The 114,813-nt window shown below is 37.1% G+C and overlaps 3 protein-coding genes across 5 annotated transcripts; 1 reads left to right on the forward strand and 2 right to left on the reverse strand.

Moving 5' to 3' along the window:
• Positions 1-16,596: 16,596 nt before the first annotated feature.
• LOC106700015 (synaptotagmin-4-like) lies at positions 16,597-28,869 on the reverse strand. The gene is made up of 5 exons (XM_014473331.2): positions 28,744-28,869; positions 24,615-25,618; positions 20,171-20,342; positions 18,421-18,587; positions 16,597-18,318 (listed from the first exon to the last, which is right to left on the reverse strand). Exons 1-5 carry the CDS (start codon positions 28,760-28,762, stop codon positions 18,169-18,171), a joined length of 1,512 nt encoding a protein of 503 aa, XP_014328817.1. The 5' UTR covers positions 28,763-28,869; the 3' UTR covers positions 16,597-18,168.
• A 1,829-nt stretch (positions 28,870-30,698) lies between these two features.
• On the forward strand, positions 30,699-47,979 carry LOC111608334 (semaphorin-7A-like). The gene is made up of 14 exons (XM_023331739.1): positions 30,699-30,935; positions 32,636-32,769; positions 32,870-32,908; positions 32,990-33,082; positions 33,231-33,309; positions 33,586-33,693; positions 34,499-34,641; positions 34,742-34,920; positions 35,433-35,535; positions 36,721-36,901; positions 39,084-39,199; positions 39,368-39,513; positions 42,090-42,172; positions 46,132-47,979. Exons 1-14 carry the CDS (start codon positions 30,851-30,853, stop codon positions 46,473-46,475), a joined length of 1,833 nt encoding a protein of 610 aa, XP_023187507.1. The 5' UTR covers positions 30,699-30,850; the 3' UTR covers positions 46,476-47,979.
• Positions 47,980-56,458: 8,479 nt separating this feature from the next.
• On the reverse strand, positions 56,459-114,064 carry LOC102226116 (AT-rich interactive domain-containing protein 3B-like). Of its 3 annotated transcripts, none has more exons than XM_023331771.1 (9): positions 113,727-114,064; positions 111,038-111,670; positions 80,751-80,825; positions 80,567-80,639; positions 62,010-62,193; positions 60,097-60,356; positions 58,160-58,435; positions 56,817-56,909; positions 56,459-56,726 (listed from the first exon to the last, which is right to left on the reverse strand). In XM_023331771.1, exons 1-9 carry the CDS (start codon positions 113,760-113,762, stop codon positions 56,527-56,529), a joined length of 1,830 nt encoding a protein of 609 aa, XP_023187539.1. In that variant the 5' UTR covers positions 113,763-114,064; the 3' UTR covers positions 56,459-56,526. The 3 variants fall into 3 exon arrangements, with proteins under 3 accessions (XP_023187539.1, XP_023187538.1, XP_023187540.1); XM_023331770.1 differs by having other exon boundaries at positions 58,145-58,435; XM_023331772.1 differs by lacking the exon at positions 113,727-114,064 and adding an exon at positions 113,558-113,720 and having other exon boundaries at positions 58,145-58,435.
• Positions 114,065-114,813: the final 749 nt, after the last annotated feature.

Consider the following 114,813-nt stretch of genomic DNA (forward strand, 5'->3'; position numbering starts at 1 on the left):
ATGTGTTCTTACCTGTTGCAGACTTTGATCATGTACCAAAAATAATAAAAAAGACATTACATACGTGTGAGAGAACTCTGACCACTCATGCCCTCTTAGGACCAAATAGCACAGCGGTCAGTGCATCATCTGATGATGCGAGGTAACTCTGCACTTAGTGGTGGATGGTGTTCTTCCATGCCATTAAACAGAAACATCTGGCTTTATTCACAGCTAAATGAATAACACTGGAAGTACACATGCACTGTGTACATGCCTGCATGTGGTATCCAGCACATCAAATTAAACAGTGCGGACTCCTTTGGCTCCATTTCCCTCTAGAATCAAATAAATTCATAAAATACATAAAGCAACATTATTAAGGAACCGCAGCAAAAAGGCAGCTGTTGAAATGGAGGCCTCTGCCTCATTATTGCGACCACACAGGACATGGTTTCTCTTTTTCCCACGCAGGAGAGTCTCCTTTTACCTTGGTTTGTGGCTTTTATGTAGTATCTATCTGGATACAAGCCACAGAGAGGAAATGTGGGTTTCATTCGGTGCTGAGGATACATTTTGCTGCGATACAATTGTTTAAAAGTATATTTATAAAAGCACATCTATGAAAAACATATAAGCAAAACATTGCATCATTTTCCTTCCACTATACAATTATGCAATGTTTTGTCTTGAACTATAAAAACCTACTTCAATATATTGAAGTCTGTGACTTAAAACAGATATGTTTTAAGTCAAGAGAAACTTTAACCTTTTATATTTCTATTTTGTATATACCCACATTAAGCATACCTACAGTATAACAGGAGGTGCAATGTCTTCTTTATCCTGAATCAACTTATGTTTGTGAAAAAAAATGTGTTATATAAATGTTTTCATGAGTCAGTGGATGGCCCACTGTTGGTTTGTGGGGATTTTCCTGATCTAAAACTGTAACGCCCCAAAGGAAGAAAGATGCATTTTCCTGGCCTTTGAGCATTATTATCCCATGTAGGATTCTGAATCATATTTTCCAAAATACAGCAAACATTTTTGGAGACCAGTACCTTTTGATTGTGCATAAGAGGAAAAACTAACAAATCAAAAATCATACAGGAAAATCACCTTATATATCTTTTAACTTGTACTTTTATAAAACCACTGACATTCTAAGAAAAATTTGGTATTACTGTAACTCCCTTTGCCAATAATGCCTTTTATCCTAACAATTCATCATATGTTCATATTGAGCTAGTTTCAAAACACACACAAAGCTCTCAGCTTTGGGAACATAAAATAAGATGGATGAGTTCATGACATAACCTTCACAGAGATAACTTATTTAGGGATACACATAAAATAAATAAATGTTGATCCTTAGATGCTATACATAGAGATAGAGCTCTTGGTATTCTTATTTGATTTATTTGTGATAGATCTTTTCCACAGGAATCAACAGTATTGTCTTCAAATATTGTCGTATTTCATAAGGGCACTTATGAAATATGTCCTGCAGTTTTTAATGGAATGTCTGTAACTTGGTTACAAAACAAGATTGGGAATATGTTCTGCATACCTCTCTTATCAGAATGAAACCCCGATTGTTCAAACCAAACAGACAGAAAATATTTCTCTGAATCAGAACAGGTTTTGTAATCAAATTTAAACCACACAAAGGATTCAGGTTTTGTTTATGTTTGGCAGAAATAAGCTATTAAAATGACATTTGGCTGATCTTTGGAAAATGTATTTGATTTACCTTTTTCTCAGTGTTTCAGTTTGTTAGTTTTAGGTTTAGAGACAGAAAAACAATCCACTTTCTGACATCCATAGACTACGTTTTTGTCTCTTTAATTTCTGCTGTAAGTGTCCTCAATAAAGAAGAGAAGATTCTCCCTATTTACATCGTAATACATGAGAAATTAATCTTCAGACAAATTCGGAAAAAACACAACACATAAAACACAATCTAGTACTTGTTGAAAAAGCTTATGATGACACAGCATTTTCTGCAGCTGGCTGCCAGGTTTGCCCACAACATTGTGGAAGAATTTGTTCCCATTTGCATGTGTAAGAAATATCTAAGTTTTTTAAATTTCTTACCTGTTGCTAAGAAACTCAAACCTTCAGCTCCCCACATGGATGTTTTCTGTAGGATTGAGGTCTGGAGACACTAGCTGAGCTTTATGAGATTCTCCCTCTGTTTTTGGTCATTGTCATAATGGAAGATTCATGTTCCTTCATCAGTGTTCTCGCCGAGGGAAGAAGGTTCTCGTTTAAGATTTTACGGTACATTTACCTCTCAATAGTCCCACATCATGATGTTTCCACCGCACTGTGCGGCTGATGATCATCCTCAAACTAGAGGGGCAAAATTTTGCATGGTGGTCTGGACTAAGGGAGATTGTTATTTTATATTTCTGCATATTAAAAAGCTGGCACGTTCTTTAAGCTTTGTCCAGCTTTGTAGCTCATTCCAGGTCAGATTTTATCCCAGATGTCCTGTGACAATGCTTTTATTGTGCTCATGAAGTTGGACTTGAAGAATTTGGTTTAGTAGGCAAGTGTGTTTTTCTCATATAACCATTTGCAAACATAAGTATATGTTATTCATTATATAATAGATTTTTGGGCCACAAAGGAACAAAACCAATACAAAAACAGACAAAGTTCTGCCTGTGTTGAAGAGAATCAAACTGTACTGAACGGGAAAAATGAATTAGACGTTTTGTACCCCGGTAGCTCTAGATTGTTAATTGATATTAATGAACCTTTCCACAAAGTAGATGTACATTTCTTAACAAATGAGCAAACTTACCAAATTAAATGCAAGCTGGCAAAAGGTCTTTAAAAAGTGATGTGACAAAGCCAGGGCAAAAGGGGCTTTAAACTTGGCTTTCAAATCCTCCAAGTGCTGTTCAGAAATTGGCAGTTCAGTTTTACAAACGACTCACTGCATGAAAGGGGTTGGAAATTTTCATTATTTACTACGTGTTACACTGGTGCATTTGACAGTAGATACAAAGCCAAAGCTTAGAAAAATCTTGATAGTAAGCTCTTCACCTTAAATGATGAGTTTGAGCAGCACTTCAATGAGTCTTTTGCCAACATTAGAAGTCAGATTTATAGTTTAAGCAGACAAAACCTTCCAGTCAGCTCAATTAATTTGGGTTGAGAGTAGAATTTTAATGAGGTGTCTTTATATCACAGTGACTAAAAAAGAAACTCTCTGCAATAATTCTCCGTACTACTTAAAGACTCCGGACACTTTAACGGCAGTTCATTAGAATTTAAAATAATTGTATTCTACCCATCACCAAGGCGTTTTAGAAAAGGCAGCGACAGTGGCAAACTCTCAACTTTGGAGTGAAGTTTCACATGTTTTTATTTGCATTATTCTGCAATAAAATCAGTAAAATAATATCTAAAATATACAAACAAAAGTAGTTATTCAATCTAATCACGTGGACTTTCTCAGATAGACAGTTTTTCACCAAATAAATTTGACGATATTTGACTCGAACTGAAAAATAGGCAGTTGTGTCTTAATCCTGATTTCACTGAAGTGAATTGGATTGTATTGAAAAGAATTGGACTGATTTGAACTGAATATAGATTATGTTTTTGGACATGAATTGACCAAAGGTGCTGGTGAACATGAGCTGAAATTTGCGGCTGGTAAGATTTTAATTTGTCCTTCTTTTATGTTTGTTTTCTTTTTTAGAGACATAAAATGATGCTATCAATATAAATTTGACATAATTTCTGCAGGCATTTAGGAAACACACAAACCAGTATATTAGAGTTTATTTCTCCTTTCAATCTTGGTTAAACAGTAAAAGCTCATTCTTAACATAATATTAATATAATAACATAATGATTGTGGAGAAATCATACAAACTTCCTGCACTGTTGTCCTAACCCTCAGGCAATCATCATTGTATTTTGAACAAATTGCCATCATCAAAAACTAGGCCCCGGTTGAAAGCATAATTCATTATTGTGAATTCATAGCCCCATTTTGCCCCCATGAAAACTCCCACCTCTACTGTAGCAGCACAATCTTGTGTGATTTATAGTTTGTGAGACGCTTTGAAAGTGAGAGGCTCTCTTGGTCTCACAGGTGCACCCAGCAGTCAGCAGCTGAGAACACAGACTCTCACTAGTCTGACTCTGACATGACTCAAGTCTGAACACATGTTGCCTTGTCCACTACAGAGATCACTGTCTCAGACGTAATAACATAGTCTGCATTAGTAGGAAACAAAATAAAGAGCGATTTCATTACGGCCAAAATGCAAAAAGGTTTTGCAGGTGAGAAATGTCTGAATGTCTTTGATCCGACCATTAGAGGCAGGTCATTAAAATGAATAACAGGAGCAATGACCTCAGGGTTTCAGGCTCATTACTGCAATATTTTGAGAAAATAAGACACAAGCAGAGAGTACAACTGCAAAGATGTAACACGGTACACAAGATTACCCAAAATGCTCTTGGTTCAAGGGTTTAAGTTGGAGTTAGCTCACCTGCAGCCAATGTCACAGAAACACATCTGTCCAATAACTGCATATACTATAACATGTGCATTTTAATACTGGCAAAATTGATGACAGAAGTGATTTTTTTCACCATGCTAATAATCAAACTTGAATGACAATCAGCCTACTTATTTGTGTGTGATTAAACTTTAGATTTTTCTTTCTGTTTTACACTTTTTTGTTTACATGCAAACTAAAACACAAGCTAAAGCAAGTATTCTAAAAGTCCTTGCATTATCAGGAGTTTGCCATTTTAAATTGTCAGTTTTTGTCATTATCCACTGTTGTGAGTGACAGACTGGGCTTTTAAAACCTCATACAATGCTGGTATGTTGTGTCTCTAAGCCACTGCTCTCTCTAGTTCTCTTCCTGGACTTCTCCTCCTCACTGGATAAATTAGTATATAAATATTAACTTTATTAACTAAAATTAGAGCTAGAAACTTAACCTAACACTAACTTCTGCTATCACTACTTTTGTCTTGTGTGGCCCTTGTATTGTGCAGTGTTGCCCAGCCTTCCAAAAATGTGCGTCTTTTGGCTTTCTTCTCAGCTAATATGTGCCTCACTCTGGGTGTTTTATACTTTCAGATGTCTTTCAGACACAAAAAGGAATGAAATCATTAGCGACAAGCCTGAGCACTATTTAACTAGTTGTAAAATTGTTTACAAGTCTCTAGCAAACAGATCCCGTCCTGTGTGTGACCTCCATTAGTTGTGCGAGTGGCGTTGTAAGTGGCTTAAGTGCAAAGCTGTTCAAACCGATGTAGGGGGGTTAACCCTATTCGACACCCTGACCAGTCAGGCCAAAGAGGTGGCACCCCCCTGCTGTAGCACCATCACCCAATGATCCAGAGAGATCTCCCACTTTGTGTGTGCTCAGCGATTGGTTTAACGGGGCAGAGAGCGTGGCTATGTCTGGAATGTTTCCCAACACAGCCATGACCTCCTTGGATGAGAGGGATTACAAGCTGTGGGAGAGGACCAACCTTTCCTTGCATGGTGGGCAGATCCTCAAAACTGCTGATCAGCAAGCCAATGGGGTCACAGCCTGGAAGAACAGGACTATCGTCTACTCTTCTCTTCACAATCAGGCTTAACAAGGTTTATGATGTTTACAAAGACCCGCTGACTGACTCCGGTCTGACTAAAGAGCAATAAAAATATTTTAGATTTGAGGTGGAAGGAAAACACAAGTTTTTATTACTGCTTTGTATCTCGGTAGTGTTGTTAAGTAAGACCTTAGAACTTTACATTTTCTGACAGCAGCTGTGGCTTGATTGAACTATAGTTGAAGCATGTATTATTGCTGAGATTCCAGCCATGCGCCTTTCAGAATCATGCCCCGTTAGCTAAATTACACCACATGTAGACAAAAGTCAGATAAGACAATAAAAAATTTGCATGTTTGAAGTTCATTTCCCAAGACCGATTTTTCACTACACGTTGCCAACATGCAGCGGGGTACGCAACGAGAAAAATGTGTGAATTCCCTGGTTGAAACTGCAAACTCTGGGAAGATAATGTGAAACCTTTTGTCGTAATTCAGACTGCACTGCACAGCTGTGTGGCCTGGGAGAAATATTACAACAGACAGTAAGTCACACGCAGAAATGTTGATAGAGCACTCTTAATGGAAAATACAGGCTTATTCAACATTTTATTTCAACACACATTCAGAATCAGTGTCCACAGTGCTGCCAGCAATCCTGCTAAATCACTGTGCTTTAATTAAAAGTGCTTCCTACAGATCTGATGTTAATCATATCAAAGAAACCCACAAACAGCCAATTATAGCTGCACATTAAATCTCATGCCCCATGTGGGGTCTTTCTGCAACACAATGTGACCATGTGTTCTGTATGTGTGTGGCTGAGCAACGCAAACAAGGTAAAGTGCTGCAATAATCTGTGACTAGTGCGCTCATACATTTTTGCAGTTTTTCCTGTCAAGATGTATTATAGAAACAATACTATGCAGTTATTCATAATTGCATTCTCAGATCAAAAGAAACGTGAAACTGAGCAGGATAGTATTTTGATTGAAAATTGAGAATCATGTAAGAAAAAATAAATAAATAAATAAATATCTGTTGAACTGAGCGCTGGTACAATTGCGTGACAGATTATCAACTAAAAACAATAGAATTGAGAGCAAGCTGGAGACAAAAACATATTCTGCTCTAGTTCTGACCAGCATTTTTACTGTGGTGTGCTCTGGAATTTGTCTGTACTATTCTCCTAACTGTTGTGTTACCAACATAGTCTAGTTTAATTTAGAAAAAGGTAATGGAGCTCTCTGACATTAGCTAAAAGGTGTTACAGAGAAGTTGTAGGTAAATATTTGATGTTCCTCTATAACCAAACTCCTTCCACACACCATGACAAAACATTGAGCATGTGTTATAGTATATTCCCCTATATGCTGACATATAGTTACACAGATATATTACATTCCCATAGAGCTTTGCTTAAGGTCTAGAAAAGTAAATCAGTGGAAAATCTTCTGTTAAAGAATGTAGATATATTAGTTTATTTTTATCCAGTGAAATAAGGATACTTTCTTCATTCAGGTTATTCCTAAATTAAAAAAAAATAATAAAAAGTATTAAGAAATAATGTCATTTTAGCAAATCAATCAAAAACGTAATCTTAGCAAATCAATAAAACTAAATCTGGTCAATAAACCCAAAACCTTGTTCTAAAGTAGACAACATAAATCTTCTTTTTTTTTCCAAATAGCAACTAAGATCACAACATGGTAGCTGATTTACAAACCGACTCAGAATTTGTAGTTACCACACGGCTTGATAAGACCTCCTTTTTCTTATTTATTAAGCAACGCTAGCCATGTTTATGAGGGATCAGCACTAAGACTGGAGCATGTCTTTAACCAATCAAAGTGCTTGTTTGAAACTTCCCGTTGTTTTACAGTTTCCTTTCACTTACACGGCAACCAGCACACATGCTAAACACAAGACAAGACCGACAGTGTTCCCATGATCACTGACCCAAATAAAAGGCAGCTTCTCATATTTTTCTTGACAGCTAAGCACGGGTAACCACAGTGTCACAGGTCAAACCTGGTAGGTTATGCCCACCACATGGAATGCAATTTAAACAAATACTAAGAACACAGAACCTATAGTAACACATGATGTGTGCATTTGTTTTAACAAGGTTGTTTTGTTTTGTTTTTTTGGTTAAAAATTGGCAATTGGGTAATAGGAGGAAACATAAAATCATAAAGGTAAAATTAAGCAGGAGCAGAAGGGGACAAGAGGCAAATCTGCCACAATGTGCTGGTCACGACAACATGTAAGTGTTTAGTTCTGTTCTTTGGCTGTTTCCACAGTTCTCTGCAAATGCCGTCATCACATTAAAACGAGGAATGCAAGTAACAAGGAAGTTGTGTCATTAGCAAACAAGTTTGGGATAGATTAAAACCAATCAATTTTCTTAATCAAAACCATAAGACGAGAAGCGACAGCCGGTCTGCTGCAGGGAAACAGAGCTGAGAAGGTAACTTTTAGCTTATAAAACCCAAAAGGCATAGTCTGTATTTCAACAGGACTTGCTTTCTTACTCATCTCTTTGAAGTGAGAAAGAAGAAAACTCCCAACCAACCTCAAACTCTCTTACACTAAAAAAGATTTCATGATAATGACCATCAAATTCTATTGTGAAATAATTGTGTGTTTTTAAATTGTTTTCTGTACTCATACTTTCTGTATTTGTTAATCATTTATATGGCAGTGAACATCAATTTTATCATTATAAACATTTTAAGCTTAATTAGAATCAAAGTATATCAGTTCATATTAACAATAGTTTTGTTGAGTTAATCTCATGAAATATATTTGGGAATACCACTATTTAAATTTAATCAAACTATGAAGTTGATTAAACATCTTCAAAAATGTACAAAAGACAGTAGGCTGGTAATATTAATTATTACTATAACAATAAAAATAGACTGACTGGTTACTGCTTAATCTGAAATAATGTGTATTTAAAACAAAAAGTCCACTCAGTTAGTCTCCAGGTGGCTGGTTTTACTGTTTGCAAATGTCTGGTTCTGTTTTTAAGGCTCACTCTTTGTAACAATGCTAATGAGCTTGGAATCAAATCAGGAAAATGTGTCCATTTTCAACTGCATTCCAAATATATGCAAGTAAGCACCACATGGCTTATAAAGCTCATTTTATTGATTTAAAATTGTGCTTTGGCCTCTAAACGAATGAAAAATAGCAGTTTCTCATGTCAGTGGTTGTTTGTGTCCCTGTTTTAACTCCAATTTAAATTTAGCACCACTAAAAGGTCATGCTTTTGTAAGTGTGGATTGCTGTTGTGTGAAGTTTCCAGCTTAAATATAGTTTCTGATGAGAATGGAGAGTGCATGTGGTTAAAAATTTGTGTTTCTGTGTTCAACAGACCTGTATGTTATGGTATTCTGCTCCTGTGATGCTGCTCGTTGTTATGGTAATAGACACTGGCTAACTTGTTTAGCAGAGCAGTTCATTAGGATTAAAGCATCTTGAACTTTCTCACACACTGTTTGATACAACCACAAACTTTAGGGTGTTTTATTGGGATTTTATGTGATAAACCAAATCAAACTAGTGCAAAAATAATAAAGTGGAAGAAATACTGCATTTGAAACCAGATATTTACATACACTGAAGAAGAAGACACAATTATGCTTTTTTCTCACTAGTTAAATTTGACCAAACCTCTGTTGGTTAGAAATACCAAAATTATTTCTGTTCCCAAATGCCAGAAAACGTAGCAAGAAAATTTTTTGGAGAATTATTTGCAACTTTCCTTGAATTCAAAAGAACATACACTGCACACCATTCTGAACCAACCCCAAATGTCAAATATGGTGATGGTAGTATCATGCTCAGGGAGTTCTTCTTTTCATCAGGAGAGGGGGGTGATGGTCAGAGATGGTTGGAACCAAATATAGGACAGTCTGGGAAGAAAACCTGATGGAGTCTGCAGAAGACCTGAGACTGGGACAGAGCTTCAGCTTCCAGCAGAACAACGACCCTAAACATAAAGCCAGGGATACAATGGAATGGATTAAAGCAAAATGTATCAGTGTTAGAATGGCCCAGTCAAACATAAACTCAACCAAGAATCTTTGGCAAGATCTGAAAACTGTTTTTCAAAACTCTCTCCATCTAATGTGATGTTGCAAAGAAGATGGGCACAAATTTCAGTCACCAGATGTGCAAAGCTGGTAGAGACAAACCCTAAAAGACTAGCAGCTGTAATTGGAGCAAAAGGGGGTTCCACAAAGTATTGAGTCAGGGGGCAGAATATCTTGGATGCCACAGTTTTTGTGTGTAAAAAATATATTGAACTCCTGTATAATTTTCTATCCAGTTCACAACTGTATACCATTTTGTGTTGATCTTTCACATTGAATTCCAATGTAATACATTTATGTTTGTGGTTGTAATGTGACAAAATGGAAAAGTTCAAGAGCTATGAATACTTTTGCAAGCCACAGTATGTAAAAACACTATGTGATGCACAAAGCTATTGATGTGTGTCAACTGGAACATAACTTCCCAACACTGAAACATAGTGATGGCAGCGTCATGCTGTTGGGATGCTTCTCTTTTCTTTTACAGTGATGATAATCTTTATACTGCATTGGGGGTTCATATTTCTGCAGGATAACAACCTTAAACATTCAGCCATCCCCACTTTTTTTAAAAACAATGGAATGTTGTCCTGGAAATACGAAAAACCTTAAATGGTATGAAATTCTTTGCAAGGCATCCAGTTTTCTGTCTTTGAAATTCAGCCTCTGCGTGTTCTACATTAATTTGGAAGGCAGGAAACCTGTCATAGGTTTGAACAAATGCTTCAAATTAAAAACATATTGTGGTCAAACTTCATGAACCCTTTAAAGTTATGATTCTAATTTAAATTCAAAGTAACACCGGGGGACTCTACAAAATAAAATATTTGTTTCCTGCAGACTGGAACTGTTTTGTTAGAAGATCCCAAATCTAGAGGTTTTATTTTCTTAAGCATTTGGGCTTAAGGCTCTCATCCAACTTGAAATGTTTCCTTTAACATCATTATCACACAATCATCTGACCTGTATTATAGGTTTGGGCCTGTTTTGTTTTAGTCTGTCCCCTGGCAGTCGAGCAGAGCTGAAGTGACACAGAGTCAACACGGTCTGCAGAGTCAGAGTGTTGTGTAAATATATACAGCAGGCTGTTTGCCTTAATTCAGCAGTTTGGAAACAATATGTTACTCAAACAAGCTGTAGACACAGTATATTTGCTCCAACAAAGAGGAGATAATAAATCTATTGTTGCAATTTGTATTTCCTTTAGGCTAAAAGTTTATTCAAAATATAATAATTGCACTTGGAAAAAGGTTGATTAGGTTATTTTAGGATTAAGAACAAACACAACATTTTGCATATATTTTTAAGGAAAAGCAATACATGGTTTTCATTTATGTCACAAATAAAACTTAAAATTGTGGCATGCATACTTTTATTGTGATACGCTTAAGTAAAATTTGAAGCAACTGATTGTTTTCAGAGGTGACCAAACATATAATTAAAAAGTTGTGATTTATAATAACAGAGCAGATAAAGATGACCACATGGTCAATCTCCTATAAACTGAAACTGTCAGATCTTTTGATGTTTTAATGAATTTCCATCAAACAAATAAATGGGAAAACAGCAGAGAAAAAAGGAGAGAGGAGAAAATAGGTAATTCATACTGCACTTTATAAGAGGAGTCCTAGTTCTGCATTACACTCCCCATTGTTACATTTAATTCATTGTACTTTCTTTGTTTCATCCAATTAATCCTACTTAAAATCTGTTGCGAGGCCTAATTTTTTACAACCAGCTAAAGAGAAACTTGCTGACAAATAATCAACTATTGTTTATTTTCAGGGAGGAGGGGCGTCACAAAGCATTTGGGCTTAAGGCACCCAAATAAACCAGGTTTGCACGACAGTACATTAAAAGGTTTAAAGGCTGATGTTCAACCCAAGCAAAAATGTCTGAGAATATCTGCCCAAATAATATTTTCTAAATACTTTGTAGTCACACTCTGATGTGCCCTTGTATTTCTTCTGTAAATGCCCACAATGTGTTTTTTTCTGTTGAAATGTGGTCTTCAAAGCATTTGATATTCTGTGGGGCGGAAACACCACTAATGGCACCCTTTCACATTGTTCTCAAAATGTCACAAGATTCTTTGAGGTTCGATAATGTGTTTCACGCTGATGGGCTTGTCACAAAACACAACAAAAGCTTTGGGTGAAAGAATCTCATGTGTTTTTGATTATGTGCTGCCTGGTCCATTGTTTACGCTGTGAGCAGAGAAACACACTGAGTCCAGCTGTTGTGGAATATTTCTGCAGCTGTAACTATGCACCATGCCGTCCCACAGGTTGCACAGCAGGGGTCATCCATGACTGATTTGTTGCCTTTTCCATTGTCCTATTCTACATTTAGAAGTAAAAATGTGGAAAGGTTGTAAAATTATATTTTTGAGGGATTTCATTTTTTTTTAAGCTAAACTAAAATGATAGTGACATCAAGTTTTAAGGAATATCCCCAAAGAACTGTCAACATGCTTTCATGTTTGGTATAAAGAAAATGGAAACTGGATGCTAATGAATGCTAAATTTAAAGAAGCTCAATTTATTGATACCTACCATTGGAGGCAGGCGTCAACCCCGCGACCCCCGCAAGGACAAGCAGAAATAGATCATGGATGGATGAATTAAGAGTGAAGTTTAAGCATTTGTCTCCTATTTTGTATGTGCAAATAGTGCTTATTCATAGGCATATGCATAAACCATAAATTTAATGAAAGTCTATTTTTAAAAACAGAGAATGAGTTAGCACGTATTAGGTTGGCTTCATCCGCTCCTTGTTAATGATATGTGGATGTTCCTTAAGGCTCCCTAAAATCCCATGCGAGTAAAAGTGGCAACATGTTTACATTTTTCCTCCACCTGCCAGCCAAGGTCTCGATCAACTTAGTTGCACTCTGTCCACTTTCATCAGGCTGCCATTTGATCTAGCACAGAACTCGAGACCTCTGACCGGGCTGCAGTATCAAGGGCAGCAGCAACCTGAGCCAATAAGAAGGGAGGGTGAAAACTTGCCAGATGATGACAGAGCAACCATTTATCACAGTCACAGAAACATCTGATAATGGGAAGAAGGAAGACTGATTTTGCTTGTGGTTCTCTGAACCTCTTTAAGTCTGCTGTGGTCTACAGATGTGGAGTCTGACTGTGAAGTTAATCACTCACACACACACTCAAACATCTCAACAAGACTTCCCAAAAAAAATGATAGTAAAACCCCCTGCTACTGAAAGGTCTGTGCCTTTCAGTAGCAGGGGGCACAGTGATGCATATGTGCCTATGTCTTTTAAATCAAAAGTGAACAAATGTGAATAATTACTTGCTCACCTGGAAATGCCTATTAGCAGTTTCCTCTGTCTAAAAACTTTTACACAGAGACACATACACTCAGATGTGGCCAATTTTGCTTCAAGCTGATGCAATCTCTATCTTAAAGACAAAGTCATACATCTCAAGTACAGTCATATTCAATAAAATAAAGCGTTATTTAAAAGCTTATTTATTCTGGTAACTCATTTCACTAAGTGAAACACATTCTATGGAGTAATTACATACAGATACAGAGAAATGTGGGCTTAAAAAGTGTATTTGGTACATAAATAAAGGCTACTGTTTTTAAAAGCTACTTTTAATCTGACTAACGAGATTCAGATGCATAATCAGTTTTTTTTAATAGGACCTCTGTTTAGGTCCATAGATGCTATATCTTTGATATCCACTAGATGTCAGCATTCAAATGCATTATGAGCACACAATGATTCAAAGATTAATGTTAGTCTTGAATAAAATATTTGCCCTTTCAGTTTGTAGGATAAACGTAAATATTTATGGAAACAATTGAGAAAGTATTTATGTGCATACAGAGTGGATAAGTGTTAGTAACATTTCCATTATGGTATTATAGCAAAAACAGTGATGATTGAAATAAATACATTGATTGAAATATACTTTTTTAAAAATAAATGAACAGAAATGGTCCAACCATAATGGAACTGTAATAAAACAAGCAGCTCTCACAGACAATAAATAAGCATTATGGGCGACAGCCTCTTAACATGTATATTTTATCTGATCCTCCTTTTGGAGAACTTCTGAGGATTCCTCTATAAAGTCAGCAAGAATTTTAACCCAATGATACAAAATTGTATTTCAAACGATCAGTTTTTGCTTCTAAATCCTCTGCTTTTCTCACCATTTTCTCAACTAAAAAACCTGTATCAATGTTGTTGCTGCTTCAGAGCAAATTGTTGATAGACCACAGTGTGTCTGAATTAGAGATGAAATTAAACTGATATGCTCACTTTTAATTATTTTTGTTTCACTAGACAGAACTGGCTGCATCTTTATGAGAGGCAAAAACTATTGCTTTCCAAAGGTTTCTCTGATGGAGCTTCAGAGATCAGGTGGGAGAAAATGATGACATGAAAACTTAATGGGGAAGCTTGGAAACTGCAGCTCAGAGGAGGAGCTGCACCATCAAAGGCCTGTTAGGTCCACCCAGGGGTTTTGTACAGTTTAATGGCATCAGATAAGAATTTCTCAAACATGCATGAAAGAATCAAGGCAACACTACAGGTGTGTTTTTGATGAGGGGACAACATTATAGCGTAATGTAAAGCTCATAAAGGTATGTTTTTCATAATACTGCTCCATTAAAGGAAGATGGATGCAGTTAAACTCGAGGGAGTAAAGAAAACAGTTGGAGAGTTTAAAAAACTGAAACATATCCACAATGTTTGATTTTATTCATTTTCAAGTGCTGTTTTTTTTTTTTTATCTTTTACAACATTTCTAAAATGCCTGCAATTCTCATTTTCATTTTTGGTATTTGGGTTAATTTCTGACGAAAATCTTACGACCCTGTGCTAACATATTTGTGACCCTAAATTGGGTCCTGGCCCCTAACTTTGAGAACAACTGGTTTAGATCAAGGAGAGCTGTAAACAAATAGATTCTACAGTTGTCAGATGATTATTTTTGTTGGACTATCGCATAAAACCTAAGAAAAATGTATAAGTTTTGGGTTTAATGTGACAAAATGTAAATAAAATCAAAAGGCCAAAATTTAGTTTAGTTTGGACAAACTTCCAGACACATTTTTATGTCTTGTCTTTTTCTCATGGCAGTGAAACAAAAACACACAAAAAAATACTTAAGACTGTTGGGAGAAGTCTGACATGCAATTTTGCGCATTACAAAGAGAACAACATGTTCCCTCCTCTCTTGAATAGAAAGACCTTGCTGTCTCTTCAGATGAAAGCAGGTATCCACTGATAGTCAGAAAATGTCAGGCTATCTAAATAAAAAATTTAACGAAGGAGTGAGTCACTTGTATGCCCTGCAGTATAGAGTAGAAGATGTTATTAAAGCTGTGAAAATGCAGATTTGCAAACAATGAATGTTCAAAAATAGTGATAGTTTTCCCATCCTTGGCACAATCTTCCACCAAATTATGAATTTTTTCCTACCATGTTGTGCATTTTGAATTAATGAGTAAATACTTGGAGTTCAGTTAGATGGTAAACAAGTTGTGGATCAATACAGCTGATGTGGACGACGTAGTGGCCTGAGATACAGACTGCTCTTGTGATTTGAACCTGACATAGCTGGATGTTGGATTTTGTTCATTTTCTTGAGTCCAACAGAGTAAATGTAGCCTTCAGGCTTTTTTCTAAATTCCCTATTGGTTTTTTTTTATCTCAAGGCAGAACTTCTGAGGGACAGAATAACTTTTTCATTTTGGATTTATGATATGTGTGGCTTTCATTTAGGCACACAAAACAACTGCTAAGGGATGTGCAACGTGACATTTTTAATAAGAAAACTTTCTTGTTCTTTCTTTGATGTTTTCAGTGAGAAACTTTAAAGTTCATCCTCAGAGAAAATGATGGAGTGATCTGAAATGATTGTAGCAGCAGCACCACTGCAGGGCCACACAGACAAAAGACTGCAGAGGCATTAGCAACATCTCATTTAGTTTGTCTCCCACAGGAGAGTGGGAACATCTGAGGAGTCAAAAATAGGGAGGAATGCTAGTATCAAATGCTTTACAGCCTCATGCCAAGACCACAGCAATTTTGTGTAATGATCCATGGATAGGGAGGTTCTCATTAGCAAGAACATGTTTAATATAACTAAGTATGGTTTCGTCAGTTATTAAATTAAATTGCACCACTCATGGAGTAGCTCTTTTAAGTAAGTTCTGATTGTTTACTTTTGTACACTTGATCTCTTAGTTTCTTTTGGTTGAAGCATTGAATGTTTGGACAATGTTTCCTCTGGTTGTGGATGTAAAATGTGTACCCGTGGCAATAATGCATTGTTTATACAACAAAGAACAGCTGATGAGCATCCCAAAGGCAAATGAGATGGATTAGCAGTGTTTGCCAATAACTTACAGTGTCATCCAGAACATGTTACTGTGGAATTTTATCTCAGCTGACCAAATATTGAGTTGATAGCAGTCACGAGACTGTCATATTCTTCAGTCAGAGGCTTATCAGATTTGTTGCAATACTGACTGCTACCCAAGATCCTTTCTCCTCATAGCATCACCATAAACACCTAAGTTTTAAATCTACTTGGATGATATGAGTTATGACAACATTTAATTTCCCTTTGGGATAAATGAAGTAACTTAATTGGATATGGAGATTTGAAGACACAGATACAAGGATGTAATGTAACAGGACATGTACATCATGGATGTGCAGCACACAAATCTGCAGCAACTGTATGATACTGTCATGTAAATATAAACTTTCTAAGACATGTTTCTGACTCCTTGTTAAATCTCTGGCAGAAATAATGAAGGCAATTCTGAAGGCAGTAAAGGGTCCAACCGAGTATTAGCGAGGTGTACCTAATAAAGTGGACAATGAGTTTACATGAAATGACAATAAATTAGTGACTTGTTACTTTTGCTTTCTTGTAAATTATATTTATTTAATTTCAACTTGTCAAAATACAAAATTAAACACCACCATACCAGCCTAGATAATAACAGGATGTTTGAGCACTTCTTGACATGCAGAAAGTATATTTAGAGAAAATGTTCACTGCTTTCAAGTTGACCTCTTTAGCAATAATCTGTTACATAGTGTAAATCCAAGTTATTTCCTAAGTTTTTCAACAGCTGTCATTTGGTCACAAACTTTGAGATAAAGGATTTCATTAAAAAGAACCGAGCATCATCTCTATTCCAATGCATCTCCAAATGGATAGAGGTGGTTCTGCTGACACCTGTTGGCCCACTGCAGTACTGACATATAAAAATATGTCCTTCCTTAAGATTTTTTAAAAAATCTTTGCAATAAGCAATCTGGGACCAACTTGTGTTTTCTGTTTGAGGGAATTTACTATTTTATGTTTGTTGTAATTTTTTTTTTTTTGCTGTTCATATTTAAGAAACAAATCCAATCAATGATAGACATTTTGGCTTTCAGTGAGCCTTTCTTCAATGTAAAATATTTAACCTGTAGATACTTGCAGAGTAGAGATCTCTATGTGATGTGTAATAATCTATCTTTAATTATTCCCATTATCAAAACCTTTTAGGACCCTAACAGTATGAGGTTTCTTTCAATCCCATTAAAAAAATAATCAAAATGTGGATGATCCCTCCAGATTATGGAGAATAAAAGTTTCCTAAATGCACACATCTTCTGAGATGACATACTGGTAGTTCGTTATTCCTTCTCATATGCAGTGTCCTCTGACAGATTAAAATCATTGTGCAGAATAGTAGTCTGCACAGAAATCCTCCTGACCAGCATGTTGCTGATAAGCTGTGCAATGAAAATCCTAACATTTGTTCTCATGTAATAAGGTTTTCCAAATTTGCCACAATGTAACCAAGTTTGAATGGTTATTGATGTCCTGGGGATCTTAGAGCTGCTCTACTTTATTATGAAGTGGACCTATTCAAGTGTTACTGCAAGCAACATTTATCTTTAAGATTAAAAGAATTGTCTGCAACTTGGCAGTTCTAACTTTGTGTGCTAAGAAATCCAAATAAAGTGGAATTTTATTTATTTATTTATTTATTTATTTTCCCCAGATAAAGAATAAAATGATGAAGAATTTGCAGGCATCCCAACCATATCAATGAAATTTGAACAGCTCTGTACAGAATAATAGATATACGAGTGTGAAAGAGGGGCATTAGTACAGTTACAGGTGAAAGAAAGAAATCACACACTGTCAAAGATATAAAATACACACATGCATGTTAGCCTTTTTATCCAGCAAGCTTTGAAATCTGTAGATTCTTGGCACAAAATAAATAGTTCTACAACATTAGTATAAGTTTCACAGTACATCCAAGTTGTTACAATGCTACAGTATTAATCACAGTGAAGTAAAGTGATGGGGTGAGATGACTGCTATATTAGACAAAGTTGTTACACATCATTCCTACCACCCAAGTGTGATCAGTGTTTCAGCTTCTATAGTCCCATAGATAAATGTGATCCTACTCCATCTACATTTTACATAAAGTTAGTCCTACACTGCATCTGACTGGATGGCGTGCCAGCGGGTGGTTTCCGTTTGTCCTGGACCGCAGATTTCCCTCCAGTGCTCCTGTCCTACATCTGAAGCATTGCCGCCAATCAGTACGCGCCCCAGAATACTGTTCTTAGTGTAGAGACGACCCTGTAACAATGAATCCAGATTCAGTTACTGGATGGAGTGTCACAGCTTTCATCGATAAAGTGTAATTTTAAAGCACACGTTTCATTTGTCTAAAATTCAAACCTGCATCACGATGAATTCGAGAGCCAGTGGCAGCTGGGTGATGTCACCAGGTGGAAGGTCAAACAGGAAGGGAGCATTCCAGATGGGGTTTGGTCCACTGGCCACTTTGGTCTCCTTTGTGTCAATTATTTTACCATCCTGATGTAAGTTGATGACAACATAGTGATCTGTTAAAAAAAAGGCAATTTTTTTGCTTGCTAGTGACACACACCTCTTTAATTTGACCTTTAAGTTAAATATTTTATTTTCACCTGCCAGTTTGAGGTGACTAGCTGGATTATATGATCTAGCTAAAAGCTAGTTCCTCCAAATGGAACTCAAAATTGAGTATATCTCCTCCTCTGTGCACTTATCACAAAAAATTACTTCTGATTGGGTCACCATTTCCATGTGACGACTGAGAAAACATTTTATCTTTTATTCAGTTGCATATGGAAGTGCCTGGTACAAAGTTTGTTAGTGTTTCAACAGTCTCTAATGGGTCTTAAATTATTTTTACTTGAATTATTTTATGTGCTTATAGTTTCAGATATACTTTTCCTGAGTTGATTTAAGAAAATTGTTAGTTTTTTGTGAGCCTTGCATTGCTTATATACTATAAAACAAAAGAGTGCATCTTATCGGGTAGACAAACTGTTTTAATATTGTTTTCAATGTAAATAGATAAATTAGATTGCATTGTTTCTATCTATAGTTTTCTTCTACAGTAATCAAATGCAATTATTTATCTTATTATTTGCAGCGAATGTTTATTTACAGAAATCTTCCGTTGCTACACTCGCATAATCTAAACAAACTTGTTTATTTCCTCGTAGCTCCCGCTTTTGCATATCTCCAACATCACCTGGAATATATAATCACTGTTGATAATCCATTTAAGAAGCCTAATTAAATTCACTATAATAGAAAAACACCATGTCTCTAGTCCATATGTTTTGAAACCTTTTTTCTTTGTACAGATTTTCCTGCTTCCTCCAATCCTAACCAGCAGAAAATCAGATGCAGCAAGATATGGTATAGACAGGAGGGGAAATGACTTCTGGGCTGATCAGTTTCTGATGTAATTATGCCATACGCCTAACAAGAAACTGGTCTGCCTATCTGCAGCTGGACTAAGCAGGAGACCAACACACATTCTGACAAATTTTATTGTTAATATTAGCCTTACCAATTAAGGGAATGAACCCAACTTTAAACTTATAGCGGACTAAAGGGATGCAGGCAGATTTAGCTCTAAAGTGAATGTTCCTTGTGACTGGAATTAATGTCAGTAACTTGAAACTGACAAAGAAACATTAGTGGGAGAAAAGATTATGTTGAAGCCTTCCAACCTCACAAATTTGAAGCTCATTATCAAAGTTAAATCACTAAAATACCATTTTTCAAATTTATACTGCATTGTTTTATCTTTTGAAAGACCTATGTCACATTTTCTATGAGAAACAAACTTTTTGGGTGAATGAAAATAATTTTAAATCCAGATTTGTCAAGAGCATGCATAATTATGAGCTTGTTGTTATCAAGCTAAAAGGTCTATCGATTATGTTTTCAATGGACTTTGTGGAAGCTGTTAGATATTATACAAAAAGGTCAGATCTGGTATGTTCATTAAACTAAACAAGTCAAAATTTGTTTTATTTTACTTCTCTCATTAACCTTCCTTACAAAGTAACTAAGCATTTGGATATTTACACAGTTAAAGTGTCCCGACACATGCATTTTCTTGTTTAGATGTGAATTGGATCTTCACCTGGAGTTCCTGGGATTCGTGTCAGTTTGACCAAATTTTCAGCCTTTCGAACCATCACTTTGATTCGCTGAGCCAGGGTCTGGTACTGCAGCAAGATGAACAGTTGGCCCAAAGTCCGTGGCACGCAGATTGAGCTCTTCCTGCATCCCAGAGTCTCCTGAGAACTGAAACTCTGAGGACAAGTAATAGGGAAGATCTACAGGTTAAAAGAACAAAAATGTCATGACTCTCGTGGGAGGAAGTAATTTTTTTTTTCTCTACAAATGTGCACTTTATATTCTTTTGACAACAGAAAATATATAAATGATAAGTAATATCTGATTCAAGTCATAAATAATAAAATCTTCCCATTCTAAGCATAGCTACATGAAATTGTGAGCCACTTAAAGCTAATAGCCATCATTTTTTCATTTTTCTTGTTTTCATTTGACTATCCATCAAAAATAATAGATGTTTATGTTCTTAGTCACTTTAGATAAAATCAACAACTGATGTGTACTTCTCACTATAATTTCCATCTGATTTTATGTCAACTCTGATCAGCTTGAACTGTGAAAAGTCCAGTGAGTCACTTTCTGCTGTCAGATGAATGAGCTTATGCTCAACAGGAACTGCTTGTCTGCTTGGAGATTTTATTCAACAAGTGTTTTTCAGCTCACTGCCGCTGTCACTATCATTTCACCTCAGATAATGTCACTCAAATGAACAACAACTTTTTAAGCAACAGTTTTAACTCAGCACAGGCATGCTTACTTTTCACTGTGAATGTAAATCGGAGAGTTATGGCAGTGCCTCATAACAACTCCAACTTGCCTCCCTGCATCAGCCTGGTTTTATTGAAAGCGGGGTGGGGATCGGTCATAAAATAAAAATTTAAAGATAAGGAGTAGTGGTCCCTCTGAACTGACTGAAACCGGTTTCTCCAAGAACAGAATGGTCCACCACACCCAGTTTCAGCTTAGAGCAGAGAGACTGTGACGGGGTTCTATTATGATTTAGTCAAACATAATGACTGGTCCAAGTCGGAGATTGTTTTAGAGGAATTTATTAAGAAAGATGGCAAAGATGGTAGGTACAGACCACACACGAAGGACATCCAGAGCAGGTTAGAAATCGAATAATCATCAGTACCTTCACTGCAACAGTCCATCACCTCCAGCGTGACTTCTTCAGGAGTCTAACCACAGACTGCCCTCCTGTGGAGCAGAGCCCTGCTTTTAAAGCCACAGGCTCCGCCCACAGACAATCCAAACAAGCAAAAATACTAAGTAATTACTTGTAACTCAAATCAACTCTTAAAGTATACAAGATAATAATAATAATAATAATAATAATAATAATAATAATAATAATAATAATAATAATAATAATAATAATAATAATAATAATAATAATAATAATAATAATAAGAGAAAAATAAATAAATAAAATAAACTTGTAAACAAAATACAATACTCGGTTTAATAGACAACACCCAGTGCGCTCTGATGACATCACCACCTCAGGTGACTCCCTCCCGGCACGCCACAATCCGGAAACACCCTACTTGAAAACAGAACCGGGAAAACGTTTAATGCTGAAAACAGGTTAGAATGAATGTTTAACTGAAGCAGGAACACCGCGTGTGCACCCACGATGAACCGCCCCAGTTTAAGCTGCAACAAAAGTAAGTTAGTGATTGTGTACGTGTTTGTCGGCGGGTGTGCGCGCATATCTGACACGGACTCTAAGTCCCAGCTCGTGACGGCTCCTCCGTCACAGAGACTAACAACTTATTCATGAGATAACTATTTGGAAAACTCTGACATACATGTTACAGCATTTACATAGCTGTCACTGAAATAGTGGAGCAGTGACCCAAAAATAAATGCAGGCAATAGTATGCAAACATTTTACTCCTGAAGATCCATTATAGCACATGGGATGCTTGAAAATGAATTTGACTGCATATCCTACTTTCAGATAAATAAACAGTTATCTGCATTCTTGGAGGCAGTCAGAGCATTGAAATTTAATTTCCAGAGTGTAAGATAAATATGGAAAATATAAATAAAATGCAAAGTTTCAAAAGTCACTTTTGCATTCATATTATGCAACGCATTGTGATGATGTATCGTCTAAAATTCCAATAATCTATTAGCTGTGTTGAAAGCTACCTGTGGTTTTACTAAAAGTGTGACTATATGTGGACAGTACATCTGCCTGTATGAAAGCAGGTGGGGTTTTTTTAGATAAATAACTGATTGTTTAATTTGCTAAAAATGCTAATTGTTTTCTCTGCTGACTGAGATAAACATGACATTTGCTGTGGGTATTTTGGACACTCACATTAAAAACTGAGAGTATGCAAACAATCACAGGAAATTAACAATCATTGATTAGCCTCTCAAAATGCCTATAATCTCAAAACCTTTTATTCCAACAAAATGTCAAAACAAGAAATGGTAGATGAATTATTGCCAGTAACCTCACTGGTTACATTACAATGATTACAAAAGTGATGTATTAGTTCATATTCAGAATGGGCAGACATCAAAGCTGGAGCCACAGAGCCTTGACCAAATTACACATCACTCTTTCTCTATTTTCCAGGAGGCAGAATAACAGTGCTTTTTCTATAGCCAGTCCACATCCACCTGTTTACATTCAGCAGCTGCTCTTACTGAGACTGTGGAAGATGATGCTGTGGAATGGAATCAATAATCTATAACTGGCCATTATATAAAGAGGAAGGGGACAGGAAATGGGTTTTCCCAACAAGAACAGTGGCGCTCGTGAGTGAATACAGTCCATTGAAGCCTCAGGTTCACCCCCCACCAAAAGGCTGTTATTAATGCCTTTTGGCAGCGTTGCAGCTGAGTCACAGAGAGCACTGCGTGGGCGCTCATCCAATTTGTTTCACTCGGCCTGTTTGTTCTGCAGTCACTATCAACAAAATCCCCATGACTAACATCTATGGAAAACTGGCTAATGGCATAGCTGATTAGATGTTGGATGTGACCATAGATTAAATATGTTATTTAACAGGGTGCGAGAAAACTTTCCCTATCCATTAAAGCAGCTGAGAAGACTTTGCAAAGACCTTGGGAAGACTTTTTTTTTTCTCAGTGAATCCATGATGCATTCACTGGAACACAAAGTAAACAAAAGCGAGAATCAAACAAAAAACACAGCAGCTCACAAACATTTTTCATACATCTGTTAAAATTATAGCTTTTTATTGTATAAAAAAAATGGCCATGATAAATCATTTTATAAATCATTTTGTTAGATTATTTCCAATAATGTGATATTTATATTGTGCAATTTAGTTGAAAAGAAATATGTTAAAAGGAAAAAACGAGAGCTTTTTTAAACTGTATCTAATTTCGTTTCAGCATTCAGTCTATTTTTGTGAGGGCATCAGCATCTTTTTGTTGAATTGTCAGAAAATGAACTGGAATGTCCTCCAAAGTTGTTTTTCCCACTGGGAAAGTGGGAGCAACTCTGACTACCCCAGTTACGACTTGTAAGGGGGATTTTGTGTTTCAGTATGGCCACTCCATGCATCAACAGTAGTAAGATGTAGTAAAAACGTGTTTATGTTTCAAAACACACATGCAACTACATGCAACTGCAACTATAAACTGAACAAATTAAAAGTGGTGTTTGTTTAAGGAAAATAAAACTTAAAATTTTGTTTGTTGAAATTCCGATTTCTGAAGAAAGCTGTTGCTTCAGATCTGACATCAAACCCAGCTCCATGTTCCCACTTCCCAAGTAACTTGAATGTAGCATATTTTTCTTTCACTTCTCAATAATAAACAAGTCCAATCAGAAAAAAACAGTAAAATATATTGATGTTTGCAATCATACAGTTCAGGAGATATGAAAACAGTATCTGCTCTGTGTAACAGAATCAATATATAAGCAAAGTACTTTTTAATTTTTTTCACTTTTGCAAGAGAAAACAACTTTTTGTAACAGTATAGTACTCAGAAACTTTACAGCAAAAACACAAAATCTTAGTATTTTTTGTGTAGTTTCTAGTGCAAACATCTTAAAACACTTAAAATAAGACAATATTAACTTATAAGTAACTTTTCAAAAAGAAATAGGAGCTTGTTTAGACAATAATTCCTCAATATTGATGAAAAAGTACTGAAATAATCTGCCTGTGGAATATGACATCTTTCCCATATTATAAGTGAAATAATCTGCCAGTGGAACAAGTGCAGTTATTTTCATCCATATTAAGAAATTACTGACTTAAAACAAGCTAATTTCTTGCTGAAAAGTTACTTGAAAGTTAGTTTTGTCTTATGTCCAGTGTAGTAAGATTCCACCAGAAATTAGACAAAAAATACTCAGATTTTGTGTTTTTACAGTATGTAGGAAACTTGTAATTTTGGTATCTGTCTCTAACACAAATTTAAGAGTTTTTTAAAGCTATTTTTCTATGTACCTTTTTCAGCTTGATTTTGCTTGGGATAAGCTGCTTGGTGTAGGTAGTCTTGGAGTCAGGCTCCCACTCAATCTCCTCACAGGGTAACTCCACTTCCCCCAGAGTGGCCTCTCTCAGCCCAGAGAAGTCCCTGCTGTAGACAGCCAGCCTCAGGGTACAGGTGCAGAGCTCCTCCACAGAGCCCACCTGCAGCACAAAGCTCTGGCTGACGAGGTCTGGGCAAAGGCTGCGCCGGCGTGGGGCTGTCTGCTGGAGCGAGGGGTGAAGTGGAGGGAGGCTGGCGCGAACAAATACCCCACTGCGTCTTCTAGTGTCCCCAGAAAGCCCCAGGATGTTGACCACCAAGGTGCCAGAGCTAGAGCTAAAGAGCATGGAGAAGTGCAGAAGAGGAGCTGGTTTGGAAGAGGCAGAGTTGGAGTTGGAGCCATACTGAGGGTGACATAGCTCCCCCTGCTGGCTGTTAATGCTGGGAGCACCTGCTGTAAGCCGACTGCTCTCACTGAGAGCAAAACTTTCTCCACTAACAGTTCTGCGTCTGCCTATCACCCGGCAGGATTTGGATACAAAGCTGAGCTTGGTGAGGGAGGGCAAGGAAGCCCTGCCATGACTAGCAGCTTTACTGGGAGAGCAGGGCAGAGCAGAAGTACTAAGGCGCCGCATTGGGAAAGTAGCTCTGGAAGACTGCGCCAGCTCAGCTGCTCTAGAAGGGTTGTTGTTGAATGGGAGAGTGTTGAGATCATCTTCAGATGGAGAAGAGCTACTTTTAGAAGAAGGGCACTCCAACACATTACCATCCAGCTCTTCATACTGCTGTTTGACAGGCTGAGTACACGGAGAGTGACTTAATGTCACAGTCACACTCTCAGTGGGTTGAAGGGACAGAACAGCTGCTTCTTTGTCTTCAGAGGAAAGGCTTTTCTGTTTGCGACAGCAAAGGATGCAGCCAAGAACCAGACAGTAGCAGAACACAGCCAGACCCACAGCCAGCACAACTTGCAGGTGGACTAGAAAACAAAAAGTCACAAATAGGCATGATAAAGTAGGCTAAATAGTTATTTGGTTTAACAAGTTAAAAGTATTACAGCATTATTTGGCACCAATTAATAAATAAACATAATACTTATACTAGAAAAATTGCTGTTCCTAGCGAAACAGACGTGAGACTGCAAATCTGCAGAATGCTTGCTGAAGAATATGCAGAACAATGCATAAGAGATAGGGAAAAAGTAGAAGGAAGCTACATTTTGATATGATTGGTTGCACAATTGGTTAAAGTTGGCAGAAGTAGTTAAATGCGGTATGACGTATGAATATTGAATAATAATAAGAAGAAAGAGGAACATTAACTAATGCAGTAATGCATTCTCACTTATAAAGAGAAAAAATAACTTAAAAAGTGAGAATGCATTCATGCACTCTCACTGATATTGTGTCCTTATTTATGTCACAGAAAATCCAGTCATGCTAAAACGCTAACTGTTGTTTGTACAATTAAGGCTGCAGGAAAGGAAACACAAGCATTAGGATTATCATAGACTGACAAATGAAATCGTCTCCAGAGTTTGACTACAAATGAAGATGAATTCATGTGTGATGAATTGCAAGAGGATCCTGCTGAAAACCATTATCTTGTTTCATCTGCAATCTGTGTGCTTGATGAAATCAAAGAGGAAATGTTGAAATAATTAAAATGATATAGTTGGCCACTCTAGCAAGACATCTGCGCTTGTTTTTTGTTTTGATTTATTGATTTTTTGTAGAGTTTCAGTTTACATTTTCAAAATCATGGTTGAGTCATCCATGAGGTGCCAAAATAAAAAAAAACGTCTAAAAACTAAGAAGAAAGACCAATATAGCATTGATGTGTTTTGCATCACAATCCCTGACTTTATTTTCTGCATTTTCACAGTCATCTCTATTAGCATGTAATTGTAAATTGCTTTTTTAGACTTAAAAGAGATTGGAGCCACATAAGCTGCTGCGGTTATTTAATGTCACACAGTGGGGCTGTATTAAGATGACTCATCCTCCATAATTGGATTTTTGTGAAAATCACATCAGCAAGCATGCTGAGATCAACAAATACTAAAATGTTTTCTCTGTCAATAGTAAAGTTAAGATACATCTCCATGAGGACAAAAAGATTAACTATAAGCTGCTGTAACCTGAGGTGTGTTCCTCCTATAAAAAGATCATCGCATTAGACTGTAAAAGCTCTTGAAAATGAAACCAATCAACATCCATAGAGATGAGATCACTATTCATCAAGAGAGCGTTAAATCTCCCAGTACAGACCCAGCAGCCCCATCAGAGAGAGTAACTGGAAGCTCCTCTCCATTAAGAGATGAATCCACTGAGAAGCAATGAATCACACTAATAAAACATAGTTTGAATCTAAATTAGCTGTTAGAATGATAATAAAATAATACAATTGGTGTACAAATTTGAAATCGTTTCATTTAGGAAGACTTGAAACATACCCTTGAGAAACTAAACTATCTAAAGCTTCATGTGAATTTAAGCATGTTAATGTTACTTTAAAAAATAATTAAACTGATTTTACATTTAGCTTATATTTAAAAAGCAACTGGAATATTCAGTATCTCAGTTTGTTTTGCTGTTTTTATCATAAATGATTAAGTAACTGGATAAAATTAATCCTGAAAAAAATACTTCTGAAGGCTCCTAGTTTCTAGTGGTGCATCTAGAGTGCTCATAGTACATTTTAGTACAAATACAAGTACACCTGTTTGTTTGGTTTTTGGTGTTTTGCTTCACATGTTTTTCTTCAGTGATAAGCAGAAAAACATATAGTCAAAACACAAAGGTTTCTAGATTATCTGACAACAAAAAATATGTAGGAGTTTATGAAGCGCACCAGGATTTTCCTCCTCCCATGACTTGTAAACCTGATATATCTGCATACACAGCCAGGAATTTCCATAAAGTAGAAAGGCTTATGATGTCTCCAGTTTAACCAGTTAACAACAAATACCATGCTTTCATTTGAATGATCATAAAAGGTATAAAATTAAGACTGAATTACAGGTATGTGACAAATGCAATATTTAAAAGGCAGCATCCCATTCAGCTGTGCACAAGTGATAAAATTGAATCCTCCAATATTTTTGTGCACTTTATAGAGTATTTTATATGTTCTACATTAGATTTACATGGCATGGTAAGAGTATGACTCTAGTTGATGTGACAACAGCGCAATTTGGTACTCATGAAAACAAATTAAGAATTTTCAAAAAGGAAAACGGGTAAAGGATTTGAGGGTTAACATCTATATCACCATTTGTTCAGCCTCGACATCCACATCAAAATCCATGGCTTCTTGCGAATTCTGAGTCATATTCTGCCTCAGGCGTAAAAGACTGAACTCCTCTCTGATCATTGTTCTGCTCTCAGGATCATTCCTCAAGGAAAAGCTGTATCAGGATGAGAATAAGTCAGAACTCATGCCTGACTCTATTATGGATGGCTCATCCAGCATGAGAGTCCGAAAAGATCCCCCTGAAAGTTTTTGAGACAATTCTAGTTGTTTATTACAATTCTGGGAGTTTAGCATCAATCTTTGCAAATACCTTTGACATGAGGTGGCTCAGTTGCTCACTACTGTTGTACTGCTTTATAAATTATAATAAAAACCATCATAGTTTTGTTCAGTTCTGTTGTGGAAATGGTTGCTTATTTGTTGTAATTGTACAGGTTTTGCAAATAAAAAGCATCGCTGTTCCTGTACATTCTTGTACAACCACAGAGAATTATTTCTTAAGCAGTTTCAACCATACAAACACAATTTTCTACTGGACACAGAGTCAGTATTACTGACAAGGTTTGTGCACAAAGAATTTGATTTCACACACTCAGAATACAGATATAGAGTTTGCAATACAAATGAATTTTGTAGTAAAAACAAGTACTTGTTTTTAATATTTTAAAGAAATGCTGAAGCTAATATTAACTCTCCTGCAAAATGTATTTTTTGTCAATTTTGTGCTTTAAATCTCATTTTCACACTCAAGAACTTGGAAACGAGCCTGATAAGATATTTGGAATAGTTTCCTTTTTATGCTTTAGAATCCGACACGTGATAAAGTCTTACATGGAAAACATATCCTACCTCCCAGAGAATACGACATCTTCAGCGTCTGAGGAGAGCTGGGTCAGAGTGAGCGGACCATCCCGAGTGCGCAGCGATCTGACAACCATCCAGCAGCTGCTTCATCTTCCGAGGGAACCTGCGTCGGAAGGACGCGAAGAAGCCCCACCTTCTTTCATTTTAATATCACAACTCTTCTACGAAAGAGGGAAGATTCCCCCTGTGTCTGCAGCCAGAGAGGCGCGGATCCGATTATTTTCACGGCGCTTCTGATCGCTTCCTCGGTAAAACGACTCATGTCAATGTTCAATTTAATTGACATCTGATGTTAAAAACAGCAACAACAACAACACTCTATGATGAATAAATATGGTCTTGTGTGGTGTTCTGCATTTATTTTCTTTTTATCTGCATTTATGTTAAATAAAATATTTATCCTGAGATGTATGAGAATAGTTCTTCTCTTTTCTCCTTTTCAAAGGAGAAAAAAATACTTGTAAAACTATGGGATAGAGAATAACCAATCATCTTGAAATTTAGGTCCCACGATCATACCATCACACACAAATATTCTTCCTCTTTATCCTCAAAATTACCCACCAAATATTTTAGCTTTTTAAAAATTGTGTATTCCCCCTCCATAATACGGAAACAAATTCATTTACCGGTTGCTACTTACTCATACAACCACACAATTCATTGTATTTTATTTTGACTTTTTGGCAACACAAAGTTAAAAAATAAAAAATAACTGGGAAGTGGAAGGACATGAACACATGATTTTTAAATATGTTACTCAATGCAAACAATTGTCATTGCAAGTCACCTAATCAGTAAACATGTTCTGCTTGTGTGTAATGTGAGCAACAGAATAGAGTTGTGGAAACGTTTATAATGGGTAATCTTCTAAAACTGAAACTGTTGATTAATTTCCCAAAATTTAGAACATTTAACAAAGAGCTGCTTCTGCATCATCTAAAAACAGAAAAATTATGGCACAACTGTAAACAAGATATGTTTATCCACTTAAACTTACTGGCTGGCCAAGGAGATCAGTTATCAGATAGGGATTAAAGAGGCCCAAGCTAACTCTGGAAGAGCTGCAGAGATTCACAGCTCAGGTGGAAATATCTGTCAACTGGACAACTACTATTTGTGTGCTCCACAAATCTGGCCTTTAATTGAGGCCATTTTTTAAAAAGTGTAATAAGTAGAGCCACATAGGAAACACAATAAATGGGAAAAAGAGAAACCAAAAATAAACTTTTTAGTCTATATGCAAAACATTGTGTAGAGACAAACTGACACTTCATATCACTCTAGGCACCATCCACAAGGATGAGATGGTTTACTTGGCAGCAGGACAATGACATCTTATTACCACAGGTACAGTAAAAGGCTTTAGATCAAATCATACTCGTGTCAGGATGGCCAAGTCAAAGTCTAGATCTAAATTCAGCTTTGAGCTGAAACACAATTTATTTATTTTTTATTAATCAAGGGTATGATGAATACTTACAAATAGGAACAAGATGTTTAATTCTATTTTTTTCTGCATTCAAGTTCATTAGTTCATTGGCCTCAATGTTTAGAAGTTTATATCTCACTAGACTGAAGTTTGTTGCCCCAATTAATTATCTCAGTGAATCCTTTTATGTTCCAATTTGGAGGTAGTACCTCTAAAAATAAACACATCAGTTTAGGCTCAAAATAGTTACAATGTGCAGTGGTTTAAAGCATAAAACAGACTGAGATGAATGTTTCATTCCAACCCAGGGATAAGTAGAATCTGTTTGCCAAACTTCCAATTGCCACCAGATGGCAGAAATTGAACGAGGTTTTAATACAGGGAAGTGTCTCTTCCTCATTTAAACTGACTGTCCAGCAAACTTTACAGTTTGTATGTCCTTGAAAGGATCTTAAAGATTACTTTAATTGTAAATGACCACAGTTTAGTAAGAAAATAAGTAAATGTAGTTGAACTGATAGTGGTTTTGTTTTGAAAAATCTTCAGTAAACCAACTCTCATCTTATTGGAGCTTGTGTATTTTTGACAACCCCTCCCACCTCAGTTAGTACGAATGTGACCTACGGAGGACTGTTTATTGACTTAATTGCTTTGACAAAAATGTTCACTTTACTGCTGCTACTTTTCGCTTATTGTATAAACGAAGCGGACTTACATTCCCCGAGGATGATGTTCAAATACAAAGGTAAGACATATTTCTATTTCTGTTTTTTTTTTTTATCCCGTAAATGGACTAAGTTTATCTACTCATATCAGCCGTTCACACGAGAGCAGGATGTTCACTGCAGTCAGAAAGATACGGACTATAAAAACATTGCAATTGACAGGAGGAAGCTGGAATCGATCTCACACCTTTAGGACTTGAAGACTACTCTTCCTACTGAGCCTGCTGTAAAGAAAGACACATGATATACATTTTAAAATCCAATATAAAATCGTACTGTTTTTATATTTTACTGTTTTTATACTGTTTTTATAATGGTGGCACCATATTGCAATATATACTTTTAGTCTACAGCTACAATATTGTTTTGTAGCTGTAGACTACAGCTTATTATGTTAATAATTGCCTGTAGATGGGTGGAAGTGCAGCACACACCCTAATCACCATTAAATGTACCGTATCATGCAAACTGTTTTTTCAGTCCGATCCCAGAAGATAGTTTTGAACTTAATCCCCTGTGTTCAAGCACAAAGACTTTAATCTTGAGTTTGTCTTTGTGCCTTGCGAGTGCGTAGATCTTCTCAGTTAAATGTTGTTCTACTCTGAAATACTAAATTAAGATATGAGGGTAGTTGTCGGTCTTGAGTTTAACAAATAAAATGTTTATATTATAAATTCAGGACCTGCTTATAAGTGAATATGGAGGAGCATTTAGATGTGTTTATGCATATTCTAGTGGGACATGGTGTGATAGACAAACACAAAATAGTGCATAACAGTAATGTGTAGGGGAAACCGTGGTTTGTCTATGCACAAAATAAAATTCATTAAATATAATGTGCAAGTAATCACCATTCTGCTACATCAGAAGCAGAACAGAAATTATAGCTGTGCCAACCAGCCTTGCCCATCTGAACACAGTCATGTCTGCCCATTTTTCTTTGAAAATGAGCTCAAGCTCAATAAGATTGGAAAATACCTCATTTTTGAACATCAAATTTCAAATAATTTTGGTGGAAGGTGAGCAACCGCGTCAGTCAGAATTATTTTGCCACCTTAACAGGATTTCTGCCTTCTGTGAAGCTTCTTCCAAATTTCCATCAACTTTCACCGGCTTGCCTCGCTACTTACAAAAAGCATCCACACAGCATGATGCTGCCATCACCATGTTTCATCATAGCGATGGTGTGTGCAGGCTAGTGTGGATATTTCCACCAAAACATAATCGGTGAACGTGAAGTGAACATCATAGAAGCAGATAATGTTTGTGTTAATATTGTTGGCAATTCAGTGAAAATAAAATGTGTCATATGTTTAATAACCAGTGGTTGTGGTATGATCACATGGTTTCTGGTGAAAGATGATTTCCCATAATACCTTAAAAGCTTAGTCACGTACACCCATCTATAATGTGCAACAACAAATGTGATGATGATGTATGTGTGAATATATCAGATATAAACTGCATGATCAGAGGGAGGAATCATCAGCAGATCTGAGCAATTAGGTAGCTGCTTTATTATAAAAATCTTTACATTCTTAACAGATGTTCTTCATATTCATTCCACATTAAAAGCTTGGTGTATGATTAGTTTAATAACTCCTTGTTAAATTTTGTAACATGTTTTGATCAAACAGGAAAATACAACAGCAGATCACTTTGGTTACAGATGTTGATATATAGCAAGGCTGATGTTTTCTGAACTTGTCCTTATTTGCAGACGCTCCAGTTAAAAGGTTTCCATTGCGTGAACAAAATTTGCCAGTTCAGATTCTCTTGGGAAAATGGCCAGCTGATGTTACATCTGTTGAAAAGACCAACCTGACGTTCTACAACTTTAATGACACTGGGGAGGTAGTTATTAGATTTACATCTGAATAAAACTGAGAAACGTAAACCGTTCCAGAACTATTCTATCAGTAAGATTTATTTAGAAGCATATTGTCCTTCACAGGATCCTAAAGACATGAAGATCCAGTGGAAGGATTACAATGTGAGCATCACAGAAGTCAATCTATTCCGGTTCAGGTTCCGGTTCCAAAGTTATAAAGAAAAATTTTCATTTGTCATCTAGGACTGGAAAATTGCAATGGTTCATCAGAGGGAAGAAGGAAAGCCGCTGTTTGTTTGTATGACCAAAGGCAGGACGACAAATTGCTGTGACCTGGTAGGAAACTGCAGAAGTGTTAACAAGACAAATAAAAAAAGGAAATGTTCCTGTTTTTTGTTTAAAATTACTGGTTGGATGCGAGAATATTTATTGGTAAATCACATCGTGTTGCAAGATTGATTTCTTATTCCTCTGTTTTTTACAGGATTCATCAGGGTCACTCACATGTGATAAAATCGACTATTTTAATAACATTAAGGAAAACGAAAAATCTGCTCTTGATGGTGAGTTTATTTTTACAATCTTTTTTGTTTCGCTCAGCTGTTTCTGCTTTTTGCTTTATGTATTTTCACATCCTGTCAGATTTAAATTCTCACAAGTACATTTACTCTCCTCATCCTTATAGAAGCTGTATTTCTTCAATGTCTGTACTATTACTTGACTCTTTCAGCTTGGGTCTAATGGTATTCTCTTTCACTGTGCTTCTACTCTATATAGCATTTGTCAGATGGTACATCTAATTTGAATCTGACCTATAATTTGCGCCTGTTCTGTTTCAGAAACTGATGCAAAAAAAGATCTCTATCTTACATCCTCTGGAGCTCACGAGAATGTTGGCATCCACAAGTTTGGAAGTAAAAGAGTGAGACCAGCCAATCCTGAGAATGGTATTTACACACAGTACTAAACATTTTTTTTAGCCCTTTAACATTACATATTTTTCAACATTACATCTGCAACATTAGTAAATATACAGAGTATATATTGTGTATAATTTTATCTCAGTATGAATCCAACTGTTTAATGAAGGCCTGTTGGAGAACATTAGTGAAAAAAAAGAGTATCAAGAGGATGAAGGAAAACAGCAGGCGATGTGGAGAAAGTTAAAGTAGGGATAGGTCTCTGCAGAAGATTTGACACCGGGGCGTATGTTCATCCGCCAGCAAAACAATGATCCTAAACCTACAACCAGTCCTGGAATTATTTAGATCAAATCATATTCATGTGTTGGAATGGTCCAGTCAAAGTTCTAACCTAAATTCAATTGTGAATCAGTTGGGGAGAGGCTCATCATCCAATCTGAATTGACCTTAATCTACTTTTCACACAAGAATGGGAACAATATTCAGCCTGTAGATGTGCAAATCTATTAGAGTTCTTAAGAAGATGCCCCACATCTGCTCACCTGAGCTTATAAAGGTGCTGTGACATCAGCAAGATGGCTTCCAGCACTATGAATGCTGGGAGATGCAGTCTGATCTGTTCGCTTTGGAAAATGGGTTCCAAGTTGGAAATGGGTTCCAAGTTGGATCATAATTGTGATGTTGGAACTTCCAACATCACAATTATGATTGATGTTTTATGTTGGGCAGTCACATAAAATCCCATTAAAACACACTCAATTTGGTGACTGATTGACAATTTTTGTTTTATTTAATCAAAGTCTACATTCTTTTATGTTTCTGTCTGTAGAGCAGTACTATTTGGGATTGGTTCTGAGCAAAAGAGAAGACGAGCCATTGCAGAACAAAGTTTATTCTTTCTATAAGCAGAAAAACAAAGACATAAGCCCAGGCACTAACATGTGGCTCCCCTTTGTCAGCCAAGTTTGCATGGTAAGATACTCAGAATGAGAAAATGTGATCAGATTCACTGCTTACGCTAACCAAAATCTGGATCGGGATGATTGATAATTCATCTGGTGGCTGTTTCCAGGCTGATATGGGGGGTCCGAAGAACAAGCTGCAGTTTAGTTGGACGTCTCTGATGAATGCAAGGCTCTATTGTGGTAACCCTGACAACAAACAACATTTCTCTGAGCTGGTCGATGTGGCTACTGTAAATTCAGACCATTGGCAGGACACCAGAGTTTATGCACTGTTCAGAAATGAATGGTAAGATGTCAATGTGCAAGAAAAGTCACATTGAAAAATGAAACTTTCTTATTGTTATATTAACTGAAATCAAAGCTATGTAAAACGTTACATGAAATTTAAGTTGTTCACATTTTGACATGAACTTAAATTAAATACTGTGCTGTTAGTAAAGGTTGTGAACTTCCTTTAGTGTTTCTCTGGCACTATTTTAAAAAGTAGCACTTGTGGTATAACCAGAATGACTTGTCAGCTGTTATTTGCATGATAAACATTTGCAAGAATCATGTGCAGTCATGAACAAACACGCATTGTGCAGAACAAAATGTGCAATATAAATTCTGAGCTAAAGTAAGAGGAATACTCTGTATGATCTCTGTTCGTTGTTTTTTGAAAACTGTCAACATTTGTGCAGCTGACTTTTCACAGTTTCTTACCAACTTTCAGGTCTGCAATCTTTTTTAACCCAAGAGCAGCTTCTTATTGCAACTGTGTCTCTGTGAAACTCTGCTGACTGTCATTTCTTTATGCAGGGGCATGAGTGCTGTGTGCATCTACACAATAGGAGACATTGAAAAAGTTTTCAGAAGATCTCCCTTTATTGATTCAGACCAGAACGATGAGGACAGGAAAAAGGTATACAAGTGAAACTAATTTGTAATAGGAAACCCTCCATCCACTGTGCATCCATATCTCAAGGACTCAGAATAATGTCCAAAGTTTATTTATTTTGATAATTAAATTCAATTGCTCCATTACATATAGAGTAATTTATTTTAAGTGTTTATTTATGTCTAAAAATGTTTAAAAAGCATTTTTAATACTAAAATAGTGTCTTATGTCCTACAAGATCACAGAGAAAACCGCTGACTTGACACTTGTCCAGCAGACGGTCACTGACACCCTCTTTAAGTAGGATAAGCTACAGATGGTCATTGCTCAAGAAGCTGGTCTTTCAGAATGTTGTTGCCACACATATTGACAGACAAGGAAAACATGTTAGAAAATGTGCACCAGCAACAGGAATAACTGCAGACCCGAGAGGATGGAAAAAGGAAGCATGTTTTAAGTGTTTGAGGGAAACTCTTAAGGTATGAACTGCAGCTAGAGCCCCTCCTTCAAAAACCACCACATAGTTGTATCTAGGACATCAGCTACATATCAGTTCAGGACATCAGTTTCTTGCTTGAAACTGATGTTGTTAGTTGAGTTAACTCAACTATCAAACCAGAGACAATATCAGCAGGATCTGATACTGACTAAGCAGAAAAAGGAACTGACTATTTCTCAGGTCTAAAATTTACTTTTCAGATGAAAGCAAACTTTGCATTTTGTTCCATTTTATGAAGTCCCAAGTCAGCGCAACAATCTTCCAGTAAATCTTAGAGGACTCCATGCATCCTGTTTTAGTTGGGTTTTGTAATGTTCAAATTTTCTGGCATGCTTAATTTTGGGTTTTTATTAGCTAAAACCCATCATTATCAAAATTACCACAATGAATGACAGAATTACATCACTCTGTGTAACAAATGAGGTAAATAGTTTATGATATTCTTACTTACTGAGACACACCTTTATTCTCTAGAAATTATTCCATGTTTGCATTATATTTGAGTTTCAATTACTTCAAGTTACAAATGAAACTGAGAATATTTCCTTTCCTATAACACCTTCTCAGTACAAGTTATTGTATTTTGAATTCTAAATCAGTCTATCTGTATCTGTGGAAACAAAAAGCTTACCAGCACCTCAGGGAGTCACCTCTTAATTAGCAACAAGTCGATACAGGCTTTTTCTAATCTATGAACTTTGTGCCCTCAGTGTGTTTCTGACAGCACCAAGATTAATACTGAAATCCTGAGGAGAGTCGAAAAGGTTTCGGAGATGAAGGAGTGGGTGAAGCCCAAGTTGGCCCCAGTTCTCTTCAACCATCACAACTACACCCGAATCTTTGTTGATGCTTCCCCAGGAAATCAACACACAGTTATGTTTCTCTCTCTAAGTGAGTACAAGTTCCCTAAACTAGTTATGAAATGAGCTGAAGTTTTCAAGCAACCTTAAGAACATTCAGAAAGATATTTGTAAGTTTGTAAGTTCAAAAAGTAAAGATGAGTCAAGCCATTATAGAGTTGGGCTGAGCTGAATGAATTATGGCCTATGGAAGTTTAAGCTGGGCTTGTGGTGTGACTAAATGATGACTAAGTGGGCGACTTGCTGTATCAGTTGATCTAATTTCACAGAATTGATTATTTTCAGCTTAGTAGAACATTTTTTCTTACATCTTGGAAGTTACTTACTGGTACAACTCTTTCTGTTTAGTTCAAGATTTACGGTCATGCCTTGAAAGCTTAAATATAACTTGTATTGTGTTAGCAAGTATATATTTTACCTCTTCCCCTTGTTGCTCACACATCAGTTTTTTAAAACAGTGGAGAAACTTGTGCTTCTGAGATGATCTAATATAGGACCTAAACGTAATTCAACATGTATTTCTAACTCTCTCAGGGATTAGTATCGTTTGATTTTACCATAGAATAAATCATTACATTCCCTACTGATTCATTTATATAAAAAAAACAGCCAGTCTCTTATTCCCATGGTGATTTCATCATAATGGGGAAGGACAGAGTGTTGACAAAAAGTCCGGTAAAACACATTGCATGTGACTGAGATAAATAAGCACGTGCTCCCCTACCAATGCAAGACCTTGTGGACAAATACATTTGCTACATTCCTTGTCAGGAGGGACTATTGGTGACTCGTCTAGAAAACCCATCTAGAAAGTCTCTAAATGTTTTGCCTGTCTTGCCACTTAAAGCTTCAGCCTCTGTCTGAGGTTTTGTGTAAGAGTTTTCCATGATCCTCTTCTGACTACATGAGGTAACACAATATGTTATGATCAGCAGAGGGAAGAAGATTCTCAAGTAAGATGTTTGGGTGAATGGCAGTGAAGTTGTGCTGAGCAATCCAAAGCATGATGCTTCCACCTCTGGGCTTGATTGTTACATCCAGTATTTCTCTGCTAAACTCAGAGAGCCAAGGCGATATAAAACAAATTGATTTTGGTCTCTTTTGACCATGGTATTTTGTATCAAACCTTTTCTTAGTTATTTATATGTTCACCTGCAAACTTGATGGATTTGTATTAGAGGTGGGCATTTTTTTGTGTTGTTTATAATTTATTGTGATCAATATGTTGTCATGATAAGAATTTTCATTTATTGTTGTCACAATAAATTCAGTACAGCAAAGCATTAAAATGATTAATTGGCTGATAGTCAGACAGACTGACAGACAGATTGTGAGCTTAAGGGTCATAAAACTGTGTCATGCAAGGGGTTCAAGTACTCAGTTATTTTTAGTAACATACAAATCAATTTGTTTTATGTAATTTTGGTTTTACGAATTTTTGGTTAATATTCTTACTTTACGTTGGCATTAAATAATTATTAAAAATGCAAACTGGTTCTTTTGAGACAAGGATCTAACATGTATTTGCCTCACAGTGTATGTTTTCTTTGGGCTCTGTTATCAGATTATTCAAAAATACACATTTAAATATATCATTGATGTGTAACTTCCTGGCAGACAAATATATGCAGTGAAAATTTTGGCATCATTGTGAAGTTGGCCAATGATGGTTTCTGAATCACCACAATAAGTAAAAGTAGCTTTACGGGGTATTAACACAAGATTATTCTATTCTTAGCAGAGAATCTTACATTTGTATTTCCAGCTAATAAGAACACAATATTTTAAGCTCAAATATTACGTCATACCAATGAAAAAGAAAACCATAAATGTGAATAAATGTAAAGTATGTTTACAAACTGCTAAAGGCTATTTTCATAAATGTACTTTTAATCTGATTAATGAGCCCAATTGACTGTATAATAATTTATTTTGTCCAGTTTCTTCTATTACTAATGCCTACCAATAGGTTGTTCTTCAAGACATGTACATCACTTTGGTTGCCTTAGGTTATTTTATAAATTACAAAATAATTGATTTGATGTAACTGTGGGTTTACCTATGATTGTTTCCCAATTTCTTGGCTGGGAAGTGTTGCAGAACATTGAAGTCAAAAGTTAAGATTCATTTACACCCTTAAGGGACAAAAGATTTCTGGGTGTGAAGGCAGGTGTGTGTCATCATCTTCCCTTTGTCTTGTGCCCTTTAACCAGGTAACGGTGCTATTCACAAGGCATTACAAATGGAAAGTCATTCGTTCATCATCGCTGAGTATCAACCTTTTAACTACTCAGCCCACATCTTCAACCTTATCCTTAACCCCTCCACAGTGAGTAACAAGTGAACACCCACACAACTATTCCACCCACACAAAAGTATGAGTTAGTGTTTGGAATGATTTTATTATTTTATTATTACAGGCTTGAAAGAATGATGAAAAAAAGTGTTTTAAAATAGTTGTTTTTATAATGAAAATGTGTGTGAACCTTTGTTACAGAAAAAGCTGTACGTGAACTCACAAACTGAGCTGGTCCAAATTGACGTGGGAAACTGTGGCCAGTATGGAAACAACTGTCAGGAGTGTGTTCTGTCCAGAGATCCATACTGTGGCTGGAAAAAGAAACAATGCACCTCTGAGACCAGGTAAGACCTCAAGGCTTCATTCGACCACCAATCTCTGTCTTTTGGAGTAAAAATAATCCAAGACAGAGGCTTATCAACACCTCACAGACTATCTACCAGAACAATAAAACCACTTAATAAACTTTAACTATGTTTGTTACCTAAAAACAAAAGTATTTTTCCAAATATTAACTTGACAACATTACCACAGTTATCATCTGGTTGACCCAATTTTTTTTTTTAAAGGAATAGGTCAGATCGAATGCTTGAGGATTATGTACACATGTGTGCTATCAAGGGTTTGAATCCTATTATTTTGTGTATTTTATCCTTAATTCAAACTTGCATGAGTTATTCTATTTGATTTTCTGTAAAAGAAAAATATGACTATAAGAAATGAAGTCAACTCCAGGATTTGAAGGTGCTGAACACCAAACACGTTTTCTAACTAGCAGTTAGCATTTCTTCCACTTTCTCAGTGTCCATTGCTACAAAGCGTTGCTTGTATAATGACTAAACCTTGTGAGACATATCCGTGGTGATGAAAGACACAACAGTGTAGATTTCCACAGATCTGTCCAAGCCTGCAGAGTTATCACTGGATGTTAATTTTGCAATTGGACCTAAAAAAGCTGCTCCTACTGAAGGAAACTCACGTCCTTTGTAGAGCAGTTGTTTGACACTGTATAACATTTCAATATCAGTGTTGATTATATAAATATATAAAAATCATTCAGCAGCATTTCGGTTCATGGTGCATACACGCATAACAAGTAGGTGATTCTGGTGACATTTTATGTTTCTTATCTAACCAGTTGTAACAATTGTCTTTTTGTGAACCACTTTGCTACTTAATTCTGCACCAATGCTGAAGCTTATTGGTCAGAATGCAGTGTAGCAGAAAACGTTACAGTTTATCTTAGCTTTGTTTGCACACCGCTTTGAATTCTGACCAGAACTTAGCAGTAACGATGATAAAATCAGGTGCACATCTTGCTTCTCTTTCTCCTGGCTGTAATACGTCATGGCATTTCCTTACATTCTCACTTTCTGCATGTTTCTGCAAACTGTAGGGAGTGGAAATATTTTATAGGGATCTGTGAACTATCTGTGGAAGAACTGAAAACGATTCACCACTTTATATCAAATCAAGGGTGCGCATTGGTTATTGTGGTTTACCTAAGTTTCAAAAAATGACTAACACGGAATTGGGTAGGTTTTACAAAGCATTCAGCAACATTTTGTTTCACAGTGCAGCACCTTTGAGGGGAAAACTCACTACTTGACACTTCTCCCCCGCCTAACTATTCCGATGGAGGTGTGAGTTGAGGTAGTGAAAGTGTCGTTTTATATCAAGATAAAATTACAAACTTTTTTATAGGACTGTATTAATTTCAGTTATTTATAAAACAGAGATTAACTTTAAATGTAATTACAAGATTCTGTAGAAGACGGGTCCATTAATGATTAAATAAATAATGGAATCCAACTATGTCTAAAATCAGTTCAGATAAATCCAGTCCATCCCAAAGTGATAGAATTAAAATAATAACCTACGTATATAAATACTAATCAGTATGTGTCTGAGTATGTGAACCTGACACAAAGTCATCCAATTAAGTCAAATACTGTTAATCTAAGGTGACCCAGCTAACTGGATAGAGTGAATGACTTTCTAGTCTTTGTTACGACTATAACAAACTGTGACAACAAATTGTAACCCTAAATCCAACAAAATCTTTGTTCAACTCTTTATCAAAGGAGTTTTTATTACATGAATTTAATTCCTGACATATTACTACTGGAAACTTTTTTATCCCTATCATGTGGTAGTTTGGAGTTACCAAACTACCAAAGTTATCATGTGGTACCAAACTGACACATGATAAGGTTGTTTGTGACTGCATATGAGGTAGTTAGTTAGTTAGTTAGTTAGTTAGTTAGTTAGTTAGTTAGTTAGTTAGTTAGTTAGTTAGTTAGTTAGTTAGTTAGTTAGTTAGTTAGTCTACAGTTGAAAAGATGCAACAGACATTTGCTTACTCTTTGAACAGCTTAGTGAAAACTGAACTGAACTGAAGGTGCTGCAGTGTTGCAGGGGTGCACATAAGGGGAAATGTAGTCATTTCCGACCTTTTGTTCTATTTTACATGAGACCCTCTGAAACCACACAACAGCATCTGCATTCACAGTATGTAGTGTGACAGGTTGCAAGCTCTGGATAGGAGAGCCTTGAGGGAGAGGTGTTAAATTATTGAGTTATAAAACTGTATTTACAGCCTTGAGTTAGTTTACAGCCACTGACTGTGTCTGTGTGCTCAAGGAAGGGCTGAAAAAGGGTGATTAACAGAAGACAGTATGGGAAACTCTTTGGAGATTTTGAATTAATATGAGTTACACCACATTTAATTCCCCTTTTGGGATCAATAAAGTATGTTTGAATAGAATTTGAATTACAGGACATTATAGTGCCTCACAATCAGCAGTGCCTTTATGTAGCGCAATAGCTGACAGGTGTGCAGTTAAGATACAATTTGCATTTTTAAAGATGGCAAGCACTTCCGGTAGCATGACTAACTGACATTCCTTCTGTTTTGCAGTGGTGCACTTCATGATGTGGTCCACAGGAACCGCAGCATTTGCTTAAAAGACCAAGCATCATCACTTCCACGCATAGCTAAAGGTACTGACATATTTATGAGTGCACTTGCCTGTTTTATTGTAAGTCAAGACTGTCAAGTGTACATGTATAAAGAAACAGGACTTTGCTTTGGGTTCAAGGAGACCAAGTTAACTACCATTAACATCAATGCATTCAAAGTATGTTTATTGTTTTAAAATGTAAAAAACTAAGGAGCTTTTCAGAAATATGCCTGCTTGTGTTTTACATTCAGAAAAAAGTAATTTTACCTTTAATAGCAAGATCTAACCAAATGCTCTTTAACCAATAAACAAAAGCAAGCCAAAATGAAATTAACATGACGTTAAGTCATGCAGGGTTTTCTCATGTTTGTTTGTTTTTCTCATGATGTGATCAGCCAGCTTGTGACTTCTGTATTTTTTTGGCTGATGTGTCATTTGACTTATCAGCAGCTTCCTCCACTTGTTGATTATGTTAAGCTTCAACTGAACCAGTTATTAAGTTGTAAAGGTTTTATACTGTATGACTTTGCATGATATTGTCCTGCTGATAGTTTGATCACATACTGTACAGTTCATGGATACCTGCAGACAGGGACCCTTTTGTATAAATTACTGCATCAACATGGAGGCGATTCACCATTATTCCTAATCCACAGCAGTTTGTTATTGGTATACATCCTGCATGTCTACTTGTAGATATTGTAAATAATCCATCTTGCTATCCATTGAATGAACTTTAGCATATTTTTTTCTTTATTTAGCTCTCATAACTACCAACTCAGTCAGTCTGCTCTCTGCAGTTAGCTGTGCAACACCTCCTTTATAATAAGCTGTCCACCAACCTCCATATAGACTCTAAGGCCGTCCTTATCGCCATCAGACACTGAAAGAAAAACCTTTTTAGCATGGAGCCAAAAATAAATGTTTACTTACCTGGAGGAAGAAAGGCTGCTGTGAATGTGTACTGAGTCATTCTTCAACTTTCCTGAAGAATGAGGATGAAAGTAGCTCATGAGTAAGTAGTATAAACCTCCCAGTCAGGGCTTGTTATCAGAGATGCACTGCTGGGTTATCTACAGTGTGATCATAGGAATTTACTGGGCAGCTTGCTTGAGTCATTTACCCGGCTGGACAGTTTCCTCTGAAATAAACTAGGTGAAAACAAATCTAATACATAGCAAATTAGATGAAGTTTCTGTCACTTATGGTTTTGACCTTAACCAGTGCTAGACTTCCCTTATAAGTCTGTTCACTATTTAAAGCAGTTTCCTCCAAATTGTCTTTAGCAAAATGACTACTGTTTTTGTTTTTGTAAATACTGTTATTTTGTGTTAACTATAATCTTTGGATTTGTCACATTTCTGTTACTATGCAAATAGACATCTTGTTCTCCTGTGGAAAAAAATTAGAAGTGCAACAAATATTTGGTCTCCATTTAGACTACAACTATTCTGGTGTCTTATACAAACTTCTCTGTCCTGAGTAAGATTACTTTATCTCACATCATCTAACTGCTTTATGGTGCTAAGAGAGCTTCCTGTGTGAAGAGCTGTCCACCAACTATAATGGCCGATTTCAGCATCCAGAAAAATGCCCTCCATCTGGCTTTTGTTTGACCAACTTACATATGTCCAAATATTTGGATTAGCTCTGCCTTTTGTTCTAGTTAAACCGGTGTTGTCTTTACCAAACACATCAGATCCAATGAAAATGTTTTATTAAGTTTCTCATCAGTATGCGGTCCCTGGTTTTATGTTGCTCTTACTTAGATCCTGTTCCTTCTTGTTCCACATTTTGATTTATTTCAGTTGTTTCTGGTTTCTGCTAAGTCTTTTTCTAAGTCTGTTAAGTCTGTTTCTGGTTTCTGCTAAGTCTTAGATCCTGTTCCTTCTTGTTCCGCATTTTGATTTATTTCAGTTGTTTCTGGTTTCTGCTAAGTCTTTTTGGGTTTCCTTTTCATTTCTCAAAGAACTTTGGTTCCCATAGCCTGAAAACTGTCCTCAATTTTGGTTTTGCAGCTCCTTAATATTTTGAGGTTTTTATGATGTTTTACCAAAGGTTCATCTAAACTACTTAGAATATTCTCAAAGGTTTTTGACAGGAGGGTAGGCTACAACAGCTCATTGCTGAAAAGCTGGGTGTTAAGAAAGATACTGTAGTCAAGCATGTTACTGGAAAGTTTAATGCAAGAAAAACATGTGGGAGCAAAAAGTTCACAAGCAACAGTGATAACTGTGGCATAAAGAAGCTTGTGCATGGATCAAACTGATCAAATTGTGAAGAGGATTTGATCAGCTAAGATAGTTTTGCTTAGTAGATTCTCTTTTCAAAGTAAAGTACTGTTTTTTTCATTTGGAAATCAAAGTCCCAGAGTTGGAAGGAAGCAGTTGGGAAATTAACAAAGACATGTTTAAACTAAAGGTGGTGGTAACATAAGAAAGGAAGATCAATGTCAAAATAAAGCAGACAAAATAGTTAACCAGAACATAGAGAAACAAAGGAAATATGAGAAAGAACTCTAAGTAGAAAAAAGGAACTCTTTTTCTTTTTTTTTTACTGTAATAGGTGGCTCTGTGCACAGACAGATCACGCCCTGAGTGCTTATCAGTATAGCACACTTCATATCTGGTAAAAAGCCCAATCTTTAGTGGCCTAATTTCCCAGTAACAATGTAGCCACAGTCTTCTCAGAATTACTTTACGTATGCTAGGTTACAATTATGATCTAAAGAGAAATTATATTTTAATCATGAAAAACAAAAAAAGTCTTCTGACTGCATCAAATACACAGTTTATCTGTACAAACTTTACAGAAAGTAGCATCAATCTGTAGAAGACAGGAAATGAAATTGTGGGTTTTGATTTCCTTTAGAAATAAAAATATAAATGTGTAGCTTTTATTTGTACTTACTGCTTTGTAGAACCACATTTTACTACAACTGCAGCTGTGAGTCCTTTACCTCCACCAGCTTTGCTCATCTACAGACTGAAATGTTCTACTTTTTTTCTTTTTAAAGTAGCATAAGCTCTTTCAGAGTGAATAAAAAATATCTCTCTGAGCACCAATTTTCAGACATTATCACACATCTCTAGTTAGATTTAGGTCTAAGCACATAAGTATGTTTTAATTTCAACCATACTTTTGTGATTCCGGCTGCATGTGTAGGTTATGTTCTACTAGTGGAATTGTAAAACTCTTCTCCAGTCTCCAACAACCTTTCTTCCACTATTGCCTCATACTTAGCCCCAATTATCTTCTCATGACCGAGGACCAGCTAGTAACGATTGATGTAGTGAAGGCATGAGAACTAGATAAGCAAGAGACTAATTGAAACAAAAATAATGTTATTTAAATAAAACATGACAAACACAAACAGAAAATAATCTAGAGAAAAAAAAACGATCAGTTATGACATCAGGACAACTATAATCCACAAACAAAGAAGCAAAAAAAGTATGAATAGCAGAAACCTGTGGAGCATAAAATCCCATGACAAACACCACCCACTTCACACCCAGACATCATGACACAGAACGATGCTGCCACCACCATGTTTCACAGCGGATGTTCATCAACACCAAATTTTTTTCTTGTCTTAGCAGAGCAACTGCTTACACATATCTGGTGTCCTATAAAAAAAAAACCTCTACAATCTATACTTTAATATTTATTTTATTAAAGTATTCTTTGATACACTTTTCACCTTCTTATTTGGAAAAAATGATCAACTATGCCTAATTTTTAGTTCGCTTCACGATTATGTGCTACTTTGAGATTGTCTACCAATAAAATTCCAGTTAAATTTCTTATAAGTTTATCGTTGCAATGTGACAAAACACCTGACTGAGTAAAATTATTTTGTCCTTCCTGTTCTGAAGGAGAATATTAGATCACAAACGGGGTTGTGATCCAAGTTAAATAACAAATTAATCAAGGACACATTTTACAAACAAAGATGCAATAAATTCGGAACTTATGTTTTTTTTGTTTTTTTTTCAGGCACCGTAAGAGACGTCGACAACTCAGTGAAAAGGATCACAGTTCCCTCTGACTCCAGTTACTTCCTGCGATGTCCAGTGTCATCCCATCATGCCCAGTATACTTGGAAAACTCCTGAGGGCTCCAGTTCTTGTAACCCTCAGGAACTGAAAGATGACCAGTGTCTTCTGCTGATCGACAGCATGACTCTCAATCATCAGGGAGAGTATAAATGTGAGTCTGAGGAAATGGGCTATCAAAAAGTCCTGGCAGAGTATGAGCTGAGACTTTCATCTGCAGGCCGGACATTTGGTCCAACTGTCTGGATCTTTGTTGCGGTTGTCTTCAAAAGTGTCTGGTTTTAGTTTTGAGCCTTTAAGCAAATATATTAATAGCAGCAAATTAAACCTTGAACAAGACCCAGCAGAGCTTGAGATCGGTGTCGTCAAACAGACTCGCCAAAGTGAAAATATTTTGGCAAAAAAGAAGAAAAATAGTCATGGTGAAAGAATGTAAAACAGACTCAAAGGTCACTTTAGCAGCAGCAGTGTTCTCATGTTTAGATGTTATTTACATTATTTACTAGAGGACATTTATTTCAAGATGGTCATTACTGATGTAATAGTGCTAAAATGCACTTAGCAGTTGTTCTAACCTGTCAAAGGACTTCCTTTTCAGGAAGTTTATACTAGGAAGTCCATACTTCCTAGTATAAACTTTCTGAAATAAGAAGTCCATACTTCCTTTTTGTGCCAAAAAAGGAAGTATGTTACATCCATTTGCCACAAACGCAGTCTGAAGTGTTGAAATGTTTTTTTAATTAATTTACATTTACCTGCAACCTAACATCACCAATGTGTCTTAGTTTCCTTTTGATGGCAGACATGATAAACTCTGATATTGGTGATTATGAGACAGAAGTGTAAACTTGCATTATGAATTAAGACAAATTTAGTGACATGCTACAGCAGCAGAACCAGGCAGGTGCAGAGAGGCCCAACGCTATAGTTCTCCTGAGTAAATCTGATGAGGATGCAGTCATTTGGCTACAAGGAACTGCCCAACACACGTTTCCTATTCCTCACACAACTGCACAAGAATTAGAGTGAGTGTGGTTCCACAGACCTATCTGCATGTTAGGCCTAACATGCACTTACACATACAGCTGCCAGATTCAGCTGTATGTGTCTGTAGTCTGTAGTTCAGTCATACTGAGCTTCTCTTTTACATATTTTGTTAGTAGGAAAATGTAAATTGCTTTGCAAATCTACTCCTAGCCATAAGGAATTTTGAAATTGTGCCAAATGGAAATGGTGAAGAGATATTAATATTTTTGCAAAGTGTGGTTATTTCAGTTGGTGGGTTTTTTAAATATATTATGCTATTTTTTGGAATAAGACATATTTACAGTCTGAGTGCTGTCATCAAGAGATGATGCTTTTGTCTGTACGAGAGATATGATACAGAACTTTGGGCAGACATGCAAGCAGCTTATCTTTCATCAGTCATGTAAACAAGGTCTGGTTTCTTTTTTGCATCATTGGCGCCTGGCACAAAACAAGATGTTTATTGTTTAAAGAAGTAGAACAAGCTTGAGTAGTTGGAAATATGGTTGCATCAATGTACCAATTCAATATAGAAAAATATTGCTGAATTGATTTACACCAATAGCTTCATGAGCGTAGTCAAAAATGCAAAACCAACGCAACTTTCATTAGTTCAGCCAGTGCAACTTGAAGTGAAACAGCGAATGTAAAATAAATAATGAAGAAGATGAAACTGATTACTTCGGTCAAACATAAAAATAAGCAACAACAACCCTTCTTTCAAATGATTCAGAAAGTGCAATTAAGTATTTTAAATATAAACTAAAATAAATAATAAAGCATGATGTTGCTCAAACCACAAAAGCATAGAATTAGACTGAATAGATCTGCCAGATGGGATTGGGCACATTGTGACCAAAACTCAATCTAGATTTTTTTCCCCTCAATATCAAGACCAATATGTATATTAATATCGGATCGGTTAATCTCCAATTGGAAAGTGTTTGTTCAATTTAAAATTTACATTTACCAGATCTCAATCTGTCTACGTGGATAGATATTTCTCTTTCTTGACAGTTTTTCAAAACAATTTTCTTATTGATCAAAGTAATTAAATATGGCTGAATACACAGTAGCACCTTGCAGAATTAGAATACCACTAAAGTGTATTTTGTTCAGAAATTCAATTCACAAAGAGAAACACATATAGTTCTATTAAATATGCAAAGTGATTTATTCGAACTGTTGATTGTGATGATTGAGGCCGTCATAAGATTTCTTTGAAAATGGGGCGTGCTGTGGGCCGCGGACGTCAGGGGTTCGACTCCCGGTTCCGGCGACCTTTGCCGCATGTCTTCCCCCCTCTCCTCGCCCTCTTTCCTGTCTGCCTACTGTCGCAAATTTTAAAAAAAAATGTAAAAATACGAGCCACTAGCGCCGCAAAAACTCTTCGGAGGAAAAAAAAAAGATTTTATTTCAGTTTTCAAATTGCTTTGACTGCAAGTGACAATCATCAGAATCAACTTCTAGATATGCTTAGTTAATGTTTATAATGAGCTTACGCTGTAGAATTTACTTCAATAACTGTCAATGATATTCTAATTTAATGAGCTGCATCTGTAGTTATGATGCATTTAGTTCTTCTGTCACTCTCATTTTGTTTGTTAATATTAATTTGTGTATCTCAGTTTTGCTATGCATTGTTAAAAAGGCAGCCTGGGTTTAAAAACCCAGGCTGCCTTTAAAAACATGATTTTTAATCAGGAGTTTAAAAACATGATTTAAAGAAGGTGACTGCCATAATAAATTATTAGTATCAGTATTAGTCAGTCACTGTGTGGTAAAGACAAAGTCCGTTTGGAAAACCTTAATCAAATACAATGCTCCAAACATTGGTTTCTCCCAGGATTTTACTGTGAAAATCAACACCTGGGTTGGACCGTCCGACAGCAGAAACATTGATTGTAGTCAAAAGCCAGCATTTCAGTATTAAAAATCTATTTTTGTGTTTTATAGGTGGGTTTAGTTAGTTTTATAATAACCTCATTTGTAGTCTGTAGTCAGTCATCACAAATCCAGCATGAAAATGATCATTAATATTAAGTGTCTTTCAGTTACTTTTTTACAGTGTTTAAACATATTTCCAAATAATTGTGTAAAGTTTTATAAGAAATCAACTGGAAAAGGTTTACATTTAGACATGTTAGAAATATGTTCCTGCTTGAAAATACAGCACAGTAGCACCTAAACATTATAAAGGTATACATAAATGGACCAAAGCACAAAAATACAGCGCTTTTACAATTACATCTGTGATGGAAAAATTACATGAAGGTCACATCTGCTAGTCATGTTATATGAATGATTGTGAACTCTCACCAAAAAAACTATTTGGGTTACATGTAGAAGGTTGGAAGTTGTTTTCTACAGCTGCATCAGAACCAGACCTTCTTTTTTGTTTTTTAGAACCAAATGTTAAATCTGGGATATGTAACTTTTATAAAGCATATGGTTGGGTTTTTTTAAAACATATTTATTAAAACCGTCATTATGTCGGGACAGTATGACAGATAATGGTTGAAAATTTTGATTTCTTCTTTCTCTTACTACACAAATACACAGCTCTGTCAGAAACAACCAATTAGAACCAGGAGGCGGGGCTTAGTGCAATCAATCACTGTCATGTACACGCTGTTCACACCTTCCCCCTTGCTCTCTCTCATGCTAAAGCTTTTCCATGTCAGCAGAACCTTCTACAAATGCTCAGCCTAATTAGCATGGTCACCAGTTATGACGTATAAAAGATTTTCCTGGAGTGATAAGTTGCTTCCTCACCATTTGCAAATTGAGTATCACATACACGTGGATGATTGGCAAACCTTCCTCCTCACTCTGATTGGTTGTTTTTGACCGGGAGCTGTGCATTTCTTCAGACAGCAACAGTAGCACTGGGAGAAGGTGGAGGGGCTCAATCTTTTCACAGATTACTTGTTTCATATTGTACAAATATGTAAAAGTTTGGCAAATGTTAAATACCCCATCATCAAGAGAAATTATCTGTGGTAGCATGTAGTGTTATTATTTCACAAACAAATATGTTTATGTTGTGCGTGATAGATAAATATAGGGACGCATATGCACTTACGCTGGAACTACCTCATTTGCCATGACCTTTGAATTTCACCACATTGAGCCATTCTGTGTTATTGAAGGATTTTTTTCTAGAAAACTGAGAAAAACATTCTTTCTGAAATGTTGTTTATAAATAAATTTTTCATGTATAGTGTAACATAGCTGGACTAACTAAAGCTGTGTTCTTCAAACAATGTTGAAATTTTATTAGTCTTTATTATAAAGAGGTGGTTGAATTTTTTAGTGTTGGAGTGTAAAAAAGTTTATTCTTGTATAAAGCCAAAAAAGAAAAAAAACATATGTTTTAATACCTCCATCATTTCTTGTGATATTCTCTTTTCTTCTACCATTTGACGAGTAATAAGGGCGACTGAAAGAATTTAATAAAGCTTTTCTTCATTGTTAAATCATTACTGTGTTGATAATTGTTTATGAATCCTGCTTAAAATATTTTATTAATAAACAATCTTCACAATTTGCTGTTCTGAGTTGAATCGCCTCTGTAATACATAAGAGAAGCAAAGGTGGCAGAAATATTCCAAAAGGTTGCAGCTCAATTTGCAGTGAAAGACAGGTGGCTCTACAAAATATTGACTCTGGGTGGCTGAATATAAATGTAGGCAACATTTTTCAGATTTCTGAATCAAATTTTTGTTTTTAAATATGGCCTTTACTTAAAACATTTTAGTGTACTAATACAAAACTCAATTGCATTAAATAATAGAAGTACTACATGCAGGTACAGAATGCAGGTGCATTCCCTATTAGTTCAGTTATTTCCTGCAATGAATGGTGTTGTATTGACTTGTACATCTGGCACAGCCTTCAAGGCTACCCAAATTGAAAACAACAGAGAACAATTGTTTTTCTTCTGATTGCCAAAACATTCCATGTGGCTCCCCTGTCAGAGTTTGTTTGTTTAAAGGGCCTGAATTTCCAAAAAATTACCACCGAATCATTGTTTACAAAAGAATGCTTGTGCCAAGACTGAAGTGACAAAAAAAAAAAAAAAAAACTAAAAACAAAACAATAGATGAGTTCCATTTTAGGTGAAGTGATCTGAATTTCTTCTGAAATGGACAAAGGAGGTTTTTCCTGTTATAATTACATGCTTCTCATTTCTCTTTAAAGTGTTACTGTCGTCTTGTTCTTATTAATGATACGAGACACAGTGGTCTATGTTTACTATACAATAGACCAACATTTTGAAACATCTGTCCCTTTGTTATTTTTCATATGAAACTGCACAGCATACGGGACTAAGTCTTGATCACAATTCAATTCAGTTCAGTTTATTTATATAGCGCCGATTCACAACAAATGTCACCTCAAGGCACTTTACAAAACACATCCAATTTATATACAGATATAGATTATATATTCAGATTAGATTTACATTATGTCCTATTATGGATAACCCCAGATTTAACAAGGGTGTACTTTCTTTTTCCCATGACTCTATATTCTGTGTGACACCCGATTACAAAAAAAATGGATATGTAGCTTTAGCTGAAATTGATTTACAGCAAGTGTAAATAATCTATAAAAAAGAAACAAGTCTAATGATTTCAGAAGAAATGAAACAGACACACAAAATTACGATATAAAGTAAAACTTTATCATGACATACAAGTTTAAAGCCCTGAGAACCATATCTTTATATTAACTAATATGAACAAAACTGAATGTGTGAAAACCACTTTGGAAAAGTGCTCCTCTTAAATACAATCAGCACAAACCAGTTTTTACAAGCATTCTTGTGTTTTGTTCCATTTTTTGTTTGCATTAATCAAAGAGAAAACTATAATAATCAGTAATATTATTGTCATGTCCATAATAATAATTATAACAGTACAAAAATATGCACAAACCCCACAGTTGAATTAATATACGGAGCATTGTACAAGCCAAAACAACATAAAATTGATAAATGAGGTATTTGATAACCACTTGCATATGCACCTGTTTAACACAGATCAGGCCAGTCCTTAAACATTCGAAAAGTGTATTTTATTCCAAAATCAAGAGACCTAAAGGTTCCTCAAACTTCCAACTTCACAGCTTCCTGAGTGACGAGACGTCGCCTTGCAGTTAGTGACGACAGAAAGTTTGAAATAAAACATAAAGCAACTCAAAATTGAAGAAGCAAAATAACCAGAGCTTTCGTCAGTACTCGTCGCTCGATGCAGCTTCGTCCTCAGGTACTGTTGAATGACAAACACATCACACACAGCCAGGAAGCCTTAATTAAACCCACTGGAGAATGGAAAATTGACTAACCAACCCTCAACATTTCCCACTCTCAGATCAGACCTCAAGCAGCACAGACAGGACTGTGGTTGTGCCAGGCAGCTGCCAGTAAGCCGGAACTGTGCCAGCCTCAAGAAAAGTTTCAAGCTGACTCAATTTTCAGCAAGCTGACCATCATTTTAGGAATTAGCAGATAGAACATTGGCCCCATCTGCAGGCTCTTTAATGTTACTACAATAATGTTCACTGATAATAATATACTAAACCTGCTTCCACACACTCCCACACACAAACACAGAAACATACAAAGGCAGTGAGGCTACTCTACCAAACAACCATTACAAACCAAACGCTAAGTAAATGAAATTGACAGTTTGGACTTAACAAAAATGTTTCAGTTAAGCGGTTTAGATGATTTAGCTAAACAATTTCCAAATAAAATGAACAGCATGGCCAAAAACTGCAAAATCTCACGTTTAGTGGCTAAGATACAGTCAAGCATCAAGACTGAGCCTCACATTCAACACAGGAGAAGCTGGAAAATCTATTTTTTAAATCTTATTGATGTAATGTTTTAGAAAAAAATAACTTGAAGGAAAACATATCTTATGCCATCTGTGTCTGAAGGACCAGGAAGTGTGTTTGGTTGGAAGGAACTGAAACTGTGGGGCAACGCCTGAGCTAGCAGGCAGGTGGTTTGTTCAGTGCCCCCAAAAATATCTGATTATATAAGCTCAACGTGACATGAGATCTGGCTTTTCTTCTGTGTAACACTTTAATCTCTCCTACACAGCCAGCGTATGACCATCCCTTCATGTTACATGTTCAGATTCGATTTAATCTAGTTTAAATTGTAAGCAGGAAGTGAAGACGTGTCATAATATGTTGAGAAAGAAAGAACTTGCACCTCATCTGACATTAGTTTTCACAAATATTTCAAAGATTAGGTTGTACGAGGTTAGGTGGGATTTTGTTTTGCAGTTCAACGGACTGTCGGATCTGTTTTTCAAACCACCTCAGCACGTGCAACCAGGATTGTATGAGGATGACCAGCTGGACTAGTCTTTGGTATCTAGCTGTGCAATAACCAGAAAATTAATGTGTTCTAACACTGGTCACATGATTGTACACATGCATTTCATTTCAAAACGGCCAAGAAAGAATTAACTGCAATTCCTCTGTTCGCAATCAAATCTCACAATCCTGCAAATCTGTACAACAGTTAGGAACGAAGATTTCTGTTCCTCTTCCCTGACAAAAAAAAAAAAAAATGCATATATCACTTCCCTTAGACGAAATCCCTCCACCCCGCCCCTTCCACCCCAAATCCCACCCACTGGGAAAAAATAGCAGGAAAAAAGAATGCATGAAACAGGGTCTATGAGTAAATACAGCAGAAAGAAAGCGAACCCCTCCCAACTCTTTTTTTTTTCTCCCCAAAACCCACCCGCAGTGTGTCAGTACATCCATCTCAGTTTCAGTTCAGGCAGGATTTGGCTTCACAGCCGAGGTATGTAGTGTCGCTCTCGCTTTCAGAGAGTCTAATGAGGTATTTTCTTTTCTTTTTTTTTTTTTTTGAAACAGTCACGTAGTCTTGTGCATTCTTCACGAATGAATCTTCTTTAAATTATCAGTGATTCCTTGCGGTTGTCACTTTGCTTCCTGAGAGAGACGCCCTCCAGAAGAGAGAGGCCAGTGTGAGGTCTGGGAACTACTTACTGATGAAGACGCCGTCCTACTGGACATTCAGGTGGAAGGATGCAAACTAAAATACAGGGTGGGGGTGACAAAATGGGTCCGTGTAGCTGGGTTTGAAATGCCACAGTAGGTCTGATTAGAGACAGGGACTCAGGGTCTACTGGGCTTGTTGGTGGACAAGAGCTGCTGTTCCCCCCCAAACTTTGTGCGTTAAGTCGTTAAAAAGCAGGCCTGTGAGCAACTGAACTAAAAGTGCATCTCAATAGATAGAAGTATATTCAAAAAGTTAATTTATTTCAGCGCCTCAATTCAAAAAAGTTAAAATTATATTATGTAGATTTCTTACATAAAGAATCAATATATTTCAAGTATTTACTTCTGTTAGTTTTGATGGTTGTGATTAATGGGCAGAGATGAAACCCAAAAATTCAGTTTCTCAGATAATTAGAACGTTAAATAAAATCTATTAATATAGCTTTTAGTGCAGAAATTTAATGTTATTGTATCATAATAATGGGGAAGACTACTTACAGCACAGTTACTGACAGGCTCGCATTGTGAAAACACAAGATCTTACCAATTATTTTTGGTCAAGTTTCTAGTGCAAATATCTTAGTACATGTGGAATAAAAAAAGCAAACTTAAAAGTAACTTTTCATCAAGACGCATGGCTTGTTTTAAGTAAATAATTCCTTAATACTGATAATAAATTATTAGTACCACATGCAGATTATTTCACTTATAACAAGGGAAAAGTGTCTCATTATAAGTGAAATAATCTTCCAGGGAAAACAGGACTTTTATATGAATATAAAAGCATTAGAAACTAGACCAATAATAAAAGGTTTTGTGTTTTTTCAGTGTCTAGGAAAGTAAAGAAGCTGGCTGTGAACACAGTGCAGATTCTCAGCATAATGTTAAGCATAGGGAAGACCAGAGGTAGGAAAAAATGTCCATTTAAAAACTTGGGGGACTTTTACAAAATGTAGACTGCAGCCTGGATTAGCGCTGAAAGATCCCCCGACACACAAAGACTTATTCAGGACATGAACAAGCCATCTACCAAGAAATTTTAACTTGGCAGGACTTGGTACCTTTTCAAAGTACCAGTATGTGCCTTCATGAACATGGTATCACTGGGTTCAACTGGCCAGAAAAGTGGCCCGACCTGAACTCCACTGAGACCCACCAGGGTGCTGTTACGTAAAAGATGAGAGACACCGGAGCCAATAATAGAGACCAGCAGAGCCGCAGGCTGATCACCTCTCTGTCAGGTCGCATTGCTGGGAGTAATTCATGTGCAAGGAGCTTCAACGAGGTATTGAGTGAACATATTTTTCAGTAGGCCTATATTTGTACATGAAATACTTTTTTTTAAGAAACTGAAATATGTTTTTGTCATTAGCTGTAAGCCATGATCATTAAATTAACAGATATAAACACTTGAAATGCATGACTCTGAGGCAGTGGATTTCCCTTCTTGAATTAAATTGCATTTTTAAAGATACTTGAATTTATTGAGATGCTCCTGTATAGGTTAGTGCTTCCAACTGTTGTAAAGGTCTTTTACTGAGGGTAGTTGTGAAATGAGGTATTTAATCTGCCGATCTACAGCATCATCTTTATCATTCACCAGTCTGAGTTCAACACGAGGCTACAGTGTGTTACAGACCTGAGTGGCCTGGGTTGGAGGCCTATTGCTGTGAGGTGAGTGCGTTGTACATGAGGTTGTGTTGGTGAGAGATACCCGACTTCCCCTGATTGCAACAAGTTTAAACAGAATACAAAAATAAAGTTGATTCAGGTTAAATATTCTACAGCTCCTGAGGTAAAGACACCACTGCAGGTTACATGATTTGAGGTATGTAAAAAGAGAAAAACTGAAAACAAAATCATTCTAAAAAACAAAAATCAAAAAGAGAACAAAATGGCAATAAAACAAACAAAATGTCCTAAAGTAAAACTTTTCAAGTTCAGTTGTGAATACGCCTGTCAGTGGGTTTTGGCTGAGCTGATTGTGTTTAGCATGTACACTAGGATTAACAAGTGTATGAGTGTGTAGATTGTGTATATCTATGCATGTGATGAATTTAATGCAGAGAAGTGGGTTTATGTGATATTCTGGGGCTCTATGTTCATGATTGGACAGCCAAAAGGTTGACAGGGTTGTTGAGGTATTTGTTGTGCAACAGTTTCTTATTCTTATCGGTTTCTCATTGTACTGTATATTCATGCTGGGGCCTTGCTGTGGAGCAGCGGCCTAGGGAGCGGGTACAAAGGAAAGCTCGAGTTAGGGGGAACCGCTGGGCGCCAGCTCAGCGGAGCCGGAGCCCTTGGAGGAGGAGGTGGAGGAGGGTGTGGGGCTGAGGGTCTGGGCCTGGGGAGCAGAGAAGCCATAGCTTGAGCTGGGTCCAGCAGGGGATGATGAGGCGGCACTAGCAGCAACAACAGGCCCTGGTGCCCCGCCGGACTTCTGGGCAAACAGGGTTCCTGAATAAAAGCAAGAATTCCCACAGACTGCTTTTATCTCAGCTGGACTAAAAAGTACAAATTAAAGGTTCTGATCTTTTTCATACACACCTGAGTAGATTGTGCCATTAACCTCCACAGATACAGTGATGCTGGCATTCCCATTGGTGGAGATGCTAAGAGACATATCCTGCTGCTTCTCATCTAAACAAACACAGAAGCACTTATTATTCCATTATCTGTTCACAGAACATGCTTATCACTTCAATCCCAACATTTTTTAAACAAATTTTGTGAAGTGTAGCGAATACTACAGCTACGTTCATACTCCATGTGTTGATGCTCAATTCTGATGTTTGCTGAAATTAGATTTTTTCTTTTAGTCACCTTTCATTCTACTAATTAAATGCAATCACACTTCTGTATGAACAATTTATGTCTCCATTGTGACCCGCAGGCACAGAATAACGGGCTGTTTTGATGTCACAGAACAACCCATTGTTTACAGAAGTAATAATGGAAAGAGCCATTTTTGGATCGATTTTAAGGTTTATTCAGTAATGAGAGCCAACAGTCGGTGTTATCACATGACAACAACATGAAGGAAACGAATAAAAAGGCAGCACAACTAAAACAACAACCTTTTGACTGCAACTTATTTAGAGAAATCTGTTTGGATGTGTAGCCAGGAATACGATGCGCTTCAGTTACAGAGTTTTTTGTAAGTTCATAAATATCATTTTCAGCCATTGTTTATGTCTTGGTTTACAGTGTCTGAAAATCAGACGGTCTCATGTCAATAACATGACAGATGGATAAAATGAGACATGCAGATTTTTTGAAAACAACTGAATACGTAATCAAATTAGTACTACATATGGAAATGCCACAGATCAGATTTTTTTGGGTGAAAAGATGGGAATTAGGTTGTTCAGACTGCCGTGAAAAAGTTGGATATTTGTCACAAATGGGCATATTTGGTAAGAATATAAGAAGAATATAAGAATGCATATTTGGGTCACATTTACTTGCTGTGTGAGCATAGCCTAACAAACCAACTTTTTAACTAATTTTGCCCATTTTTCCTCAAAATATGCTGGCAGACCTTTAAGGTCAAGTCACAATGACCATCAGGTCTTATGCTCAAAATAAATTTGTCAATGCCTGTCATACATATGGAAGTTATTTAAATGTAAACTATCTATTTTCGCTAACTAATTTGATTGGGGCTGGACAGTATATCAAATTGCAGTTGGTTTGGTGAAGTCAGTGTGTGCAATCGCAAAGAACTGCTTGGAATGGCATTTTTCCAATGCCATGCAAACAAATTCTACATTTTTTTGATAGTTTGATTGTGAGATATATTAATTTATATCAACACAGGAAAAACAAAGTCAGTATTTACATAATTTCAAATAATATTTTTATCTCTTCACAACCTTGGCAGCGCTGACCTCTGGTGGCGATGGTGGGGGCTCCCAAGCGCAGATTCATGGGCATCTGGGATGCCATGGCCAACAGGTTATGTTGGAAAGCCTGCTGCATGAGGCGCTGCTGCTCCTCTGCCAGGCGGGCCATCTTTCTCTCTGGCCCCTCTCCTCCCCCACTGGTCTCCAGTTTTTCTCTGAGCTGCTCCAGGGTGGCGGCTCTCGCCAAACCAGCCACCTGCTGCTGACCCAGAGACAGCGCAAGAGGAGGTCTTGCGGCCATGATCGCAGGGGTCAGGTCTTCTAAAGAAAAAAAAAAAAAAGCAAGTGTACATAAAACTGTGTTTAACAATCATGTTGTAAAACTGAAACAGGAACAGAAATCAATTCAATGTGAACAGCTGCTTTGTGATCTGTTTCAAACTACCAAAAAAAAATATCCTGAATAAAATGATGCTTCAAATTCTTTATTTTTAGCTATTGTTTTTATACTGCTTATCATGGCTTTACATTTTTTTAGATTGGCAGTTACCTCATTGAATCCAGACTTTAAGACTACGAGTACAAGACAATCCTGCACTGGTTTATGTCACAGAGCACGACAGCGATTACAGACGCTCAAATACTCATCATACATGACCACTTAAAGTAAAGAACTTGAACAGCTCATTACTCAAGTCAAACCATAGACACTGTTAGAGGTCAACACCAGAGTCACATTCCAACCAAGGCTAAGCCACATCAGATAAAACAACAGCATAATGACAGTTATCAGCAGGAGTCCTCTTAATGTGAAACACAAGCTTCAAAGTTCATAAAGTGGCCTCCCCTGTGTGGGAAACATGTTATTTATCATTAAATAGGAGGGGACTCCCAGTAGCCTTGGGCAGAAAAGGTTCACATGGACTCTTAAACACCTGGATGGATGACATGAATTTGCTCAGTGCATATTTAAACAATAAAAATGTACACACACATTTACAGGGTGATGCAGTATATAGAACATCTGAAATGTGACAATGTTCTTATATTTTGTCATATAACAGTAGGTATAGTGACATTATGAATTTTATTAATTTTGGTAGTTGGATGAGCTTAAGAATCCTTTCAGGAACAGATTTTCACACAAGCATTTCGGGTCAGACTCCGAAATGCTCAGAGAAATGTCAAAAACAACGACAAAAGAAATCCATCCAAGACTCTATTAGAGTTAGTTGATATGTAAAATCTAAAGTAAAAAACTGTACAACTGGAACATTAGAATAATAATGTGTGGCATTTTATGAAGGGTTGAACAACAAAAAGCCCCACTTTGGCAAAAATCAAAGAGTACATAAGCAACACAGCACAGTGATTGGGAGGTTATGATCTGAGCTTGTTTTATAGCTGAGGAGCTCTACTGAGTAAAGAAAGAGATCAAGAGATTAGACCGTAATCTGGCTACTCAACAGGAGAATGATACCAAACACAGAAAATTTATATCATAATGGTGGCAGAGGTGTGATGGCCAAATTTGGCAATTCAATTGTGAAGAGATTCAAAAGGCAAAAATTCTAACAAAAAATGCACCGGTATAAGAAAAGAATCAAGGTTCTTTGCAGTTATGTGAAGGATTATATGGGCAAGTTGCAGTTATCAAACACAGCGATAGAGGGCAGTATTTTTCTATCAATAAGCATTTTGGTACTTGAGCACTTTAGCCATTTTTTCCACATCAAACCAGCTAAACTCTCCCAAGTAGTAATTTACCCAACCTATAAAGTCATAATTGATTTGCATATTCCCCTTCCAGCACCATTAAAAACTGTTTGGAAGCATGCATATTTTAAAGTGGAAAAATCTTAAACACTTTACGTTCAAACCTTTTCCTTAAGTTTTCCAGATTCATATTACAGACGTTGAACCAAATTTGTCTTGTTCTAGAACTTAAATAACATTATTTTGTGCAAGTTGAAAGTGCTAACCTTTCTTCAGAGAGGGTCCTGGAGAAGCCTGCAGGCCATTGAGGGTGACTGAGGTCCCGGCGCCAAGGCCTGTCAGATGCATCTTGGGAGGAGAGAGGATGTGGGGAGCCGTTCCTGGAGAAGGAGAGAAGCGGAAGAGGCTGCTGCTGTAGCTAGGACGACGGCCCTCGCGTCGGTTACTGTCGATGGCGGCTTGCAGCTCACCCGGGGAGCTGAGACCTTTCCTCTCGCACTCGTACGGGTACAAGTATTTCATGTACCTTCACAAGAAAATGCAAAGTTGTTGTTAGACTGAGAGAAAGCTTTCCATCAAAATCAAGCATGTGAAAAATGCACTCATGTATGTAATGTGTTTGGAGCACATGTATGTTTTTTTTTTTTTAAAGAATGTGTTTTGTGAGCACATAGAACTCTGTTTACGCAGCATGAGAATAATGCATTTTTCTTTAAATTAACTTTTCCAAATGTATGTCTAATAAGTCAGTTACTTCTAGAATAATGTTGCTTTACATTCAGCTTTATAGAGTCGTTTTTTTCAAACATATCAGCAGAAATTCTTATGGAGTGTTTCTCTATCAGCTTTGGACATCTAGAAATTGAAATGTTTGGCCTTTCCCATTTACATTTAAAGCACCCAACCATAAATGTTGAAGTCTTGCAGCAGATTACTAAGTGGATTTAGCTCAGGACTTTGATTATAACATTCTAAAAAGTGAAAATACATTGATCTAAACCATCTTATTGTAGCTACACCCATCTTCTCATCAAATCTAAACAACTTCCTTGTTCTAGCTGAATAAAAGCATCCACGTAGCATGATGGGACTAAAGGCATTCAGGATAATTTGGTGAGATAATTAATTTGGACACAGAGGATTTTGCATGAAGATGAAAAGTTTGACGTTTGTTCGAGATCAAACCAAAGTTTGTGGCTATAAAGTACAAAACATGGGGAAGTTTAAACGGTATCAGCATGTTTTTCTACTCTTCTTATTTGATTATCTAAATTAAACAAGATACCCAAAATATATTCAGCATAGTTTACACACTTGGTTATCAAATTTTGAAAACTTATATTAGCTTTTTTTCTTCCCTAATTTAATTCCCATATGCACTCAACTCTGTTTCGGATGATGTGTGATTTTATTTTCCAGAACATCTAAATTTATAGCAACACCTGGAACAATAATGTTTGACAGGTTGAACTGGAAACATACTTGGATTACATCACTGCAGCTCTAGATATATGCTCCATTATGTTTTCCATCCTGCAAAGGAAGGACGCCATAAGCCGCAAGAGCAGCAGTTTCTATCATGTAAAGTAGGTGAGCAATACTGTATAAGAACCTGTCAACATAAAAAAAAATACACCATGTTTCTTAAAGTGTAAGAAGATAAAGACGTGTCACTTCTACTGATGGGTGTCTATAAAAAACAGGAGGTTTAGTCTTGGCTAAATGTGTAAGCTGTCAGTCCAACCCCACCTTAGTCACTTCGTACTCTGACCCAAATGACATCGATAGATCACACAGATCAATGAGCTTTGGGTGTGATGTAATGTCAAGAAGATCCAAATAAACACAAAGACAGGAGATTATTTTCCCATATGTGTGTACAAACGCACATTTACTTCAGCAGGGTGTAAACAGAGCTGTTACTTAGCTTTGCGCATGACCATCAATTAACCCAGCCAAAGCATGGTTCCCTTTGTTGTCTGTAAAGACAGCTGCACTGATTAAAACGGGAGGAGATCTCATCTAAAAGACATGCGTCACACGTGAGCGCACCTTAATACTGCACGCATACATGGGAAAGGTGTTTGCTTCCAGTTTGAAGGTTACTCGCTTGATGTTCTTAACTTAGTTCCAGCAGATGAAAGTAATTTGTTTCCTTTCCAAACAGACAAAGACTTACTGTGTGCGCAGAGTGAAAGCAGCGCTGGTGATGGATGTAGGCAGGTTGAGTCCCTTGGTGATTTCTCTCCAGATCTTCTTGTTGATAACCTCCACAAGGCCGCCTTTCTCCGTTACCAGCTTGTAGAGCATGTACAGATCCAGGACCTGCTTGGCCATGATGGGAATACGATTGACCGGGGTTCCTACAGAAAATATATAAACAAGGTACATCAATACAGTATCAATTATTAATGTGATTTAGAATATCTTGAGGAAAAGTGACTGGTTTAGGAGCCATCAAGGCTTTTTCTACAGACAGAATGCCAGAAAAAGAAGAATCCTGCCATTAGCTCATCAAACAATCAATGCTAAAACACCTAGGATTATTTTTGACCTCTAAATCCTGATCTAAGTGCTACTAGGATGATGACAAGACGAGAGTGGTGAGCTTGCTGCCTGCACGTCCATTAAAATTGGCTTGAAAACAAATTAGCTCCGTTAAGGCAATCTGGCTTGACCTGGAAAAGGGGATTCACAAACAAACACAAAGCAAAGCTGCTCGAGACTTTTGATACAGATGCATTAATCTTGTGAGCAGCTTATCTGCAGTGAAGCTCGCAGGGAACGTGTGCAGTGGGAAAACGAGGTGGAGACGGAGGAGGGAGGAGCACCGGCCGTTTCCCATATGTGACGGTATCAAATCAAAGTGCAATGGGCAATAGTGTAAGCATTAAATGGGAGGAGGGGACTGGGGATTGTGACAACCTAATAATCCTTAAGAACTAGTAGGGAGGAGGGGATGTGGGCTCCAGGATAGGCTGGTATAATTAAGCTCATTTAGAGGATTGTGCCGAGTAAATCCACACCCCTCTGTGTAAGTGCCGGACCCAGTGCATGGAGATGTGCAGATTTGCCCTCATAGGTAATGCCAACCAATCCTTTAGCCCCTCCTTGGACTGTTCTTAACCTGGGCTCATTAATGACTTTATAAAATAGCAGCGTGATCGGACCATACAGATTAGCCCTGATTCATTTTCTTAAGTTAGTAACATGTCTTTAAGCCATGTGCAAGAGGCCAAGGTGAGCACATGGTCCTGTGGAGTGGAGATCAGGAAAGCGACTCTGACCCTCTGAACATGCTTAGTCAATTCCAGTGTTTGGGAGACAAGCTAATTTCTAGTTAGGAGGCATGTTGGATGCATTTGAAAAGAGTTAAAGGAGTTTAAGCATTCAAACACAAACAGGAAAATGAAGGTGCAAAAAAAAGAAAATAGTAAATAAGTATGGAGAGTTATTGAACTTTTTTGCAATATTCTGTATTACAAACACAAACTTCAATGCATTTTATTTGGATCCTATATTATTTACCAATGCAATGTAGTGCTTAGCTAGAAAGTGGAGGAAAACTGATGCATAGTTTTCAGATTTCCCACAAAATGAACCCAGCCTTATAATCAGCCCCAAGTCAAGGTAAAAAATCTGCAGAAACACTTCTTACAGAAAATTCAGTTAAAAGTTTTTTTGGGGAAATGGCACAACTACTGTAGCTTAGCATATGTAGAGGCAGATTTTTTTTCTCCATAAATGCTGAAGCTCAGTCACACTTAAAAGAGAGCATCTATGAAGATTAGACTTCAGTTATTGCCAAATTAATTATGGACTTTGACTAGGCCATTGCGGCATAGGTCCATGCGAAAAGGTGAATGTCCACTCCTATCTCATCCGTTTGCAGCCTCTAACAAGTTTTCTCGCAGTATCGCAATGCATGTTTTACTGTGGGGATGTTTTGTTTAGGGTGGTAGGCATCATTAATGTTTGATGAAATGTTTTGCATGTAGTCCAGAAGGTTCAAATTTGTTCTCATCTGATCAGAGCACCTTCTCCTACATGTTTGCCAAGAGAAACCATGAACCTTTTATCCGTTTCTCTGATTAACACTCTTCTTCCCTGGCCTGTCAGTTTAATTGGGCACATTCCAACAAAATATTATGAAGTTTGTGGTAATTTCTTTATCCAAATAAATTCCACTTAAATTGAACTATCAAAGGAATATAGTTAGAGAAACATAGTAATCAAATGGGATGTTGCTTATATTCAGAAAATATTTTATTGTTGAGTAACAAGTTGATTTTTAATTAAGAAAATTAACTTAAAACTATTTTAAGCTCTTATATGGATATGCCAATATAGTTTTGTTATTAGTTAGTGAATTAAATTTGATAAAATTCAGCAGCAAAATAATAGTTTGAAATCAAATGATATTTAGAAACTGTGTTAATGTGGAATCAACTTCACAATAAATCTTTTTATCTGTTAATGCCTTTTATTTTGAACAATTTATTTCATCGATGGCCAAGGAAGCTAAACAGATGACACAAATAGAAAGAACTACCACTTTTTGCTTCTGGGAACACACAAAATTTCCAGAACAAACCCAGCTTCAAGCTGCAAGTGCTTTGTCAGTTATCTAATGCAGCGTTGGACATCAATCCTGCATTAAACAATTAGTACAACTACAGGGGTCAGAGATCAGCCAGGGGTTATTGATGTGTGAATTAAACTGCAGGTCAGCAGGAAGCCATGTTTTCATACTGGCCCGCTCGTGAACAATGACAGAACAACAAATGAGACACAGGAGCGCTGGCCCCAGTGTGACAGGCCAGCAGTTAGTTAGCTTTTAATTCACGTCTGTGCCTTTGTCACCATCTGCTGTCAAATCAAAATCTGATTCTGTGTAGTGACTGCAGCCCTAGAAAAACTCTAAATGTTTCATATTTTATGCAAAACAGAACAAAGCTTGAAGTGCGAATATGGTCATCTTTATATCTAAAATGGTTTCAGCTTCATATTTCAAATTCTGATAACCCCACATGAAAGCCCTGAGGAAAGCAGTTACAAAAATATCATAACTGAACAAAAATCACATTCACAACACTTGGTCAATTAGGGAGAGACTTCCCTTATTTGAAAGAGTCAGTGCACCGCCTGGCTTTGCTGTCCAACATCTGCTGTTTCAAACCCTGGAGACATTCAGCTCTAATTAGAGCAGCCCAAAACACGTCTTTTGATCAGTTAAACACACCACCTCTGCCCCGTATTTACTCTAAATGGCTGTTTTTATTCACACATAAAACTTATTGCCAAATGCTGTTGAGAAAGCCAGAGACACAATATGATCATTGAGGCTTCTGGCAGGCAAACTGCTGAATACTTCATCTCTCTGTGAAGCACTGATTTGACCAGCCGCTTGCTATGAGCCAATCTGTAATTGGCTGCAGGCCTCACCTCCCATCATCCTTTGCCCCGGACTGATTTTCCCCCAGGGACAGGACCATCAGGAGCCTAGTGATTAATGGCACCAGAGGTTAGAGGTCGCTCTGGTGGGAAGTGCTGAAGCTGAGGGCCCCTGAACCACTCCCTAAGTCCTTCCTCAAATGTCCACAGCGAGCACCAGAGCCACACGGCTGATCTTCAAAAGGCTGGCCTTCAGGAAGAAAGTAGGCAGCAGCCCCTTTGAAGGATTCATATTTGGAAGTGTGTGGGTGTGAGAATGATCAATAACTTCACCCTATGATGTATGTCTGCAAACTGCATTATATAATGGATTTGTCTCTGAAAAACTCACAGTAAAACATGTAACCAGATGTAAACCCATTCTGTCAATCAGAAAATGAAGCAAATTATCAGTCCACAAGAAAACTAAACAAAAGAGCAGATAGTTTGACTAAAACAAATGTTATATAGTTAGCCCATCAAAAACAAGGTCATTTCATCTGACCCTTACCCTATTTTTAGCTGGAAACAGCTGTTCACATTAAAATGGACTCTATAATAAATCAATTGGTCACCCCTGACGCCAGTGGTGGTAAATTAAATATTGCAGACTTCCTTTGATGGGCATTCTTTAAATAATTATGAGACGGTGCAACAGCCTTACAGCGGCCAACACACAGGAAATGAATTTTTTACTGAATGAGAGTGCTGGTCGGTGTGAGGTTTCACTGCCATCTACTGTGAAGAGCGACAAGAAAAGAACAAAAAAAGATAGTGAATAAAACAAAACAAATCATCTCTTGCTCCTTGCTCATTGAGAGATTCAATAGTTTTTATGTCATAATCAAGACAAAAATCTTACAAAAAAAACATAGAAATAGATAAGACATAAAGGAAAAAATGGGGTAAAATGTGTCCCTCTGCTGCCTTTATAAGGAAAAGAAGGACAGATGAAGGAAAAGGAAGGGGGAGGTGTAGTAGTTAGCCAGCTGGAGAAAGACTGGATTATGGCTGTAAGGAAGGTGTCAGCCAACACAAACAGCCTCTGGCCTCATGGCAGCGTCTGAGTCTTTAAGAGTACCAACAACCCACCACCCATCCACACCTTCCTCCTCGTCTTCCTCGTTACCCCCAATCACGACAACAAGTAGATCAAACCCAACTGTAATTATATCAACTTTCACATTCTTTTACAAATCCAACTTATGAGAAAAGGTTTGAAGTTTGCAACATTCTTTTACATAAAAATTGTGTCAATTGCTGGCATTGATGCTAATGTAGAGTATGTAATGGCAATAACAAACTCTACATTAACATACTCTATGTTATTGCCATTACGAGTATGTTACGTGTTACAGAAATTTTTCTTGTCAGAGCAAATCAGACACATTTCTCTTCATCACCAAACAGTCTGTTTGTTGGAAACACTTTCCCCCCCCCCAGAATTATGAAACAACTAGAGCGCCAAGAGAATGTTTGACTGCAGATGCTATCTGAGTATTTTAGCTCCCAACCACTACATGTGTAGCATTAGCCAGAAGGGATTTTTCTTTAGAAACAAATGGTATGTTGTTATGTGAATGCCTGCAAACTGGCTTACAGAGTTTTAATGTTATAAAAGGTGACCTTGGAATATTTTTAACAGCTACATAATAGCACTGCAGTTAAGTTCACACACTGATTATGTGGAAGAAAATGAGACTTTCACAATCACAGCACTGCTCCCAAAAAGAATATAAACCATTGTGGTGACAAGGTTGTATGGAGAAAAGACACTCATGGTTATTAGATTAACTATGCCTGCCGCAATAAGTAATAAATTAGTCAATTGCATGATAAATTAAAACAAGCTCAATAATTTCCATTCGCATGATTTATCGTATTTCTCCTTTCTCTCTCTCTACTACTAAAAACTGGATGACAAAAGTCTTTAGTGTGGTGATTCAGTCTCAACTCGCCATTTTTGTTGAACAATTTGTCTTGACAGAAACTTCATACGTCTTTTTTTTGTACTATTTTAGTTGGTCTTTTTATTTATTTTGGATGTTTAAAAGGTTTTTCAGTTCCAGTGTCAAATACTGATTAGATTTTAAAGTTTTTAATAGTCAAGAATGTGTATTTGCATTACTATGCCATTAGTATTATATTACTTGAAAATATTCTCAAACCAACAATATTATAGTTCATAGCAATAACTTCTGGGACAATTAATTGTCCAGAAATATTTGTTACCATTACCTAAAAGAGCTGGTTTCTTAAATATCCTCATTACTGCCATCAGCAATTCTCCTGACTTTCTCATCATCACATAACTTGTATTAATCCTTAATTTTTGACTAAAAAAGTAAAAATGCTGCTACATTTATCTTGACATCATTCCTCTTAATGCTAGCTTTTTCTATTCCATGTTTCCTACCTTTTATTTATTATTTTAGACATGGAAATAAATATTGTGCCCTACAAGTTTGAACAAGAATTACATAGGGAAACTGCAAAGTTGTTATTGCCTTTCAAAAATCCTCTGCAATCAAACATGATTTTTTAAAATGTCATATCCATCCCATTGTTCTGCTGCCAATAAGAGAAAATGTTAAAGATTAATAAACTTTCATTCCTCATAATAAAAGGCAAAAATATTCACAAAATTATTGGTTGATTTCTAGCGAGTATCCACTGACAACTGTCCAAATTCTTTAACATCAAACTCAGAGATGCTAACAGAAGAGACGAGCGTCTGGTTTCCACATGCTGGGAGTTTACCTTATGCATGCAGACCCCGGCTGTAAAGTTTATACATTCTTATGTCGGGCCTCCATATTGTCAGGACCCTGCTGTATGCCGGGGGCACGTTTGTTTTATTTTTAATGCACGGTTGAGTACATAAAAGGTAAAAAAGCTTTGAGTGCATGGAATTTGCTATCTTTAGTGCAGGCAGAGCCACCACTTGAATGACAACCCAATTCATATCATGTGTTAAGATATCCACCCCTCCACATAAGGAAAGTTAAATGTAATGTAACACTATATAGATACATTGCTATTCTGAGCATGATTTAAAGCTACAGCTGGTTAACACACACACAGTGACATACAGAGAAGGTGAGGGACTGCCTTCTCTTAAATTCTTCAATATAAGCCAGTCAATAATCTCCACAGATCTGGCTGTATGAGATAGAGGGCTTCTGTCATGTCAATATGTTCAAAAAATCTTTACTAACACAGGGAGAAAGGTGGGTAAATGGAAAGAGGAACTACTGACGAGAGAAAAAAGGATGAAATGTGTTGATGGTTGAATATGATCCACATTGAGATAAACCCTAAAAAAAAGAGCAACTCCCTTAACTAATGACCTTCTATGTGCATTTAGGCAAGTCAAACAGGTTTAACAACCACATAAATGTTAAAGCTATGTGCATACTTATCTGTGAATTATAAAGGTATTATAAAGCAGCATAGTTTCCTTCATTAGTGAAGTATTGGAACAAGAGGCCAGATGACTTCACAAAGACAAATATTTTTTATACCCAAGCACTTTGCAATATCTCTCTATTTTATCAATCAATAAATTCATTCATTTCAGTGCCAGTCTGGCTTTCTTTCAGGAGTAAAATCCAACAGATTCTTCTCTTCAAGTTGTGTCAACAAGGCCAATACTAAGGAGGAAAATGGTAAACAGTCAATAAGGAAGGTGTATTTACTAAAGAGAGGGCCAGTTATCACACTGAGCAGGCAGACGGTAAATAAAAGAGCTGTCTTTCAGGGTGTGAAAAAAAAGAAAAACTAAGAAAATCTGACATGTCTCCAAATAAAGGTCAACACTGGAGTCTTCTGACTGTATACATGGACAATAATAACTGAATTGCATGCATAAAAAAAACCCAAGATAATTTACATCATTCTTAGAAATGAAGTTACTAGCTTAGGCAACTGTTATGAAAATGAACAGCATATGTATTAATGTTACAACAGAAAAAAACTCGCTTTACAGTACACAGTTCCACTTAACAGTTTTAGTCTGCTCCATTTTCCATTGCAGAGCTCCTTAATGGAGACAGAATCAATGTGTAACTTTTTGTATATGTGGGTTTATTAGATCGAACTAATTCAGCTGTGCAAAAATGACTTAGAAGTGAAGAAAATAAAGGACCAGACATAGGCTTTTTAACAAGTTTGTGACAAACTTTTAGCACATGAACCACAGAAAATGTTTTGTAAGTGATTTATAATGTCTGAGTTCGACAGAGTTCATCTCTGCACAGCGGAGGAAAAAGGAATTGATCTTAAAATCCATATTTGCAGTTAATAAACATGCTCATGCTCATTAGTCATACGGAAAATATTCAATTTTGGTGGACAAATGAGATACCTGTGATTTATGCTGTGAATTGTGTCGCAGATTTTCAGATGACTTCATTAAACAAGGAAGTGTTTCAGCATGACAGTTGTTAAAGTATTGATGATTTCAAGCAGCCTGCAGTGTTTCCATGTCACGATACAGAGCTTTGAAAAGTATGTGTGACTTTATCCACTTCGGGAACGCATTCTGTGGACTGGCAAAAATCAAATTTGGAATATCACACCAATCAGGGAATCATGATGGTGTCTGGTCTATGATTGCTTTACTGGATTTCTTCAAGGCATGGACAACTTTCTGTATTTGTAGAGACCACAAATTCTGTTGTCCAGAAAAAAAATCCTGAAGGAGAAACTTGTCATTCCTCTTACACTTATGCAAGAAAGGAATGACCTAGAGCACAATCGCAAGTCCACTTCTAAACTTTAGCCTTTGTGTAAAAAAAAAACTAAACAATGTTTTATTCTCTTTTTTTTGCCAAAATTGACTCTTAAATAAGTAAAACTTCACAGAAATTGCTGGTTAATTGTAATCTACATAGTTACTACAATCTTAATATTGACTTTGTGCAGCACTAATTTAGATTATTTGAATAATCAATAAATTGAATAATTAGTAGACAGATTTCTTGACTAAGTTACTGTCTAGAAAAGGAGAACCAAACAAAGCCTTCTTGTGCCACAGCTTAAACCTTGTAATGAGAAAGCTCTAATGGAGTTTTAACAATGAGCTGACATTAATCCTAAAAATTGCTGTTGGCAAAGAATCTAAAAGTGAATTGTTCAACTGAGTGATGAGTCAGGGAGTTTCTTTCTGGGAGTTATTACAGCGAGCCAGCAGCCAGTAAATAAAAGAGCTGTCTTGTGCGGTGTAAAGGAGAGAAAAACTGGCGAGGCTCCAAACAAAGGTCAGCTGCTGCAAATCTCACTGTGTCTAGTCGAATCATTGGGAAGCCTGTCAGGCTGCACACAATGACACCATTAGCAACTGAATTGCATGATTAGAAGCTTTTCCGCTGCAATTTGGCAGTAAATCGTTCTTACCCATAAAGACGATAGATTTGTTTTCCATTTTTTAATGCTGTGAGCAGTGAAACCTTGACAGGCTTTCCAAGTACTTTAAAAATAGTGCTAGATGTCATTAGTTGCACAAAAAGGAGAAAGAAAGGGAGAAATATGACTCCTTTTCCATGGGTCATAACGATGGGTCACCTGGTGAAATAGGGGAGGAGGGGGGTTGGAAAGGTTGGATGGCACGAAAAGTGAGATGGCCTCTCCAACTGTAACCCAAGTCCCGTCAGTCCCCTGAGACCCAGCAGATCAACTGACAAGACCCCAATCAACAGCAGAGGGTATGGAGCCAAATAAGAGATGGATGGGTGAATGCATGGCTGGATGGACATACTGAAGGATGGCCAAAGTGTAATCAGACACAAACAGCTACACAAACAAGTTGTAGAGTATTTTCATTAGACCAATTATCTCAGAAGAAAGTCCAGAGAAGCACTGAAAAGAAATTTTGAAACAAATTGCAGGTGCTGTATTTGGATGAAGAAAGGGAACCTATAAATAATGGATAATGCCTACCTGCATGAAATATTCTCCTGCCTCTGGTGTTTTTAAGTGTAGTTAACCAACAGAAATAATCTATTTTCAAGACATATTTATGTCCAACCTTTAACTTGGGGCTTGCGTTTAGTAGTGATATTGCTTCAATACAATCTTCAATATTTTGTGAAGCCTACCGGTCCGCACTGCAGTAATACACACACAGACGGCAAACAAATTGCAAACAAATTGCAAACAAATCTAACATAGGTCATTAAGGTCAAGCACTTCAATTTTAGTTTCACAGGACATGTCATCAGAAATCAAGGTCGTTGTCTCTAGTTTGTTGAAAACTGTGATCTGGCTTTTTGTCTTGCTTTTGAAGTAATAACTTAATCTTCTCTGAGTGCAGATATTAATAGTGCTTAAAACACATTTTCTTGCCTCTTTTCTTTCTTCATCATCACAATTTTCTGAGGTGTAGTATCTCAGACAGTAAAAATTACAGTCTCTAATGATGTCCAAGAGCAATCAGAGAGCATTCAACTGGCCAAACATATTATTGCCTGCATGGCCCTTTAAATATGATATCCAACCAAATACTGCATCCAAACAGTCCTTTGTATTTAAAAGAAGTGTGAACACCGATATTGTGATAGTCAGTGTGGTTCAATAAATATTGTGATGCAGTCCAATAATTCTGATTTCTTTCCATTATGTTGCACAAAGAAGCAGAGTGTTTTGAGGTTTTGTCTTGGCATAAATTCAAGGGTAAATTTCAAATTTGAGTTCATAATGTGAGTTTTCCCAACTTGTTTACACACAAAATGTAATATATGCACATGTGTGTGTAAAATTCTGAAATTAAATCAGTGACAGTTTCTCAAATGAAATCAAGAAGAAAAAAAACATCATATTGTGCCGTTTAACAAATGGAAATAAATGTTTGATTATCACATATGAACTAAAACTAGAAAACTGTAATCTGATTTAATTCCAGAGGGTGAGGGAAAAAAGAGATTAGGAGTTTATTTGTAGACTTTGTAAATATTCTACTGTATGGTTTTATTTAGATTATCTTTCCTACATATAACCAGGGATAATCTTGTGATTCCTTTTTGCTCAACTCAAACAGAGAGACGTAAATAGATACCTTAGGTACAGTTTCTCATCTCTTTTCAGTAGGGTTGCATAATACAATGCAAGTTGATCTTTTTCGCAATATCACTGTATGCAACATGGATATTGCAAACAACTTCCTGGTATGCAATATTAGTTGCCTAATTATTCAAACACCTAGCAATCAGGCTCTCTATATAATGTAATATATTTGTTTAATGCAGCCTAAAAAGTTTCAGTCTCCAGAAACATTGATGTGAAATCAAAATTTTATTTTATCCCCCCAGACCCAAGTAGCTGTACAGATTTATTGTTTTTGAGTCAGTGTTTGCTATGAACTCAAAGTAGACAGATGTTAGTACTTTAGTTATTTGTCAATTCATCCCAAGTCACATCGTTATTGCAACATTCACCAATATAATCGCACATAACATGTTTTCCTGATGTTGTGCAATCCTAGCTTTCAGCAGGCGAGGCAAAAAAAACAAATTTAAACAAAACCAAAGAGCAATGACAGTGTTTCACTCACTGTTTTGGTGTGTTTATATGGATAAGTTTAGATTTTCAAAATACCTGGTTTCTCAGAAACATAAAAGATGACCTCTGCTCCATATTTACATGCAATGGAAAATTTAGAGAGAAAAATAGCCCTGACCCTGTAAACAGCCGTCTTTGATGATGGAACAGAAAATGTCGAGAATGCTTATGTGACAGCAACATAACAATGGATTATCAAGGGAGGAACTCTGGCAGTAGCTGCAGATTTATTTCCAATTAAAAAAAAACAACACCTAAAGCCAGAGAGAATAAAACAATCTTGCACAAAGATAAATGTAAATATGAAGTCAAACAGAAAAATGCATGCATAGGAATCTAACACAGTTTGCTAAAACTGGTGGTAGTTTACAAGTCCAACTGATTTTCAGTTTTAAAGGCAACGCAGGAAAGAGACATGTCGGTCCTTTAAAGCAAGCTTTATAAAACAGCTAACTGCTTCAGTCAATAACCACCCAGATTGACAAATAAAGCCATCAGCTTTATTTGGAGCAGTGATCAATACGAGAGAGACATCTGCAGCAATACGTCGAGGAGAAAGACAAATATATTTAAACAAAGGAAAGCGTGTGGGGGGTTACACAGCCATCCAGGAAATTTTAACTCGCATCAATGCAAATTACTTTTGGCTTCTGGAATCCATGACACTGTGTTAGGCATTTGTCTTTTAGGGCATTTAATGGACAGGGGCAAGTATAAGAGAAGTATATCATTATATTAAGATATTATTTTTTAAAATAAAACCTAAAAACAAACTAAGAAAAAAAAACATGGGAGCATGCATTGTGGCAGATTGTATACTTCAATTTCTAAAGGCTACTTCAGAAATACAGAATATCCACTATACAGACTGTTAAACAAAATAATAAAAAAAACACAGCACATCAACATAAATGTCACTGGCAGAGATTGTAGCATCTGTGCTTCACATCCAATTGGGCCCTTGTTTTCCATTAGGCCCCTTTGCACTCACATCTTGGTGTCTGTGCGGCTCATGAAACGTCGTTGCAGAGTCCGCACTGGAAGTGAGCTCAGGGCTATTGTATTGGTGTAGGGCTCCTCTGGGGGCTGTAATGCATTTCATACCATCCATCACAGGGGTGTGGAGGGCAGGAAACATTGCTTTAAGAGCACACACAGGACACAGATGGAGAAGCAAGACATGCAGAGATAGCAGAAGTTTAGGAATTTGTTGATCAGAGGGGGGATTCTGGGGAAATAAGCTTTTGAAAGCCTTCAATAACACAATTTCTTGAATATCTTCTAATATACAGCACAATGACTAAAAGAGGACAATTAACTAATAAGGTGTCATTATGATGTTGCTACATGCAAGTATCTGTTTGCGGTTCTCTGTGCAGTGCATGGCGATTAAGAATCTTTCAGCTCTGCAGCTTAAGTTCTCAAATCTTTGCACATTACAGCCATAATTAAAAATCAACAGCACTGAGGCAATCTGTGTATGTTGAAATATCTTCCCAAACGAAAAAGGAAATAGCAAGGAGGTCCCAATAGCAGTGGGGTTGGGGGCTGGGAAGCAGAAGAAAGGACATAAAGAGCAGCCTTGGCTGGAAAGAACCAGAAAATAAAGTCTTAAGATTTCCATTTAACCTCCCCCAACACGAGCATAAAAACAAAATCAGGAAAACTACTATTTCCTTTTGTTTTGAAGGAAGAGCATAACCCTGAAGATGTAAGCTCCACAAAGACGGGGCTGTAATTTGCCAGCCACTGGGTGGAGTGCAACAGAGTTAAAGATAATGTCAGCACCCAAATATATCAAGATGGAAGCCGCAACATGTTTGATCGCAAATGCTGGGGGAGGATGTGTTCAAAAGAGAAGTTTTGCCTCTTTTTTGGAGTTTTCCTCGGAGCAATGATTAAAAAGCTGCGGTTGGCGTCAGTGTATCATTAAAGTTGCCACCCTTTCCTGAAAGTCGGACCCCTGTGCTCCAGCTTCTGGTTTTCTAATGTTTCCCTGATTATCTTACTGTGACTGGTGAGCTCAGGCAGCTTCAGCTCCCTGACAAAGTGCCTTGAAAGGGAAATGAAAGCGCAAGGCCTCTTTTCTGCTCAGGCTGGCTGATGTCTCCTTTAACCTCTGCTCAGTCACCCTGGCACCCTGTCTGCCCTTGTCTCCTCCTGTGGTTTCCATGTCTGCCCTCTTCATCCCTTATTCTCCGTTTTCTCTCTTTTCACACATTAAAGACACACAATGGTCTCTCCCTTGTCTGCTGTCCATCAAGGGTTCCCTATCAAAAACGCTAGACCCCACTTATTTAGAGATCATTAATCATGCTGTGTAGGACAGGAGGCCCTTTAATCCAGTCACCCCCTCCGAACCTGACCAAGCAGGCCGCAGTGCGGCCCTCCACCCTTATCCCCCACGGTGTTATCAAGTTTCAGTGGTTGTAACTGTAGCACAATAAACAGAGAGGAAAGTAGCATTCGGAGGGGGTAGAAGAGGAAGGGGCTGGAGACACAAGGCAAGAAGAGAGGAAAAATTGTCCGTTCTTCATCACATTTTATTGCTTCTCTCCGAGTACAACATGCTTACCAGGATTATCTTTATGGAAGAATACTGGATCCATCTAATAGCTGTCTCTAACCAATCAAATTAATCTATCTGAAATAGAAAACTTTTTAAAATGACAAACCAACACTTCATCTAAAATATACTCACAATACCTTGTGCTTTTATTGTCAACCCAACCAGGTGCTGCCACTTTCCAGAAGTTGTGGGGTGTTAACTAAAGGAAAATGAGGCCATATCAAAGAGCCAGGGAATGTTCCCATTGTGGTGTGGTGTTTGTACAGAAGGCCTGCCTGTTACAAGCACCAGTGTGAGGCTGACCAGGGGAGTAATATAATGCATACATGGATCCCCCCGAGCCCATTCATGGTGTAATTGGTGTGGACAGAGCTCTGGGTCTCTGGGTTACAGTTGGGGAACTTCCTCTAATGTCCTGCTGGGAAGCCACTTTTCCCACACTACAAATCCCATCACAGCTGCAAAAAAAAAGCTAAATTTGGACTAAGGAATATATTTTTTTAATATTGGAAAATTGGCAAAGGAAGACTTATGTTTAATTGTCCTTAAGGAATTTTATTTTATTTTTCAAATTGTGCACAACATAAGTTAACCAACACACATCATTTTCATTCTAGACAAAAAGAAGCCCTCCTCATTTTCAAGAAACCTAATTTGCCATTCTGGCAACCTTGATCAGAGCAAGCAGGAGATCTTACAATATTTCTCACAACCTTAATTGTTCATCTTTGTCATCTCTCATCATTTTTCCAGGTATTTTCTCATGTTACCTAAAGCTTTTTCTAGGTGCTAAGACCAATCAAGAACTTATGCTCAAACATATAAATCGTGCTTGTTTTGTCTTTTATTTTTTAAGGTAATTTCACCCATTTAACCCAATAGTGTTTTTTTACATGTATATGAAGTGATGGTGCTTGAACCTGTTTAGTGTAAAACTCTGCAGAAAATGCAACAAGAAATTAAATTTAAAAATGTATCGATTATCTCCGAGTTTGACAGAAAAATAAAATTAAAAGTTGACATTAGCCTGACCTCAGAGTAAACTTTAAACCCATTGTGAAAGCGTGAAACTGACCTAAATTTAACTTCCCAACAGTTAAAGTAAAACTTTATGATATATGTAGGCATTTTTCCAAATAAAATTCATTAAAAAAAATCACTCTATGACTAGAAACTGACAATGTTGCGCTCGAAGAGCTCCGACTTTCTATTAGCTAGTTGGAAACAAAAAAATCTGGTCCTTCTCCAATCAGTGAACTCTCCAAACATAAACTCTACCAGGACAATGACATTCTTTAGAGCAGGAGAAGTAACTGCAGGAAGAAGACTCAGCTAGCTATTTTCAGTGTTAATATAGGTGTTTAAAAATGAAGTCAGAGGAAACACAAAACAGTTGTAAAAAGTTGTAACAAGGAAACTGAATTTCCTTCAGCAGCATGTTGCCTGTTCATTCAGGCAAACAAACGTGGAGTGAGATGTCAGCAGATAAATGGAAACTGAAATAATTAAAGCAAAGTCGCTTTTCCTTTTGGTTCAGTTTCCAATTTAAACATCCCGAATATTAATACCAGGAGTTTTTATTAAAGAACTGCTGGTATTTATTCGGAATGAATCCTGTAGAAAAAAGTCGAGGAAATCTTGTGAATTAGTAAATTACATTTTCTGTCATTATAATTGGTTTGATTTTATTTGGACAGATGCCTATTTTTTATAACCTGAAGTGTTTTTCAGTCGTTTTGATTTTCAGTGATGTAGAGGCACATTTCGGCAACTTTTGGGTGTTTTTGAGAATTTTCTTTTTTGATTGTGAATTTAAATTTAAATTAAGACCATAATTGTCTCAATTATGGTCACTAGTAGAAAGACAAGTGTGTTATTTTTGATTTCTTAAGAAGAAATCAAAAATGGATTAAATTGGTATCTGCAGGTCAGAGCTTTACAATACTCAAGCTGAATCTATACAATAAATACATTAAAATAAATAAAAAGGAAGAGAAATCACTTGCCCTTCTAAACGGTGACATGCAAAGGGTTTTTTTTATAGCTAGAGGAAAAGGAGGAACTGTTGTATTTAGTCCCCTCCCCACACCCTTCTGCTCTTGACTGGTGATTTCAATGAACAGGAGCCTCTCTCTTTGGCTCTGTCCATCACAGTCTGTGGCCATTAATCATCTCGAGTGGACAGCGCTGAAAGGCAGTTGGCAGCATCAGTCTTTTTCCCCCTTCATCATGTAATCCAGCAGACTAATTTACACCACCCCTAATTCGCAACCCCACTTTTTCTCCCCTCTTGCCCCCCTTTTCCACGATGATGCAGCAACTGGTTATCCCAGCATGACAATCCCTCTCCAGCTTAATCGAAATCCTTAAGGCGGTTAATGGTGACAAGCCAGATTGAGGCTTTTTCCTTCCCCACAGAGAGTAGAATCGAGACAGGAGAACCGTAATGGATCTAATGAACAGCCATCGTAACTCATCAGGGCTATGTAGACTCCTACAATGTGGGCAGCTCTAATTCATTTATATTACATGTACATGTCAGGCCGTTAGCTAATGTTTGCTCCTGCAACAAATAATTAATATATACATGAGGTTCTTGGGTTGATTAAGGCTGAGATCATGCTCAATAATTACTAAACAACAAACAACTAAATTCAGCTGTGAATGCAAAGTAAGCTGCCAGCAGAAGATGAGAACTATTATGAAACGTTGGCAAAAAGTTAAAGGTTGAAGAGGTAGTTTATGAGTAGCTTCTGCTTTATCTGTGATCCAGAGAGCATCAATGGCCCCCCTCACACAATTTAGGACAGCTGCTGAAATTCCTCAACCATTAAACACACACACCCCCACGAGTGCACAGGCATGTTTTTTAAACTGCAGAGGCAGGAAATGGGAATCCCTCGTAATTTTTCCTTCCGCTGTTGCTTTCCTTTCAAGACTCAGAGGCCCCTTGCCAAGGTGGGAAAAATCACCTCACCATTTGTTTCTCCCGTCTCAAGAGTCTACTCAATTTTGCTGAACCTCACAAAATAAAATAGCATTTGTAAACTTTTTACTTAATAAATTAGATTTGTAAATCTAATTGTTGATGAAATTAAAAACAAAATGAAAACAAATTCAAATTCTTTTGTGAGACTTTAAAGTAAAAGATGTGATCTCAGAACTTGAAGAGTAACGGTTCAATCAAAAAATTAGGATTAAAGTCAAATAAAACATTTCAGAGTAAGAAAACCTAAAAATCATAAAAGTATGAAATCACAAAAGAAGTTTGCCCACAAATTAATACAATTCTAGGTAATCTCCAGAAGCTGTAGTATTTGTTGCCAACTGTTGACCCTTGCACTCCCTCACTACCTAACACTTGTACAAGATGACACAGGAACGTGATCCGTGCAAGTCGACTCCTCTAACGCTTTCTGTAACACACACCAGAAATATAATTTGGCTTAAACTCCTGAACAGATAAACAGCACAACTCTTATTGTTTTTAAATCTAAACTTAGGACTGTAGAAGTATGTAACCAGGCTGAGAGAAATTGAGAGAATTATGTCCTGAGTTCAAAGATGCCACAAAGGACCTGAAAAACATAGTCTCTCTGGCTCTGCTCAATCCATTACAGTCCAAACAAGAACTCCAGGTGTCAAGACCAGATCAGGGAGAGGCCATTGTTTTGTAGATGGTGCTTTGACATTAGACAAGCTCAAAAATCTTTACCAGCTTAGTGCATATATAGACTGCAATTTCTGCCCATTTCTCCCCATCACTTCAGTTCAGTCAGATTGAATAAGAAGCATCTGCAAATAAATTTTAAGTCTTACAACAGATTCTCAATTGGTTCTAGTTCTGGGCGATTGCAACACACCAATACTCTTTGATCTAAACCAGGAGGCTTTAAATCCAGGCCTCAAGGGACAGTGTCCTGCAAGTTTTAGATGAATCAAATGGCTGAATCCCCACCTCAGTATGCAGTCAAGTTGTCTGGAGTCCTACTAATGACCTCATTATTTGACTCAGGTGTGCTGAAGCAAAGACACATCTAAAAGTTGCAGGATACCAGCCCTCGAGGCCTGGAGTTGAAAACCCCTGATCTAAACCTTTCCATTGAAGCTCCGGATGTATCTTTAAAGTTGTTGTCCTGCTGAGATGTAAAGTATCAGATCTTCAGATTCTATCTAATCTGAGAGCAACTTCTAAACAAGTACTCTATTGACTATTACTTTTATATAGATATAAAAGTAAAAGTCCTTTAGTGAAGGAGGCTAAACACAAATGCAAAGCAAATGTTTCAAGATTTTTTTGTGAAAAGGGTTTAAAAAAAACAATCACTGGTAGCATTTGAAAATGATACACTCCTTTTTGTAGGTCTAGCAGTTTAATTTCTGATAAAATACATTGAAATATATAGTTATAATGTGACAAAAGATGAAAAGGTTCAAGGAGTATGAATACTTTTGCAAGATACATGTATTACTCACTAAATACAACTATCTCATAAACCACACACACATCCAGAGCACCGCTGTAATCAAAATTAGATTCACTGTGGGAGATATTACTTGAGCCAAATGCCTTTTTTGGCAGCAGGTTTGTATGATGAAAGTCTTGCTGCATCAGCAGTGGGGATTTGAAGGGTCCTATAATTTGTGCAGAAGCAGTTCATGGTCCCTGAATGTCTAACTCACAAGCATTTACCATAAATTAATTTTGCCAATCCCAGATCTACTTCACTCTACTAAGGATCAGCTGAGGCAGAGCTCACCTGCTGAGACCTTATGGCCAATAATCTTAGGACTGGTGGCCAGACATGGTTTTGCCTGTGTGACACTGCACACTTCTTAGACAAAACAGGCAGAAAACAAGGTGACAAATATTCAGTCCACACTGGAAATATGAAAAGAGAGCAAATCCCTCCTACTATGAGTCAGGGAAAGACTCTTAATGAAAACACCACAAAACATCCTCCTTTCAATGAACAAACCAGACCTACTGTTGTTCTGACAGACTTGTAAAGAACATTGTAAAAATTGTTGGACACTTCTCTTTTTTTCAGAATGACGAGGGTTCTCAAATTCTTAATCCTTGTCAACCAATCCAAACAAACCTCCACTTTCTTCGATAGTTTTGCCACAAAATATTTGATTCCGTCTGTTGCTGCTGCTTAATGTTTTGTTCTTACCTCGTTTCTGCATGAAGGTAAAGAGATCATCCAAAAATTCCTTCCTTTTCGGATCATTGTCCAGCTCATACAGCTGCAGGAGAACACAGAAACATATCAGGGAATTAAATGCAAGTTTTGTGGTTGCTGAAAACAAGGATGTCTTAATACAAAATTCAGTGAACAGTGACTTTAACAAGCTCACCTTAGCAAAGTCTCTGGAGGCTTCTCCTCGTCCTCTGTTACTGTCAGCCTCATCTGTCCATCCAGCACTGCCATTCTGAAACACAGCAAATAAAACAGGAAACATAAAGGTCAGAAAAAAATATGCCAATGAAAACGGAGAATTTGTATGAACAAAGATAGAGAAGAACCAAAACAATGTATCACAGAGATATATCAAATTTTAGTTGCTGTGAATGAATTCTGGATGTTATTTCTTTAAAAAATATGTATAAATATTTGATTCTTTTCGTTTTACTGCAGGTCAAAACATTTGTGCTGGACTCAAGGGAAAAGAAGACAAAACTATAAATGAGCTAAAAACAAACATCCAGCTATAAAAACTGGTGGGGAAAAAAAAAAAGAAAAACTAATGTAAACTCGGAGCTAAAGAATGCATTTATCCAGGGGTTGAAAGAGCAACTTCTGGAGTTATTGTACCCCCGATCTCTTAAATCCCCCTCCCCCTTCATCCTCAAACATCTCCATTTGACCTAAACCATCTGCATCTGGACCTGCCCTGCCCCCACCTATGTCTTCCGACCCAGCTGGATACACGGGCCCCCCATCCTTCAATCTTAACGCAGCTGTGACGGGTGGCCAAGTTCATAGAGTGTAGCTGGCTGTCAGGAGGGGCCAGAGGAGGGTGGGCTGGTCACTTGCCTTAGCGTGCATCTCTGCAGGCCTGCACATACGCCCACATACATAGACACAAATGCTCAAAGGCTAATCATCAATGTGTGCATGTTTGTGAGTGCAGGACGGGGGTGGGAGGGGGGCATAATGGCCCCACAAGACGGAAAGAAAGAAAATAAAGGCAGAAAGGAGTGCACGGTATGTGCAGACCAGGAATGTCTCTTAAAGACAAAACCTATAAAAGCATCAGGAATCAAAACAAGATCCTTTTGGAGGGAGACGTTAATAGCTGCAGCACGGGGTCTAGTTTCAACCAGGAGCCTATTGGTCAGTGGCAATTACAGGCCCTGAAATGAGAGCCAGGAGGGCAAAGGTTGTCAAGGCCTCTGAGAGCAAGTCATTTTCACCCTCTCACTCTCGTGTGTCTAACTGTTGTCAACATTCATGCTCCCTAAACAAATATTCATCAGCCATCAACCTGGACAACTGCTGCAGATGGTCTGTTTCAAGGTCACCAGATAAACGCACGAAGAGTTGTGAAAGAAAGCCGGTCGTGCCCCCCTAACACAAACACACAAAGTGTTTTTATAAACATACATAAGATATATATGTCCAACATATGTTTCTAAGGAAAACGTTTTTAAGCCTGCAGTGTTAAAAAAGTGCTAATATAAAACACCTTTTCCTATTAAACTGCATAATCTATGACATGTGACAAAGATTACAACTGGTTGATCATGTGGACATAAAACATACATTGTGTGCAAAGGGCTGTAAGGCCTTCAGATGCACTGTAATTTGATTGCGTTTGTTAAACTTTAACCTTTATGAATGATTATGACTGAAGACACATCAGATTTTAAATATGCATATAGAACCTGTCACAGGTTTCTGACCTTGTTAAGGTAGGTTTGCAGTTGTGCCATTTGAAAGCTAAAAGATTTTTGCATTGGAAAAATGCATGATAAATGTGCCACCTAAACAAAAAAAATCTGCTCCTGCATACTCACATTACTAACCAAACAAGAAACCAGTATGTTATACTGAAAACTAAAGGTTGCCTTCATCCTGATAATCAGTATGTTAGTGAGTAGACGATGCTGACCTTGAAAGTAACAGATGATCAGATCATGCCAAACTAATCTGAAATGCTGTTTCACAGCACTCTCCATTTGAGGAAATGTATCCCCACAGCATGGTGCTGCACCCACCAAGTTTTACCATTGAAATGGTGCGTTTAGAGTGATGTGCAGTGTTAGTTTTCTTCCATACATGTTTGCTGTGTTCCCTTGGCTGCTTCTGTGATTAATGCTAAGTTTTTAGTTGTGCCATTGTGCATTTTGTAAGCTAACCCTGCTTTAAACTGTTCCCTAGTCTTCATCGTGCAACTTGTTTACTAATGTTCTCGAAGAAACGTTTTCCTCCTCTGCCATAGAATAATGAATTGTCCAATTGGTTGGTGGTCTTTTATTCAATAAGAAGACAAACTGTTACTCTGAATTATATAAGCATTAATTGTGTCCTTCGTTGTTTTTTCAAACCCTAACTAACAAAAATCAGTATTAATATTTTTATTACAAAACTAAAGGATATTTTTGTAAACCAAAGACCTATTTCTAGCTTACAAACACAGATAATTCCAACATGCAACTAAGGATCAGAACCGAATGAAGGTCCAAAGGTGCAGGCAGTAGCCGGCGGGTCACTGGACTTGGAAATGTTAAGGAAACACAAATGTGTTTATACACAAACCACATGGACACTTTCACACACATACACAATCATTCTTCCCTGAGGGACACTGTTATGGGAGAGCCGAGGTCAAGGTGTTGTGACATCAAACGAGAACAAAGGTCTAAAGTAACTGAGCATTACTGTGCAGTCAGTACGTTAGGCCTGAAGAAAGGCCTGAAAACCTTTAGTTAAGTGACTCAGGTTTTTTCCAAAACTCAGACTTTCCAAGTTGTCTGTAAAAGTTAAATTTTGAAACTGACAAATTTGTTAAAAGGATAGCAATAAAGAAGAACCTGGTGTAAAAACAGGGAGATGTTTAGGGAAACAGAAGTTTAGGTCGACATGCAACTCATTGCATAAATATTTATTCTACGTTAACTACATTAACCACGAGATAAAAAAAAAAAAATACTAATCTATGTGATTACTTTAAAGCAAATTATGATTTTGCAATAATCAATCAGAGATGCCACTTTTGATTTGCCAAGTTCAGCTACCGAAACATTTTTTTTTACCTCTCAATCCATAACATATTTCAGAACTAAGAACATTTTCAAAAAAAAAGATATTTTTAATAGAAAGCCTGTGTGAATGTAATTAGTGGACACTAATATAATATTATAATTATATTAGTGGACACTAATATAGTTAGCGTCCACTAATGTAATGTGGACACATTACATTACATTAGTTATATCACCACAAAAAGTTACCAAGTAGTTTAAAACAAACTTGACTATAAAGTGGGAGGAGAGAGGCAGTAAAACCTGTGTTAAATATAGTGGTAAATCAGTAGAAAAATAATTGAGGTAAACATCAACCAGAAAAAAACCATTGCTTTTTTAGAAATCATTTTCATCCTATCCTCCTGTTACACAAGTGTTTCAAAATATCTGAAACACATCTGAGAAGACACAGATCAATAATTTCAGCTCACTGAACATTGGTATTGAAGCAACTTTTCAGTTAATTTCAACTGCCGCCTTAAATGCAGCCAATCATTAAAATGGAAACCCAGTTAAAGCCTTGGACCCAAATATGAGATCATGAAGGTTAACCATTTTATTTTCTTTCAATTATTACAATCCACAGTTAATCATAAGTCTCCATGGTAAATGTTTCTCGTTTCAATGTTTTGAATGTGAAACTGCTTTTATTAAATAAAATACTTTAAATGTGCAAAGCAACCCAAACTGTTTGTTTATATCAGGAAATGTTGTGGCTCAAATGACACATTTTTGAAAAAGAATTAGAAATAACTTCTATAATTGGCTTTATTCAGACTCCCTTAACGTCAATGTCAGGATATCTGATCCAACACCCTCAACACCCAAAGGTTTAGTGGCTGATCGGTCTTGGATGACCTAGTCTGGCTGGAGGTGCAAGTCCTGCTGTGGAGGGATCCGAAGAACCGAACAAACAAAGAGCTTTTGTTTAACAATGAGGCCGGACACAACTGAGTCAATAAGAATCACCCTGTTCGTACTTCAAATAAATGCTTGTTTTACATTTTATACTACATTGTTTATATGGAGTAAAGCTCTGTCAGAAATTTGTCTTATAGCATGCAATTTTTGCATCAATATCCCTGTTCGAAATCCAAAATTAAAAACCTCAGGACACCCAAAGCTGGGAATAAAAGAGACCACTGTTATCATTTCTGAAAGGGATCAATCCTGGCTGATTGAAGCAGTGCTGTCAAAAAGTGTTTCAAAGCCAAAGAGATGTGAGCAATTAAAACTTCACCACATGATGGACACAATCAGCACTTCCTACTCTTGTCCAGAGCCGACAGTGATGTGAATGCTGCCAGATTTTTACAAATCTCCTACTTATTATAACAAAACTCATAATTAGATCAGCAAAAATTATTTCTCTTCACATGTGAGAAACGACCAAACCTGCTGAAAAAAATCTCCTATTTTATTTTACCTCTAATTCAATAAATATGCTGTGATTTACAATTAATTGTTTGCCCCATTAATTGTTTGATTCATCTTATTAATCAATAAAAGATGTGATATTTCTTCCAAAAATCTTACAGAAAATTTTAGATTTTACATGCTTATTTTTAAGCTTTATATAGCTTAAAAATATTGAGAAATTTTCTATTTCTATTTTCAGTTAAAACTAGTTTCCTATAAGTGAAAGCCAACTTTTGCTTCTTACTCATCCAGGAAAAGTGAATGGTCCAAGACTGTGACTTGCACTCTGTTAGGTTTCCTCAAATGTGATGAATAAACTGAAGTAAACTGCATTGTTTGATAACTAGGATCAATTTGAATATATGTGCTTGACTTTCAATCTGTCTGAGTGCATTATATTGACATTTTTTGGTATTTGGTGCTGTGTACTAGTTAGTAAACTGAGATGACGCCTAGGTTGAGTTTCAGATTGAATTTATTTTGTTGATAAATGATTACATTGAATTGATAATAAGTCTGATTGTGTGATTTGTGGACATTAATGTCACTTAATGTGACTAATAGTTTGCTTCATTATATATTTACTTATGCGGTCTCTGGTGAAGAAAACACTCACATGTGCAAAGTAATTATAACAGGAGCCAATAACCAGGAGTAGACATGTTGGCTCTTGAAATGAGACCTTGGTCAGCTGAGGAATGTTAACACCATGTTGCTCCTTGTAAAGTTAAGAGTGGCTACTGATGTGTTTGGACCACTCCTTATGATCAGTCACCTCAGCCCCCTCATCACGTCCACCACTCCGCCCCGAAAAATGACTTTTAAAAAAAATTCCCACACCTTTCCACATTTTATGGAAGATGTGTACATGACTTGACAAGCCTAATGCATTTAATAACTGTTTTATTGAAAGTAGCGCAACACAAAAACTTTTTACAGGAGTGTTGCTTGATGCAGGATTTGTCTGACATCTATCACAACTAAAACTGTAAAGACATTTGTTTTGCTCTTAGCAGAACACAACCTCGCAGCTTAATGTACACACACAAAAATGCAGAGTTTCATATGGAGTCAGTATGGGTGTGACTAATAAGAATTGTTTGTGTTGAAAATACTGGTGGATACATGTACACACACATATATAACAAACACCTATCTGAGTAGTCAACAGCTCTTTACTAAAGAAAATTACATTTACTTTATATTTTTCACTGACTTATCTGACAAGTAAGGCTGCATACAGCAATGGTTTAAAAAAAGGGGGGGGGAGGAGTACACTCTACGAAACAAGAGCTTGTTAAACTGCCTTTAGCAGGTATAACCTGAAGTTTTCAATAAGACTAACTGTGGAAGAATGTCAGCCCCATGTTTTTAACAAAGTTGCATCAGTAGTTTGAGGTTTGCTGTCAGCACAGTTCTTTTAATGAATGAGCTCAGTATTTATTTTAGATATGGGTTGGGCCAAACATGTATTTTCTTTTTCTTTTTTTTTTAGGTAATTTTGGTAGATATTCTGCTTCCTGTTGGAATCATCTCTCTGGTAAGAGTTTTGTCCAGGTGCTGGATCTCTGATACATTGTTTCACATTTAACTCTGACATAATTTGGCATACAGAGAAGTTCATGCTCAGCTCAATGACCGCAAAGTACCAAGTTCTTCTGGGTACAAAACAAATCCACATCATCACCCACTCAGGTGGCACAAATATGTATTATAGCCAATCATCTCATTCTCTTGTCTCATCTGTCCAAAAGACAGATGAGACAAACATAAACAAGTGGTCCATTTATTTTCACACTTGTAAACTTCTCTTGCTGTTTTCTTCTTTGAGAGAACAGGCTTTAACTAGGCTTTAAATGTAATTTGTTTACAAACAAGGTACATTTGTTTAATTGATTCTTAGTGTAATGTGGTGAGTTTTCTCAAGTAACATATAGTACAGACCAAAAGTTTAGACACACTTTCTCATTGAATTCAATGAGAAAGTGTGTCCAAACTTTTGGTCTGTACTGTAAATAAAAACAAAAATGCAACATGCTAGTTGCATTTTTTTGAACACTGCAAAGTTTAACCTCTAGATGAAATTGCTTGTAATTCACAAGATAAACAGGAGTGTGAAATGTTTTCGATTTGTAGATAATCTTTTAGTAGTAGTCTATGACTTCATTGGCCTTGTACTACATTTTGCTTCGTACAGAGGGCAATGGCTAGGCTATGAATTGATGGAATGACTTAAAATTGTTGTTCCCATACTAATGGGCAGCAACATTTGCTTTTCCAAAGGCACTGCTGATGCCTTTTCTCCTGTCGAACAATGATTGAATAAATTGATGGTTGGTTAATCAGATGCATCTAATGAGCATCTTCTGGCCTCCATCTTCACTTTTAAATCTCATGCAGGAAGCTACTGGACTGTGCCTATTTTTTTCAACATTCATGGAAACTTGAATTTGAACTTCTATTAAGTAAATATAATTTGTTTTCAACTAAAATATGAAAAAACCCAACATAGTCAAAATGTTGCTTCTAGAATAATTTCGCCTGTCTTTCTGAAACATGCTGGTGCAGCCATGTTGTATGTCAGTGAGTAATGCCTATTTTGTGCTTTCATTTGCTTAGACTTATGAATATCACAACAATCAGTCACTCTGTTCTTTGTGTAGAATAAATGCAATGAGTTTTCAGTATGATTGTGCAAAGCAAGTGTGATCGCGGTACAGTCCAAAATAAATAATAAAAAAAATGTGAACATAGTCAAACAATCCTATACATAGCTGTAGCATTAGTTGAGCATGGGCTGTTTGTCCAGTAACTAAAACCAAGGTTTTAAATAAGTTATTTCTAAAATCATAAAAAATGTCCATTCTATATACATTCCTAAGGTTGATCTTACTTAAAACGCAAGGCAAACTCAAGACTGCTACAGTTTTATGCAGGTTAAAGAAATGCTACACTGACATTGCCACTTGTAGCAATGCAAGGTCAGGTGTATTGCTACTTTCCCTTTATTTGGTAGAAAATCAAATTTGATCTTTGGAGATATTTGAATCCACAAACAATACAGACAGCCAGAGTGTCTATGTTGTTCTGTGTCTAAAGAGATGGTATTCATCACTATCATTAAGGCAATAATAAAACCACAGATTCCCACTGTTAATCTATAAATAGAATAAAGGCTAAAAGGTATACAACATTCTGTACAATAAGCCCTTGAAAATAACCAAGTCTTTCAAGTCTATGTATTTGAATAAAAATAACACAACACTATATATAACATTATTGTAACAGCCACAACAATATGTTAGATCATATTACCAGTGGTGGGGATAACTGGGGTACATTTTGTAAGCAGTTAGATTCAGTACCAAAGTATTCTTGTTTCAAATAGTTGAATCAAGAATCTCATAGCAGCTCATGCCTTTCATCTATGCATATGAATTATCTGCACAAGCTACCATATGCTCAAACAGCCACTGTGTCTGTTTCTCTTGTGCTGTTAAAGGGTTTACTGGCAGGGCAGTGGGTGGCCTAATTACATTATGGCCATACGTGACCAACTGGTTCAGTGCCAAATCAGGGATAAGAATAACACAGCACTAAAAGTTAGCCAAAGATGGACATCACTAAGAGGAGAAGATGAAAAAAAGGATGCACTTCCACAAATGTCCTTTATGAAATATCCCACTTATTCAGTATCAGAAAGGAAAACACCAAAATGAATATTCTGCTAACATGCAAATGTTTTTAAATACACTTTGGATCATTTATGTACTTAAAGATGAACATTGAACAGCAAATCAAAATGTGAAGTAAAAAGATTAACAAATGTTCCTTGATTGGCTCCAACTTGTGATTAAGTGGTGATGGTGGAAAAAGAAAGAAAACAATAACTAAAAAACTAATTTTGCCAAAATTGCCACCATGAGTTAATACCTCAAAGACAAATGAATGCCAAACTCAGCCTGAGGGTTGCATCAAATGATTCAACAGCATGTCTGACTGCAAAAGAAGGCAAGACAGTGAAAACTTGGCAGTGTTGAACTTCCTTAAAGAATGTATGTAAAATGCAGACTGAATTGTGTATTTATGTATCATTATTGTGATTTTTATGGAAAACAACCTATAGCAGGATGACATTCTTCATTGCACTCCACCAGACAATCCACACAATACTCTCCCACATGAATGCTAATGCATTTCTTGCAGGAAATTGTACTTTGACACCATAGAAAGATGTCCAGAGAAGAGCCACCATTTTATTGAGGCCAGGCATGCTGGAACAAGAGGGGTTAATGGCTGCTGCTTGGAGAGCGGGGGGTGGATGGCATTGATTGCTCAGGATGTTGACAGCACTTTTCCAATTTGATAGTGCAGCTGTTATTAGATGAAGAGGCTTACCCTTAATAAAAGCATCATGTGATTTCTCTTCACTCAACTAGCTCTTAAAGACTGAAATAAGAAGACACTCACTGTCCACTTTTGAAATACCAAAAATGTAATTAAAAAATAATGTAAATACTTTGTTGAAATAAAGATGACCCAGTGTATAAATAGCAGAGAAGTTTCTTTCTACAGCTGAACTGGTGGAAACAAGTAGCACCACATCTGATCTAAAACATCTGTCCAAGTAGCCCACCACTTTAATCCTGTGAGCCCAACAAAAAACTTATGAAGAGTCAAAAACACATCTTTGCCATGTAAGGTCATGTTAGCCCTTAGCCATACCTCAAAAGCCCTCAAAGCTAACTGTCCCAGGGTACTGTCAGGGCTCTCTATACCCCACCCTACAGAGGTACATGCAAAATCCCCAGGGCCATAGCTATTGAACACGCAGCTCAAATCAATAGCCCTGGATGTGCAAACACAGGGAAGTCCCCAGCCCCCCTCCGGACGTAATCTCACTGCAAACGTCAATACTCATCATCCTCAGTCATCTACCACTACACCAGGGAAACTGAGATGAGGGCTGGATCATAGCTCCCAGGGTGACCTAACCACCGCGCCTCCAACAAGACATCCTAACTTCAAGTGACATGGTTAGGGTTTCCAAAGGAAACCTTCATCAAGTTGCAGCCGTCTATAAGAAACTGTGTAAACAGCCACACCTATACTCAAAGAACACACAATTCATGCTCATGCAAGCTAGATCGCTATAGCAACCCTGGGCAGTAAATCAAAGTTAACCAAATCCTGCAGTGTTCCCAGTGTGAGCTGTGCCAGAACGGACTGAGGTGAGAGGGCAACTTTAGTGAAATTCACCAACATTCCTGTACCCCAGAAACAGGACCTAACAATAACAGGATAGCCCCTCTCATCCCACAGGTACTCTTAACATCTCATTCCTAGACTAATCTTTTTTAGCCAAATTGCTGCCTGTCAAAACAGCTCAGCAAGGAAAACCTTTCAAACAGACATGGCAGCAGTAATTTAATCACAATCTTGGCCTTCAGCGGAAATCTGGACCACAGCCAATAGCAATGCTGTGAATGAAAAGTAACATTTAGAGGGTAGATTACAATTAAAAGTTTATTCCTGGTACAAATATGGAAAGTCATCACAAGATCCAAAATAAATGGAAAAATAAGTTTATACTACTTTTAGATAGATCTGTGGTTTAAGCCAAGTTCTCCTACTTCTGTGAATTAAAACACAAAAAGGAAAGCAAAATACCATTAATTTCATCACCTTCAGTTATTTTCTTCAATATATTTGCACAATATATTGCAATAGCAATGTCTGCAGCATTTATATCGCAAAGGACTATTTAGAGCAAAATAATTGTTGGCTAGTAAATCCCACGTGTTATGAACTTGAATATTTCATCCAAATGTAATATTTGGTCAGTTGGATGAAGTCTTACACCAGCAAATGCTCACACTGGACACAAAAACTTGTAAATAGTCACAAGAGTTATGGGAGCACAGAAAGAAAGGAAAGAAGAAAACAGGCATACATGGTAACAGATATTGTCACTGCAATATTTCCTAATAAAGTTGTCATCGCTAGATTTTCTAAGATTGTGCAGCCCTAACAATAAGTGTAACTCAAATACACACAAAAAACATACTTTCAGCATGTGAGACAGTTATTTTTTTGTTTTTAAGCATATGCACTGACTGATGGCACTTTTTAAATTTTGTTGTTCTTGTGACAATGACAATAAAGATTTATCTATCTTATCTAATAAACAAAAAGATCAGTGCAGGTTAATTGTCAACAAGATGGCAGACTCAAGGTACTAGTCAAGATATGGATTTTCAAAGTGTGAGGCAGCTCTTTGGAGGATAAAAGGAAAATAAAGAAAACAAAGCAAAACAAAGAACTGAAAAGTAATCATGAACCTTTAGCCAACTTCACCAAACGTCAGAGACAAAATGGATAGATTTTTATTACCTGTAGCTATGGTGAGTAAGGAGACAGAGTCTCTAGGACAACTAAAATTAAAAATTAAAACAAAAAAAAAATTTAAAAAAGCATGATCAGTTAAAATTAAGAATTTCATGGGCTGAATCTGAAGATGCTACACTGACATGTAGTTGTCTATCAAGAACCTGGGAGTTTTTTTATTATCATGTTTACAGAAGGCTAAATGTACTATGTTGCCTTGCCAGTGAAACGCGTATGCACAAAAAGTCAAGTATACATCAACAATAAAAAGTCTCCAGAAAAAAATAGCAATAATACAATTGGGAGTGGGGGGCTGGAGGATAAGAGGCAGTTGTCCTTTTGCTGTATGAGGGGGACTAGCTCAAATTCAGAAGACAATCTTTATTCAAAAATAAATGTCAAAGTTAAATCGATAGTAAAGTTTATAATAAAAATGATGTATTATTTGAAGTATAAAAATAAGTGACAGGCCTGAAGCAAATCTGCTTTCTCTCCCAGCATAATTGCACAATTGGGGTCAGAAATAGTTCAACCACATGAAATAACTAGGGTTTGATCTCTCTGCAGAAATCACTTATTGAGGCTCTTCCGACTGGGAAGTGTAGAAGGGAGGAGGGCTGAGGGGATCACATCTTTTACCTGAAAACAACTGCAAAGGATTTCACAGTGAGCTGGTCATACGCTACCATCCACAAAGGCTCCAGCTAATCGTGATCCCATGCGCGACAAGGAGGAAGTAAATCTCACTGTAAGCCAGGAACATATGGTTACCGGTAAGTTTCTGCTGACAGCCACGTCCACTCATGATTGTACGCTCTCATAAGAAAATATTAACAGCATTTCTACAGATCCTATAAGATCAGACTGATGAGATCAGGGAGGAACACAACCTAGAGGCATTCCTGCCCTTGAATGTCCAGTCATGTTTGTAGCTATGAGAGATTTCTGGCTTTAGAGGGAACAGACATAGTGGCGGGGACAAGGGGCTAAACGTCCAAGAGCGGAGCATGTTGCTACCTGTCTTGGCCTCAGCGGTGCTGCACCTCTAAATAGGCCACTGAAAAACAGGCCTCCAGGCAAGACCACCCCTCCCTCCATTAATCACTCCAATTACAAAGCTGCAAAAGAAAGACAGAGGAAAGAGGGAGGGGGCAGACAGGAGACACCTACAGGCAAATGGGCAGGTAGACGAACATACAAAAGAGAAAAATAACAAACGTGTGCATTTTTCAACAATTCATTTGCCTTATTCAGTTTTTAAACCACAAACAGAAAGAGGTTGTGAATTCAATCACTCAGAAATACAAATAAAGAAAAAAAAGATGAAGTGGATCTTGATATTAGCTGCAGAGTAAACATGTCTGCTGGTATCCTGTAAGTCTGGTTTGCCAAATAAACTGAGCGCGTTTGTTCAGCTCCAGCCCTTTCACCAAGACACCACATTCCACAGTCAGAGGCCCCATCCCCCATTACACTAGATGGCCCCTTTCGTTGCCTCACACAAATGCAACGTTTATAGGGTGGTGTGGCCAGGAGTTCACACTCATTGGTTCAAAGAACCTTTCACAGGCAGAGCAAATATTTTAGTGAATCACATCTGTGCCATCAAATACGGTGCTCCATAAGTTAACCCGTTACTCTGCGGTTTCAGGGCCATCAGAAACTAGACCGCAGAGACTACATTTTTCAACTACTAACAAGAAAGGAGCTTCATGGCCCCCACTTAAGGATAATTTGGTTTGGATATTTTGTTTCTATTCTGTGAAGTCTACAGTGACAGACATAATTTCTCCTGAATGTTTAAGTAGTTATTTTACGAACAACTCAAATTTATGTTCCAACTGTGCATCAAAGCAGAAATTTTACAATATCCCAGATCCCTGCCGCTTTTCGCCAGGACTTATATTGAAAAATTTAAAGCAGCTATAAGACATTTCTCTTGCGTCAATAGCTTTGGCTGAAAATACCTTGCATATCTCGCAGCTTTCAAATGGCAAGCATCCACCTCACCCCAAAGCTAATGGTGATGGGAGACATCGCACAAACCTGATAGGTCTTAATACATTCTCAGTCTACTGCCAGTGCCAGTAACTTGATACATTCACAATCAACAAAAAAAACTTTTAATTACATATAAAATGACAAAGGTCATGGCGCCTGGAGTCAGATGGGTAAATGGCTTCTTTGTGAGACATGGTTAAGAAGTGTTGGGGGTGGGAGGACTTCCTCTGTCAGAAAAGTTACTGTTATGACCGCTTCTATGAATCCGGAGTATCAAATGTTCAAACCATAAGCGCAATTCACAGTTTTTCAGAGGAGTTTAAATCGATAGGGAGCGATTTCTCTGCTCAAAGCAAGAGGTATCTGTTTCCTCTCAGTGAGCGTTAAGTGTACAGGGGCATTCCAACCCTGACAGGCCAGCACCCCCCTGGGAACCAGGTTTGGATGTTGCAGGCCGTCACGCATCTGGAGCTCATCTCCAGAGGCAGCGGGGAGCTACATCTCTACTGGATGCTCAGCAGATTAGAGCTGATCTGAATGAGTTTCGAGCTTTATAATAGCAAAACTGCTGAGGACAGAAAATATAATGTGTGTAAAAGTGCAAACTATAGAGAAAACCCCCCCCATAAAAGTATACTCTTACGCAATGCATAGCCTCCATTTTAAGGGAAGAAATTAAAAGCAGAGGTATGCCTTGAGGTGACAAGAAAGACATCAATCTTGTGAGGTAGTATTAACAACCATCTGTCAGAGATGAACTGATCAGGCTTTTCCTGATTGACGCCAATGTTCAGTTTAACGAACATTGACAGAAGTAGTAGTTTTAAATCTAATGGAAAGTCAAAGAATTACAAGGCTACCAGCTAAGCAGGGAGGATTTGATCAATAAGGGGAATTTTGTTTTTAGCTTTTGCAGTGTTTGACCTGCCAATCCATCAGCGTCAATCAAGAAAAAGACGGGTAGAATTCTGCTGACTTGTCCCTTTTGAATTCAACACATTAATATTTTTAGAAATTCTGCAGTTGCTTTTGGAAAGTTTATAGCACTGAATGTAGCACTGCAGTATGTCTAAAAAGGAAAAAAAAAAAAACAGGATTAAAAGAGTTATTACAGCAGCAAGGAATGTAAAATAGGAGAAAATAAACCGGATTTAGAGAACGTGCTTTAACAGCAGCAAAAGGTGTGCGTTAACCAAACTCATAAAATGCTGAAAGTTGCATATCCAAATCATGCACAAAGCTATCAAATTGCAAAAGAAACTATTAAGGGGGAGGGGCATATTATTTTCTATGATGATGGTGTATTTAAAGTGTGATAGCACATAAGAATAATTTTACATTTAAGTCCATTTCATCAAATGAAACAAAAGATCCATGTTTTTGGCATGCGTTATTCCACCTACCTTTGAAACAACCACTCTTATTATATTTTCTATTTATGCCGAAAGCAATGGGCAGTCTTAGGTTTTCTAATCACATTTATAGAGCAGGAAAACCCGAGACGTCTTTGTTTGACCAGATGGCTGACTAATCAAGGCCGGCTCCATTGGGAGTGGTGTGTGTTTATGTGTGTGTGGAGGGGACATTGAAATCTGCTTCAGACATTATCAGAGCAAGTTTAATATGAATCATCAGATCAGAGTTTTAGCATCTGGTAAGCATTTGTAATATAGATTACTTTTTATTGCCAAACATCTGAACAATAAACACTAACATTTATTTTTGTCAAAAGCATGAACTCTGTGTTGAATCTCAAGTTCATATTTGAAATTTCTATGTCATGCTTTAATCATTTACTACTTTGGCTTTGAAATTATTGACTAAAGTTTACGTAGTTCATAGTTCCATCCAATGTGATTGTCTATTAACCAGAACAGCTACAGGTCAAATAAAGTTGACTTTATTTTGGGCATTGCAAATCTGCAACATAAAGTTGTAGATTTACAACATAGATCTATATATTTTCCATATAGGCATTTTAAAAAAAAACATCATAAGGTCGCTTTCTAATTTCCAGATGATATTAGCACTTTTGGAAGTCATTTTTAAGATGGTGAAGAAATCGTAATTTCTTCACCAAGAAATTGTAATTTCTTCACCATAAATGGAAATTAAAAAGAATAGGAAACTTATTGGAAAACATTATGCTTTGCAATAATGTAACTGAAAATAATCAGACTGAAAAAATGCAAGACTTGGAAAAATGTGCTTATGTGATCCTTGCTTAGCAGAAATACAATGCTTAACAGACATACCATTTACAGTTCAGTTCTTGTGGTTTTTCTTTTGGGATTCAGGAAGCATTCAGTTTTTAGAGTAAAGGGCAAATGAAAATATTAGAGGCTGAGCTGCAAACACATTGCTATTAGTGTAATGTGACGTTTCCTGGGTTGGAGCCAGGAGATTCTTTTTCTTCCTTCCTCCTGTGGTGGTCTCTCCTGCTTACAAGACTTTGATTACGTTTAGTTTATGTTTGAAGATAAACAACATAGCCACACGCTACTATAAACTGCAGGACATTTTGGCAGCCAGTGCGATGCTGACCAAAAAGCAGGGAAGCAACAGTGTAAGGAAAGCCTTCTGAAGCACTTCCAACTGCTTCTATGTGTGGCTTTGTGCCAGGTTCCAGTCAGCTGCTGCGTTTACCCAAGCGCCTTGACACAGTGGCCCAGTTAGCGCTTACAAGCCCCGGAAAGCAGCCTGGAGCTGAGCCAAAGCAGTAGCAGAAGAGGGCCTAGAAAGCCACTAACAATAGACAACTCTCGCTGCACACCTCTACGTCAGCTGGCCCCTTTTTGCAGGGTCTTTTACCACCAAACATAAGTTTTCTATTGAAAGACACTAAGGCTAAAAAAAAACATCTTGAATGTCTCTTTGCTCCCTGAAGTGGCCTTGATCTCAGGTGCATTGTGTCTTTGAAACACTTGCTGTGAGGGGTTTTTGGATTGTTTTGTTCAGTGCATCTTGACTTTTACAAATATAATCTCAGCAGAAATGTCAAATAATACGGATAACTTTGCACAGGCATTAAAAGCCCCTTAGCATTTTCACAATCATGTACCAGCCACATAGTGTAATGTATCTTACTGTATTTTTAGATGACAGACAAAAAAGTAGTGCACAATTGTGAAGTGGACAGCAAAATAATATTACTTTTTTTTTTATTAATAAAAAAAAGTGACACATTTGTGTCTGGCCCCAGCTTCGACTGCTTGCAGAAATACATTAAATTTTATTTTGGGTTATGTTCTTACCATCTTTGCACATTTGGCAAATAAATATAACTTGGATCTAAATTATTTCTGTCATTCTGGCAGTATGATTTGGGTTGTCCTGCTGGAGAGTGAATCTCTACTCCAGTCTTAAGTCTTTTTTCAGTCACCAACAGCTTTTCTTGAGTGATTTTATACAATTACTTCCATCAATATTTCTACCCAGTCTGATCAGCTTCCCTGTTCCTGCTGAAGATGTGTTGCTTTTTCACCACACATTAAATTTTTCATATCAGAAAAAAACTTCCATTTTAGGATGCTTTCACACTATAATAATCCAGGGAACTCGACATATTGAGTAGGGAATACAGACAAAGTTATTTGGTTTGTGTTATTTTAAACCTACATGTACTTCTTTCAAAGTGGACTAAGTCATGTAGTTACAAAAGCTGTTCACTTGGGGTCAAATCACAAGAATGTTTCCAGAATGAGCAGGCGAGGCAACAGACTATTGAGTGCATTACTCTATACATTCAAAGAAAGTAGCAAAACAGGAAAAGATGCTGAAAAATTAGGAACTGTTACTGTTACATGGTTACGCAGAGCAAAGTATAGCAAGGATATACAGTAAATGTTTCCACATCTCATGTACGTCTAGAAATCACCTGTCACTTCCTCCCTTTGGCTCACAGTCTCTCGTTTGCTCTCTACATAGACAGGCAGTTTCCTTTCCCTCTGCAGACAAACCGCACCAAGATTCACTTGCTTCGTCGGTATCAGACAACGGTTGAGCTTTTACACCTGACTATTACAAATAAAGATGGCTAAGGGAACAAACTTAAAACAGACTAACCAGCTCTCTTACTGTGTAAAAACACAGCTGGTCTCAACCAACCAACTCTTTTACTGTGTAAAAGCTCTCTTAATCTTATCTGGACAGAGCACCATCTTTTATGCATTTGCTCTGGTCTCTACATGGGTTTTGGCCAGCAGCCACACGTCTTTTTGTTTTCTTTCAACAGTTCAACAATCTCGCTACTCTTACACAGACTAATGGCTTTCCTGACAGATTGTCCCCCTTGAGCTGTGGAACTCTGTTGCTCCTCCAGAGTTACCATGAGTCTCTCTGCAGTTTTTCTGTTTTAAACTCTCCTTGTAGGTTGACCATAATCACTTGGTAGGTATGGAGTTGCAGCATATTCTTTATAGCTTTAGATGAAGAATAAACACAGTTACTGCCTGAATACCTAACCTATCACTTTTCCCTTGATTCATCTGGTCTGTCAATGTAGGCATTAAAAATATACACAGTTGATTGTGTTGAATTTTTTAGGGGCAGAAGAGTAAAGTGGGTAATGCAAATGTTGATTACAATCCCAGAGTTTTATCTGGTTAAAGCGTTAAGACTTTTACATTTGTTCACTAAATGTGTAGTAAATCTCCTTATACTGCAAGAGGGCAAAAACAAGAAAGGCAACCACCTCCTTTCAGTTTTCCTTATTTAAACATAGTCTCAAATGTCGACAGCTGATTTCCAATTCAAATAAAATTTGGATAGCTTGAGACTACCAAATCCAGCAAACATCTTATATCGCTTTTTTTTCTTAAATTGAGTTGCTATTTAATCTTAAAATTTGAAAGAGAAAGCAAATTTTATAATGTACTTAAAAGTAGTTCCTTCAAAAAGCAATTTAAGGCATTATTTAAATTGCTTGAAAATGAAAGTATCAACACAAAAATTCAAAAGCGTAAAAAATACAATTATTGTTTCAAAAACATACCTATATTATAATCTGAAAAATATCTAGATTTCAACATGTTAATTCCCATTTTGTTTTTACATTTAATAGTTATATAAATGTAATTTCATACCAGACTCAAATAGAAAATTAATCATGTGTAATGTTCTAATCACCAAGTTCATAAATACTTTACATTCCACTAGTTTATTCTCTTCACAATAACAGACGGAACATACAATAATTAAACTTGACTATATATATCACAATGTTGTCCGTCTACATGAAAACTCATGGAAACTTTCAGCAACAATATCATAATGGGTAACATGACCTTGTCCATATTTCACTGCAGCTGCTGAAGGCGTTGGTGGATGTCTTTTTCTCATTTGGCTTCCCCCCTATGTTGTTCGCCTTCATTAAAGAGCAGGTGTTGAGATACGTTTTGTGGGAGTGGTTGTAAAGCATGAATGAAACTGGCAAAGCTGTTTGTGTGTGTGTTGAGGGGGGTGGATTTCGGGTTTACTACAAACTGATCAAATAACAATGGACCTGAGTATCTCAGTTTTCATTGAAGGGAAGACTATCACCAAGGGTCTGTCTGGTAAAAAAACAAAACATTAAGTTCAAATCCACAACCTTCCAAGGAAATGTTAATGTTTTTTTAGCCTAATTAAAAAGGAAAATGCAGTCTACCTATCAATAAGCATGCTTGTGAATGTTACATTTTAAAATGCAGCCTTAAACCAAAGGATTGGCCTAACAGCTATATAAAAAAAATAATTAATTACAACTAAGTTTACAGGGAAAGCCAAATAGTTGTAAGAACCCATATATTTCTGTGCTTTTGCGGGGAAAAAAAGAAAAAAAATAAGCCTTAAGCTTCTCTCATAAATTATTAACTTTGCACCGTTTTTTGTTATTGTTCATGTGTCTTGAAATGATTCACTGCTTACTTTGTATTAGGGTTGAAAGGTAAATAAGTTATCTACATGCTGGATGGTTGGATTGCATTGCAAATCCCCTCCTCCACCATCTGACCAGGCATGAATAGTTTGATTGTAATTATGTTATGTGTAAAACTAAAAGTTCAATTCACACAAAGTAGCAAGGGGTTGCACTTTACTTTCAGCTTTTTACCTATCTGAATATACAAACCACTAAAAAGATTTTTAAATATTAATAGTTGCAGTGATTTCTAACCAATAACAATATCATTGATAATGAACCTGTTAACTGATAAGACAGTGCACCCATCAGATAAAGCACAGCGGATGTGCTGCAACATATGATTGCACAACCGCTCTTTATATATGGCAAGATTGCCATCCATTTCTCAAAAAAGTGGAAAATGTCACCCGTCTTGTTCTGCTACCTGTATTCAGCATGTCAACAAATCCTAAAGAAAGTTGTGTCAATTGAAACATTCACTAAATAGCCGCCATACCGTGATGCAAATGCTCTCTTGAAAAAAAATATACCAAATATCCATTAGATTACAATGTCAATTATCCACAGAATGAAAAAAAGTACTTTTGCATTTGAATGCTACTATATGTTGATAAAAATCACAAACACTGGCTTAGTACTGCATACTAAAAATCAGAAAACGAGCAAAGACTTAATAAATGGGAGAAAACCTTTTCATAAAATCACAACCAGCCAAAAATTTATTTGCATTGCAGTCTTACAAATGACTGATCCATGTAGAAAAAATAGCTAAGGCTTAATAATGTATGTCCATTTAATTTATTTAACCAGTGTAGCACAGAACAGATTCCTGGACTTTAGTTAATATAGAACAAATCTGGAAAAGTCTGACTGAAAAAAAAGAGAGAATCACGTTGTAGTTCAGTCACAGTCCAGGCTTTAACCTGATTTAAATGCTGTGGCAGAGCAGAACCTTAAACAAATACCTGTAAATCATGTAGCAACTGAAGCAATGTTGCAAAGAAGTGTGGTTCCAAATCTCCACCACAACATAGTGAGAGTCTGATAAGGTCATGCAGAAGACAATTATTATAAGTTATAGCTGCTAAAAGTGTTTCTACAAGCCACTGAATCATGACGTGGGTTTAAATTTAGTGTTTTCCCCCACAGTTTGCCTATTCCCCATGGCTCAAATTTTGTTAAATCAATAATTACATGGTGTAATGTATACTAACGTAATGTATGGTACATTTTAAACCAAACTACGGACTTTTTCCTATTCACAATTATTGTATTTGCAATTCTTGTACATTTATAAGGTCTACTCTCTCTCTCCATATATTATATATATATATATATATATATATATATATATATATATATATATATATAATATTATACTGGTTGTATCTAGCATAATGGTAGTGCAGAAGATTTTTTTTGTTTCATTTAATAAGTCAGAGCTCAATTGTAAAAAGTCAGGGAAATTCCCTATATGCTGCTTTACATTTTGTGGTATTTATACTGGGTCAAAGACTATGAGAGTTGAGCTGCAGGTCTTATGTTGCCCTAGTCCTGGTTGAGACTGAAAATTTTTGTTTTTTTATTTCTATAGAGCTATCCCTTATTTACACTCAGAGGGGTCATCACTTCAAGCTTCAAGTGTGCGTGTTAACATTCACATCAGTATACCAACAACAACCTAATTAAAAACTCTGGTGTAGTAACATACGGTATCCACTGATTAAACCAAATAAGATCACATTTTCAGTAAATAATGATCAAATAAAGCAATGAGGACAATTATCTGCATCACATTATGTAAGCATGTTTACATCCAAATCCTGTTGTATCATGTAGATGTTTTATGACATTTTGAAACTGGTATTTATGTACTGTGCATAAATACCACAGCACAAAAAAATGCTGCAGGAGTCAGTGTAAAACATAAAGGCTGTTGGCAAAAATAAGCAAAGTTGTTTGGCCAAGAAGGAGAAATATGATTACACCTGAAATCCCAACGGAGGAACAATAAAGGATATTTCTAACTCTTTTCTAAATCTCTGTTCAGAGATATGAATGTAATGAATAAGTGAGTATGATTCACAGGTGCATCATACTCATTTGTTATCATTTATCACTTATGAACAGCAAATAAGTGAACAGAATATCACATTTTTTACAAGATATCAAAACCGTAAAAGATAAAGTTGATGCTAAAATAATCCAACATACTGGTTATTAGTTATAATCATTTTATATTTGACAATTACCCATTTTAATGCTCATAATTTTTCTTAGATATAGAGGAGGCAAGGCAAACTCGGTAGTATTCATTATTGAGCACAATATTATACCAATTTGCCCTGTATCAACAAAGACAGGAAGAATAATCTGATAATAGCTGATTAATTATTTTGCTGTTTAACAGACATGCTGCCCCGACGTTGTAAACCATTGTTTTAAAAAGGGTTATGTTAATAAGAGTAGTGGATAGCTCTCCTTTAGTTTTCAAGTCATCAGACAGAGAGGGAAAAGTATAGCTGTCTTCTTTAAGCCAGCTGTCTCACAGTGCACAGCAACAGGTGTTTTGTATTTATTTTTTTTCCAATTTGTAGTCACCTGTACAATTAAACAGTATGCCCCCATTACAGAGGTGAAATGAAACAAAGAATGAAAATATGATGATTATTTTGTTATAAACAATTAACAATTGATTATTTACAAATAATATTGGCACATTTTTCAAGAACCAACACAGCTCGTCACTTCAGTCCTACAAAACCTTAACCAGCATGAATCCTCAGGTTTTGTGTACAGATGGCAGAGTCATCACTTACAAACAGACACCGCCAATAAGTGGCGAGCTTGACCAGGGCATGGCGTGACAGAGGTTAAAGTACTGTGGCCACTCTGAGAAGCCTCCCCCGGTCTGTGAGCAGATGTGTGCTTTAGAACTCAGACAAATAAAAAAAAAACCAACTGTCTCTGCCCTCAGTAGTGGGGTACTCCCCTCCAGCTCCTCCCTTTGGGGCACTTTGGCTTTTTTCCTCCCTTTTACAGCCCCTGCAACAGTGGGTGAAATGAATTGAAAGATCACCAATGAGAGGCTCAACAACCACATGGACATGCACCCAACCACCCTCATCAAACCCCTTGTCTCTTGTTGGGAGCCCCCAGTGGGAATGTTCACTGTTTGAAGAGTTAACTCTTTAATTCTGTCTGGAATGTTTCCTCTGGGTGGGGCAGTGTAGCGTGCAGAGCCAGACCACTAACCACTCTCCTACAGCCCCTCTACTCCCATTCATCTTCCTACTAAATTCAATACCTCTATTTCTGGGAGGGGGAGTGGAGCCACACTTAGCTGTTAAGAGGTCAGCACAAGATAAAGCTGTTTAATGTCAGAGTGATTACAATTTTTTTTTTTTTTTTTAGAAAATTGGCAATTAAAAATAACAATTAGGGGCATTTATTTAAATTTGATACACACCACTATCAGCAGTTTTTGAATCAAAAAGTTCAAGTATCAGATCAGTGGACTGTAAATTGTGGCTACAAGTAATTCTGAATATCTTCCATAATGCCTCTTAATAGCTTTAGCTAAAAATAGAAAACAACCAACAAATAGTTTTTAAGCAGAGATTGAATAACAAATGCAAGTTTTAGTAGTTTCTCGTTTTTCTTTATGGAATAACGGCATTGAAGTCAGCAGAACAACAATTATTCTGTTATTTTGTACAAATTATTACATTCCAGATAGATCGCAGTTTCAATGATGCTTAAAACATGACGACATCCACATAAAGATTAATTAAATCTAAATGTAGTTGAAGGGCGGTTGGGGGTCGGTGGTATGGGCCAACCAAGCCTGACTTTCAACGCCTTTGTTTAGGCTAACTTTGGCACAACCTGTGGGCTAAAAAATATTTACTAGGCTAAATAAAAGGCAGGTCAAACTTAAATAGCAGTCAAAAAGATGCCTATGGACTCCATACAAATTTGTAACACTAAACACTAACAATGCTTTGTATACCTACCTCTTTTACATGCATGTACGGTCTTCTGTTCTGTTTTTGTACTTTAAGTAAACTGTGTGGATTGAGATTTTCAATTCCCTGTGTGGTTCAGCAGATTGTGCAAAGAAAGATATTCCAGGCCTCACACATTATAGTCGCTCTTTGTTCTGAACAAGCACTGCAACAGGTTTAAATGGACCACAGCCCTGCTCATTATTTCTCATCTGAATGGCCTCCATTTGCAGGCAATTTGTACAAGCAGAGGTCAGACAGTAATTCCAGTCTTATTACATCAACATAACAGGAAGTGCAGTAAACGGAGTAATACTAAGTACTCCATTTAAAAGCCACTGACAGTAATGGCATCTGAGACAACATTCGGAAAGAGAGAAACCAGGTCAAGTTGGCGCATGAAGTGGGGCATATCGACTCATGCTGCACAACTACAGAGACTGTGCTTCCAAAAAAAAATACAATGCTCTAGAGAAAAATATAGTGTTTTTGCGCACTGATTGCAGAACTGTTCCACTTTCTATTGTCAAAATAACAGCACTGAGTCCATCTGCTAAATGCAGTTTCCTCCCCATTTGTGGAAAACGAGCTGAAAACAATGCCAAACATTCCTGCCTCTTAAAGCTTACACACAATCCTTATCGATCTACTTGCTGCAGCCGTGCAGCTCCCCACTTCCTGACTGATGTGTTGCTGGGGCGACAGCTAAATTATGCAACGCTGCTGCCTCAACAGACAGGCTTCAGTGCATGAGTAGGAATAGCAAGGCTCAAGAGTGGCAAGTGTTCCCGCGCTTCATCAATAGCAGATGCCCAATTACAGAGAGGAAACAGATTTAGTCCAACATGGCCAATACTGGTCAAGCAGCTTTCTTCATTTAAATGCATTCTTCACCTGAGTTGTTGACAAATCTTTCCTGGAAAAAGTTTTCCATGTTGCACTCATTAATTCAACAGTTATAAATTACTAGTTGTCTTTTTCAGTTTTCTCATAGAAAATTAAAAATTATCTTTCCAGAAAGCCAGAAGTACAGATATTATCAGAAAAGCTAGCGCTACACCTGCTTACGGGATACAAGACAAGAATGAAATTGTGTAATGTCTTCCTAAGAAGAACAACCCGTCTTAGTGTTTCCCAATATTACATCATGTAATGTAAAAAAGCACAATTTAAAATGAACTTACTAAATTTTAAATGTGAAATAAACCCACGTAAATCTTAAGACTGTGAATGACGTGAGGTTTATTAATATCAGTTTGAGATTGAGACGCAGTCAGTCAGGCTTTTAGTAATCAATACAGATTTCTGTATAAATCCAATACAGGTGTGAAGTTAACAGTAAAATGTAATTAAAAACTCAACATAAGAAACGAAATAGAGTATGCTGTGATTTTACTGTAAAAGAAAATAAGATATGGGAATAATATTGCATCATCCTAATCTTTATCAGATTCTTTGCTAACCTCAAAGCAGCACATCAAAGAATATGCAGTTTTTATTGTGTTTACAGGCTGAAAAAATGTCAGTTTAAGTTTTGATTAATTAAATAGGGTGGTAGTCCATCTGAGCCAAAAAGAGAAAAAATTGTCTGAAAGTCAAAATATTGCCCTAAACTACAACATTTTCTGTTATTATTATGGTACCCAGCTAATAGAAATTAACTTGGTAACACTAACTGACCTAAAACGGGAAAAGTTTAGTCTGATTCACTAACAGTGAAAACAAAGGGAATCTTTTTTATATTATGTGTGTAAACATCTGGTTTCAGCATTATGTAAAAAGGCAAAAATAAAACTATCTACAACCACAAACAAATTACAGTAAGGAGAGGTGGGGTTTATTCATATGTGGATGCTAAGTGACAGAGGTCACGTAGTCTTCATCCTATTGCAGAGGAGACCCGGGTGCTGTGGCTGCCCAGCCCATCTCTCGCTCCACACGGCACCTTTGTGCATCCTCTTGTTTGACATTCATTTACTCTGCTGTTTAGGAGAGGGCCGAGGTCACCATGCATACATCACTGACACGAAAACACTGGTTAACATGTCTGTCCACACCCATCTGCCCTGTATAAGACATTCACATTCATTCAAATAGGCAGGAGTACTTTGCTGCAAGATGGATTATTTGTAATGCCTGTCAGTCAAATTGTTTCAAAGCATTAGGGAAATCTCATTCAGTTAAAAAACTATATTTTCACACACAAAAACTGCTACATTCGGGGGGGGGGGTGAGAAGAAAATTATCAACCTTAGTTAGAAAATCATATTTTAGAGTCATAAAACCTATAACTATTAAAAGTTATAGTTAATGAAACATTAATAAATCGAACTTGGCTATTGCTTTTGTTTTTCCAAAGCAATTGAGGAATAATTTTTTGATCATTTAAAAAAAAAGCCTATGTAGTCATGGCTTTTAACAGGAATTAAGTGCCACATATAGATGATGATGTGATTTCCGTGTCTGCATTATCTGTTGCATGACAGTTGTATAAACCAGATGGACTGTTTTATGGACTGTTTTCATGAAAAAAAAACATTTATTAAATAGGAATGAGTCAAATGACTGTTCTAAAGCTTATCAGGAGCAACAAAAAACACAATGTTATGATGACTTTTGTTACAAAAAAAAAACACTGCAAGCATCATGGGGTTAGCTTTATTAGCTGATTCAAAATGCCCTACAAAAGAGTTTTTTATTGATGACACTTTGAATCTTTTCTGTACCCTTTTAAAGAGCAAAATAACTACAATTTGAGGGAAGACGAAACACAGGTTACGCCACAGTTTGCGCAACTGGGATCCAACCAGAGAAGAGAAGAGACTTTTTAGGACTAAATCACATGTTGTGGGGAAACTAACTACAAACCAGCTTAAAGTTTGAATGGAGAGACAGATTGTCTCCCTGGAATAATTCTAAAATTATTATCAAATTATTGATCTGTACAATCATTGTACGGTTTCAATATAACTTAGGCTATTGTTGAGACAGTGTTTAGAGGAACTTTCTGGTGCACATCAGAGTAACAATGATGGTCAGAATCGAAGCAGAAATAGCTATATCAATCTGAATGATCCTACAATTTTAGTGTTTTGAGATATTTGTTGTATCCAAGCTTCTGCTCTTTAAAAATAAATCTCTTTCTCTGCCTCAGCCTCCTGGATAAATCACCAGATAAATCTTCAATTTATAAGCTCAAATTCAAGTTGCTGACTGTCATTACTACTTTCATCTTGGTTGGTCATTGTCTTTGTACTGATGCCTGAGTTTGTCATTAAAAATATCCCAGCATTACTCTTCACAAACTTTAGAGCTGTGCCTTCTTTTTTCTTCTTACACACTTTCCCATTCACACATTTCTTAATTTTGTTGATGGAAATGCATAAGGTCATCATAAGACAAGTTTGTGCACAATTACAAAAGAAAAGTTGGGGGAAGAAGGCACTATGCAGCTTTTGTTAAATAGACATAACCAATTTTAATCACCTAATTGTTCTGGATAACATCAGGACCTAAACTTTTTCTAATTATGGGTTGAGAGGCTTCAGCACCATGGTGATATCTCTTGACAGCATTCATCCACCAAGTGCTTTAGATAAAAGTCTCCATCCAGTGTGACAGGTTACATGAGACACACATCGACATGTTAAAGAGTTAGTCTATAGAAATCTCTCCTTAGTGAGTCATTCTATCTCCCCTTTGTCTTTCAGAATACTGCAAATGTCCTTTTTAAAAATTTTAGATAGTCGGTATTTGTGGCATCTGTCAGGCTTGACTCTGGTCCTTTGAAGACAATAACAAAAAAAAAAAAAGACACACACACACACTTCCCCTGCCTACACGGATCCCCTCCCCCTACAGCGGTGCAACCTGAAACTGCCTGAAGAGATGAGCCGTCATTAAATACTGCAGAGCTGACATAATGACAGGAAAGATAAAAGAGAGGAAACAAAAAAAGGCCAGACCAATTCTCTTCCCATAATGCCGCCCCCAACCCCCAGGCTCTGGCCACCTCTCCTAATAAAAGACACCAGGCCACACATAGGACACTGGTCAGCTACAAGTTGGCTGCTACAAACTACTGTTCAGGAGACGCTCAAAGCCTGGACAGCGAAATACCCTAGTATTTGACCTCAAGGGAAACAGTAACCAGTCCGACCAATTTGGTGGAACTCAGTTTCCTTTAAACTCTCTGAACTGAAGGAGTACCATGACCTGTTTTCTATTGTCCAAAGCTAAATTTGGAAATGTGGTTAAGAGCAGTTATCTTTAGCCCTAAGACCTCTACTTGCATTCATAAATATTAATCTCCCTGTGCCTGCCGCCGAGTATGCATGGACAACATGCCCACATGGATGAACACACCACAAGTAACTGGGCCAAAAATAATAGTTTGCAAAACTGGGGTCATGGATCAGACGCCAGGGCTAAAGTTTGTGACAGCTTTTATTTTTATGTTAACAGAAGTCACAACAGGCATTTAGTTTAATTATCTAAAATGTTTAGTTTTGCCAGTCTGAATAGAACAATTCAAAAATGTTCAAATCTTTTGCTCTGAAAGATATTTCTTGCTTTTAGAGAAGTAAATTTTTTTTAAAAAGTTCAAATTTTTGTTGCAAGTCCAAGATTTGTGTCTACTTTGACAAGCATTTCTAAACAGGAGACACACTAATCAGTCTGCCAGTAAACAAAATTGAGTAATTTCCCCATTGCTTGGCTCTGACTGGCAATAGGTTGCATAAAAAAAATGTCCCCTGCTCATTGAATGCAAAAGAAAAAAAAACATTTTTGTGGGTTTTTAAAGAAAAAAAACACAGAAATTACTATTACCGAATGGAAGCCTGACTGGTCTATTCTTAGTCTCTAGAAAATTTGTGCAAAATAGAATCCCATTGTTTCCAGGATGTTTCATTTTACACTCATCATCGGCTGTTTTGTTCTTTTGTAAAAAAAAAAAAAAAAAAAAGGAAAAGTGTTGACAGAGTAGAATTTAAAAAAAAATTAAAAACAATGTATATTTGTGTAGTATTGTAGTTTATTTCTGCAAATAATTCTTCCTTTACGCACAATAAAAAAAAGTGCAGTCTTTCTTGTGTAATAATGGCATTATTATTCAGTTGTGACAGGAGTGCAAACCTGCAGTTATCCATGGGATAAGATCTAGTTCACATCAAATATCTAAAATCCAGGTCAAAGAATTCTGAAAACTCACAATTGCTGGCTTATGAGTGAAGCAAAAAGTTTTATTTCACTTTCACATCAATTGAACACCTGCATGTAACTGCAAAGTTTGCATCTCATCCTCGGACAATGGACTTGAACAAGTGAAGCTGGCATTAGAGAAGCAACAAATGACAGCAATATGGACATAATAGTGCATTGTTCATGCAATCCCCCACTTCACACCTACTTGTCAACTTAGCTCTGTGACTACATTCATTGGCAGCGCAGAGCCAATGAAGGCTCAGTTCTTTAACGAGTCACTGAGATGACAAGGAGTGATCTCTGGACAAGCTTGAATGCGTCTTTTTGTGAAGAGGCATAAAGAAAACTTGGATGTAATATTTTGTTGGGGAGGATGAGACAGATGGGATATTCCCCTGTGATAACCTTGAGTAAAAAAAATACTAGTTTCATAGTATTTACACAAAAATCCATCTGCGTGGAAATATTAGAAACATTTATTTTAACTTCTTTATATAAATCATATATAGTGAACACCTTAACAATTTTGTATTACTTATGTTGTGCTTAATGTGAAGAATATTACAATTCTGTCATATTATAGAGTAACACTGGATATTAGCTGGTTCTCAAAACATGACTGCATGCCTTTTAAAATCAGAAACATGTCAAAACCTAAGATGAGAATTACTGCATCTTTTTTCAACAAAACAGTAACAATTTGGATCACCAAATGTTTTTTGGTGATCCCTAAAAACATTTAAAATTAGGATTGTCACTTTATATACTTTTTCGCACCACTGATTCAGTGAGGGAATAAACATATTTGAAACTATGATTGAATCTAAATATTGTTTTTCTCTTTAGCAATACAATTGTCATATTAAATGTAACTAGTGCCTTAAAGTAGCCTACATCATAATGGATGGCTTCGATTTTTAAAAGAATTACTTTCGTTTGTTGGGATTTGATCTAAAATTATTCTCCTCCTGTGTGTAGGGTTTGAAATCCTGTTAATACAAGGCCTTAAAGTGTGTCAGAAGACCAGAGTTTTCTTTGGGTGCATGGAGTAAAGTATCCCAGTGATGTCCAGCACTCACTTGTTTTCATGCACAGCCTATGAACTTGCTGAAAAAAAGGCTACTATATGTTCACCAAACTAACAAAAAAGGCATATTTAGCCATTTGGACATAATTCTTTTGCAGAACCAAACAGCAAAACTTATTTCGGTTAATTTCCTGCTAACCGAGCAGGAACGTTAACTAATTAACGAGCTAATATAAACTCGTTATACTTCCATTGTTACTATAAAAATAGCAGAATAGAAAAATGTACATTTCACATGATATGAACAATAACAAGTGTCTGTTTTATGTTTTTCCTCAAGTATTGAAATAACAGTAATAAATGTAACAAATTTGTTAGATTATTTTAAGAACAGTTGGAATAATTCTATCTTTTTGTTTTAAATCAAACTCAGATTGCTAATTGAGCGTTCCAAATTTGTGTGTAAATATTATGACAACATGATATTTTTACCGAGTTATCATTTAATACATGATTCCAGGCACTGTGTCCCTGAAAACATCTGTTTCCACAGTGCAATAAACTGGCCACTGCCTTTAAATAGATAATAAAATAGAATTACATGAGAGCAAAATCATTCTAGCCCACTGTCCAATCACATGTCTTGTTACACTGTCCACTTCTGCACAGCTACAGCGTTTTATCTCACTTACAGGCCCGTGAGCTCCGTGTTTAACCTGCTCCGTCTGCAGCTATGATGTTAAACCACATGGCGCTTGGCTCGGTTCCCTCCTGACATGTCAGTGCTCTGTAACACGGTGCCGAGGCAATATTTACCTTCAAGGGAAAGTTCACTTGGCACACAGCCGAACCTCTTGGGGTGGCTGCTACTGTGTACTACATCCAACCTTTCCACCCACCCAAAATCATCAAGCTGACCCAGGCAGCCACCCACAGCCTCACAGCAGCAGCACTGCCCCGCCTGACTCCGCTGCTTGGACCAGAGCCAAACCAGAGCCCGAGCAAAGCGCCAAGAGGGACAAAGAGCAAGATACACACACTCAAAATCTGAGTGCAGGAGGAGAAAACTGGCAAGCGTGAACACATTGCACCTCGGCCTGGCAGTCTGCCAAGACTCACTCAAGAGGCTCTTTTTTTTTTTTTTTTACCCACCACAAAAGCCAATCGGCGGTCAACCCCCTGTAGAGATTTGAAGTGTTTTACAAAGATACTACCGGAGCAGTGCACGACGCAGTCAAGATTAAGCCGTCTTTCCCAGCAGGGGGGTTAGCAGAGAAATCACACTAAGCTCACAAAATTTAACAAGAGACAGAAACATGTTCAGAGAGCTAATAATATCAGAGGAAACTCAATATTTAGAGGATATGACTAGGAAAAGAGCAAAATATAATTTGCAATAGAAAAATGCATCGTAGCATCAGGAGCCACACAGAGGAAGGAACTAACCTGTCTGAAGTGGTCATCAAATCCCCAGTCGGCCTGTCCATTAGGAGAGGCAGATGAGTTTGGCCCTGCAGGGGACATGCCCTCATCAGGTTCCTGCTTCACTCTAACAGGTGGGGAGGCAGCTCTCTGGGGGGCCGACATGGAGTAGCCTGCGAACGGACGGGCTGGGATGCGGGAGGCGTTCTGTTGCAGAGCCAGGGTCTGCTTGCGGAGAAACTCCAGGCCGCTGGCGTTTCCCTCATCCTCGTCGCTGCCCTCGTCCCCCTCCATCATCTCGTTGTCATCATCCTCATCCCCCGAATCCCGGCCTCTGTCCTCATCCTCCTCTCTTTCCGAGTCCACGCTGCTCTGATTGGACACCCGAGGAGGCAAGCCGGCTGCAGGAACGCCTCCGGCCATGCCTTTGCCCATGAAGCTTGCCCCGGAAGCCCGGGCTGCAGCCAGTATAGCCTGCTGGGCTGCAACCTGCTGAGCGTACATGATGTGGGCCTCTCGCAGCTTCCGTTCCTTCCTCTCCATTTCCAGACGGGCCTGCTGCTGGCGCTGGAGCTGCTCCATCACTGCCTCCAGCTTCATTCCCCCTGTAGAGGTGCTCTGTGGAAAAGCCACACTGGGCTCCTGAGACATGCTTGGCTGTGGAGGGAAGAGAAAGAACCATAAAGTACAGATAAGGAAAACTACTCTCTCAGTAGAGTTACTTTAGCAACACATTTGCATACATAAAACAAATTTCTAAATAACCAATCATGTTTTCAGTGATTAAACCGGGTTCAAAATAAATTTTGAAAAATAAATAAAAGAATAATAAAATAAAAGAATAATAAATCCAGGACATTATACTCTACAATCAATACTAAAATATTTCCACTCTTATCTTATCCTTTTTATATATACTCAAATAGTGAAAAATGCACAAAACTCTAAATAAAGGAAATTAACAACTAAGCGCATTACAATATAACCGGGTGTTAAAATGACTGATACAAGCAACAAATTCATTTTTAAATAGAAAACAGCACATAGACAACTGATACATATTGACTGCTGTGACTCTTAGGACATGGGCTCCACGTAAATTTGTCACCGAATCTTTACCCGTGAACAATTTCTATGAGTTATTTTGGAGAACAAGTCTGACATGTAATTTTATTTTATTAAAATAGTATTTTAAGATTCTATTTTCACGTATTGTGGGCTATTTATTATCCCACTGTGAAGCACTTTATGAAGTGTTTCTTCCACTGTAATTTGACCACAATGGGATTTTTTATTACGTAGTTCAGCATTTTCATGAATTCTAAACATGAAAAAGGTCATGACTGCTAAAATCTTTAATTAATTTAAATTTTTGTGTTACACTCCATTTTATTTATTTGGGTTCTGATCCCCGTTGACTTTTGAAAATTTGATAGATTATGATCCATGATCAAACCAAGACAATGCTAAGTGACGTCCTGCTGATATTATTTATTGAATTCATAATCACATTTCCCTAAATATATGAGCAGATAATAGAAAATGACTGGACTGGTTTTGAAAAATTGTTTTCCAATCACAGGACTGACACTTGACAAGGGTGCTGGTCATTTATCCCTCTTACCCACTCAGCATTGGCTTCTTCTTTTTTTCTCAAATTCATACCAGGGTGTGTTTTGTACCTGTTATGACAACAAATGATTTCCGATGTTTTTTATGCCAATTGGAAGGTCTTCTAAAAGGAAATATGATTAGATAACTCCAACACTTTCTAGCAGCATTAGGTCACACAGGTATACTATTTTGATTTGGTCAGTTGTTGCGTTTCCACAGTCATCTGGCCCAAATTGAGATTAGAACCAAAACTCAGAGGAAATAGGAAGTAATAAAAGATTATAAAATCCAACTGAATTAAACTATAGGTGAGCCCAATAATCCACACACTTAACATAAATACTCATCTGTAATAAAATAAATACACAATATTTATTGTGTATTTACAATTAGGTACTCAATTTCTTCAAAGACAAGTAGGAGAAATGGGGGTACACAGTGGCAAAGGGGTCAACTTACCAAGACGCCCACCTTCCGAGCCCAAACAGTCAAGCAAAATTTAAAACGTAGGAAATGGCAAGAAGGTAAAATGACCAGAACCCGTACTGGTATTGGAAGTAGACGATCGTCAAAGAGAGGGATGGACACAAATTTGACATAATAAATTAAACTATAATCATGCTATATCAATGTGAAAACTGTCGCCAATTAAGTTCTAGCTTTTGATCAACATTATTTTTAATAGCAAACAACCACACAAGTGGGAAAAAAACAGACACACAGTTAAAGCACCTCCTCCGTATTACAGCGAGTTGGCTGCCACATCCTCAAAATAACGTGGATAACATAAGAGATAAGGAGGAGATAACATGCAAACATGCCAAGTCAGCCAACTTACGCTTTTTTTTAAAGAATGCAAATAAAAAAAAATTGCCCCAGCTGCAATAATAAAAACGAATGAAAAGTAACCAGCTCTAAAGGTCATGTTACCTCTCCAAACTTTGCTCTCCTTTTTCTTTGGGAAACTACGCGATCAGCAGCCACCTCCTCCTCTCGGCAGCGTGAATAAAAGCGTAAAAACGAACTCTCGGAGGGCTTTTTCAGCTCGCCGCCAGGTCAGAGAAGAGCAGAGCCACAAACAAGCACAGCCACCACTCACCATTTGCGCCTTGCTGCTGCTGGAGTTGTCCACCATCCCTCTTTCCTTGGGGTTTTATCCTCCTTCCCTCGTTTCTGGCTCTCGTTCAAACACTTGTAAACACACACGCATGCGCGCGTGCACGCCCCTCAGATTCCGACTGATCCGCCGGGAGAAGGAGAAAAAGGAGCTATCCGAGAACTGGGCCAGTTCTCCAGGTTTGCCCGTGTTTCTGTCCGTTTCCCACCGCTTTCGTAAAATTCGTGATTTCCTCCTTTAATAGATAAGGGAGCAGGGTGGTAAATGACCCAATCTCATACCTCGGAAAGCGCTGAGGTAACTCCCTGTCGTTTTTTTTTTTTCTCCAGTGGAGTTGACACCCCCCTCGCATGGCGCACACCAGCGTTAGGTCCGCCCAATGACAGCAACAAGTATTTCGATTTAATTAAATTAATACATGCTTTTATCTGACATTAATTTCATTATTCCTCAACCGTTTGAGGATTACAATGAACACGTTCGCGGTTATTGCGAAAACATTATAATTATGCCTTATTTTTAACTAAATCGAAATAAAAACACAGGTATTGACGCAGTCGCGTGTATATTTTTAAAGCCAACGTGTACAGATTTTTACGTATTAGGGCGCATACTGTAGATGCACAACTTATACATTTTGCTTCTGTAGCATGAAAAATCTTTCAAACGAGATGTTACGAAACTTGGTGGAAAATGTTTACCTCAACAGGTAGTTCAAGCAGCACAGCTCTATGCTGCCCCCTTCCGGAAATTAATGTCTGTAATTCGATTTAAAAAGTGAAACTCATGACCGTGTCAAACTCCAGTTCTCAAGGGCCACTGTCCTGCAGTTTTTAGATGTGCCACAGGTACAAAACACTGGAATGAAATGGCTTAGTTATCTACTTCTTGTGTAGAGGCCTGCTAATGACCTAATTATTCTATTCAGGTGTGGTGCAGCAGAGGCACAATCTAAATGTTGCAGGGCAGTGGCCCTCCAGGACTGTGCAGATCTGAAGCGTTTATTTGTTTTAATTGTAATGGTTATGATTTAGAGCTAACGCAAAATTTATTTGATCAGACAAGTACA

This window comes from Xiphophorus maculatus, chromosome 4, assembly GCF_002775205.1.
Source record: "Xiphophorus maculatus strain JP 163 A chromosome 4, X_maculatus-5.0-male, whole genome shotgun sequence".
In the NCBI taxonomy this organism is placed as follows: domain Eukaryota; kingdom Metazoa; phylum Chordata; class Actinopteri; order Cyprinodontiformes; family Poeciliidae; genus Xiphophorus; species Xiphophorus maculatus.

Coding starts and splice junctions, on each gene's coding strand:
- LOC102226116 (XM_023331770.1), bottom strand. CDS start 113,762: ATGGTGGACAACTCCAGCAGCAGCAAGGCGCAAATG. Junction 111,671..113,726: donor GCAGCAGCAAGGCGCAAATG/GTGAGTGGTGGC, acceptor TTCCCTCCACAG/CCAAGCATGTCTCAGGAGCC. Junction 80,826..111,037: donor TTGATGACCACTTCAGACAG/GTTAGTTCCTTC, acceptor GCTGTGTTTCAG/AATGGCAGTGCTGGATGGAC.
- LOC111608334 (XM_023331739.1), top strand. CDS start 30,851: ATGTTCACTTTACTGCTGCTACTTTTCGCTTATTGTATAAACGAAGCG. Junction 33,310..33,585: donor CGAAAAATCTGCTCTTGATG/GTGAGTTTATTT, acceptor GTTCTGTTTCAG/AAACTGATGCAAAAAAAGAT. Junction 36,902..39,083: donor AGTTATGTTTCTCTCTCTAA/GTGAGTACAAGT, acceptor CCCTTTAACCAG/GTAACGGTGCTATTCACAAG.
- LOC106700015 (XM_014473331.2), bottom strand. Junction 20,343..24,614: donor GCAAAATCAAGCTGAAAAAG/GTACATAGAAAA, acceptor ACTTGTCCTCAG/AGTTTCAGTTCTCAGGAGAC. Junction 18,588..20,170: donor ACGAATCCCAGGAACTCCAG/GTGAAGATCCAA, acceptor TTTTTTTAACAG/ATCACTATGTTGTCATCAAC.